General features: G+C 43.8%; 10 protein-coding genes across 13 annotated transcripts in view; 4 read left to right on the top strand and 6 right to left on the bottom strand.

Moving 5' to 3' along the window:
- dhrs7 (dehydrogenase/reductase (SDR family) member 7) overlaps window positions 1–3,010 on the top strand; it is a 6,565-nt gene extending 3,555 nt beyond the window's left edge. Inside the window, exons 4-7 of the mRNA XM_008283835.1 lie at window positions 30–269; window positions 557–679; window positions 780–995; window positions 2,692–3,010. Of these exons, the coding sequence (XP_008282057.1) occupies window positions 30–269; window positions 557–679; window positions 780–995; window positions 2,692–2,733 (621 nt within the window). The 3' untranslated portion in view covers window positions 2,734–3,010. The remainder of the gene's footprint in view (window positions 1–29; window positions 270–556; window positions 680–779; window positions 996–2,691) is intronic.
- A 36-nt stretch (window positions 3,011–3,046) lies between these two features.
- On the bottom strand, window positions 3,047–13,205 carry pcnx4 (pecanex 4). Its single transcript, XM_008283823.1, has 11 exons — window positions 13,073–13,205; window positions 11,585–12,359; window positions 11,302–11,481; window positions 10,135–10,673; window positions 9,935–10,035; window positions 9,494–9,616; window positions 6,945–7,305; window positions 5,465–5,568; window positions 4,282–5,387; window positions 3,996–4,182; window positions 3,047–3,869 (listed from the first exon to the last, which is right to left on the bottom strand). The coding sequence occupies exons 2-11, from the start codon at window positions 12,280–12,282 to the stop codon at window positions 3,618–3,620; spliced, it is 3,651 nt and encodes a 1,216-aa protein (XP_008282045.1). The 5' UTR covers window positions 12,283–12,359; window positions 13,073–13,205; the 3' UTR covers window positions 3,047–3,617.
- Window positions 13,206–18,623: 5,418 nt separating this feature from the next.
- On the bottom strand, window positions 18,624–33,463 carry lrrc9 (leucine rich repeat containing 9). The gene is made up of 32 exons (XM_008284226.1): window positions 33,407–33,463; window positions 32,093–32,311; window positions 31,746–31,886; window positions 31,578–31,641; window positions 31,388–31,458; window positions 30,082–30,264; window positions 29,550–29,705; window positions 29,220–29,437; window positions 28,977–29,108; window positions 28,705–28,884; window positions 28,477–28,591; window positions 28,061–28,196; window positions 27,818–27,958; window positions 27,609–27,733; window positions 27,116–27,301; window positions 26,903–27,022; window positions 26,571–26,762; window positions 26,327–26,452; window positions 26,010–26,150; window positions 25,639–25,816; window positions 25,319–25,539; window positions 25,074–25,196; window positions 24,848–24,978; window positions 24,657–24,765; window positions 24,442–24,575; window positions 23,371–23,507; window positions 22,709–22,926; window positions 21,767–21,835; window positions 20,706–20,831; window positions 19,057–19,240; window positions 18,762–18,918; window positions 18,624–18,657 (listed from the first exon to the last, which is right to left on the bottom strand). The coding sequence occupies exons 1-32, from the start codon at window positions 33,461–33,463 to the stop codon at window positions 18,624–18,626; spliced, it is 4,524 nt and encodes a 1,507-aa protein (XP_008282448.1).
- An 826-nt stretch (window positions 33,464–34,289) lies between these two features.
- rtn1a (reticulon 1a) lies at window positions 34,290–54,190 on the top strand. Of its 3 annotated transcripts, XM_008283796.1 has the most exons (9): window positions 34,290–34,775; window positions 42,098–42,835; window positions 43,376–44,062; window positions 51,688–51,895; window positions 52,002–52,140; window positions 52,230–52,299; window positions 52,634–52,680; window positions 52,776–52,834; window positions 53,338–54,190. In XM_008283796.1, exons 1-9 carry the CDS (start codon window positions 34,553–34,555, stop codon window positions 53,378–53,380), a joined length of 2,214 nt encoding a protein of 737 aa, XP_008282018.1. In that variant the 5' UTR covers window positions 34,290–34,552; the 3' UTR covers window positions 53,381–54,190. The 3 variants fall into 3 exon arrangements, with proteins under 3 accessions (XP_008282018.1, XP_008282026.1, XP_008282034.1); XM_008283804.1 differs by lacking the exons at window positions 34,290–34,775; window positions 42,098–42,835; window positions 43,376–44,062 and adding an exon at window positions 46,576–46,636; XM_008283812.1 differs by lacking the exons at window positions 34,290–34,775; window positions 42,098–42,835; window positions 43,376–44,062 and adding an exon at window positions 49,844–49,920.
- Window positions 54,191–54,817: 627 nt separating this feature from the next.
- Window positions 54,818–76,676, bottom strand: tdrd9 (tudor domain containing 9). The gene is made up of 35 exons (XM_008283787.1): window positions 76,549–76,676; window positions 71,135–71,217; window positions 70,938–71,005; window positions 70,184–70,405; window positions 69,012–69,134; window positions 68,621–68,701; window positions 68,385–68,549; window positions 68,193–68,296; window positions 67,968–68,087; window positions 67,666–67,750; window positions 67,532–67,589; window positions 67,336–67,440; window positions 67,157–67,254; window positions 66,936–67,067; window positions 66,227–66,389; window positions 66,009–66,072; window positions 65,454–65,517; window positions 65,329–65,373; window positions 63,962–64,015; window positions 63,307–63,423; window positions 63,054–63,161; window positions 62,273–62,373; window positions 62,012–62,182; window positions 61,806–61,917; window positions 61,462–61,677; window positions 60,017–60,106; window positions 59,677–59,934; window positions 58,887–59,054; window positions 56,873–56,934; window positions 56,679–56,788; window positions 56,364–56,460; window positions 56,141–56,279; window positions 55,160–55,278; window positions 54,997–55,069; window positions 54,818–54,916 (listed from the first exon to the last, which is right to left on the bottom strand). Exons 1-35 carry the CDS (start codon window positions 76,674–76,676, stop codon window positions 54,818–54,820), a joined length of 4,002 nt encoding a protein of 1,333 aa, XP_008282009.1.
- rd3l (RD3 like) lies at window positions 73,487–74,812 on the top strand. Its single transcript, XM_008283774.1, has 2 exons — window positions 73,487–73,800; window positions 74,440–74,812. The coding sequence occupies exons 1-2, from the start codon at window positions 73,487–73,489 to the stop codon at window positions 74,801–74,803; spliced, it is 678 nt and encodes a 225-aa protein (XP_008281996.1). The 3' UTR covers window positions 74,804–74,812.
- A 466-nt stretch (window positions 76,677–77,142) lies between the features above and the next one.
- On the bottom strand, window positions 77,143–87,071 carry kif15 (kinesin family member 15). Its single transcript, XM_008284215.1, has 35 exons — window positions 87,053–87,071; window positions 86,730–86,760; window positions 86,238–86,424; window positions 86,022–86,098; window positions 85,896–85,933; window positions 85,707–85,804; window positions 85,436–85,615; window positions 85,102–85,311; window positions 84,866–84,991; window positions 84,609–84,731; window positions 84,346–84,493; window positions 84,090–84,181; window positions 83,773–83,982; window positions 83,253–83,430; window positions 83,028–83,169; window positions 82,443–82,584; window positions 82,176–82,343; window positions 81,957–82,085; window positions 81,728–81,833; window positions 81,426–81,591; window positions 81,194–81,344; window positions 80,998–81,083; window positions 80,808–80,886; window positions 80,624–80,710; window positions 80,429–80,533; window positions 80,150–80,272; window positions 79,864–80,010; window positions 79,633–79,728; window positions 79,336–79,500; window positions 78,565–78,665; window positions 78,413–78,479; window positions 78,292–78,329; window positions 78,029–78,161; window positions 77,743–77,874; window positions 77,143–77,655 (listed from the first exon to the last, which is right to left on the bottom strand). The coding sequence occupies exons 1-35, from the start codon at window positions 87,069–87,071 to the stop codon at window positions 77,581–77,583; spliced, it is 4,155 nt and encodes a 1,384-aa protein (XP_008282437.1). The 3' UTR covers window positions 77,143–77,580.
- Window positions 87,072–88,056: 985 nt separating this feature from the next.
- tacc3 (transforming, acidic coiled-coil containing protein 3) lies at window positions 88,057–96,080 on the top strand. Its single transcript, XM_008283762.1, has 17 exons — window positions 88,057–88,191; window positions 90,012–90,177; window positions 90,644–90,771; window positions 90,857–90,894; window positions 90,983–92,105; window positions 92,217–92,259; window positions 92,355–92,502; window positions 92,648–92,706; window positions 92,810–92,940; window positions 93,064–93,151; window positions 93,705–93,830; window positions 94,440–94,507; window positions 94,600–94,643; window positions 94,722–94,882; window positions 94,978–95,084; window positions 95,163–95,283; window positions 95,860–96,080. Exons 2-17 carry the CDS (start codon window positions 90,013–90,015, stop codon window positions 95,923–95,925), a joined length of 2,616 nt encoding a protein of 871 aa, XP_008281984.1. The 5' UTR covers window positions 88,057–88,191; window position 90,012; the 3' UTR covers window positions 95,926–96,080.
- Window positions 96,081–96,755: 675 nt separating this feature from the next.
- LOC103358686 (fibroblast growth factor receptor-like 1) lies at window positions 96,756–127,607 on the bottom strand. The gene is made up of 7 exons (XM_008283749.1): window positions 127,375–127,607; window positions 126,394–126,489; window positions 107,887–108,159; window positions 101,454–101,528; window positions 100,736–101,020; window positions 99,681–100,034; window positions 96,756–98,317 (listed from the first exon to the last, which is right to left on the bottom strand). The coding sequence occupies exons 2-7, from the start codon at window positions 126,476–126,478 to the stop codon at window positions 97,881–97,883; spliced, it is 1,509 nt and encodes a 502-aa protein (XP_008281971.1). The 5' UTR covers window positions 126,479–126,489; window positions 127,375–127,607; the 3' UTR covers window positions 96,756–97,880.
- A 2,940-nt stretch (window positions 127,608–130,547) lies between these two features.
- zfyve28 (zinc finger, FYVE domain containing 28) overlaps window positions 130,548–139,704 on the bottom strand; it is a 26,193-nt gene continuing 17,036 nt past the window's right edge. Inside the window, exons 3-14 of one of the 2 annotated variants that reach the window (XM_008283716.1) lie at window positions 138,859–138,996; window positions 138,465–138,667; window positions 138,238–138,327; window positions 138,009–138,098; window positions 137,815–137,916; window positions 136,191–137,732; window positions 135,822–135,917; window positions 135,220–135,383; window positions 135,015–135,131; window positions 132,829–132,933; window positions 132,590–132,693; window positions 130,548–132,470 (exon numbers count right to left, since the gene is read on the bottom strand). In XM_008283716.1, coding sequence (XP_008281938.1) covers window positions 132,339–132,470; window positions 132,590–132,693; window positions 132,829–132,933; window positions 135,015–135,131; window positions 135,220–135,383; window positions 135,822–135,917; window positions 136,191–137,732; window positions 137,815–137,916; window positions 138,009–138,098; window positions 138,238–138,327; window positions 138,465–138,667; window positions 138,859–138,996 — 2,883 coding nt within the window. In that variant the 3' untranslated portion in view covers window positions 130,548–132,338. The remainder of the gene's footprint in view (window positions 132,471–132,589; window positions 132,694–132,828; window positions 132,934–135,014; window positions 135,132–135,219; window positions 135,384–135,821; window positions 135,918–136,190; window positions 137,733–137,814; window positions 137,917–138,008; window positions 138,099–138,237; window positions 138,328–138,464; window positions 138,668–138,858; window positions 138,997–139,704) is intronic. The other variant, XM_008283726.1, reaches the window with a different exon arrangement.

The raw sequence follows: 139,704 nt of genomic DNA, 5'->3' as shown, positions 1-139,704 counted from the left end.
ATCCCGTCCACTTTTCCGTGCCTGATCAGATCGATGTCCTGATCAACAACGGTGGCCGAAGCCAGCGCTCCCTGTGCTTGGAGACCAGCGTTGACGTGTACCAGGCCCTGATGGAGCTCAACTTCCTGGGGACCGTCTCTATAACCAAGCAGGTGCTGCCTCACATGACGCAGCGAGGCACCGGCAGCATCGTGACCGTCAGCAGCGTTGTCGGCATCGCCGGGGCGCCCCTGGCAACCGGATACTCCGCCAGCAAACATGCTCTACAGGTGAAGAGTGGCAGATTAGTCTGCATTAGGTCCACGTGTAAATCAAACATCTTTAGAGCAGGGATGTCCAACTCCGGTCCTTGTGAGCTACTGTCTGCAGGTCTTAGACGTTACTGCAACACACCTGACTCAAGTTCTACACAAGTCTGTTAATGATCCATTAATGTGAGTCAGGTGTGTTGCAGTAACATCTAAAACCTGCAGGACAGGAGCTCAGGAGGACCGGAGTTGGAGATCCCTGCTTCAGACCCACCTGTGTGATTCTGATTGTAACTAACTGTCCTCAGGGTTTCTTTAACTCCCTTCGAACCGAGCTGACCGAGTATCCAAGAATACTCATCAGCACGGTGTGTCCGGGGCCGGTGCAGTCGCAGATTGTCAACAATGCCTTCACGGAGGATCTAAACAGGGTAAGGCATCCTATTAGCTGATGGTTCATGTGATACGTGGGACCTAACAGCTACTTCAGTGGTTTGTTTTCAGTAACCGGTTTTCTTTCCATCACACAAGGCCGTGGCCACAGTCGGTAACCAGGAGCACAAGATGCCAACGAGTCGCTGTGTGCGTCTAATGCTGGTGGGAATTGCCAACGGTGTCAAGGAAATGTGGATCGCTCAGCAGCCCTTCCTCCTGTTCTACTACGCCTGGCAGTACGCGCCCACGTTCGCCTGGTTCGTCACGAACATGCTGGGAAGGAAAAGGGTGCAGAATTTCAAAGCTGGTCTGGTAGGTTCATGATGTGTAAACTCACCCTGAAGCTTTGACATGCTGTTGGTGTGCAGAGTGTAGAAAATTAAACAGCATCATGTTTTATCAAATGCCTTTAATTATATGAGAATGTTTTATGGGTCAACTGCTGACAGGACAAACACGGTGGTTCAATCCCAGTCTTCACATTCACAGACCCACAAGTGTGTAGGAGCTCTGATGTGGACTTTATGATGCTTTTATTCACCTTTTTTGTGAGACTTTCCGGAATAACTTTACCATAGTTCGGACCTACAACGGGAAGAAATCAGTGAGGAAGTGGCAGCTTCTTCCCTCTCTATGTTGTGGCAGAGCTTTTTTTAGTCAAATGACTGCACAGGATTTACTGATATTTATGTCTTTTTATGATTTTTAGTAGTTTGTTAAAATGAAACCAACACTGTAGTGATCAGCGTAGCAGCAGATTAAACTGTGAAATACGTTTTTTGTTTCTTTAAAGACGATTCCGAGCACCCATTCCTCCTTGTTTTTTTTTGTTTTTTTAAAAAAATAATTTTGGACAAACCTAAACACTACAGCTGTGGCATCAGTGTAGTGTGTGAGGGTTTAGCGCTCAGGCCTTATGGTGGAGATTGACCTACTGTCCTCACTGCCTCTCTATTCTCGATTTACTAAAGTCTGGATGTGCTCACCTGATATTCACCCTTATTCTCTGTTCTGTGCTCTAACACAGTGGTCATATATGTATTGGTCATATACACGTCAGGCAGCTTCCTTGCCCAGCAGAGGAGCACTTGTTATTACCAACAGCACAGTACTGTAGACCCTCTTTTTTGTTATTATTTATTTACAGCAGACATTTTGGCCTAAAATTTGGTATAAAATAATGACATTAAAAATGACTGTGTTCCATTTAGGTTTAACTTAAATTAGTTAGTCTAGAGTTTTACAGCTCGACTGTGTCTCGTCTTAACATGTTTTATTTTAAGTCAACAGGTGTTTTGCTGCAGCGGATGTTTTGTCTCGTCGCAGCAGGAAAAGTACAGGTGTATTAATAACAGCTGCATTTCACTTCACATCCGAAAGTGCTTCCTTTTCACGAGACCTGTTTGTTTTTTTTTCTGTAAGATTAGCCTTGCTGCTGTATTCTTCAGCGCTGACCTTGCTGCGTTAGACCTGGGATCGGGGAATTCTCGCTGCGCGAACACACTGAAAAGACTCGCATGAAGTCGAGGGAGGCAGACGCTGTGCAGAGCTGTCTCTTAACAGCTGGGGGGGCCTCAGCTGCTTCTGACCTTGCTTGAGTCTAATAAGGAGAAGGCGGTGGCTGGGGTTTGACAGTGAGCATGACTGTTTCCCTGCAGTGCTGACTGGCTGACTGACCAGTGTCTGGTGGCCTCTGCTGGACAGTGACAGCTGAGGGCCATGCAGAAAGGTCATGTTCCAAGCGGCCGGCCATTGTGGCGTCACGTGCTTGTGCTTCAGAAGGCTCTGTGGCGTATCCTTGTAACACACAAAAACCTTTCAGAATCAAAGCAGTGTTCATTAACGGCGAAGTCACTGCTGGTGAAGCGACGTCGGGGTCACGCTCAGGATTTACAAAATCTCAACCCGACGTACATTCAGACAGTTTTCATCCTTGAATAGAAAAAAATGTTGATTTCATTTACGAGAGTACAAAATCAGTGCTGACGACGAGCCTTTTCTTTTGCAGGATGCCGACTCTGCATACTTCACTAAACCGAAGACCTCCTGAATGTTCTCAAGGAGAAACACCGACGACATTCCAAATGTTGGACTTTTTCAGGCATGATTTCTGCCGACGTCTAGGAGAAAAGATTTAACTGCTTTGAGATCTCAGCGCTCTCGTTCCATCTCAAATGTAAATTAGATCTTATTTTTTCTAACAAATGTTCAATTTCTGATAAATTACCTTTTACATGCATAACCCAAGGCCCCAGCGCTTCATGTGGGAATCATTATGCACCTGCACTGACCTTTTGAATGACTAATAAAAGTTTAGATCAGCTTTCTTCCCCGACAGCTTTGTTTAATGAAACATGACAAAATTTCTTTTGCCAACCTATTTTATTATAAGTATATACAGTTACACTTTTAAAAAAAAATCAACAATATGTACAAGAAACTGTGGACAAACTCATTTAAGTTTCTAAATTGTAAACAAGTGAACTGTAAACAAAACAATAGCACGAAACACCATACACATACAGCAAGACATACCCAAGGCACATCCTCGATATCTTTAACAAAACAGTAAAATTCTGTCCCTTTTCTGCGGACATGGAGGGAGAAATCACATCAAGTGTGAAAACTGAAAAGGACAATGAAACCAGAGGTATTCTTTAGGTGTCTCCAGGAGGGGAGGTGGCGAAATTTATTCACTTTTTTTTTTTTTTTTAAGCACAAACATTTAAAAAACAAACCATAAAACGTGTGCTTTGGTGGAAATCTATCAACTTCTTTTCAAGAATCAAATGTTCAAATTCAATTTTTCTTTTTTTTCTGTCGTTTCCACATTAATTTCCTAAAACGATTGAAAACTTGATGTTTTGCTGTGGTAGTACCGACATGTCCCTCCTTCCCCCACATGGATGTAAGGAGGGCAGGTGGAGCCACAGGTCAGAGGCTGGGGAAATGAAGAGGGGCAGATGAATAAATGGGGTATCCTAGAGGGGGATCGGCTGCCTGGACAGTTAGGTTTCTTAGCATGAAGGGATGAGCCTGGATACTGTACCGCTCCTCGTCGTCGTTGGTAGCGTACAGCAGCTCCCAGGAGAGGTTGGCCCACTGGCCTCGCACCCCCTCTCCATTCAGACGGCCCACCTGTACCAGCTGCTCCTGCAGGGACAGGACTCGCCCTGTGTAGGTACCCTACAGACAGGGACAGTCAGAAGGTTACACTTCATTGGAAACTAACAAATCTGAACTCTAATCTGCAATTCTGAGTACGCTGAAGGACTGAATAAGAATGTAAGAAGCAATGGGTTGTTTGGTTACCATAGTGAGGTCATGTCCTAGAGAGAACAGGAAGGGTTTCTCCTGAAGGACACTGTCATGCCAACCTTTTTCTGTCACCAGACCGATGAACCAGTCCCTTTCATATTCCTCCAAAGTGCTGAACAACTCCTCAGAGGACTCCATCGGGCCCAGGCTCGCTTGATCAAACAACAGCTTGAAACTGAACCTGAGGTAAACAAATACACAGAGGCAGAATTCTCAGGGTCTTCTGGCACAAATAAACTCTACTGATCATGGAAAAGTCAAAATCTAGAGTCAGTTTTACCTGAAAGCCCGAAGTGCGAGCTGGTAAAGTTCTTTCCTCGAGGACAGCCAGTCGAGTCCTTCTGTCCACGGGACGTCTCCACAGTAGAGCCTGTAGACATAACTAGGACTGGTGAAGGCAGACTCTGCCCCCAGCGAGATGAGACATGAAAGTGCAACCTGAACATGCAGTTCTTTCAAGGCTTCATCCTCCTTCAAGGCTTTGGTCATGTCCTCTGAGGTGTCGCCCTGCACAGCAGGCCCAAAGCGGCCCAGGGTAAACCGAAACCAGTCCTCAGGAAATAAAGGCCTGAGCGACATCAGGCGGGATGGTAGTAATGGGGCTGTCCTCCACCCTGTCGGGAGGTTGAAAACCTCCGACTGAGGGCAGCTGAAGTTCAGATGAGGGAGAGAGCCAGGGCTCTCTCTGAGAAACTCTGCGCTACGGCCTTTATCCACAGCTGGCATCCCAATGCCCAGTCCCAGAGGCTGCAGTGGCTGTAGGGCAGAGAGAGCCATGTTTTCAAAAAGACTATCCATCTCCACAGAGCCCGGCAGAGAGGCCCCCGTCTGCAGAGCTGTGTGTCCAGACTGGGCTTCTGCAGTCACTAATGCTACCGTCCGTCTGGCTGGCTGAGGTCCGAATAAGTCGTCCTCATCTGACCAGTCACCGAAGGAGGTCAAACTGGAGCTGTCATGTCTGAACCTGAGAGAAGACACGTTGGATTCCACCACCACAGCTTCAGGTGGTTGATTACAAGTAGTCTGGGCCAACTGTGAGGACTGGGACTTCATGCCTCCGACTCCTGACCCTTCATCGCTGCACCACAGAAATCCTTTATGCTTCTGCACACAGTAGCGGAGAAGCAGCCAGATGAGTGCCTTCATGAAGTCATCCTGAAGCTTCCTCAAGTTGTCGTGTGAGTCAATAATACCAGAGAGCACATTCCGGGCATCGGAGTAGACTCGTACTGCGAGTGCTGCACAAGGGGTGAGGGCATTTCCCCAGTGCAGGTTAAAACCCTGTGTGAAGCCGAGCCTCTCGGGGCGCTCGAACGCAGCCTCGAACACCTCGTCCACTCGGCGTGCCTCCACCGTGTGGCAAGACGTCTCCTGCAGCTCCAGGCCCTGTAACACATCACAGCGCTCTACATAGTCATGTTGCAATGGGTGATTCGAATCAAACAAACAAAAAGATGTCGTACCTTAATGTTGACTGTGCAGTAGCCGTATCCTCTCTCCAGGATCATGATCCAAACCATACGGTCCTGAAAGCGGCCAAGAAAATGAGAGCCCGGGGCTAAAGAACCTACAGATGGAGAGGAGATCGTGAGTCATCCATGAATCTTACATGTAAGATGTAAACTGAGGGCAAGAGAGGGTGACACACATCACATACATCAACACATGTGGGACTCTCAGTGCACACCCCTTTCATTTTTCATCAGCTGAGCGTCCCTCTACTGACTATGTGGATAACACGACCACTGGATGAGCTGCTTGGAGACACATACCATCACAATAGTACAGGAAGGTTATGATACTGCTTTAGCTGGATGACTGCACAGGGATCTAAATACTAAACCTCTTAGCTTTCCATTAGCCTCTAAAGCTTCTTCTTCTTTTTGTACAATGCTGGCTTTTCATTTCTGAAGACAGAAGACAGACGTTGATTTCAGCTCAGATGAACGGCGGTGGCAAGGTGAAGGAGGCTTTTGTTTTAAGTTGCCGAGCGCCCGCCTGGCTCAAGGATAATGTCATGTCCCATAACGACGTCTCAGAATAGTCCCAGCCGCTACCTCATGATGTGAAGTGACACACTGGTCAGATTCCTTTCCTGCTCACTGCTCCACAGCCCCCAGTGTGAGCACAGCAAAGGAACACTACAAACCGCCGCCGTTTGACCGCGAGCGTCGACGTAACAAGCGCTGAATTATACATCATAGGTACGGCATCCGAAGCTCACAATAAGACTGATTATATCACCTCAGTGTTGTTAAATAATCGCTCCATAAATACGACTCCACTGTTTTTTTCTCTTGTCCCCTCCCGGATCAAGCAGAGAACAAAATTGCAGCAGCAGCAGCTCGCTTCAGCCGACGAGTATTATGGAGTTAATGTTGTGGAAACATTTGGATGTAATGAATACAGATCAGAGCTTTTTTTTTTTTTTTTTGGGTCACTTCACAGGAAGCTCAACTGGATCACGTAAGCTCACATTACTGCCAGTACTCCAAAAAGGCTGCTCACAAAAGCGGCAGCACTCTGAGTTTTTTTTTTTTTAACCGTATGAGGTGATGCTTCAGTGGTCTTTGATCTGCATACGGTCCCTACTTGACCCTTGTGAAAGTTCAGTCACTGCAATTACAGCACAAGTCAAAACAAAAGGAATAGTTTTGGATACTCCATCAGTTCTGTTGACTGGTATATATGATCTGGTGCACTGCAAAATCAAAGGAAGGTTGTGTATGCTGTAGCTGAAGGGGAAAATCTACCTTTAACTGACACTGAGGGACCTACAATTAATTTAAATATGTCACCTGATTACCTACTGGCAGTCTTATTTAGATGAAAAGTTTAGTTACATGCCATCTCAGTGCTACACAGATTGTATAGATTTATAGAAACACCTTTTACTTAAAAAAAAAAAAAACACTGAAACGATATCAGACATAAAAAACTAACCCAGTGACCCTCTTGCGAAGGCCGTCCTCAGCGCAGAGGCCAGACTTCCACTCATTTGCTGGTAGAAGATGGAGTCTGGGCAGGGACAGGCTGTGCCCACGGGTCCTGGCCAACTTCGCTGAGGCCTGGGAAACCCCACGAGGAAGATGGGCAGCGTGAAGAGGGGCAGCAAAGGGGCAGAGAGCAGGGCAGAGAGGGTCACCACCGCCAGCAACAGCGGGCACAGGGAGGCATTGAGAGCCAGGAGAGTTCCAGCCGACTGACGGCGCTGCTTCTTTTCTGTCCACGACGTCACCAACACGGTCAGCGTGAACTTCAGCTTGGCCAGGAACTGGGCCAGTCTGTCAAACAGGAGTCCCACCTGGATCACAGACACAAAGGCAAACATGAAGAGGACTCATCTGCTAAAGGCACCATCAGGTCTTATCAGCTGATGTGTGAGCACCGGATAGAATGTTTGTGTGCTTTGTTCTATTTTTTTAAATTTACATAAATCTATTTTAGATTTTTTTTAAATCGTATTATTTGCAACGTAAACATAAATTTCCCTGCAGGATAACTGATATACATAGATGATTAAATACAGATCTAATGATATATAATAGAAGAGCTCAGGAAAAGCTCCACCAGTCTGAGGCAGTCTTGAGTAGCTGCACAATTATCATTCTGCCATTAAGGTAACAACATCTCTGGTTGTTTGTATGTTTTTAAACCAACACAATCACATGGGGCGGGGCTAAGCTCAGGCTGCAGCGATGGTGTCACTGCAAAGTAGGGTCAGGAGAACGTGTTCTGTGGGACATTTGTATGCAGGAACGAAAGCACCATTATTAAAATGGCAAGAACCGAGCAGGCCTGCCTTATTGCACGATCCAAATCTTCTTTTAAACTTGCCATTTTCAACATGTAAGTGTTGCAGACAGCAGAAGGGGAGAGAATACCACATGAAATGCACAGCGGAAGTGGCCGACTTGTACCTACAGTCTGCATGTGGTGAGTCAGACTGAGCTTTCACTGACACAGTTTAAAAAGTAAAAGTTTATTTTTGAGATGTCAGTGCGGTTGAACTGTGCAGCAGAGGCGCTTTTAGTTCCCCACCCCCATTTACAAACATGACTGGACAAAAATATTAGAAACGCAATTCAATATAAGGCATTCCAGCTCCAACACAGCATGTGGGAGATGAAGTTTTGCCGGGACTCAGGGAAATCCTGCCTGGATCACCACCAACAACAGCCTCAGTAACAACCATGTGGTAGCGTTAACAATAACCACAAACAAACTTTATGATGAGAACTGTTCTGTATAGAGGGCTCTCACTTTGGAACATGCTCCCTACCAGTATTACACAGATTAACAACAGATATTCCTTTAATAAGTCACTAAAACTCAAACTGATGAATCATATGTAAATTTTGTTACGGCAGTTCTGGAACTTTTTTTTTTTTTTGAATTTTATTTTCTTTACTCGGTGCTGTGAGTCAAAACTTTTCTTGTCTTAACTTTTGCTTGATATTAAATCATGTTGTGTCACTGATCCATCCATCCATTATCTATACACCTTAATCCTCACCAGGGTCTTGGGGGGTGGAGCCTATCCCAGCTGACTCAGGGTGAAGGCAGGTTCACCTGGACAGGTAACCAGTCTATCACAGGGCTACACTTAGAGACAGACAACCAAGCACACTCACATTCACACCTACAGACAATTTAGAGTCACCAATTAACCTCAACATGTTTCTGGACTGTGGAAGGAAACTGGAGAACCCGGAGAGAACCCACGCTGCACGGGGAGAACATGGAGACTCCACGCGAACCGGCGACCTTCTTACTGCGAGGCAACAGTGCTACCAACTGCGCCATCTTGCAGCCCCTGTCTGACTGATATTCTGTGATTTCAAATTGATGTATTTTTAATGTTGTTTTGTGAAGGGACCCAAGGAAGACTACCAACCACCTTGTGGAAGCTAATGCAGATCCAAATAAAGAAGAAAGAACAGCAGCATTAACACCTCTTTTGGCAGCATCAACAAAAATCAGAACACAAACTCTTTATTGAGGGCCACGTAGGATTTATGGCAGATTGGCTGTAATGGTTACATCAAGTTGTACAGGTGTACCTAATAAAGTGCCACAGAGAGGATTGTAAATTTAGTTTCAAACCTTGACTCTGTAATTTTAAAATCTTGCAATACGCCAGACAAACTAAAGATACAAGAAGTTATCAGTACCCAGAATTTTCCACATTTACGCTTTGAAAAGAAGACTGCATCCTTGTATAAATGTTTTGGCTAATTAAGTATATCATGTGATGGGTGGTTAGCACTGTCACTCACTGTCCAGGCCCCCTGGAGCCCTACAAAGCATAAACTGGCACAGCTAATAGATGATAAAAGGATGCACTGTTTAATTCATTTTGCTAGTCACAGCAACAATGTCAATACTTATGATGCAGTTTAGGTCATATTTTGGCCTGTGCAGACATGACATATCGTGAAGAAGAATATATTGAGGGGTAGAAATGAGGGAAAAATGAAGGCTGCCCTCACCAAGAGAAGCTGAACTCCAGTCCCCAAGCTGTCCCAACCCGGCAGAACACCGTTTCCAGCCGCAAGCCGCACCAAGACCACCACCACCATTTGCAGCAGAGCATCCTCTGAGCTCTGCCACACCTGCGCAAGCAACATAAAGCAGTCATTACGGTGAACATGACAGGCACAAAAATCAAGTGAAGAGCACTCAGTGATTCATCACAGTGCATTTAATCAAAAAAAGAACAACTAAAGACAGAAATTTTAAAAAAAGATATGTCAAGAGGATTCGTTTTTCACCGTCACTCTTCAGCTATTTTTTTTAAACAAAGAGCTATAATTTGTGCTGGCCCCATTGAGAATCTGCCTGAAGATACTTTAAAAAGATCTATTATAATAAATATTTTTTGCATGTTAAGGTCATGTTGTTACTGTGAGCAAAAATGAGTGTCACTATACCACTCTAAAGGCTCGTGTGAATCCCACGCTGAGGGAAACCCTGTGAAGCAGCTGAAGAGACGTGTCCATAGACAGGAAAGCAATCATTGCAAACGGAGACACTGCAAAGTAAAACACACAGTAAGAGCAGCACAGACGCCGGAGAGAGACGTGAACACTGGAGGAAAGCAAACTTCAAATATACCTTATAACAAGCTCACCAAGATAAAGAAGGACTCTTCTGATTGCAGCAGCGATGTACAACCCTCTGTTCCTTTGCTTGAACGTCTGCACGCTGGACATGCCTTTAGGGTACAGGGGATTGAGGAATACCCCTCCAAATACATAGGCCCCCTGGATCTCTCTTAGAGCCCAGCAGAGGCAAAAGAGTACAAGGAGGAGGTAGCTGACAGGAGCCTGGGGTCCCGTAACAAAGCTCTGGGACTGAGCTGAACCCAGGAAGTGATGCAACACCCCTGCCTCTGCCATCGCCACCAGTAGGACGCTCAAATATAGCAGTAGCTCCCTGCAGCCCAGATTCCAGCCAAAGGAACTGCGAGGAGGAGGTGGTGACCCTCCTCTGCGCAATCCAGGGTCCCTGAATCCTGGCCTGGAACCTCTGCAGAGTGTGCCAACCTGGCTGAGGTCCAGACTCAACAGAAACCCCGTAGAGATGGAGAAGAGAACTACACCCAGAGTCGACGGGATGAAGTAATTACACACAGCTACACCGGCAGATACAGCAAACATCAACAGCAGCCTGTGGGACAGTGCACACACACAGAAATGCAGGACCGATGATACACAGGCTAATGTCACACTTGTCAGTTCAGTGGCGCTATTAGAATCTGATGAGGACTGGTTTTCCCACAGAAAAGGATAAGACCAGGATATGAATGAACAAAACTGTGTTCTGCTTTTCTGCTGTAAAAATACTGAAACTACAGCTTTAAAACTTAAAATCCAAGCGTCGGGCTCACATTACGCTTGGATTATAATGTAGTTTAGACACATTTTAGATCTTAAAATACATGGTGAAATGAGCATAAACACTGTTATAGGGTTTGGTACAATAAAATATCAGAGCTCTTGTAGTACCAAAACTTCTGCAGCTAAGTGTGAATTATTATTGGCTTGACATATGGTTGTAATGTTAATATTTAACCAGCATATATGCATCTGATGTGCTATACACAGGATATCAGATATAAGAAATGCCAAATAAAATCAAAGTCTTAATGAGAAACAGAAATTCTTCATTTAAATTTCAAGAGACAGGTATGATCCACTGGTGTGATTTGCAAATATCGCTTTGTGTACTTTAAAAACTGAACATTTGTTAACAAGAGTGTAAACATAACAGCAGCTAATGTGAGTGTAATGTGTACCTGAGGTTGCTAGACATGGGCGAGCCTCCTAAGCCAAACACAAGAGCCTGCTCCATGCCCCAGAGGAGCAGGGCATCCAGGGGAGGCAGTATACCCAGGGCCCACAGCAGAGGTAGGAAGAGGAACAGCACATGGAGAATCTGGCTGGCCAGCTGGAGCTCAGGGACAGGGTCTGAGAACCTACATCACAGCAAGATGGTAATATTATTATGACAGCAAATGCTCTGAGTATTCTATAAGATGTCTTCTCAGTTAAATAGACAACAGTGTTGTTGTTGCTCACCGGTCAGCCAAGTCCACAGCGATGAAAATAAAAATATAGAGGGGACGGGTGAGTGGGGTGATCTCGTAAGTGTCCTGTGCCTGAAAAGTGGCCGTCTCTGTTGCCGTATTTACAATGAGTGAGTACTCCGCTATACATAGTGTCACCCAGCTCAGGACAAAGACTACCAGGGATACACCGATGCTGCCATAGAGAGCAGTTAGTCTGCCAAGGAACACATACCAGGTCCCAAAGCCACAGAGCACCCCGGCTAGTACTGTATGCAGCACCACATTCAGTCCAAAGCGCTTCCCAGGAGCAATGAATCGAACCGTCTCTGGGCTGACACAGTGGGTAAATTCCACCTCCTCTTCATCGACCAGGATGTTGGGCACGCCAAGTCGCTCCACTGTGCCACTCCTTCGAGCAGCATAAAGCGCCAGGGCCTGGACACCCGCTGCAGCCCCGAACATAAGCATACCAGAGAGCACTGCGCCATGGAGCTCCCGAAGCAGCTGCAGCTGGCAGAGCAGAGTACCGATGCCCCCGAAAAGCCATGGTGTCAAGAACAAGACTACTTGATTGACATATACATATGGTGGGGCACAGTAGCCCAACTTGAAGCGTGGACCCCCTAACACTGTTTGGGGGAAGCGCTTCCAGAAGAACTCCTGTTTGTACTCATTAAGAAGGGGCACATCTGGCCCCATTCTGACCATTCCCAAAGGGGTGGCAGGTCATCTCCACGCAGCTGAAGGAGGGTTTCCATTCATCATCTCACACACAGTGAAGCACTCTGCAATAAAGCAGTCAGACAACGGAGGAAGAATTATTATCAAAGTAGGGATGCACAAATGCAATATATCATTGTTCCTGTATTACAACAGTAGCCCCAGTCTGCACCTCATGTGTAGTAATGTCACACAAACTGGAGTCAGATCAGCATTAGCAAATACATCTTTTAAACTGCAAGGTGTTCTCCACTGTTTCTGTTGCCTGTATCTGGATGATTTAGGAATGTCTTCTCTAAACTCAGGAAAATGAGGTTTCTTACAGGTGTCTCACTGTAAACAAAACAGCTTTTAAAGGCATTTATCTACAACGGGGCAGACATGGGTCACCTCTGGGAAGTTTTATCAACACAGGAACCATTTATCATCTTCAGTTTACAATATGCAGCACAAAAGAGAGATGAGGAGACGAGAGCAACAGCCAGGAGTTGCCATGAAAACACAACACAGCAGCAGTAGCTTGTGGATGTGCTAACGTGGGCTAAGCTGTTCAGGGTAGAGCTGTATCATCTCTAAGTCTCACCTACTAGAACCAAATTGGCTACTTTACGAAAAGTGAATTGTTTTGTTGAGGAACCATCTTTGTCTCTTTACCACAGCTAGCTCTATTTTTGGTAGCTAACGAAAACAGCAAGTCTTTTCATCTTGACTATCCGTTAGCTTGCTGTTACTAACAGGTAAAGAACGGCAGGTTGGCAACCGTGTGAGATAAACTTACCGTTAACAGCGGAATAGCCTCATGCAGACACGCTTTGTGTAGTAATGGACGATGTACTTAGGTATTATTATGGGGAAACTGGCGGAAATCGCCAGCATTAATATTAGCTGCTAGCTAACCGCTAGAAAGCTAGGTAACGTCGGCATGATACACAGACAGATTGTAACCAATAGGAGTGGAGAGGAGAGGAGAGCGAGTCCTCTGATTGGTCCATTCGACATAAACCCCGCCTTCTACAACACCCAACCCCGCCCATTCGACAACTATACACATACACAGAATTTACAACAAGGAGCGACACAAGTCTGTATGTGGACTGGTTTTTGTTTTGTTTTTATTTATTTTTATGTAAAGTGCAATAGTTTAAGGGGGATGTGTATATTCATATTCTAGAAATAGTGAATGAGAACCAAACTGGCCGCTACTGCACAGAAAACGATGAAAACTTGTTGCGTTTCTGACCATAAAACACGCTAAAAAGCAAAGAACGACTGTGAACACATGACCACAGATGTCCGTTTCCGCTTTATTGGAAACTGTAGAGTATAAAAACGTGACAAAAGTCACATTAACCCAAACAGCCTCCTCTCCATTCAATACAGTCCGAGAAGAAACTAGAACCAGAAATGGTTCCTCGTAGTAAAACGTACAAGAAACCAGTTTTTTCAGTTCATCAAAGAACCTTTTGAACAAGAGATTCTTTAAAGAACCCTTAAAGAAACATGCAAAAAACGTTTCCCTTAGGCACTGTAAAGTCGCTCCAAAGAACTGTAGGTTAAAGGTAGTTTTTTGTGGACCCACTTGCTTTTCTTTTTTTTTTTAAATAACAGGCCATTCTAATAATTTAATAAAGTGTTTCTTCTTCTTTCTTTTATTTTTAGCATAAAAGTTAAATGTAAGAATTTGCAGCATTTCCAGATGCCTTCCATTATAATAGATTTTATATTTCTGGTTCTGGACTGATTGTGTGGCAGAACAACTCAATACAATACAAAATGCCATCCAGGGATTTAATAGAGAAATAATGATGGGCAAGTTTTCTGATCTTCTCTAGACAAATTGATAATGAAAATAACTGCAGTTATAATTTTATGGTGTAACCAGCAACCACTCCAAATAATACTAATAATAAAAATGAGGAATCTTTAGCACGTCAAATAAAAGAACATATGTGAAGAAGCATCCCCTAAATAAAGAGGTTCCACGTTCTGCACTATGAAGAACCAGGGAGCATTTTGGACTTATTTTTCATACTCAAACAGGGTCCCACTGAACAATAAAAAGACCATCCCTCTTTGCAATTCTAATTACATTAACGATCACATCACATGGGGTTCTTTATCCTGAATAATTTTTCAACTTTTCACTTGCCAGCATCTTTAAATCCTGAATCTAATGCGCTTAGTCAACCCCGAAACCTGACATAGGATTAAAAATATTCATATTACATTCTAAATCCTTGTCGTGGTGTTCTTAATACAAAAAGAGCAAATCCTACAAGCATTTTATTATTTCAATATAATGAAAGTGATTGCGGTCAAGTGTCTGTCGCTCCATAATGTTGATTTAGTTGGAAAGAAGGAGGGCAAAAAGGAGGATCATCAAGTGATCGCTAAAAAGGCCACAATATCAACACAAAGAAAGACAACAATCTGGGGCAAAGGAGATTAAATTGTTGTTGTTGTTCACTGGGGCTGAGGGGATATGGGTCCGCAGGAGGTTGTGTTTCCTTGTCATCTTGAAAAAGCAATTTCTACTCCGTGTAGGACACAATAAACCATAACAGAAGAGGCTGTCAGTCAGGACAGCATGTATTGCACCCTGTAATCCTCCCATAGCACCACTTATTCAAAAACATCACTGCGTTTTTCTTCCAATTGCCCACTGAAGAGTATCTACTTGAATTAAGACCGAAGTCACTAAAGAAGAAACACAATGCAAATCTCATGAAATATAAAAGGCCGATACCAAATTGCTCCAACCATCTGATGCAGCTCTGAAAATTGATTTTTGTTAAATTTATTAGAAAATGTGAGCGTTTGCCTGTTGTTTGCTTGTTCCGTTAACTTGTTTTTGCCATTTCAGCCGCGCAATACGCTTTGTGCGTTTGAAATAATGCGATAAATGATGCACAAGTTCAATAATGTGATAAATGACACACGAGTCCAGAGATGAATAGCAGTTAATATTTAATGCTTCTGTGAGGCGCGCTCTCATCCAAAATGTCTGCACAAAATAAAAGCATTTTCCTTTTCATTCTAATTGTGCCTCTCACTCCATTGTTTTATCTGTGTTTTTACTCTCTCTCTCTCCATTCGCTCTTTATTCCACAGGAAACAAATTACAGGAAAATGACAAGCGACAACAATAACTCAATGACAGATTTCAAGAGAAGCAATATGGCAAGATAGAGGATGTATTTGTGAGGATAAAAAAATAATAATAAACACAGGACATAATATGTTCCTTTTGAAAACAAAATAATTTATATTTTGTTGATGACTTGTGGTTTGATGTCATCAGCAGCTGAATAGTTCATTTTTACAACAGCAATTTCAACTCAAGTGATGATGCTGATAAAATTGTAGCCTCTATCAAAGCACTTCTTAACTTAATACAAGCTGGTAAACGTGTAACGCGTGTGGAGTGTAATGTTGTTCATCCATTACACATACAGTACATAATGCCTCGATAAGCACCGCGGTGTTAACCTCAGCATCAGACATCAATCAATGTCGTCACCCCTCTAACTTCATCCCCAACACTGGAAGCTGAGTAGATCGCGGCGAAAACATGGTCCATTCAGCAATTATTCACAGAGTCTTGGGCTAATGGTGCTCTGAATGCACAGACACAGCAAATGCAGGGAGTTAGTGGACCAGCAGTAATGGCCCCATACAGAGCATGTGTTATTCTGTGTGTGTGTGTGGTTCTGCAGGGGGGAGGGGGGGCATCATCTATAACTGATTCACAACAAGCACAAACATGTCTAATTATAAATCCAGATTACAACTGTGGAGACCAACTCTCTTCCTCCCCCCCTCTCTCTTCCTCTCTCAGCCTCTCCTTCTCCCTCCCGGTTCCTCCCGCCCGAGCCGGGCTCCGTATCAGGCAGATGAAAACATAACCTGTCACATTCCATCCCATTAAACCAGCTACAAACCATGTGGTCTACTCACATGGAGGAGCGAGGAGAGGGAGAGAGATAGGCAGAGAGAGCGGTGCATCTGGGTTCACTCAGAAGTGATGAATTATTCACAATTTTTATGCTAATGTCATTTTAATGTTAGAAATACGGACAGAAATGCAGATCTGAGACGTACTGCGTGAAGCGGTATGTTCGCTATAAGCTTACGCTACGCACAGCAGAATTAAAAGTAGTTATATTTCTAACATCCATACTGCACATACTGTACACAAATATAAAATGTGTAATTATCCTCTGCAATACCTAATGCATTAGAGCACTCACACTGAGCCCCCAAATCTGTGCTGTTTTTTTTTTTTTTTTTCCATCAGCTGCCATTTGATGTCAGGCAGACCAAGGTAATGACAGTGCACTCACTTGCGCAGTCATTAGCCCCGCTTAATGCCAGGAATTAACACAAATTAAGTGAAGTTAAGTACATGCATTAGAGGAGCTTGTTTGGGGAGAGCTTTTCACTTTTGCTGTGTAGAGCTGGCTGTTGCCAGCAAAAGCTACACAGGCAGGAGACACAAAACCCAAGTACACATATCCCCCTTCAACTGATAAATTACTGCCTGCAGGGCAAGAGGAGAATTCACTGAAGGACTGATTGGCAGTGTCAATAGAGCTCTAAGGACACCTAGTGGTCATGTTAACGCCGCCGATGCACAAACTCTGCAGCTAATGTTGTAAACTGGTGGATTCAAAGCGATGCTCTTTAGAGAAATCTTTCAGTGTTTGCTTTTGCTGCAGTTTGGAAAAAAAAGGCATTTCTTTCTCACAACTGATTCCGTTTTATGTTGTGTCTTCTACTTGTTTTGTTGCACATTACTATTTGCATTACACTCCACACAGGACTGTTTTACTTGATATATTACATTTATTGTACATTTTGCATTTTATATTTTCTTGGTGTTTATTTTTTTGCCTATTTACAGGTATTTAGGGTGGTGGTAACTCTATCTATCTATCTATCTATCTATCTATCTATCTATCTATCTATCTATCTATCTATCTATCTATCTATCTATCTATCTATTTATGTGTTTATGTAAGTGATTGAAACAGTGTTTTATCATCACAATAAGTTCTGCATAACAGACGTCTGCACGGTTAAAGTGAAAATAGCTCCTCAGCATTATAATACTCATGCACTGTTTGCTAGATGGGAATCGGTGTCCTATTAATATTTTTTATTCAAGTAAATGTTTGCACATTACAACTATCTGGTTAGAGGTTCCCTATGAAAAGCTAGTGCACCATTAAATATAGCCTAGGCCAGAGATGCTCAACTTGCTTGCATAGTACAAAATGACAATAATCTTTATCAGATAAGAAGAATCAACATTAAAAGACTCATAACTCATCTGTCGCTGAAATGATGTATTTTCAAACTACGTCAGTAAGGGAAATGGAAAAACATATACATTCAATCTATGTACAACAAAAATGAGAATTTCCAGTGTGAAGAAATTTCCTTTTATTGTAGATGTAAACTGAGCATCACTGGCCTTGTGCATATCCTCCATATTTAGACTGTTAGCCACAGGACTCTAAACCAACTGGAAGACATGAAGGATTATTTTCTAATATTCATCAGAACTAACATCATAAATATTAAGTAGAGTAGGTTCATTTCCAGTTACAACACACGAGATTTGCCTGTTAGAGGCGAAACTGCAGTGAGCTTTTCGAAAAGAGGCTAACATGATGAAACTGACAATCTCTGAAATCCATTTGGACCTTATTCAAGATTACATCTTTATCTGAGTGACTGCAGATTATTGTCCACAGAGAGGTGTGCTAAAGCTGGATTATCCACTTGTTGGGGATGCATTTGACCCAATGGACGCAGCATGCCAGGCTCACACGCCCTTACATCTGTGGGTGTTTTTTTTTTATACTTGTTTGGGGCAAAGGATGGGATAGCGGCTGAAATGACACCAAAACCTCTCATCCTCAGATTACCATGGTTAGTGATCCACATATGTGGATAGAACATGAAGTCACAGTCATTATAAATGCATTTGAAAGTAATGCACTACATGGCCTCGTCAAGTAGCCTAATTTAACTCGTGTCAAATGCATTTTACTTTTAAGCTACTGTATAATTCATAGAGCAGCAAAATTCATTTATTTAAAAATGCATATATTTAAAAAAAAAGAAGTTATTTATTGCAATGTCAAAAAACAAAAGTCATGCTAAGGCATGCTTACAAAAATGCCATCATCAAGACATATTAATGTTTTGTTTGCCATGTGAAGACATAAAAATACTGTGGAATATGACTACAGGCATCGCTGCGATGTGTGTTCACCTTTGGATTGCGCTCTGATCACTGAATGCTGCAGCTCCTCTGGTCGCTACATGGGTGGAGGTTTACCACCACTGGGGAATCTGGAATACAACAAACGAACCGTCACCTTGTAGACTTTCCTTTTTAAAATGTTAAACAATTGAGAGAATCATAATCATCGCTATATTATTTTGTCTTTACAAACCTGCTGCCTTGATCCTGTTTGGAATTCGTAATGATGACTCTGTTCCCATCAGACAGGAGACACGTGCTCAGGAGGTTGCTTCCTGCTCGTCGGCTGTGTCTGAAGTTGACGTCAGTTTGGCCACTTCGAGCAACATTGCTGTACTTGTGCTTCTTGTCTGAGTTGGGGTTTAATATGGGGTGAGAGTTACAGGGTCTTCAGCACTAGTTCCAACATAACAAGCTATACATGCCAGTTTAAAGCTTCATATTTTTCATCGTGAAAACTTCTACAACAGGAGAAACGTGACACTCACATTTGTATGTGTATTGATCCTCGTCCACATTACTTGGCAGCACGTCATGCCCGTGCATAAAGTTCTGCAGCCCTCCACCGATACTCATCCCTCTTAGGGTGGTGTTATGAGGCATGAAGGGCAGCGGTCCGGGCAGGTTGATTTCAGGGGTGGGAAGAGAAGCTCCAGGATGCTGAGAGCATGTCTTTAAGATAAAGTGTTGAACAAAGAGCATGAGAAACATTGATGTATTTCTCCAGGACAGAAATGCTTTAAAGAGCATAAGCAGATGTTCACATAATGAGTAAACATCGTCTGTTAAGTGGTCAACACAACGCCATCGGCCTCGCTCACATATGCATCCTCACTCTTATTTTCTCTGCCTTCCTATATCCACCACTGCCCCCCGTGCACTGTGTCCACTCCACCCACACACTTAGCAGAGGATTGGTGATTAGACTGCATGTTGTTCCACATATATAAGCATCTTATAGGGGAAGAGTAATTACTGCTCATCAATAACAATGTTCAAATTCAAGCGAAAGCAGTTACAGGCATAGATTTAGAGTGACAACTGAGATGGCATTTATGAGAGTCAATAGGGGGGGAGGTTTGTGTTTGTGTTTTTAATGAGAAAACCCAGGGTCTCTGCTCTGTCATTTCCATATCTCCGATTAACAAGCAGAGAGGGTCGTGTTGACCTGGCTAATAGGGGGTAAATCCACTGGTGCATTATCGGCCGGGCACATTTCATCTAATCAGCAGGATGATGCTAGCAGGCTTAGACTGCTTTTAATTCAGAGCTGCGAGAGAATTACTGCCCCGCTCTCTCATTACATGAACATTAAATCAGTTGGACCGAACGAGTTTGATCCAGGCTTTCCTCTTTTTTGGTGGCTGCGGTTTAGTTGTTATCGTTTCGTTACTTTCAGTTGGAATACATGTTACATGATGAGGCCCATTATGAGATTCTGAATGAGCAATGTGTTTGTTCATCTGTAATTCAGTCCTGAGAGGATGGTTGATTCCTGTCGGGCAAAACAACACTCTAACAGTGCAAATTTGTTTAAAGTAAAACCTTTTTTGTTCACATGCTGTATGTATAGAATGTGAACAGTGCTGTTGGCAGGATATTACAAAAACTGAAGTCCTGACAATGCATCCCTCATCAGTCTGACTAAAGTCTGACCAGAAACCATGAAGACAAGTGAAATATTAAAGGCTTAGTAGTCTAACAATACTGAAATCATCTTGTAAAATTCCCAACAAGTGTAACTCTTCAATTTTCCTATGAAACTCCCCCAAGTTGACAAAAGATGCTGAAAACATGATCTCTGAGTGAACCGTAGCCCTGTGTGTATGCACATGCACACGAATCAGCCACAACATTAAACTACCTGCCTAATAGAATAAAAATTAGAATTAGAATAAAACTTTATTGATCCCTTCGGTACAAAACCTCAGGGAAATTGCTAGTATTGTGTAGATCTCCTTTTTTGGAGTCACTCAGATGCTTACGCTGTTTCCAACATATCAGCTTTAAGAACTGACTGTTCTGTTTGCTAACGACATAATCAATGTTGCTCACTTCACCTGTCAGAGGTGATAATGTTGTGGTTGATTGGTGTATGATTATGTGAGTGAGCATTGACGAGGTGTACAGTTCTCACAGATGGATCAGCACTGAGGAGTTCCGCCCTGGTCCTTTCCTCCAGAGTGACCACCACTCCATCCAGAACCTGCAACTGGGACAGGCGAAGCACTACCGCAGGTCTGTGGAGAGAATTACGAGCCACCTGCAACGATAAAATACACCTGTTTGATGAAACGTACTGTTTATAAACCGCTCTTCCGACAACTGAAGGCCAGAAATTTCAATAGCGGAGTCTGAATGAAGCCTGCCTCGAGACATCTGGGATAAATATGATGCTATGTGGGTCCCAGTGTAGTGATCATGTTCCCATCAGCTATTCCAGCGACCCAGCTGACAGCGGCAGATAGGTCCCTGCCCAGCTGAGGGCACCCTCTGGCCGGGGTATGAACCCAGCCTGTCCAGTCACAGAACTGCATGTTCCTGCAGGACACTGCTGCTGTGATTAAGTTGTGACTGTGTGCCAATGGATGTCCAGTGGAGAGGAGGAGACAGACTTTGGCCAGGGAACATGGGTGAAGGAGCTATCTCATACGATCAACAGCAGGAGGTATTGTCTCCAGGGTGGCTGTTGGCCTCTACCCTCTGGCAGGATTAACCCCTCCCCTATGGGAAAAGAAGGGGGATGGGATCAAGCAGTAAAGAGGCAACCACAGCTGAGCATTACCCTATGGACGACAGAGAGCCCCTGGGCTGTAGGCTCTGCTCAGGCCTGATCCATGAGCTCCAGATGGGTGATGTAACAGGGCCAATAGCGCACTGCCATTTGGTCAACGAATTTGTCTCTCATGCCAGCCAGTTTGAGGCACAGCAGACGGCCCTTCATGTAATCACTTAATTTGGAGCCACAGAGATGCACCGGGTTAGTGTTTCGGATTGTGAGAGAAACTGAGACCATAAGCGTGCTTTTGATAATTTGTTTGCAAGAGAAGGAGGTCAAAGTGTCCCGTGGGTGACAGCTCGTCGATTCACATCACCGTGTAAGCTTATGATAGAATAAAAAGGAAAAACTATGAATTCTGTTTTGCTTTGCTATGAAATTAAATCAACAAACTGTCCGCACAACCCAGTTATACTCACAGGATTGCCGACAATGGAGAGCTCCGTCAGCGAGGGAAGAACTTCTAATTTGTCAAGCTCTGTGACGTCCTACAAAACGAAGAGCAACAATAGATTATTTTAAACTCTTTTTCATTCACAAACCCCTCCTCCATGTAACAGTTCCTTCCCACTGGCTGTAGCCTGCCGTGTGTAGATAATGGAAACATATGCATCACGGCTGAACCTTTCATAATTTTGGTGTAGGCAGGATGGAAGCAGCTAATGGGAGAGATTACATGTGAGAGCTCTCATTAATCTCATGAGAGAGTTTGGGCACGCAACAGGGCACGCAACAGGGCATGGGGGGCATTTTCTCTCACTCCCAGCTTTATGCTCGGACTTGGCCGTGATTCAAAGACGCCCCCACTGTGAGGACCGATGCTTTGGGATGATTGCTGTATTTTATTTCTTAATTGAACGCGTGAAAACATTTAGGAAGTGAAAGGAAGAAGGAACTGGCAACAAAAGTGCAAATCACTCGCCCTGGATAAGGAGATGCAGGCTGAGAAGCTGATTACACGTTGTCCTGATTGTTCCCCTCTTTCTCCATGCACACAGCCCTGACCTTCAATCAAACTTGAATCTCCTTAATGCTACCCCTTGCGTGCCTCAGTGGGTGGTAATGACTTATGATTACTATACTTCATGTCTCACTTTGCAAATGCACAGAAAAGTAATACTGCTGCGCGCTGAATAAAATACATTCTTAAACATCTGACACATATGAACCAATCAGTAAAAGTTGGTGGTAAATCAAAAACTGCACAAAAGATGGCTGTGACCTCGGTGATGACCTCGGGAAATCACCGTGCTGTGAGTCATTCAGGCAGTTTAATTGAATACGCGGTTTCATTAAAATCCTGAATATAAACATTAAAAAATCCATCTTGTGAGGAGACTGCTGCCGCTGAAGCAGAATACCTGCAGCTTGTTCATGCCAAGGAAGAGCTTGCGGAGCTCAGTCAGTGGATCGAGATGGTTTAGCTCTCGGATTCGGTTCTCGGCTAGGTGCAGCTCCAGGAGCACGTTCTGGGCTGTGAAAGAGTTCTTGGCCAGACCTTTGATCCGGTTTCTGTCTAACACAAGCTCTCGGAGCTGGTGAAGCCCCTCCAAGCCTTCCACCTGGCTGATCTCATTACCTAGGTAGAGACCAAACCTCATTAAAACAATGGAAAGACGTCTCAAACAACAGCTTAACATTTCTATCGACTGCACACAACAGTAATCTGCACATCCTTAACAATAGAAAAGGAAGCATTTTGAGACACATTTGTTGGCTATTTCTTGTTAGCCCCTGGTGTAAAAAGCACTGAAATTACAGAAACAGCTTCCAAAGGTTTTCAAGCAGAAAGAGAGAAAGGAAAGTAAGGGTGGCTTTGTGGGACAAATCACCCTGACAAAGCAAAACTCAATCAAAAGCCTTCAAAAGCTGTTGAAAAGAAAGTCAGCCATTCTTTTCTTCAAGTCTCATCACCCACCTGGCCTTAGGTCTATGGGAGACTTTGCTCTCGGTGCTTGCCTTTTCACAGGCTGCCCTTTTCACCGGCTTTGAGAGGGAGGGGTGGTACAGCAACCATACATACCTTGTAGGAAGAGCGCTTTAAGATTGGTGAGCCTGCTGAGCTGCAGATTGGCCATATTGGAGATGCCATTGTGACTCAAATATAGCACCTCCAGGCTTCCCATCAGTGGCTCCAGGCTGCCAGTGGGCCCAGTATCCCTTAAACACAGACACAGAGGGACAGTTTGCAACCTCGGTGGTTAAACGAACATCTCATTCTCCCTCCTGCTGGCGCATTTAACTGGTCAGACCTCACAGGTGCAAACCTCTTCATGGCAATCACAGTCAGACAAACAAAAGGATGCCTGTCGCCTCGCTGTTTATGCACCGGTTTCTACACAAGGAATACGTCACTGAAAAATCCTGTTATTCCTGCAATACACTATCTAGGAAGATTTCAATGTTTAGATTTTTACTGATGACAATTCTGGAAATGATCAGTATTAATTCACTTTTGATTCAAATCACAAGAATTCTTTTTTTTTTTTTGCATTACTACATTTGCAACCATTTTTTTAAAAAGGTTTTTATCAGGAACCTCTGTAAAAGTTTATATAACCGTCAATAGGCTGTTCATTCATTGGCTGGTCAGTGCTGCCCCCTAATGGCTACAGTCCACAAAATCACAAAAACGATGCAAAATGTAAGAATAAACAGTAAATATCCATCCATCCCTGATCTATACACCGCTTAATCCTCACTAGGGTCATGGGGGGCTGGAGTCTATTCCAGCTGACTCAGGGTGAAGGCAGGTTCACCTGGACAGGTAACCAGTCTATCACAGGGCTACACTTAGAGACAGACAACCAAGCACACTCACATTCACACCTATGGACAATTTAGATTCACCAATTAACCTCAGCATGTTTCTGGACTGTGGGAGGAAGCCGGAGAACCCGGAGAGAACCCACGCTGCACGGGGAGAACATGGAGACTCCACACAGAAGGTTCCTCACTGGGACGCGAACCAGCGACCTTCTAGCTGCGAGGCGATGGTGCTAACCACCGCTCCACATTGCAGCCCAACAGTACATATTCTGTGTGAAAATCTCGCTTTTATATAAATGAGCGAGCTAAAACTGCTTCATATCACCTGCTGGATTTGGATGGGCTCTGCTGGCCGTAGCCGCTTGAGTGGACTTTGCTGTACAGTATCTGTCTGTTAGTCAGGTGAGTCTTCTGTCTGGGCAGAATGGACTCGATGTGGTTGTAGTTCAGACAAAGAGCCTGTAAAGAAGTAAATAATCTATCAGTCTATGGCTTGGCTACATTTAAAGCCAGTCTGTGGACACTCAGCATGATTTTTACTTTGATATTGGGCAGGTAGATGAGGCCGGAGAAGGACGTGAGGTTGTTGTGGTCTAAGTTGACGCTGTGCAGGTTACAGAACTGGTCCGCTGGAGACAGATCAACCATCCTGTGGGAAACAAAGGGGATGTTTTGGGCTCATTTTGTTTTTAAAGTGTTGTCTTTATCTGCTTGTAGATCTAGGCTATTACCTAATGGAGCAAGATTGAAGGGTGAGGTAGGTGATTTCTGTGTAGTTTGAGTGGCCCAGCTTCTCTGCCACTGTGTCCATGGTTAGTCTTCCCCTGAACATATTCTTTGCACTCTCACACTCGCTCACTTCCTAGAGAAAAAAAAGAAAAGAACAGTAAATACAAATGACTGGATAGAATCACTACAACATCACAACATTCAGTTGGTTGCACTTTTGGCTCATACCACTGCAAATCCATCCAGAGCTTTAAGGGAGGGGAGATGAAACACGACATATATTCGATAGTTTTCCAGTTTTTCCACTAAAGGATTCCCACAGAGATCCAGAATGATGAGGTTCGCCAATCCCTGAAAAAGAAAAAGGCGCAAACAAGCTTAATTACCGCGATGAAAATCTGAAATCCTTATTTCTCTTCCAGGTCGTGAGGTTTGACATCAAATTGTCTGTTTTAATTACAGTAGATTCTCACCTTCAGGTAGTAGATATCTCTTGAAGCAGAAAGCTGGTTGCTGCCGATGTAAAGTTCAAGGAGAGAGCGAACTCTGTGGATTCCATGCAGGGATGTGATGCGGTTGTTCTCCACTGACAGAAAAGCCAGGTTGGGCAGCTGATCTAGAACCGAGGCATCCAGACTAGACAGCTGATTCCCATCTACACTCAGTTTATTTAGGCACTGCAGTCTGGCCAGGCCTGTGCAAAGACAGACACAGAAATAATGATGGTTACTCTGCTTTAGGTGTAGGTATCATAACTACTTCTGAGGTAAATCATGTTAAGTGTGTGAATGACCACTGAGCGTGCTGATGCTGTTGTTGTTCAGGGAGAGCTCCTCCAGCTTCAGGCAGCTTTCAAGACCCTCCACTTTAGAGATGTCGTTATCATTAAAGGAGGCCCAACGCAGGTTAACGAGCTTATTCAGGTTAATCAGCTTGGAAATCCTCTGGTTGTCAAGGTTCAGGGTGGTGATCTGGTCAAAATGGAGTGACCACAAACACATAAAAGCAAATATTATTCAAGATTACATGGACTACTGTTTAAATTATGCAATAGTGGAGACCGTATCAACATCATGCAGCCCGGTCAGGCTCCAGAGTAACTACTTTCCAAATGCATCTTTACAGTCACTTATTTTACGAAGAAGCCTTCCCGCTGCTGCTCACTTTTGCAGTCCAGTCGGGCTCCAGTTCTCTCCCGAGGCCCCAGGGTGCAGGACTCAAACGACATAGGAGCTGGGCTGTTGACAGCAGACTAAGACTACGGGGACGGTCTTCGTTGGTACGGGAGTGAGCCAGGAGAGATGCCTGCGAGCAGTGTCAACAAGTCTGACTGAATTACAGTACGGCACGTAGCTACTTAGTTTAATCAATCAACATCTTATATGATTATAGAAAAAATGTGTCTTCACGCAGAGCAGACCCGAGAAATAAAAATATTGTCTTATCTGTAAAAGAAGAAATATTTACAAAATCTGTCAAACCTGGTTAATTTTGGAGCCAGCAGCCATCTGAACAGCTTCAGCAGCCTCCTCCTCTGCTACCAGAACATCATCCAGATGTGTGAGGGTTGTGAGACGGCCAAGTACGGTCATCCTCACTGTTTCTGGCTGGAAGGAAGGGGGAAAACACACTGCAGCATGTACTCTATGCATATGTTGAACATGCAATTAGTATTGTAGAGCTTCCATTTATAGCATTAAGATTTATTTTGATCACAGCACTCGCCTTGTCCCAGGGATTGTATCGGGTGTCCAGCTTCAGCAGAGCAGGTGTGTGTCTTCTCAGCACAGCCGTCTCCTCTCTGGCCTTGGTCAACTTGTTCCAGCTCACATCGAGCTGTTTGAGCTGCCCCAGCCCCCGCAGCCCTTCTAGAGTCACCAAGTGGTTATAGCTAGCATCCAAAAACTCAAGGTTGGGCTGCATTTTAGGTACAGGGGACAACACGTGTTAAATATTTGCATTTTATACTATGGTCCAAAACTCTTTATTATGTCGATCCAGTTAAATCTAATATTACACAAGTAAGCAATAGAGTCTTTTTCTAGGATCACGTTTACCATGTGAGAAATGTCATCGAGGCGTGTGAACTCATTGAAGCTGATGGTAAGATGTCTCAGAGCTGTGAGGCTGGAAATCTCCTTAACTTTACTCAGACTGTTGCCGTGAAGGTTAAGCTTCTGGAAATTCAACCCATTAAAGAGACGTCACGGTGAGTGTATGAAACGGCTTCAAAACCAAACTCCTGTTTAATAAAATGGCCGAGGACTTACAGTGATCTGACTGAGGACGTTGGCTCTGGCCACATTAAGAAGAATCGTATCATCCAAGCTCAACAACCTGGGCTGCGGCTTCAGCACAGGCTCCATGTTGAGGACTCCTTTGTCCAGGATGATGTCGTTGGAAGGAGGAGTATCTCTGCCTGTGCCGTGGCTCGAAAATGAAGGTTGTTCCTTGTCCTTGTGACAGCACATCAAAATGTTAACATGTGCAGCTGAAGGAGAGACATTTAAAAATCTTCTGTTTCTTTTGGCTGAAGTTCCTGCTGAGTCTTCATCACATCAGCGGAACTGAGTCATTGTTTTACTCCCTGGTCATGCCGTCACAAATCATCAACTCTTTAGAGCAATGTCCGTTCAATCATCTCTCATTTGCCTGAATGTTTTTTGTTTTGTTTTTTATCATAAGCAATGAATATTTATAAAGATATTTGTGAAATTGTAGTTTGATATATCAAATACTTTCCGAGATAAAGGCATGTATTACCCCGGTGATGTATTCAAAGTATATGATGTACTCTGGCAGGACGAGCTCATGTTCAAACACAAACCAGTGCCTCCTGCGTGGATTGCAGTCAGGACCAGTGTGTGTTTTGGTGGAGCGAGGTCTGTCTGCATAAAAAACACACAGAAAGACAAAATGTTTGAACAGATCTAATAAAAAGTCATCTCCATGTCTTTTACTTCACCAGATACCTTCACTCATTGCAGATCTGTGCTTCGCGTCCACATTGCGATACACAGAGTAGACTCTGGGGTAGCTGCTCCTGTCCAGCGGTTCTCCATCACGAATGGGTGTGCTGTTACCCACGAACACTTTGGAAACAATAACCTGACCTAGAGGCAAAACAAAAGCATTAGCATTTTAGCTATTATGAAAACAATCACAGTAGTTCCAGCGAATTGGAATATGAGAACATGACAGTACAACTAACTCACTGTGCCTAAGGGGGATTGTGTCGGTACTTTGCTTAGAATCACACCGGCTGGCTTGGCGCAATGCATACTGGAGTCTGGGCTGTTCGGTCACACTTAAACTATTGGATAAAGGTACGGCACCAACTCTTCCCAAGGCCTAATTCAAAGAGATTAAAAAAACAAAAATCAGATTGTTCCACAGCACTCGTGTAGTTCTTTCTAGATGCAGATGCACACACACACATCACAACTTCTCTCCTTCTCTGACTCATTGCTGTTGCTCATGCTGTTCATTGCATTGTCTACAGGTGTAGAGGCGTGAACTGACGAGCAAACACCACATTAGCTTAAAGTTTTCTCCTAATTCTTAGTCGAATAAATCAGGATGACAGGAGTTAATGTGTGTGCAGGTGAATTCTTCCTGGCAGAACACGCACCTTTTGTTGCTCTGCGGCTTTGAAGCCTTCCTCTAGAATGCACAAAGTTTCTTCCTTCTGACGACGTTCAGGGCCAGCTACATAGAATAAATACTCCAGTCGACGTCTGTAATTCCTGCTTAAAAAGGTCCTTTTACTGACTGTCACAGTATTATGCTTAACATCTGCACAGAGGTATTGTTCAGACCCATTATTCATCCTTTTTCATCGCTGTCTAGTTTCACTTACTGTGGAAGGATGACAGAGTCGTCGCTGGCGAGCAGGCTGTGAAGTTTGTCCTCAAAGCGAAGCCTCAGAGCACTGTTGTGAATCCGAATAACTCTGTCAATCTTAATGTCAATGAAGCCCTGACTCTTGAAGTCCGAAGGAGAGAAGCGGGAAAGCAAGAGGTCACAACAGGATGTAAACCTGAAAAAATAAAAACAGAGCGTTATTGTTGCCTCTCTGCTACTGTGAATTACACAACGGTTAAAGCTACGTTTGGTAATAACAATGAGTACCAGGGGTCGGTGGAGCAGCCCTCCTCCAAACGGATGTTTCCAACACTTTCAAGCTCCATCAATAGAAACTGCACCGTGTATTCCATCCTGTTTGTGGCTTTGGCCAACTCCTGCTCATACCAGGCTTCAATCCTGAATATAAAAGAAGATTTTTTTATTTTTTATGTTGGAGGTGCTGTCATGTAAGCAGTTAAAATTACACAAAACAATGATTCATTCTCTCATCTGAACATGCAAACTGACTCCTTCATCCTCCTGGTCCACAGCTTCAGCCTTTCCCTCAGCGCTTCAGTCTTTAGGAGTATTTTGTGCTCCGTGGCAGGATCACGACTGATGTTGGCGGATGAGTCACTTCTTTCAGTTGAACCTTCCTCCGACTGGTTCGGTCCTCCTGGTTCATCCCCTGACTTGCAGGCAGACTTCTTGCAACTAAGCGGCACCATGGAGAGCTCACGTTCAAGCTAGGAATGCATCCAAGTGAAAACAGTTCTCTTAACTGTGCACAGAAACAGCAGCATGCAGCTAAAAAAACGTATCCTGTTATTTTCAAAATGTTTCATGGATTGTACATACACGTTTGAGAGCATGGCTGAGGGTCCTGTTGCATTCTTCGGGTAACTGTAGTAGACTTTTTTTCCTCTCGAGCAGACTGAGCTGGGCCTCTGCCAGGTTCCTCTGAGCGGTACGTACACGCATGTTGTAGTACATCATTTTCTTCATTACAGCAGACTGCAAGAAAAAGACTCCTTAGTTGGTCTTAAAAGAACCACATAAAGGCAACAAATGACAAAAGTAATGTGTACTTTAAAGAAAAAAAGAAAAAAAGACAGGCATAGTTCAAATCTACCCCATTTTAATGCTGCTCAGTATCTTAACAACTACCAAAAATAACAATTGTGAGTTAAATTACAGAGAAAATAATAAAAAGAAAACATACGTTGTTATTTTTGTGGTGTCTCCAAAAAAATCTAGAGGAAACTTAAAGGGATTGTTTGAAATTCAGGTACGTCATTAGGAAATCAACACAAATCAAGAGAATGTGTAGCCTCTCAGAAGTCAAACACAGACTCATGTGAACTCGCGGTCCCGTAAGTCGTCTCAATACCTCGGCCGCCTCCTTGACTTGCTTGCTGGAGACGTCATAGGTGTCGAGTCGTTGGAGGCCTGGCATGTGATAAAGAACGTGTGTGGCATAGTTACACAGCAGGCACACTGGGTTTGGCGTTGACGTGGGGTCCTTCAGTGCTAATTCACTCAGATGGGGCAGATGGGCGAGCAGGGTCAGCTCCTGTTACAACAACAGAACACAGAGAAAGGTTTGTGTCTGCTCCACGAAGGACACCGTTATTCCTCACGAGAATAAAAAAAAAAGAATTTATAATTTAAATTAATTTGATTATCTTTTGATGTTTTTAACAAACAACAGATTTAAACCTCGTGCAGACCCTACATCTGGTTCTTATGCTTCCAACATTAGTCTCTTAGAGGCTGTTCAAGGATGAACGATCTGGTAGCAAGACAGACATTTTTTCGTCAAAATGCCACAATAAGTTTACAGCACTGCTGCATTATTGCTATTGTAAAGAGACTGCAGTACAATAGGCATTATATTTTAGAAGTCAGAAGCATTGTGGCATCTTTTGCAAATTGACTAAAAACCTAAATTTACGCTCAGTGTTGAAGGAACTGTCTGTCACCCGGCTATTGTTGACGGGGTTACAGATGAGCCAAAGATCTTTCATAACTTGCTTTTTCTTTTTTCTTCTATATTCACTGCACAGCCATGAAAAAGAAATGTCACACCGTAATGGCAAGGAGGGCAAAGACTTATTCTTTGATCCTGCTGGTATTGCAATGTACCGGGAACTCTGCTATGAATGACAATAATTAAATTCTTTAGAGCAAAGCTAGGTTAGGAAAAAATGTGGATTGCAGGAATAAGATTGGAGGTGTTAACCCAATCAAAGCTAAAGCCACAAAACGTGTGTGTTTCAGGTCAAGATGACCTTGAACAAAAACAATGATTCAGTATAAATGCTCTGAATGAGCTCATCAGCTACAGCATATGTCTAAAACTTAAAGTTAACACAAAGCTGGATATTAGAAAATTCTTATATAGTCTTTGAAGTATTTTTTTTTTAAATTTCTTTTTAAAGATGCAATGGAATACATATCATTGAATTTGGAATGGCAAAACTTTTAATTATGCTGCTCAATACCTCAGTGAAGGTCTTGTTCAGCCAGCCCGTTGTCGACATGATTGAAAATCTGAACTGGCCGAGACCCCGACATTTCCCAAGAATTTAGAAATGCCCTTTGTCAAACCAAGGATTTTAATAAGATTTTACAAAATCCCTAAGAAAACTTTTTACAGAAGGAATTCAAAAGCATGTTTTGGTTTTTAATCTTACCTTAAAGGAGCTGATCTTGTTCCCGGACAGATTGAGATTCTGAAGGCTGACATTGGGATCAAGGCTGTACCCTTATAAAAAAATAAAATAAAATTTAAAATCTAAAATGATCTATTAATATTATTTTTCAAGCTGCTTACTGACCATCAAATTTGGCAAAGAAAACACAGAGGGTTAAAAAAAAACCTACCAATTTTTTCAATAATATTGTCAGCAAGGTTTAGTTCCTTCAGGTTTTGAAGTGTGGTCAAGCCCTTTAGGAAAAAAACACAACCACATTATTCATAAAACAAGGAAGAGATGCACTAGTTAGATAAATAGACATCATATTTGTGAATTTGTAGTTTACAGTTCAAACCTGTATTTTATTTATGCAGTTGTTATTGAGCCACAGGACTTCCAGGTTGACCTGCAATTCTAAATTCTCTATTTCACAGATTTGATTATCATAAAGGTAGAGTTTCTGTAGTTGTAGACAGTTCTGTAGTCCAGATATGTCCTGCAACAAAAACAATATGGCACAGGTTATTGTTTAATAGTATTTTGTACAAGTCACCGATGCTGGTTATTGTATTTTTCAAATCATGAATGATAATGTATGTATGCAACAGACAGGTTTTAGTACTTGTGCTGCAAAACAGCAAGTCGCTCACAAGATTTACTTTATTTGGACTGTAATGATTCAAGGTGTCATAAAAAACTTACTGTCAGATGGCACTGGACTATCCACAGCTCCTGGAGCAGAGGGCAGCACTCAAGTCCTTCGATGTGTTTTATGTTCTGGTCCACTATGGTCAGCTGGCAGAGCCTTGGGAAGAAGGACAGTCCAACCATGCGAGGGAAACCAGAGAAGAAGATCTCTAATGTCTTGACATTGCATCCTTCTTGTGCGATTTTTTCATAGGACACTCCATTAACCAGGCACTGTTGGGAAAAAATAATCACTGTGTTTGAACAAGGTCTTATTATCACTGGGAATAAAAATAAATAAATCAAATGCAGTGAAAATAATGAAAAAAGAAACGAAAGGCAAAATATACACCAGCAACTTCAAACTGAACATTTACCTACAGTGTAAAAAAGAAATGTTTTATTAAAAATACAGTAATTTTTCATCATTTAAAAAAAATCTAGTACTAAACTTTTGAACAGAAAACATAGAGGAGTTTAGTTCCTTCAGGTTTTGAAGTGTGTTCAAGTGCTTCAGGGAAAAAAACAAAACAGAAACAACTACAAGCAGGAGCTAAATGATAAAACATGCAAATGCACAATCTTAGTTTGCAAAATTAACAGAAATCCAGAAATTAAATATATGTACAGTACACACCAAAACACAGATAGATAGACAGATAGATAGATAGATAGATAGATAGATAGATAGATAGATAGACAGACAGATAGACAGATAGACAGATAGATAGATAGATAGATAGATAGATAGATAGATAGATAGATAGATAGATAGATAGATAGATAGATCTTATTTAACAAGCAAATCCTTGTCAAATTACAGACCCAGTTTGTCTTTTTAGATTAGAATAGAATTATTATTACTATTATTATATGAGGGAAATTTACATGCCACAGCAGCATCCAAAAAATAGAAAAGAAAGTACAAGGAAATAATAATTAAGTAATAATAAAATAAATGTGTACACAAGATGACAAAAATATACAATTGAATGAAAAAATACATGTATTTTTATATAGAATATTTACACTGAAAAAAAACTGATTTTTCTGTTGTCACAAATTGTATGATATTTTAAAAAATATTATTTACAATAATAAACCTTTACATGTCATAATATTCTAATTTCTTTTGATAATTTCATGGCTTGACAAGTCTCTACTGGTACATCAGATATCCAATCCCTTTTGTTATTTTATTGGCATGCTTGTATATTTTGGAAACATAGGGGGAAAAATCTCTAAAATAAAAATTTAAAAAAAATCCATAAAGCTGCAGATTTTTCCCTTTAATGTCGGCACCATTTGTTAAGAAGATGTTTGACTGACCAGTTTCTTGACCACCTCCTCGTCCCCTCGGTTCTTCTGTTTCTCACTCTGCAACATAACTCTGCAACCAGTGAAAATAGCTCATGTCTTACATTCATTTTCTTGTCTTATTTTACTGAGAGTCTGCTGGAAAATAAATGACAAACGTAGAGATAAAGAGGGACTACACGTACCTGCAATAGTTGAGGTTAGCACATTGATGCTAACTTTGCTAGCCTCTCCAGATGTGCCACTCACTGGCCGGCTACAGACGCACAGATGCTGTCAGTGTTTGTCGTCGAAGTCAGCTGGTGTCGCACAGCAAACAAAAACAACTCCATCCTCCACGACGAGAGCCATAACTTATAAGTGGCTCTCAGTAATATTTGGTATGAGCCTGTATCGATGCGGGAGCGTCTGGTTGCTAACACGGTTGCTAAGGAAGGAGGCTGAAACTTTTGAGGCCCTGCTCGTGCTTTGAACTTCCGGACGAGGGCGCCACACGGCAAGGTAATGTTTTCCCCCACATATCCGTGAAAAACACAAGTATTTATTCGGTAAATAAATAAGAGGGCACTACTAAAGAATAGAGTTCTCGCTACTTCATTAAAACACCTTCCGTCACTAATAAGACTGGAGAATGACGCCATCTTTATTGTTGTCCCCTCGGGTCGTGTGGCTTCTGTGTGTTGTGTTGTGTAGCCATTGTCACCACAACAAGCGTTTTTATTTTCTGGCCGTGTTTTTTTTTTTTTTTTGTTGTTGCTGTCACACACTTGACTTCATTTGCAGTCCGTAACACACCTTTTTATTTGAATTCGTCCCAAATACGGGCTGACTCTTAACGGACACCATGACGTCACCGCCGGAGCAGTGAACTAAAACAATCAACCTCACTCCTCTCCTGCTGCTCCCCACCGACCGACCGACCGAGCGACCGACCGCACCGCCTCGTCCGTGGCGTCTACCAACCCCAGGCTCAGCTGACAGACGCCAGCCAGGAGCTGCCGCCTGCCTGCCTGCCTCGCTGTGGTGCTTCTCGCCCCTCTGTCAGCCATCCTCGCGGTGCCGTGAACAGAGCAGCCCGGTAGTGAACGGTAGAGAAGAAGAAGAAGAAGAAGAAGAACCGAAGCGAGTGTGTCTTCTGTCCGACAACAGGGGAAAAGCATGTCCGCTCAGCCCGGTGAGGAGCTAGGCTCGGAGGGGAAGTGGTTCGGGGATGACTATGAGAGAAACGGCCTGTTTGGGAACACGCCGACCCGGTTCGACGAGCTACGTGAAGATTTCAAGCCGAGAGGCGGCGACGCGACGGGCGACCTGGATCAACAATTTCATCCTTTCCAGGACGACGGGAAAAGGCCTCCCGTTGCTATGGAAACTGCATCTACAGGTAAAACTCGCACTTATCGCAGTTAAATGTTAACGTTTAGCAGCGGCTGGTATTTCAGGCACGTCGGGTCCAAAGATGACCAACTGTGGGGAGACAACAGCCCGGTGCTGAGGTGTAAATACAGCCGGAGACGCAGCCATTTGTCACAGACTGAGCGTTACGACAGACGGCCTGTCTGTCAGCAGAGTTAAAAACTTCTGGGCTCCAAAACACAAAAACAAAGCTGCAACTTCCACAGTGTGACAGTAAAGCAGCTGCCACGGCAGGGATGCTGCCTGGAATAATGGTAAACACATTCCAAACTAAACTCAGAGCCTGTGATAGTTATGAAACATCACACACACAACGTTTCCCTGCTTTGCCTGCGCAGTTCTGGTGCTGGTGATACTGGAGTCTGCAGGGAGGCTTCAGATGGGATGCAGCAGCCATTAACAAATAGCCTGTTGAACTTTAAAGGGCCTGTGGACGTTCAGAGCTGCACCAGCTCCCTCACATCCCAGGCCTACAATAAAATACCTGCTTTTTGATCTGGTGAGACTGGTGAGGGCTGATAAATAGATTAGAGGCTTAAAGCCCCCCAGCTTTCATAGCCAGACAACAGCTTAATCCCACATTTTGTCAACACACGGAGACTTCACCAAAAGATTTAATTCAGCCTTAAGTAAAAAAGTAGAATGCAAGATGGAGTCGTACGTGGCTTCCCTGTGTTCCCTCAGACCATGTCAATGATTTTGGGACATGATTGGATGCTGGAGGCAGTGTTTTTGTGGGCAGATAATGCAGACCTCAGTTCTAAGTCCGTCACTCTCCTCAGCACAGCTCGGCTCATGCTGCTATTTTTAATCCTGAAGAAACAGGGCTCACTATTCGCTTGGTGAGCAAAACTAGAGCCCTGCACTTTTATTCACGAATTCACTGAAAAATTCATGAGATTGTGCTTTAAAAAAAAAAAAAAAAAGCGTTGCCCACTTTCCTCCCTTTGCTGCTCAGGCCATTCTCATTACGCCGGCTGCTGCTGCTCCCAAAGCAGGACAGAAAACGTGCATAAATCCTTTATTAAAAGCATTGTTTTATGGAAAAGGAAGTAGCAAAAATTTACATAACGCACACAAACAAAGGAGCTAAAAATGATCCTCTTGGTGCAGACTCAGCATCAGTAAACGCTGTGTGAAAAGACGAACTGGCGAGCGAGTGTTGGGCTTCACTTTCTAGAAAAAGTAAACAAGGCACATGCTCTACTTTCATAATAGTGCGCCAGACAAGCTCCGATGTGTGTAGGTGCACGCAGAGAAACACACACAGACTTTGTTTTGGTTCCTAAAAGAGGAAAGAATAGCCGTCTGTTATTGCTGCGACTCCTACTGAGCCGCGTCCAGACCAGTGAAGTAATCCACTTTGTCACTCATGGTCTTGGTGGGAACAGTGCAGATCTCATCACATCTAGAAGGGCAGAGTGGACATTAGCCTTTTAACAAGACATGTTTTTGTCTGCTCTCATCTTTGTCAGAGACATTAATTCCCAGCAGCCCTCTCTGTAATAGTTAACGAACACTCAGGATGGAGATTCACAGCGAAATATCTTTAAAGAGATTTTTTTTTATCCTTCTTTTTTTTTCTTCTTCTACTGTAGCCAGAAAAGAAGTTTGGCCTTTGAACAGAATGAACTGCGGAACTGTATCCCTTCAAGATGTCTAGAATTGCCTCTGTCAGTAATCGATCCTTGCTTGTCCTAAATCTTGTTCACAACACTGATCTACCCACAGGACCCCGATAATGCTGATTTCAGCTGTATTAAATTACCACAGGACAGAACCTTATCCCCGGATCACAGACAGTACAGTACACTATAGCCTCTTATCTTCAAGAGTTTCCCATCATATGCAAGTTTGAAGAGGCATGAGAAAATAAAGTTGTGAAAGATGCTGCTGCATCACGGCCAAGTCTGTGCTGTGAAAACAACACTGTTAAGTTTGTCTTTGGCAGATGGTGTTTCTAGAATAAAACCGAGTGCATATTGTGCTCAAACCGTTTCGGTATCCTTCTTTTCCCAGAAAACTTTTTTATAATTCCTAACTCAATTATACCACTTGATCATGTCCTTAGAAAGTCCATCAGTCATGAGAAACCTTCTCCCACAATCCAGTGGCTGAAAGGTGGATTAGACTCAAGTCTTTCTCCATTTCAGCAAATCATCAGTGACAAGGATGAGACAGCATATGTCTCGCTGGGTCTTTTCCATATCTTTCAGATAGAGAAAGCACTTAGTGGACTCCACTGGACTGCATAAGCCAGCACAGTGCATTTGTGCCTTTTGCTGGTGAGAGCTGTGCTCCTATTCCCAGGGGGGCCGAGCAGTGCGAGGTCTTTTCAGACGAGATGATAAAGATGCAAGATAATACAGGGGTGGAGGAGGAGGAGGAGGGGGCAAGAGCTTAATGGCGAAAGAGGCGAGACTGTGATGAGAAGGCCGATAGTTCAAATGGGCAGAGTGCTGGGGACAAACTGGAACTACAACAAACTGCACTTTTCCTTCAGAGATACCTTTCATTTACCGTCCTCCTCAGTACTCAGGGGTCAGCTGTGCAGCTCCCAGGTGTTTCGCTATTGAGGGTGAAACAAGTTGCCCAGAACCTTACATATTTGGAAAAAACATGAACTGCTGGGTTTAAAATCTGAACCATCTTCATCTGTCTCCAGGACAACTGAGCTAATGTTGAGGGACAGCAGGACAGATAGAAGTGTGACAGGCCGAGCCCTTAAAGCCCCACTGCAGCGGACAATAACAGCGTCAGTGCTCTCATTATATGCATACGTCATCATTTCTAATGTTTTTTTGATCCCATGTGTTTACGCAGAAAACGATTAAAAGCCAGCATGTGAAACATTAGGCTGTGCTTCCGATCTTCCTGCCTCAGTCCAGCTCTCTAGCCTGTGGGCACAGAGTAATCCCTGAGCACAGTAGTGCAAAACTGCCCGTGGGATTAGAGCTAGTATCAGCAGAGGCACTTACGAATAGTCCATTAAAATGTTTTGAGTAGGTGTGTAGGTTATTGTAGTTACGTTTGCCTGCCTTCCTACCTGCATCTGTGCTCTTCAATGCCAAATTCAGCCTATACAATGAAAGCAAACTGCCAATTCAAAGTCACCCTAAACTGACAGCTTTGACCTAAAGCAGACAGCCTGCAGACACTCAGTCTGGATCCTCCCACATTCTCTCTGCTCATCCATAAAGCCCAATCCAAGCAAGAAAAATAAGATCGATACAGTAGAAGACAGGTACTGCACGTACCGCGGCTTCAGAATCTGAACAGGGACAGATTAGCTTTTATTTAAAACCATCTCCATTGATTTGTCTTTGACAAAAGCTGATGGAACAATAACATTTGTCCTGTGTGGCCTTCAGTGATTTTTTTTTAAGAATGGTGGATGCACCAACGTTTCATACAGTAATTTTATGTCCTCGTTGTGGTGGATCAATGCAGCAGAGCAGCAGAGTCCCTCAGCACAGCTGTTCTCTCATCGACCTCTGCTAGTAGTTTTGTTGTACCTCAGCTCTCAGTATAGGCCGTCTTTGTGCTCTCCGTTTTGTTCTTCTTTCCTGACAGTAAAGTGGGGCAGTGAGTGACTGGTTTTCATGTATATTTATTGAGCCAAGAATATTGTAATCAATACATGATACGCATAAATGTCATAACCAAGGCTTTTAAAGTCAGAGACCATTAAGACTTTAAGTGGATCTCAGTTAAACTCTGAGGAATAAGAGGCTCAGTATAGGAATCTAATAAACTAATATGCCAACCTCAGGTGCAATCAAATGACCCGTACTGCGATTCAGTTCTGTCGTCCGGATTAATAATAAAAAGCAAATACCACTTTTCATGAAATTGCATGTATTGGTAGTGATGGGCATTTCTTATTATTATCATATATCATTATACATTGAAAAAATCACCATCATTTTCCAAGCCACAGCCATTTATTTGGACTTATAGCAAATTTGTTTTGACCCCTACATCAAAAAGTGACTTTAAATTTGTGTCGCTGTCAGTGCAGGTGTTAAGCAGCTGCAAATAGAGCAAATTTCACATTGAAGTGCAACGATACAAAAGTGGTATAGCACAGAGAAAACTGCAAGAAGCAGAGCTGAAGCAGACAAACGACCACGTTTCATAAACTTAGTGCAGCAAGGCCAGAGGAACCATCAAATGATTTCGTGGGGGATCACTTTCTTTCTTTCACTGCGAGATAACACATTGATCTTGGCAGAGGAATGCACTCTCTCCTCTAGTTAATGAGTTAGTTTTTATTCCTGCACCATGCCAAACGTTTGGCCCGCCCCCACGTGGGATGACACCGGTGTTCAGCAGACATCAAGCGTAACACACTACTTTTAGTAACATCTACCAAATCAAATCAAAAACACACTATATAATACTTCCATATATTTTCATAATGCCGATTATAAACAAAGGCCTTTTTTCCATCAGTTTCCTCCCAGTGACTGACTAATTTGAATGTTTTGTAATTTGTGCACTAGCAACTCATTCTTTGTGCATTTTCCATGTTTACCAAATCACTTCCTCTTCTCGTGTTTCCATACAAAGCACAGTACACTTAGCAGTAAAAAGGACAATTCATACCTCAAGTCATAAGCTTCAGCATATTATTTACCATCAAAAGCACAGATGGCTTTGAAAGAAGAGCCACAGTAGGAGTCTTGATGGATTGGTTTGCACAAGGTCACGTTGTGAAAGAGGACTCCTGAAAGGTAACACCACAGTTGAGAGGGTCATGGATGGAGTAATGGAAGCGTTGCAGAGCGGCAGAGTCACAGATGCTCAAAGGAAGAGCTAAAATATGGCTGGGATGATAATGATCGTGTGCGCTCGGACCGCAAAGGCCGACAGAGATTGTTCATTTTGAGTTCAGCTCGTTGTTGTGATGAGTTATTGGATCAGCAACGGCTCCTCTGTCTCTGAACTGAACTTCTGGCTGCAAGAAGTGAGACAACGTGATGTTCTCGAGACTAGCAAGCATAATTTGTGAGGGGAAAAAAAAAAGACGTTTCTCAGTGTATTTCTTCAGTCAATTTTAAAGTCCCTTCTATTATTCATGTTGGTCTCTTCACTTGATTCCACGTTGAATAATTGCAGTGGGTCAGGTTCGTCAAGGGGAAAAGCCCTGCTGCGTAGGCTGCTCTGCAAACCTTTATTTTCAGTGATAATATATTCATTTTGCAACTCCGACCCTTTTGATATCATCTGTTCTCACATGTTTTTGTCTCTTGCCTGATAATTAGGAGTCCATGCCTCGGCAGAGCACAGATTGTCAGGCTGCATTAGTTTCAGCGCTGCACTGGCTGCACAGAGGACAACAAAAGGGCTGCCCCTTCACAGCACATCCACCAGGACTTATTTATTTAACTGCACCATCTCCTTTCAGTGACATGATTATGCTGTGTGGCCACAGTGTGAGCTGAGAATTTCTCCGTTGTCATGTCCAATCCCATCTGACTGCAGCAAAGCATTTGTTTCAGCCTTGTGGGTTTTTTTTCCAGTGTCTGGGTGCTATGCTATATCAGCACATTCAAAATGCCCTGAATCTCCACCAAGTTTGTCAAGCAGCTGGTCAGAGCTGCTGCCCTCATGGCAGTTGAAGATGAGCATCTTAATTGTTGCAGAAGCCTTATGCAACTGCTGGTATGTTTATCTGTGTTGTGACGTAGAAGGGTTTGATAAAGAGAGGAGGGGGTGCTGCCTACAGTCAACAGGATTACCAGCAGTTCACAGCTCCAGAGATCACCTCTCTGTGCAGTTTGTAGTGGCTCTGAGTGCTTCCCACTGCACAGTATTTATTTGTGCAGAGTGTTAGATTATGATGGTGTTGCCAGGGTGATGGCTGATGGGACCTATACCATGGTGGTGCTCTAAGAGGATTATTCATTGGTTCACTTTAGTGTTACATCAAGGGCATTCGTGTCACTGAACTGAGTAGGCTCAACAGCAATCTGCGGTATTACTTAGGTTCACAGGCAGTTCACATGTTGAGCTACAAGACATTTTAGCCCGTTTTATACAAAATAACCCAAAGCTCAAAAATCTCTTGGCCTGCGTTGTTTTTCTTCTGTGTCACATCGCCCCTTGTATCCCAGCATGGCTGTGCAGTGTTTATACCAGTGCACTGCAGTATGATGTATTGTTAATGACGGAGGAAGCAGCCATTGGAAGGACAGCAGAAGGGAAGGGTGGTGGAGCTTTTAAGAGGAAGCAAAGGGAGGGACGGGACGTCCTGACCTGTTGGGTCTTCTGTCAGTCAGTCTGCATCCTCCAGAACTAACCCTAAGGCTGCTATTTTAAATCTTCCCCCCTCATCCAGCCCAGCAGCTGGACCTAACCTATTTATAGCACCACCGCTGCCCTGGGAGAAGCAGGGCTGGAGAGCAGGAGGAGGAGCTCAGTTTGTGGAAGTATAAACTCTGATTTGTACACAGCACAACAGAAATAGTAACATCAAATGTTGTGCAGTGTGTGTTTATGTGTGTGTACTGTGAATATTGGGGTTAATTTTTTTAGAAGAACATTAAGTAGTGTGTGTTTCTGGGTGGATTTGCACAACTCAGACCGGAAGTCAGATATAAAGTCAACAAATACAAATACTTGACTCGACCTTGACTACTGATCTTTACCATTCCTAACAAGTCCATCTCTTCCTGGTCTGAGATGTGTATGTAATATGAGCATATCAGCGTTTCCCTGCAGCACTGTAACAAATTATTCAGTGAGATGTTGTGTGATATTTCACAGCAGAGCACACACAATCTCACACAGAGTGGAATTACATTTTCAGATCTCACATACAGTATATTGTTCATATCTTATGTGTGCATATGCTAATGTTCTTGACACCTGTTTTAATTTTTGTTTGGTGACATTCAGGGTTAGTCATTACAGAGCAGATACTGACGACAGGCAGCCTTTTGCCTGCATGATTTAGAACAGACTTTGTTTGTGGCACTGTGGGTTTTTGGGGCCTGAACAATCCCCCTTTGTCCCTCATCGGGTACAAGTACCCTCTGTTACTGCATCCTCACTGATCTGCACAGCCGGACACCCAGTCTGACTGCGCTGCTCTCACAGTGCCACAGCCCATCTCCCTGGCAGCAGCAGCGGCTGAAGCATAGCCTTGTTTAACTGGATGTTTTCATTAATCAAACTGCTCAGGCACAGGCTGGTTTGATTCAGTCCTGTGATACAGAGAGTGCTGCCATTCTTCCTTATCCATCGACTGAGTTTCACATTTGCTTTCTTTGTCTGTTTTTGTAGGTGATCCCATGTCTGGCCTGTTTAGGAAGCCTATGAATGACGATGGTGATGTGTACACTTCCCTGCTGTCCAATCAGAGCTTCACATCAGGCCGAGAAGCCTCCTACCTGTCGGATGACCTGAAGCCCTCCAGCCACTCTTCTGGTTCCTCCGCCCTGGATCAATTCTCAAGTGACACTTACAGCTTCAGCTCCAGCACCAAGATGACTTCCAGCCTCGCCGACGACATGCCAAAATCTCTGCTTGGCTCAGATAAGACAGAATCCTACAACTACATGGATATCAGCCACAGCGATGAGCGCCACGACCAACACCAGGGGGCTCTACACAGCCTGGTGGACAAAGGCTCAGCTGGCCACGACTCACTGGGCAGCTACATAGACAAGAACCCTGGAAAAGATGAAGACGATGAGGAGGAAGAGGAAGAAGAAAATCTAGGTCCGGCACTGGGCTCCCACTCTTTCCCCTATGTGGAAGAGCCATCTGACGAGGAGCTGACGGACTACCGTTCCTACCGAAACCTGGGTGGCACCCCGCAGACGGCCAGCCCTGTGAAGATCACCTTGACCGAGTCGCAGCCTCCAGCCCCTAAAGCCGAGCCCAAGCAGCAGCCCCCTCCGGTCAGCGTGTCTGAGCGCGAAAACGTCCTGAGTGTGGGCTTACAAGGGGTTCCCACGGTGACACTATCGGAGCCAGAGGACGACAGCCCTGCTTCAACTCCCAATGCTTCACCGACACGTAGGCACAGCACAGACGCACACAAACACCTGCCACATTCACACTATGGTGTCATTTTGTATTGCAGTTTCAGTCTATGTCCTGGAAGCTGGTAATAGAAACAGCTTATTGATAAAATAACCAGATGAGTGTGTGTGTTTTTGTCTCATCAAGGGAATTAAATAACCAACAAAGTAATTATACAAAAAAAATCCTACCATTGGATTCATCACATCATGCTATGTCGTCTCTTGTTGCCCAACGCTGAGTCAGATTATTTAACGGCATGAAAGTCAGCACTACATCAGCACTGTAAAGTGAGACTATAACTTCACTTAAAGCTAACACAACAGCAACAAGCTACGATGACAGTGTGATGGAAAATGCTGAAATGTAGCACATCAGTAGCATAAGTAGTCATTTATCGCTTCTAAAGTCAGCATTTCATCTGCAGTGTCACTTCTTCTTTCAACAATCCAGCTTTAAGTTATGCACACTATGTGTTTGTAATGTGAATGAAGACACTAACGCCTACTTTCCTCTGCTTTCCTCTGTGTGCAGAAAAAGAATTCCCCTCGCATGACATGTTCAAGGCTGAGGCAGTGAAGCCTGCAGCTTCCAAAAGCAGCCCGGGCACAAAGGCCAGCAGCAGGGAGCATGATGGCAGCAGCGCCGAGTCTGGAGACTCAGAGATCGAGTTGGTGTCTGAGGAGCCTCCCAAGGCCAGTAGCAACCCATTTGCAGAGCCGCCTAAAAGCAAGGGCACTTTCAGCCAGCCTAACAACCCCTTTGACAATCCCCCAGTCGCCAAGGGTGGTTTTGGCCTCGCTGGCAGCCACGCTCCACCCACAGCCTACAGCATATTGAGGGAAGAGAGAGAGGCAGAGCTTGACAGTGATCTCTTCATTGAGTCCGCATCTGAAGAAAGCCCGAAGAGAGAGCAGGGTTTGAGTGGTCCCAAGCAGGGAGTCAGCCCTCCCTCTCCCCTGGTTCCCAGTGCAATACCTCCCCGCAGTACCACTGAGGCGGCGCCAGCCGAGCCCCTGATCTCAGAAAAGGTCAAGAGCCCAGTGAAAACAGAGGAGGATCGCCCCAGCAAGCCCAAACCCCCAACTGCTGCTGTGCCTCCAGAGGTGAGATCAGAAAAGCCCCACCAGGATGACATGCACAAGATCACCACTGAGGGCAAAGGAGAGCTGGGAAAACCTGCTGTATCAGTCTTCCTCCAGGGCTTTAATAAACAGAAAGGTTAGTCCTAAAATTCTTCTTCACACTTGGTGTTTTCTCAGAGAGACGTTCTCCCTGTTTGCATAAAAATCTAACGTTGTCAGTACCTCTTTGTCGGCGCAGAAGGATTTCACAAAAAATGTGTCTGTAATCTTTTCGTTGTTGCAGCGGCTTTACCGTGGCTCATTCTGTAAGCAACTATTATGAGCACTGACAGCTTGTGGAACAGGTATTGTTGCATCTGTTGATGTGTCTTTATGCCCAAGCGACAGAGCGACCGCATGTGCATTTGTTTAAAGCCTCACTTATCACATCTGGGGATTTCAAAAAAACGTCTGGATGTAACTGATAGCTCTTTTCTTATTCTAATCACTAATCCACTACATGTGTTTGTTTACCTCCTGGTAGCCACCTGCATGGTGTGCTTTTTGTTGACAAGGCCAGCGAATAAAAAGGTATTGCTGAAAGAGGTGGGATATTCCACTGCTGAGTGTGTGTCTCTGAACCAGGAGTGGGTGGGACTGCTTGTGTTGTGCTTTCCCCGGATCTGCTTCCCCCTGGTGGTACATTTGAGTAAAAGCAGAGTAACATTGCATTGATTTAAGCATTTCGCCTGAAACTCATCAGCTACACCGTCTAACCTGTAGCCTAAGCGGAGACAAATTATAGAACTGCAAATGTTAAGTAAAAAAGCTCTTTCGGCATCTTTGACTGCATCAGGCTTCTTACATCACTCATCCTGTGATTAGATAAGTCAGACATACCAGTCGCATGCAGCAGCTAATGCTGTCTAAGCTGCATATTTGATGTTGGCATGGATATTTTGACTTCTACTAGCTGTGCTGTCTGTCCTTGTAAACAGTGGGTTTACATAATCCTATGATGTCAAAACTGGGGCACACTCCTGCTTAAGGGCTTTGACGGCTTCCTCTTAAAACTTCACATCTTTCTAGTGCAAAAGAAAATCAATCCGAATGTTTGTTTTTTTTCTATCGGCTCCTGTGTGGCCCCTGAGGAAAAATAAATTTGCATGCGTCCTACCGACACCCCGTTGAGCGGTCTGAGTCGGGTCAACAGTGACGTATTTGAAATTTAAAACGACATGATTGAACGTTAGCTCAAAATCAGTCGTCTTGTTTTGTTTATCCAGACTGTAAGAAAGTTCTGGAAACGCTAAAAAGCAGGTCACATGTATTTTTTGTCCACCACTAGAGGGCACAGTGCACCTTTTATTTTTTGCGGCCCTGTTGAAGACCGGCAGATATTGTTTTCATCAGTCAGTGCACTTCCACGCCAGTTGCCATAGCAACAGTGATGGGGGAGCATGTTCAGTCTGGTACAGGGAAATTAGCTTTTTGCTTTCCTCTTGGTCGGTACTGGCATCGACGACTGTCAGGGCTGCAGTAAGCAGAAGGTGTGAGGTGTGGCTGTCTGCAGGGGGGAAGGGCAGACGGGACAGGACTCACAGCTATGATAGGATTGAAAAATGACATTAGCCCAAACTATCAGGAAATTGTCTTCGGCTCAGCACTGACACCATAGCGACCGTGCTGCCTTTTTCCTGCTTGTGAGCACCTTACTGTGCTTTCTCTGTGACAGGTCTCTTTACGGCTCCATTTGCAATACAAATGTATTCTGGGGAGGAAATCATAAAGCACCAACACATCCTGAAGGCACTAAACAAGGAGCTTTGTGCTGTAATGCACAGTGTCTCTCGCTATGAATTATTGAGAACAAGCACTTTGCCTCTTCAATTATCAGTGAGTCATAGTGGAAACAGCTATTTGGATCCCTGCTTACAAGCTTAAATATTGTTATGTGCAAATAAAAAACCACAGAGCTGGATGTTTGCCATGCTTTTCCTTAGCAACATGCTATCGAGTCCAGCCATTTTCAGGCTTCATAAAACATTGCTATTGCATCTTGTCTGGTGTGCAGCATGACATCAGACTATAAGATGACTCTTTTTTTTTTAGGTTGCCCAGCATGTGGTACATCCCATATTTATAGCATACATTACAAACGGCATTAATAAATATGCTGCTATGCTAAAAAAAAGAAAAAAAAGAACAAGCTACAAGGTGCACCACCGTTTACCTTCTCTTTCAAGAAGAAAGCTTTGCCTCAGACTATTGCCACCCACCCTCTTACCCCCCGAGGCTCTTAATCATTGCATGGATGGTTTGCCGCCGCAGAAACGGTGGTGTGGTGTTTACAATTTGCCCCCCCACTCCTCCCTCCCCCAGCACACAGGCATACACATACGCACTTTCCCTGCTCCTTCTGTTCTAGCCAGCGCTGCTCCACGGCATCAGTCTTTGTGCTCCGCGAGCCGGCAGCACCTTGGAAACCTTTCCTCCCTCCCTCCCTTCCTCCCTCTGTCATCTCAGCCTCTCTCCCGCATCCTTTTCGACCATTCATGCCTTCCTGGGATGAGTGAGTGAGTCGGTGCTACCGAAGAGGGAGACAAAGAAGAAAACGGAGACCATAAAGAGAAAGAGAGAGAGAGAACAGGGACATAACTGATCACCAGCATGCAGGCCACTGCAGACGTGACCAAGAAGGAAAGCTCCTGGAGCAGCTGGAAGGGCCAGGGTACTGATGTGTTTACTGTGATTTACTCATCCACTGTCTGTGTTTTGTGGCTGTGACCGACGGACCGTTGTTGCTGCATGTAGGTTAAATATTCATGACACAGTAGCGTGTGCTTTGCATGTGCACATTTGTCATCTAATAGTATTTGTGAGTGTTGGGGAGTCAAACAGTGCTATTTACATGCGCGTCCTTTCATCTGGACACGCCCTTATGTCACATCCTTTCTGCTTCATGTGTGTGCACGAAAAAAAACAAAGAGGAGAGGGGGGACGAGAGACGCTGGTGGGTGTTTTGGAAAATCAGTGTACACACACCAGCGTGCTGGGAGCCATCTGTTTTGGGTGCATGTTAATATGGACGCCAGTGTTAGGGACTGAGGCGTGTCATTGTTATCGCCCTCCCCACTTTGCAACTGTGCTGGGGAGCTGGTTTGATATGGCGTATGCTCTGTTTTTGTGTAACGACGCAGTCAGAGCATCCGGATGGCAGTGACAGACTGTCTCCATGGTAACCAGGGCACACCCATCCTGATTACATCAGCCCTATCTCCTCAGCTGCCATGGCACCTTGCAGAGACTGGGCCGGGGAAGAGCATCCTCCGGCCGTCTGTTTCCATCGCACGGACCGCTCATGGAAGGGGCCATGAGAGAAAATGGCGCCCCTTCCTCCACACTGGTGGTGGTTTATTATCTGCCATCTTTTTTTAGGTTGGCTAAGCAATGGAAATGCAACACAATAGTCTTTTCATTGTATCCCAACACAGACCACAACAGTGTCTGCTTTAGGCTGTGCGGCTTCGCACTCTAATGGCAAAAAAACCCCATTTGTTATTATTCTGCTGAGTCATTATCCATTTAATTCAGCCTGAATCAATGTCTGAGGCTGTGTAACAGGATGAGATCCGTCCACGGCATTTGAAACGCATCAAATTAAGCCAATAAGAGTCAGCACAGCAAAGAATGAAACTGAGCTGATGTGTTTTTTTTGTTCTTGAATTCCTGTACATCATCTTAAAGCTGAAGGCATTTCTGTTTAGTCATTCTCATTGCAGTACTTATTACTGACTCACTGCCACCAGGCTGCTCAGGAGTGATTAAACCATGATGCAGACTTATCCAAAACTGAGTCACGAATGCAGGATCTATTCAAAATAACTCACACTTACAGGACTCAGGATGACAGACCATAGCTCAGAGGTTTCCTACTGCAGGTCAACATATGTGCTCTTCTACTGTGTACACCTGATGAGTGGATATGCTCAGAGACTTAGGGAATCTTATCTTCATCTATCAGAAAAGTTATAGTCTTGATATACAGCAAAACATGCCCCAAAACTACAAAGATGATTCAATGAAGAAATACTTTTTTTAAGTAAAACTTTCAAGCAGATGTAAAGGCAGAAGTTCTCAAATACATGATCATAAGTGAACATTCACACACTCGTCTCGTTGTATATTTACTGTAGTACAACTTTAAGGAGACTTTGGGAGGATTTATTTTGCTGTTATGTGGCAGTGATTTCTCTTCAACTGTCAAACTTTTGAATAGTTCAGATCTTTTTTTTCACAATAACTTGCTCCCTACTTTAGAACTTCTGTAGACATAGCACTTCTCACCACCAAGCTTTAGAAATACAATAAAGAGGTTTGGACAGCTGACATATTTTAGTCCTGTTCGAACTGTTGATTGCTGACATATCTGTACATACACTAGCTCTAGCAAATATCCATGCCACACTATCCATCCAGTGAGTAACCAAGCCCATCTTTAACGTCCCCCCTGATGAAAAATTCAGAGTTCATCGTGTTCATGTCACACCCAATTCCAAAGTTATCATCTCCAAGTCCAAGCTGCAGCCACCGCCATCCAAATCTGTTCTGACTCTCAGCTGTTGGCAGAAGAAGTCTCTTTGCATGTTTTCTCAGTCTGCCTGATGGCTTGTTTGAGGCCACAAGGATGTCTTTAGTGATTTAATGAGGTCAGGCTAAACTAGTTCCACTACAGAAAAGGGGCATGGGGAATCACATTATTGTCACTGTTGCTAATCATTCGCTCTGGTTTTTGTTCGGTCTGTGCGTTGAATACGAGAGGAAAGAATCATGTCAACAAGCTGGGCTCGGCCGGCAGCGTTCGTACTTCCTCTGAACTCTGATTCAGCATCCTGGGTTCAGGGTTGTGTTTGGGTTTTAAGTCCTGGGGGCTCAAAAGACCTAACCTGTGATGTTGAGCTTTTTATGTTGCCACAGTCTACCCAGCATTTCTACATTAACTGTATTTGAGATAAATGTGGGTAGTTTGATGTGGATTGAAATTTCCCATCAAAATGGATCCAATTTAAATAAATAGTTTAATTCTAGCTCAGATCTCGTGTGTGATGCCAAAGTTAACATTTTTAGGCCTTTTTATACACTTTTTTTTTTTCTTTTCTTCATTTTATGACTCAGACTTGACAACTCTCAGGCCTCCAGCTCAACCTGCCATTGTCCTTTTGTTCTCCACAATAAAGGGAGTGGCTGTCTTCATGAGTCGGGGTGCAGAGACACATTATGTGCTGCTGATTCCCCAGATTCGGAGCAAATGAATCTCTCTCTGTTCCCAAAGGAGAGCTCTCTCCCCTCCCTCCCTCCCTCCCTCCGTCCTCTCCCCTGCCCCTCCCTTCCTCTCTCGCTCTCCATCTCTCAGTGAGTGGTGGGGAGAAAATGGAGCATGGTAACTATGGTAACTGCATCAGGCAGGTGCTCAGCAGATCCTTGCCACCAAAGCATTTTAATGGAGCAGTGGTTACCGTCTGTACGCTTTATTAGCTCTAGGTTTTTTGTTTTTTTTCTTAAGCATGCTGCGTTAACACTGGTTTGCTACTACGATGCGATCTCTACACATAAAAAGCGGCGGCTCTCCACTCTGATACGCTGACTTTTATTTTAGTCGTGGCTTCGCTGTCTTTGTTTAATGTCAGCGGGGCTGCGCTTAAAAGCCTGAGCATAAAAGAGCTCAGACAGACAGACACTGTTAGAGAGTGGATGTGTGTGTTAGATTGTGTGTGTGTGTGTGTGTGTGTGTGCTGGATTGCAATGTGGTTCTTTGGCAACCGCACCCCATACACGTCCCCCCCCCTCCCTCCTTCCTCCCCCTCCCTCAGCCCCCCCTGCTCAGGCGATTGCTGATTTGCTGATGTGGCTGTGGCCCCTCCTCTCCCGTGCAGGGGGGACTCCCCCTTCAGTGCTCTCCTTTTGTCCGTGGATAAAGCAGCTGCCTCTTTCCCTGTTCAGCCATGGGAGCCGCAGGTCAGTACACGCTTCTACTGCAGCTAAAGCTTTTCAGTCTGCGTCCAGTCTGTGCAGCACATCCCAAGGCACGGTCGCTGTCGCCTGTCAACACCTGTCTCCCTTGGACGGCTGTCTGTTGTTGTGTCTGTGTTGCTACAGCTGCTGTCTGTGCTACCTGTGTCCGCCCGTCCGTCTCTGTGTGTGCGCGTGAGCATCTCCATTCAAAGCAGCAGCCACACGGAGAGTTTGTCAGTGTTGCCAGCAACAATGGCTTCTGCGGGGAGTGGTGCATGCACAGCAGCTGTGGCACATGGATCCTGCTGACAGTGAATGAGCAGAGTGTTTGATGTGATGTTGGGGTGGACAGATAGGTGCTGTAATTCACTACTGGTTGCTCAGAGACGAGGGCAGATTATACATGTGGCATTTTACAGTGTGGGAACAGTTAATGTGTGGGGTGCAGAGATTCACTTAGTCACAATGACTGTTTGGCCATCCAGGTTTAGCCTGCCTTTTTGGCATCCACAGATGCCTTTTAGTGGAGAGTAAAGATGGCCGTCATCACTATGCTGCTCACAGCTCCACAGCTAAAATTAGAGCAGGCAGGCGGGCAGCTCAGAGGAAGAGTAAGACACCCAAGAGACCTCAGTCGCCATCCTCTCTTCGTCTTCACTGGCACAAAACTTTACATTCCCAATTCTGCTTGCCTCTCGATCAAAGATTCCTGGTGCCACCAGAACAGATGCATGGCGGTACTGTTAGACTTGCAGTGATAGTGGGGTAGGCAGCATTTTCAGCAGAGGTAAAACAAGCAGCCGACAGCTCTCATGGAAACAGGCCCATGTTTCCAGCCGACACAGACGACTGCCAGAGGAGGACCGCTGGAGCTGTAATGGTACACTGAGCTAATCCTCAGTTATCACTTCTCTTTGCTAGTGGCTTTAAATTACAGGCCCCACTGCCCAAAGAAGACAAAAAAAAAACGTTAGAATAGAGGGAAAAGAGTACAGCGTGATGCACAGCAGGCATGCTGGTGCTGTAGCTTCCAAATGCTCTTTCTTGTTTGACTGAGGTGCTTCAGAGAAATCCTGGTGTTTCATTGCATAAATGACATACTGATGTATCGTCATCCTTCATCAGCGACCAGAGCGGCCCGTCTGGCCAGGTCACATTGAACTATTATCTGTGAACTGCTGATACTGCTTCTATTTCTGCTTCTGCTTTCAGAGAGCTATAGGTCAATCATTAATGCTGCACTGTGAGCTGCTGGTGCAGATGTACCTTTACTGTAACGGGCCTGTTTGTATGTATGTTTGTATACGTATGAGACCAGACCAGGTGCTCCTGGCGATAAGCATGAGTCAGATGTAAATATGAAGCCACACTGGCCCAGAGTGTGGCAACACAGGCTGAGGTACTTGCTTGACAGGCATTATCTTCTGCAAAGGTCGCTCTATATATAGGGCTAAAGAAAGTGGACAGACAAATCATCGCTTGGACACCTTCGTGCTACCTCACAGCTCCACAGCTCACTGTAACCTAGTGAAAAGCTAGGTTAAGAAGCTGGGTTAAAACAGAATCACGTGACAGCTGGAGGTCCCTGTGGACGCTGGGTTGTGAACAGCTTCCAGTAATTTGACCCAAATGTGTGGTGTGTAGAGCACAGCAGCCTAATCCACTTTGAGAAGAATACATGGACGCCCAGGCCCACATGATATGGAGTAAGAGCCCAGGTTAAGGCTCCTAACCCGGTTTGTCCTTCTTCTGTCTTTCCCCCCACTTTAGCGATTGACCTGCTCTACTGGAGGAATGTGAAGCAGTCGGGGGCCGTGTTCAGCAGCGTGCTCCTGCTCCTCTTCTCCCTGACCCAGTTCAGTGTGGTCAGTGTCGGCGCCTACTTAGCCCTGGCAGCCCTCTCTGCCACCATCAGCTTCAGGATCTACAAGTCTGTGCTGCAGGCTGTGCAGAAGACCGATGAGGGACATCCTTTCAAGTGAGTGGAACAGGTTGACGAATAAGTGTGGAGTTCATTGAAAGGTCTGTTGCGTTTTGTTTGCTTGCACATGTATCACTTGTTTCTGTACTGCCTCTGTCACCAGATCCTACCTGGAGATGGAAATCGCTCTATCTCAGGACCAGATTAGTAAATATGCTGACAAAATCCTTCTCTACTCCAACACCTGTATGAAGGAGCTCCGCAGGCTGTTCCTGGTACAAGATCTGGTCGACTCACTGAAGGTTTGCCTCGCATTGAAATGCCGCCACTGTTTGCCTTTTATCACCGTCGTAAGCCGGCGCAAACCTCAACCGCTCTGTGTGCATTTCAGTTTGCTGTTCTGATGTGGCTGCTGACCTACGTGGGCGCTCTCTTCAACGGCCTGACACTGCTCATCCTAGGTGAGGTCATCCTGACTTGTGACTGCTGTTGACTCACACACACACAACAGAAGTTCAATAATCAGCGGAAGACTATAACAGAGCTCTATTCTCTCATATGCAGTGTTATCCAGGAGTGCAGCGTGTCCTTATCACCACGCCAGAACCAAATTTATGTATTGGGCATGTTTACTGCACCGCTGTACAGTATCTGTTTACTTTTCCAGTTTACCTTAGATAAGAGGGGCGGTTGGGGTGTGCTGGGGCCCCGGCTGAGACAAACGTGCTCCTGTTGGAACATATTCCCACTATAGGTCAGCCTGCTTTAATCACCACTCCTTCTGTGCCTTTACAGCTGTGGTTTCCATGTTCACTATGCCTGTGGTCTACGAGAAACATCAGGTGGGAATTTGAACTTCACAATAACTCAAGTCAGCTCCAGTTTGTCAGACAGTCGCCAGCATTTTAACAGTTTTTTCCCCCCCTTGTGTTTCCAGGCACAGATTGATCAGTACGTGGGGCTAATACGGACCCAGGTCAACTCCGTGGTCGGGAAGTGAGTGATTGTCATTTTTGTTTTCCACGTGACACAAAAAGTAAAATCCAAACAAGAGGAAGTCAGACTAGGTACCCAGGATTCATGCGCCGCTGTTCCTGAGCAGTTTTCCTCAGTTCAGCAGCATTTTTGCATGTTTTTCTTATGCAAACAACCGAGAGAGCAACACTCGCTGTTGGTTGATTAGAGCCACACTTATCCAGTGGAGCTGCTCAGTGGCCAGCGAATAAGAGCGCAGGCCATCACTGTAAAGAGCACGCACGCTCCACAAACAAAGAAGTACATTCAAGACGAGTAACCTTCTAGCTATTTCCACCAGACACCGAAGTGCGCGCAGTTCTTGGACAGGTGGTTGCGAGTTTGCCAATTTTAGTAAAAACCTGACGTGCAGGATCTACGAACTGCCATAAAAAGACAGTGCACACGAACTGAACAAGCACGACTTAATCTTGAGAAAATGTCTCGTTGGAAACACGGTATTAACGTCTGTTTTCTCTGTCCAGGATCCAGGCAAAGATCCCTGGGGCCAAGAGGAAGGAGGAGTAGACCTGTCTGTCTCACCGAGAAGCTGACGGTCCAGTCCAGCTCGGAGTCAGGCTCACTGTTAAAGGGCCTGGTCGTCATCTGTGGGGCGTAGTGCTATGTCATCTTGGTGTTCTCTAAAAGCATCCACTGGAGAAGCCTTCACCCTGTCTATAGCAGTCTAAACACTAACACACACAAATCACACGTACGTACAAAAATCCTGTTTCTAGGTAGACAAGTACACAACTCGAAGACAAAAAAAGAAACTGACTTTTTTTGTGTTGCTTATTATAAAGTGCATGAAGTCGAGCCTTGGGTAAATATTTGATATCTTTTGTGCAGTTTTTAAATCACGCTACATTTTTGCTTTGCAGTGCTTACCACAAACTGTACGGTTTGGCACAAAAAGGCTAAATGCCCACAGACGTGCTCTGCTGCCAATGTTAAATACTGCGTCATGTTTCTGAGTTAGCAGATGGGGCTTCTCTCAGTATATGTCAATATATATAAATATCAAAAATGATTTCCTTTCGGTGTTTCCAAGCACAAAATAATTTAACAATATGCGTCTTAGATGTGGTAACTGTAGGGTTTTTGCTTTTGTATAACCATAAGGAACAATACACACGCTCATGTTTTAGGTACTGTTGTACAACTACTATGAAGACAAGGAGTATCTGGTGATATTTAGCTTGTTTGAATAACTGTCCAACTTTGTACTATGTTCAACTATACTCTGTAGTTCTTTAGACCCTGGACTCTTTAACTATTTGCACTTACAGTATGTATTTAATTACAAGAATAAGAAAAATAAATGTACCTTGATGTATACCATCTTCTCAGCCACTTTACTGATGAGTTCACTTTGTAACCTGACGTTGGGAGAAGATCAGTGTCTGTATGACACAACAGCTAAGTTTGAGGTGATAACACCTTAGATGGGACACTTGGAATGGTGAGCTATAAATATAAGCCAATGCATTCTGGCACTGACACACCTCTCATAGTAAGAGTTTAGTGTGTGTGTGTGTGTGTGTGTGTGTGTGTGAGAGTGTGTGTGTGTGTGAGTGTGTGTGTTTGTGGGGACAAATTTAACTTGACTCTTGGGTCACTTGGGTCACAATGAGACCGTATTTGAAGACTGACAAGCCTCATCTGTTGCAGACAACTATTTTTAATGGCCTACTGCTGAAACACTGTTACAACGAAGGTAGACTGGATGAATCTCATCAATGAACTTTAGAGGCCTCATTAACAGCAGCACGTTAAACAGGGGACTACACTCCAGTGAGATCTAACAAAGAAAGGACTGAATATTTGACTGTGCAGCTGAAAGCTACAGTCCCACTTGAACTTAAAAAATATACACACCCCCCCCCAACACAAATGTAAGAGAACTGCTCAAAGAACAACATTAGAACAAGTTCCATTTCAACTCTTAATATGAGGATTGTCTGTTTAGCTGTTGAGGAGAGTGACAGGATGTAGCTGGAAGAGAGCACCTTTGTTGTTTCCACCTCCAGGCTCCACGATGTCCATCCTCAGAGAAGGATCCACCTACACGTCCAACACATGCTTTTAGACAGAGAACTGAAATGTGCTTTGACCAAAGGAAGAGGCTGTAATCAGTATCGTACCTGGTTCCACTTCCCCGGTTTTCCATAGTACACTGGAGTGACGCCTTCCCTTGGCGGAGACTTTGTGAAGAGTCTGCGTCACACAATATGAAGCACATGTTAAGGATCGCATCACTAGAAAATCCCCCCTTCTTGCTGATTCCTGTGGGTGTGCGAGTGTGACCTGGTGAGGCGATCCTGACAGTCTTCCTGCAGGTGACTGATCCTGTCTGGTCCCAGATGCAGAGCTCTGTTGGGCCCTTCAGACAGCATGTGGTTTATAGCCATACGCAATGCATTTATCTAAAAAGAAAACACAAAATTTACTGACTGATAGACAGGAGGGAGTGCTGTACCATGTTCAACTGGGACTAAAGTATTTCTGCCATTGGCACAACCCTGTCAATACCATGAGGAACAACATGATCTGGAGTCTGTTGCAGTTATTATCAGTTTTATTTTGTGCATGTGTGATTAGCTGTTGAGATATAGATGCTAGTTTCAACGTGGTATTACAGCTGGGGCCATGGTCTCAAAGACCGCACAACTTTCTGTCATCCTCAGAATCTCACAGCTGCCAAGGACTGAGAAAGATCCACATCGGTTAGGAAATAAGAAAGAAGCTCATGGGTTGTTTTCTGGCTGCTGTCCAGAGCAAGAAACAAATTTAAGAATCTCAGTTTGAAATAGAAACACTGATCTTGGTGCCGTAATAAATTGAGAGTAAAACACCTGGTTGTAGGTACTTTTTTTACTTCCTGATCTCTCTCTTGTTTTTTTGCTGAGTGGATTCTCCACATTTATTCTGGTTGTTCTTTGCGCTGCGAATCAAGCCTTCATTTTCCCTGAAGATTTCCTACCCAGTTGCACAAAGACTTACAAAGTGACAGCAAGGTTTGTGAGTAATCAGTCTACATGCTAATGGTGTCATGGTGAAAACAAAAAAGTCGTCCATTGCCACTTTAAACTGTGTATTTTGGAGACGACTAGAATTCTAAAGTCCCAAGGATGTGACAGTGAGGAGATATTACATGAACCACCAGGTGATCACCAATAATCAGCAGTGAGAGGCAAAGGATCCAGGGAAAAGTTCATCTTTGGACCTTCCTACTTTAACACTGCGGTCCATCACAACACATCTGTGTAGCTGCCTCTCTGACGTTACCTCAGTGACGTCCTCAACGTCAAACTTGACGTCGAAGGCCAGTTCAATGTCATGCTCGGGTAGGATGGTCTCTTGTGTTTGACTGTTGCAGCCCAGGCCACAGAGGGCACCAGTGTAGCAGGTCCGCTCTTCGTTAGTGCTAAAATTTTTTTAAAAAAAGAGCATGAATATTGACATGAGTTTTTGTACATTTGGGTGCGGCAGAGCTGTGCGTATAACTGACCGTAACTCCATGACAGGAGTGAAGAGCATAGTGATAAGGGCAGGCAGTCCAGGGATGTCTGGCAGGAGGGTGGTGTCTCTCAGCAGAATGCGTGTACCTGCAAGACAAACACACCCTTAATAAGCATAATTGATTTGGTCTATATTTTATAATATGGCCAACATATTAAAAACTTCTGTGTGTGTTCATCACTTCAACAACACCTTTCACATTATAAATATACAGCGGCGATATAAAAGAAACTACTCGATATAAAAATAAGATTAGTGGAGATTTAATGCATATATTCAAGACGACATTTGGCCAGTCTGGTACCTGTGCAGTTCACTGACACATTCCCGGCCACCAGCATTCTCTGATGTTTGTAATGAGGGTTTTCATTCAGGACAAAGGCGTTGATGCTGGATCGGTCTATAAACACAGTCCTGCAGGAAGACACACTCATCATCAACGAAGAAGAGGAAGGAGATGTGCAAGTTTAATCTAGTTTTGGTGTATGTAAGGCTTACTTGTGGTGGCTCACGCTGTGGAAGCTTATCTTGTGAGGACTATTCGGTCCATGCAGACCAACCTATAGTGTCAGAGGGAAGCCGGCAATCAGACATCACGCGATACATTCATGCATACACTGATTACTGTGATTCAGAGCTGTGGTCACCCTCTCGTCATTGTTCTGGTTATCACGCTGAATGGGTGTGTCTCAGAATGAACACAAGCACATGAACTGAGTCACTGAAACAGCTCCATCTCCTGGACAAACCGATGGCAACACACGGTAAAAAAGGTGATGTCATCATACAGCATCTCAGACATTCAACATCAGTATTGAATTTTAAATACATGCCCGAAACTCATCCTCGTACCTTCGTTTTCTGATTTTATTTCTTTTCCTGATGTTAATCTGTGTTACTCTTCTCCACATTTAAAAATAATATTTTGACAAAGCTTTTAAAAGTGGTACGGACTAACAGATTACTTGTAAAGTGGGGAAGATAAGTATTAGATACACTGCTGATTTTGCAAGTATTCTCACAAAGAATGGAGGTCTGTAGTTTTTATCGTAGGTACGATAGAATTCTGGCTCTCACAGTCCTGCTAGCTTTTTTTCAAGAAGCCCTCCTGTTCTCCACTCGTTACCTGTATTATTTGCACCTGTCTGAACTCGTTACCTGTATAAAAGACACCTGTCCACACACTCAATCAATCAGACTCCAACACCAAAGAGTTGTCTAAGGATACCCGGGACAAGACTGTAGACCTGCACAAGGCTGGAAGAAACTTAAGATGACTGTCAGTCTTCCTCTGTCTGGGGCTCCATGCAAGATCTCGCTTCGTGGGGTAACAATGATCATGACAAAGGTGAGGGATCAGTCCAGAACTACACGGGAGGACCTGGTCAATGACCTGGAGATGGCTGGGACTACATTCTCAAAGGCTACCATCAGTAACACACTATGCCGTCATGGATTAAATCCTGCAGCGCACACAAGGTCCCCCTGCTCAAGCCAGCACACATCCAGGCCCGTCTGAAGTTTGCCAGTGACCACCTGGATGATCCAGAGGAGACCTGGGAGAAGGTCATGTGGTCAGATGAGACCAAAATAAAGCTTTCTGGTTTAAACTCCACTTGCTGTGTTTGGAGGAAGAAGGAGGACGAGTACAACCCCAAGAATACCATCCCAACTGTGAAGCATGGGGGGGTGGAAACATCGTACGGGGTGCTTTTCTGCAAAGGGGACAGGACGACTGCGCCGCATTGAGGGGAGGATGGATGGGACCATGTGTCGTGAGATTCCCTCAGTAAGAGCACTGAAGATGGTTCGTGGCTGGGTCTTCTAGCATGACAATGACCCAAAACATACAGTCAGGGCAACTAAGGAGTAGCCTAGCCAGTCTCCAGACCTGAACCCAACAACAATCCCACAACCTGTAATATCTGGAGAAGCTCTGTATGGAGGAGTGGGCCCAAACCCCTGCTGCAGTGTGCAAACCTGGTCCAGAGCTACAGGAAACATCTGTCCTTTGTAATCATAAACAAAGGTTTCTGTACCAGATATTAAGTTCTGTTTTTCTATTGTACCAAATACTTATTTCATGCAATAAAATGCAAATTATTTAAAAATCATACAATGTGTTTTTCTGGATTTTTGTTTTACCAATTTTATTTTTATTCCGTCTCTCACAGTTTAAGCGTACCTACGATTAAAACTACAGACCTCTCCATTCTTTGTAAGTGGGGAAAACTTGCAAAATCGGCAGTGAATCAAATACTTATTTCATGCAATAAAATGCAAATTATTTAAAAATCATACAATGTGTTTTTCTGGATTTTTATTTTAGATTCCGTCTCTCACAGTTGAAGCGTACCTACGACAAACATGACAGACCTCTCCATTCTTTGTAAGTGGGGAAAACTTGCAAAATCGGCATTGAATCAAACACTTATTTTTCCCCACAGTATTTCATATTCTTTCTCTTCTCAAAAACCTATTAAACTGTGGTTTGGCCTGCAGTGTGTCTCACCTTTGTCGTCATATAGGGCTGGTTGCTCTTGGAAAAGTGAGCGAGCAGGCAGTCGATGAGCTCTTTCTCCTCTTTCTTGCGTTCTTTCCAGGAGCTGCCGGCAGAGTTGGGAACATATGTCCCTTCGTTCTTCTCCTTGTACAGAGACATCAGGACCTCATGGCTTTGCTGCAGAAGCATGAAAAGATCCAATGTCAAGCATCATTGCTGAGGCGTTTTTTTTTTTTTAAATAACTGGACTAACTTATCCGAGGTATTTTACTTCAAAAGCCGATCACGTTGTACCTCATTGCATGTCAATATTTCCAGAAGCACTTTACAGTCAACAACATCAAAAGACAATCTTCAGTGAGACTAAAGTAACCATCATCTAACCACAACATCTCTCTGATAAAAAGTGATACTGAATGGGCAAAGGGGAGCATATGGAAGCCTGACATTTGTCTATCGGCACTTCACTGTAATCAGAAAGTGCTCCTACCAACATCTCACCATGACTGGTGAAAAACACTGACAAGTGGCGATGCATTTCCACACACGAGGAGCATATTTAGACATATTATGGCAAAGCTGGGAGTTTTTTTAAATAAAAAAGCTCTTGGACTGCAGAGAAGTAGAATATGTTCAGGAAAGCAGCCGATGTTCTGTCAGGAGGAGGAAAGCGACGACACTCAGCAGATAACTGTTACTAGCTGATACTAACAGGACACATTCATTTACTTTTTCAGGTAGGACTTATTGATTTACTTTCCGTTCACTTTCAGACCACCTCAGCTTCTTGTTGTTTCACCTGAGAATCGAAACTCTCCTCAACCTTCACAGCGTGTCCCTCCTCCACGAGTATGTCCAGCACGCTGGAGTTTGTTTTCTCTGCGTTGACGAACAGCTTCACGCGCATCACACCGTACAGTATGGAGTACAGGCACACCATGAGGGAGTGACCCTTGACCAAAGTGATGAAGCGGTTGCGGGCACGGCTGCTCCACTGGTTCCCGTGGATGATCGATTCGGCTGAGGGATGTAATTCAGCAACTTGGAACTCATGAGCCTGAAACAGGAAGCACAGCGTGTGTTATTGTATGTTTTACGATTACTGTTCTGAGAAATAGCGCCATTTAGAGCATTGCTACCTGGAATGGATGAGACAGCAGGTCAGATGGGAGCGCTCTGAGGTTGCTGCTGGCAATCACTGCTGTGTTGCCAAAGTCCAAAAAGAACACCTGGAAAGTGACAGTAAACATTTGCTCGCTTATTTTTGAAGAAAATGGTGCGATGTTACATATCTATGAGTGATAAAAACCTTTGGCTTCAGCATCTAGTGTGTGTTTGGGGTTGTTGTCTTTCTGCATGACTAACTTTCTCTGAGATTCAGTTCACAGACAGATGTCCTGACATCATCCTCACAAGGAGAATCTATTGTGAATCTAAAGACAAGATGTCCACGGCCAGACGCAGCAAAAACAAATCACAACTACAATATTACCACAGTTTTTCACAGCAGGTATAAGGTTGCTTTTTTATTCAACTTTTTGTTTCATCTGTTCACAAAACATGCATCCATTAGTCTTCTGGTTCGTTTGTGTGATCTTTAGCAGCAATGGTCACTATTGTTGTTCAGATTTCTCCTGATGATGGAGCTGTAAACATCAACATTAGCCACTGTAAGGGAGGGTTTTATTGTTTAAAAGTTACTCTGGGTTTCTCTGTGACCTCGAGGACTATTACACAGCTTGTTCTTGGAGAAATCTTTGTTGGTCCAAACAGGTCGTGTAAACAAAACATGGCCCCACTCACACCTGACTGTAATCCTACTGACTGAAAACACCAGACTCTAATTTCACAGACAATCCAACTGTGATTACTAGAGCTTCACATACGTCTGACCTGCACAGATGGGTTGTCTTGCATCATTTTCCACAATAGATAAATGACAAATTCTCCTTATTTTGTCTCATATCTTTAAATAGGTTCTCTTTATCTACTTTAGGACTTTTGCAAGAAGCTGATAACGTTTTAGGTCATATTATTCAGAAACATTCTGAAATTCACAAACGTTTAGCACAACTACAAGTCTTAGTGACGGTCAAATACGAAACAGTCACTTGTGAGCGTGCATACGTTCTTTTAAGTCTCTACAATATGTTAACATTTGTGATCTTTTCTTTCTGCATTGTCATCTGCTTTCTGGTTCATTTCCATATCTTGATGTGTGGAAAACAATGTTTTTACTGGCATCTGGGTGCTGTTTCATTTGTGGGAAAATGCATGAAAGGCACCACATTTATCCATCTTACACACATTTATAGAATAGAACTGTGTCTAGATTTTGTTACTTCATCAATTTTACCACCTTGTCAACAAGATGTCTGATTTAATAGAAACTCAATGCAGAAAAAACTGATAAAAATAGCAAAGCTGGCCAGTAAAGGTCTATATCTGCCATCACAGTCACAGTGAATATTGAGCTTCAGTTCCTGAAACAGCAACACTCGAGACAATAAGTTGTAATTACTGTGAAAACTACAATGTGGAGAAAATGTTCCCCTACTATGGCCTGAGTGTGAACAATATTTACCTCCACTACACTGCCACGCACGTGCAGAATCTTGGCGCGGTAGTACAAAATCTGATCACTGTTTTCGGAGTAAGGAGCCAGACACAGCAGGTTGGGATAGAGCGACACGGTCACAGGATGCAGTGTGCGCATGTTAATCTCTGCTGTCAGATGGCGCTGCTTTTCCAGGCTGGCTTCTTCTGCTAGAAAGCCCCAGAAATGACCCACCTCCAAAATCTGCAGCAGAGAGTTAAAAGAGGATATGTGATGCATTCATAAAATACTCAGGTACTTGGTCAGAACCTCGTGCAGTGTATCTCATGACATTTAGCTCTGTCAGACCAGGTTAAATCCAGAGGACTGACCGCTGTGATGTTCACCACGAACAGGCGATTGGGAGGCAGCCTATCTGGGTCAATGGTGCTGCTCAACACTCCCACTGGGGAGACAGTATGGCTCTGCAGGTCCACATTCACCCTGTACAGAAACGACATCAAGAAGACATTCTCTCCTTGCTGCTAAGTTTAACACAGGAAAAGAACTACAGCTGGCTTCTGTAACTCTGCCGTACCGTGAATATTTCATGTGAGTTATGTGTCTGTTGCCTGCACAGCTTTCTATCTGTTGAATCGGATAGACAGAAAGCTCCATTGGAGGGTTCCTTTGGTTCAGAAGAAGGGCGAGAGACACTTCAGGCAGCACCCCGGAGTCCTGGGATGTCCTGTAGAACTCCACGTACGCTCTGAGTGAACGCACAAACACTACATGTGAGCTAATAAAGAGTGTGCAAGGCTTAGAGCAGACAGAGTACAGAGAAAGTGGAACCTGCTACCTGGAGTTCTCAAAGGAAATGGTTTTGACCTGCCCACACAGACGGAACATGGACTGCAGCTGCTTGTAGTACAGGAAACTGTACGGAGGGAGATTCCTGACCTGAAAAAAACAACACAACAACAAGCCGTCTGATATTACATTTTGTCATTTAAATCAAATTCGTTTATCCTCTAAATAATGGTCATTTATGGACAAGCTCGTCAGGTTCAGCCCTTCATTTTCAAGCGTCACCTTATTTTAACCATTCTAATAACCTTAATATTTAACTGCTTATGAACACGTTTCTAATTGATGGTAACATCCTAACATTTAATATGTTATGGTAGTAATATAGGTCCCTATCTGTTGAAAATACATTTCTATTGTGTTTTGTGTTCGTTATAATCTTGGAGGTGTAAAGTAAAAGACCTTTATTTACCCCCCATAACTAAACAGCCGCCCAGCTTTACAAACGAGTAAGAATTTTACTGAACTGCTTTACAATAGCTAAAAAATAAAATAATAGTCTGTCAAGCTCAAACTTTGTATAATCCTGCCCCCTTACTGCCCACTGCGAATTAAAATGTACTTCGTGCAACATGTGAGATGTCCAAAACTGCTGAAAAGGAGCAAAACATTTGATCTTTAGGTGAAGTACAGTAAGCCAACAATATCCTCTGAGCACAGATGAGATGTTTTGGCTGACATATTCTTATATGAATCAGTTGGCAAAATCAAAAGCTCTTCCTATTTTAAGGATTTCAAACAGAAAGTTTCTCAACATCACAGGCAGGCAATACCATCACTGTTGTTCTGGGGTTGAAGCCATTTAGCTCTCTGGAAGCCAGGTGTTCATCCATTTCACCCTGGACAAAGTAGTTGGGGTAGTAAGCACCAGCGATGACCACCTAAAACGGAGAGAGGTGTAATTTGTAAAACAGCAGAATAACTTACTCACTCCACTGACCAGATGTGAGGTGGAGACTACAAAGCAACACTGGGACCTGGGAGAGTATCTATGTACATCATTCAGTGTCCGATTATGACTCTAACCTGAAGAATGAACTTCTGCTTGTGTGTGCTGGAGTAGTCTGAGGACTGAGTGTCCTGTGGGACGTGCATTCTGAACTGGGCCACGCGCTTCTTCAGGTCCTCGTAGAGCTCCGCTACCTGGACAGCGAGGTCAGTGGGATTTATGCTTTGCTACAAACTGCATGTCAGATATTTGGAGAGCATTAGGAGCCTCCTCCCCCTCACACCTTTCTGAAATTGGATTGAGGGTATCTGTGGCATTGAGTTTTTTTGTAAAACGCCAGTGATTTACCTAAACTTAACATCATGACTGGCTAGCTAGAGGAGCAACTGTTCTGAATTCTGAATATGATATTAATACACTGACATATAATTAAAACGCTAATTTCAGTTTATTTTAACCTGCAGAATTGTCCATCAATGGCTCTATCATTCATGCTAACTGGTATACACACTGCACATTGTTTTGTGAAACTCTCTCCATGAATCTCTACAATAGAAATGGACAGTGAAAATTTAGCAAGACCCATAGAGCCACAACAGACACATAAATTGAATTTGTGGCAGACTAAAATAAACCAGAATTATCCTTTAAAGCTTGTTGTTCACGGCATGACTTAGGCCATGTTTAACTCAAGTAATGAGTCTCCATAAGCTCTTAGGATGATCTCTGCACCTCCCTCATCCTCTTGATCTGAATGAAGTTCTCTTTTCCCCAGTCCAGCTCATCCTAAGAGAAAAAAAATGAAGCAAATACAAAAGCATTTTACCGTTCATTAAAAATAGACAAAAGAGCAGAGAGCTGCAGTCATTACAATTTCCTTATTTCAAAGTTTTCAAATGCACTGTTAGCAGAGAAGTAGTTTGTCTTTCATGAACTGACAGTTTTAGAATTTCACTAACTTGTAAGGATTTTCAAGAGAGGTCAACACTTGTTATGAGGTATTGTCAGCGATGTCACAGTAATAACCATGGGTTCTTCTAGTTTAAAAAAAACTAAGCAAGCTGATGCATACAAAGCAGGAGAAGGCTACAAAAACATCCCTAACAAGCAGCAGCTAATGGGAACTGTTGAGTTTCTAACGTGTTTAACATGGTAAAGATTCTGCTTTGGGGCAGCGTGGCAGCCACAGCAAAGACTGTAAAGACAGATGGGAAGAAGGAATTCCATGCAAATGTCATGCAGGCAGCAGAACAAGTGACACTGACAAGAGGGCAGCTTCTACAGCACAACAACGATCCAAAGCAAGCTTCAAAACTTGCTTAATAATCATATGCAAGGTGTAGCTTTTGGAATAGCCCTCCCATGATTCAGACCAAGTCAACTGCAGCTGCACTACTCCACAAGTTTGTGCAAAACCTAATAAGCCATGTGATCCCAGCATGATCTGACAGTGTTCCAAAGAGCTTCCTGCTTCGCTCTCTCAGCCTTCAAGTGCTTCATAAATATTCATGGTTGAGGTCAGTTGACTGGGAAAAAAATCCTTAACAGGCTGCAGTCTTTGGTCTTAAAGTAGTTTAAGTACTTCCTTAAAGCTTTGAAGTGTGTTTGGACTCATCATCCTTTGGCAGTATGGATTCTTCTCCACAGAAGATACAAGCCGTCTTCTTGAGAATAGACAGCTACTTCTCCTCGGTCAGGGTGGCGCTGATTTGGTGCAGGTGTCCAAATCGATGCCCCTGACCCAGACATGAACATTCTCACCACCTCGTTTCACCGTAGGTGTGATACACTGTAATATCATTTGTGTCTTGTTTTTTTTTTTTTTTTTTTAATCATCTACTGTGAAATGCTTCGAAATGCAAGGGTTTGGCAGGAGGTAGTTTATAGACGCTTCTCGTCACTAGACCACTCGATAGCCTTCTTTGGACCAGACTTTTCCTGACTGGAGTCTCACTTTCTGTTATTAACAACTTCTGCATCTGTGATAAAACTGTTTTTCTACCTTTTGGTCTGCCTGATTGTGTTCTGGATACAGATTTCAAAAAGCGTTTCAGCTGTACACGAGTAGGTTTCCAGCAAATAACTGTGTCATTGTTTACCTTTGGATGTCTCAGCTGCCCTTTCTTTTTGGATGAGTACCATGCCTATCAGTAAAAAACAATAGGAAATGGTTTTAAATAAATGCATAGGACACCACAACTTGCTGTTGACTTGGCATCATTACCTTGAAGGCATTGACAAAAGCTATGGCATCACTTGGTGTGCCGTGGGCGAAAGCAAGCTTGCTCCTGGAAACACAAGTGTTGCTCAGTGCATCGAAAAAAGCATAAAATACACAGAACCTATATTTGCTTGTGGCTTGATGAAAACATATCAGAGTTTGCAGCTTGACCCTTGTACATTTCTACACTGTCAGAAAAAATACTCATTCTTACATTTGCAAAAGTAAAAAAAAATATCTGACAGGGAGGAGGTTTAAGGAGAACAGTGGACATGGAGTGGCAGAGACGCTTTAATGACTGTTACATTTCTTGGTTTTTCAATATTTTTTGTGTCTACCGAGTAAAGCAAAATGTTTGGACTGTGACCATTTGCTTTCTACTACTTCAGCTGCACGTCACTATGATGGGACTAAAGATGTAAAAGTGAGTCAAAACAGAGGTCTGGAGTCTGTCGAGTGACAAGACAACCTAATGTCCAAATAAGTCATGCCACACAACAAAATATTTTTACTGACAACCAAGAGTGAGTAAATCTGAAAGTGCTGGATGTGACTCACCTGTGGCCAGCAAGCTGCTGCATGAATGGTATGGCGAAGAAATTCTTCAGCGAGAGCGAAGCAGCTGAGGATGAGAGAGGCTGTTGTGCAAACAATCGCTCACCAAAACAAATACGCTTCCTAGAGCGCATTCATTACCGATTTGTTGGCCAAGTGATGTCTCTACAACTACAGACAGGAGTAGTCGGTTAATTCCAGCAGCATAATGACAGACTGACCTAAGATGAGGCATTCGTTCAGACAGCCAAAGACGTGGCCCATGGCAATCATCTTCCCGAGGTACAGGTCCACAGGCAAATGGGCCAGCACTCGGCCCAGGAACGTCAGCTCTCCGTCCTCATTTTGACCTCTCTTATCACTTTTCACTGACAGCGCACCCATCTGGAGAGTGATACATCCAGCTGTCAAGACAACGTGCTCATTTCACTGCAATAATTAACATCTGGAATCCAAACACAGCTCAGCTTTTAACATTTTAACATTTAGAAAAAGTATACATGTACACATATACATACTTTTTTGTTTTACTGTTTTGTAAGAAAAACTGTTTCTTGATGGCCTTTGAAAGACAGCATTTCATATTTCTGTAACGCACTTTGTTCTGAAAGACTGGGTTAAAAAACAATATTTTCAAAGATGTTTTAATTAAACGTTATCTCAGTGATAGAAAGACTTCTTTTCCTCAGCAAAACACACAAACACATTAGAGCACAACTTTGGGAAATTGTGCTCTCACCCAACGAACCTGACAATGCTAACGCTGGCTGACGCAAAGCTCCTGTCAGGGAACTGTACTGTCTAATGCTCTGTGACAGAGCTGGGTGGTCAGCTGCCTGCCCGAATACATAACAATCATGCAGATGCACTTGACTAGACATTAATGGCTCTCACAGAAAAGAATCACCAATCTGCACTCTTTTTACAGACCTCTTTGAGTTGCAGCACAGTCTTAACTATGTCGCACAGGTTGGGGGGCGAGAGCGCTGTGGAGAGGAGGGAGCGAGGATCTCCCATGTCCAGTAGCTTCACCTTCAACAAGATGGTAGCCAGGGGAGCAAGCTGAGGAGAAGGAAAACAGGCTGTAAAAGCTTGGGTCCAAACAGCGTTAAATATCAGACAGATATCTGGGCATCAGTGCATTCCCTTACCAGCATCTCAGGAATCATGTGGTCTGGCATTTCATTCCTCCAGAACTCTTTGGTAACAAGACGGTAACAGTAGCCCTTAGACACTCGCCCTGCCCTGCCTAACAGCGAAAGGATGTTGAGTGTGAGAGAACAAAAGTGAACAGATATTTATGCTTTGCAGTTGAAGTTCTGTTCTGTACCTCTGCGCTGGTTGCAGTTGGTTTTGGATGCCCAGGTGAGACGCAGTGACTGATAATTAGTGTCTTGGTCGCAGACCAGGTGGCGAACCAGGCAGAAGTCAATCACTGTGGTATAAGAGCACCAACAGCAATTAAGATATTTTAAAAATCAGGTTAACAATAAACCAAAAATAAAAAAGCTGACATAAAGATTCACCGTATTTGACGTCTGGAACAGTCACCGAACTTTCTGCGATGTTGGTTGAAAGTATCACCTGAGAAGGTAAAGACATGATCAGCATAGCGGGTAGTGACAGGATATGGCAGAATAAGATCAATAGTTTTTTTTACCTTCCTGTATCCAGGGACAGGGAACAGGAACACACCGTTCTGCTCCTCCAGAGTCACCGCAGAGTGGAGAGGATAAACCTGCAATCTGAGCAGCAGCAGCACATCCAGAGAAAAACAACATGTCAGCATGTATCAGAAATAAAAAAGGTAACACATTAAACTCGTCAATAAAGTCCTGGTGCTTGAGCTACTTTAAATGTGCGCAACAGTTTGCTCACTAACAAAACAAGAGTATGACCTCTGGTTTTAAAATTAAAAGAGGCTGCCACTGTGGCCAAACAACATTAAATTCAAAGGCTCACCGTTTGTGTACCAGCTTGGTCAAGGCCTCCCGCATGTAACTGATTTCGTGCATGCCAGGAAGGAAAACCAAAACGCTGCCTCTCTCTGACACAGTCACACCACCCTCTTTTTCCACTTTGCTACTCACACACAAACACACGTATAAACACAAACAGATCGCACAATTATGCATCTGGCTATTTGCACTTTTAAGCAGCAAAGTTCCAAAATACGGCGTGCCTCACCCGGGATCTTTGCCCTCCATTTCATCAAAGCTCTGAATGAGACTGATGGCAAAATTGTACATCTCCGGCGTGATGTGGGGGTCATCTGGATGAGGCGCCTCAACCTGGTAAAGACACACAAAAAAGTCTCACATCTGGCTTCAACAGAGAGAGGTCAGTGGCGTCTGCAGCCATTTACGGCCATGTCTTTACCCGGTATGAAAACAGGCTGTGGAGGTCATCCAGGTAAAACTCCTCAATGGCGTAGGGTGCCCCCTCCACTTCAAACACATAGGCAGGGTTCATTCTGTCGCGAACCGGTGTGCCAAAGTACTCGGCAAACTGTCTGCAGTTAATGGTGGCCGACATGAGGATTATCTGAAAAAGAAAATCTTGGTTGAACTTAAGTGATGATCAATGCAGATATGTGTATTTGATCTAACGTTTACCTTGACATGGTAAGAGTTGAAATGAAGGAGTTTTCGCAAAATCAGCAGGAGAAAGTCCATCTCCTCTGTGCGCTCATGAACCTTAGGAAAAGGCAGCGTGAATAATTTGGAATATACAAGATTCATTGATTAAATTAAACTTGAAAATGCACACCTGTAGCAGCAAAGATATGGATTAAATCAGAGCAAAACTATGAAGCACAGACAATAACAGTAGAAATAGTAGAAACAACAACAATAAAACACAATGTGACGCACTTGAAGGAACTTTGCAAGACAAAATAAAAAATTAAGATCTGAACAAAATAGCTTCATTATTTCCATTTTTAGACACAAGCTCATAGAGAAACAAACATGTATATGAAAAATGAGATGTGTGATGTTTGTGCACCTCATCTATGAAAATGTGGGAGTACTCTGTCAGGCATTTGGCTGAAACCAGTTTCTGCAGCAGCACTCCTGTGGTCATATAGATCAGCTGGGTATGTTCGGTAGCCATCTTCTCCAGCCCGACCTGAAGCACAAGCACACAGAGTTGCATCATTAACCAGTCAGTTAGTTCAACACGTACTTATACTTCTCCACACTCATTAGGAACTTGGTTTATTTGTCCACTGTTCGATGAGAAGTCAGCTAAGCAGTTTTATGTCTGTGAAGGCTCCTGCATGACAGAAACTAAAATTCATCCGTGGAAGACGTCCGTTTGTTTGTTTCTTGTTGCTGATTTAATTCACAAGCTTTTGCTAAGAATGTCTTCTGCAAATATCCGCTCACAGATAATGCTTTTCATCACCATTTTGTCTCCCTGGGAGATGCCCTTTGCATGCCCTCCATGTTTTGGTTTCCTTGCCATGGTGATAAATACTTTTGGGGGGTTTGCATAGTTTTATTGCATTACAGCGCAGCACAGACTCCTTGAGCTCCACTGAGTGCTGAAAAAACAATATCAGTGAACTTGGAAAAAAATCAATCTTCAATCTATGTCTAAAAAAAAAAACTGAAAAAAACTTTCCAGTTGCAGGACTGCCAGGTCTTCACAAACCAAACGTAACTTAACTTGCGGTAAAGACGACATTAACAAGCGTCTCCTAAGTACAGCAATCAAACCATAATGTTGAGGTTTTGTTGCATAAGAATTATATCTCCTACTAACATCGACTGTTTATCATTGCTCCCACTGTCAGTGACATCATCCTTAACTCTGCACCAAGCGGAGGAGACAACAGTTATTATTAGACGCACTGTTTCAGAGCTCTGCACAACACAGCCAGAAATCCTAGCAACAAAGCACACAAGAGCTTGTTGACACATGCATACAAATACTCTTTCTAAGATGTGAGAGAGATGCAATGAATGCTCTTTGCGCAGCCTGTGAACCACAACAGGTCGGTCAATATATTGGAACTATGGAACTGCTGCTGCCTGAATTCTCCAAAGGGTCTCCTGTTTTTTATACCCTTATAATTTAAAAACAAAAAGAAATATTTGGGAAGGACATATGTGCAAACCCATCTATACTGCACAAAAAAAAATAAAAATGTCATCTGGTCTCAATGCACCAACCTGATATCCCACCAGACTACCCAGGGTGCACTTCCGCTGTGTGGCGACCCATCGAGCAATACTAGTGGCTCCGATTTTGCGTGGTTGGGTGACCACAATGTTGCATGTGGTATTTTTCTCATTGTAATGGTCCAGGATGTACTGTGGCAGCTGGGTGGTCTTGCCACTGCCTGTGGCTCCACGAATGATCACTACAGAGTTGTTTTCTATGAGAGAAACGAGCTGGAAGCAGAGACACACACACACACACACACAAAACAGAAACACAAACAGTCATGTGTACGGTTAAAACAGTGAACAAAAAGGGAGATTCCATGTGGCCACTGTCCCATATCACTGAAATAAAAGGGAAATTTAAAAATAAGTTATGAAATGGTAGAGCAGATGGATGTGCTAAGCTGATTTATGATAGGAGGTTGAGACTTTATAATCTGCATTAAGAAAGTGCAGCTTAACTGACAGCACAAGCTCCTAAAATATACACACACCGCTCTGTAGTAGTCAACACAAAATACTGGACTGGTGAACTTAAAGTTAGCTTTTATCCTGCAGCATCAAAAAAAAGAAACAACTTCATGTTCATCTTGAGCAAACCGTAAAAGCTTAAGTGCTCCAGTGTCCTGAGGATATAATGACAATTTCAGGAGAACTTCAAATGACCAAAAGAAAAAGAACTCTTGGAAAATGAGAGTGCACTATAAAAGCTTCAGGCTGTGTGGTACGGTGGATGTAGTATACGGACACTGCATCTTACCTCCTGTCTGTTTTTGGTTATGGGCAAGGTTGGATACTCGTAGCTGGCAAGTGGAGGAGGAGCTGTACCTACAGATGCAGAAATGAATGCACAAGGTACAGTTGAAAACCAACTTGGGCATAAATTAGATTTCTGATACAGAACAACGTAATTAAAGTGAAGGTTAGAAAAACACTCAAACAAAGTCCAATACTCACGCCGTGGTGGTTCTGGTTTTTGGAATCTCCCTCCATCAGAGCTGACATTTTTCACTCTGTCCTCATCGAGAACTTCTGCTGGACTGAAACAAAATAAACGCTATTTTAAACAGTAGCTTTTTGAGTTAACAAATTTAATTTAGAGCCTGAAGTGGCACAGCCTGGAGGGAGCAAGTCAGGACAAAAAGGAAAGCCGTGCTAAGCGATTTAATATTGTAAACAAAAAATAAGTTAGTGTGCGGAAACTATGAAATTTCAGCCATTTTGTCGAAGTTTTTACACAGACAATTAATTAGAGTTTACTTCTTTTTTATCTATGTGACCATAAGAAGTGCTCAATGAAGTGGAAGAGTGGCTTGGCTTAAACCTGCTAGTTTAATCTCACAAAGCACAGCTGCCATGCCCCATAGAGTACTGCCACAGGAAACAAATGCAATTAGCACATACAATTTGAATTAACATTCAGTTACGTACACTGGTGAAGTAACTTAGAGGAAAAGCTTTACACAAATTGAACAAATATTTAGCAGTTTTAATCAAGTCTCCTGGTTAAAACAGCAGCTGTAGTACTAGAATTCATCAGGTATCACCTCCTGAGCTACGTCTGTTGGGACTAATGCTGGGTATTGCAGCATTTAGACCAAAAATATCGAAACGCTCAGAAATTAAGGTGTTTTTAAAATCACTTACAAAAACACGAATGCTAATGTAAACAGACACGGAGGTTATCGTTAAAAGCAAACTTCAAACGTTCCGTTTAGTGAAAATAAAAGCATCTCAATAATATTCATTTCTGACTTCGCTCAGACCGTCTGCGTCCGCTTGACTTTCCCGCTGGTCAGCTAAACCAGGCCCACAGCGCTGCAGCCTGAGGAGCATTCCCAGATGTGCGCCCCCAGCACTCTCTCAGTGAGGGGAGGATTTTATCCAAACAACAGACACAAACCCTGACAGTACTAAGAGGAGCTCCAATGCAACACACCCACGGCTTGTGCGCACACATGCACTCTCGTCCTCTCTCTTTCTCTCCAATGCACACATTTCGTGCGAGCTACAAAGCAGCTGACCTTACGACAAAGCTGCAGACTGCACGGAGAGGAGTGGGGTGAAAGGAGAGGTGACAGCTCTTAGTCAGTTATCAGTGTGTGACTAACTCTCCTGGAAAAACTCTGCATGACAGGAGAAGTGGGAGGACAGGACAATAACTACAAGACATAGCAGAAAACATTTGGAACGACCAAGCCAGGGGAGGACTGCTGCCGAAATCTGGCACTGGACACCAAGGGACGTGGTCAGCGCTGAGTGGAGTCTACATACACTGACCCATGGAGACAAGAAGCTGGAGGCTGTGTTCTGTGAAAAGATCGTCTTTGTGCAATTTCTAAACAGCTCTTTAAAGTGTCAGCGCTGCAGTTTTCACCTGTAAGTACAGATCTTTGCTTTCAATTTGCAGTCAGACGTTAATGTGATGATTCCTTCCTGCACATGCATGAGGACTTACAGTTCATATACCTGATATGTTTTGGAGAACAGGAATCGATACAGATGTCTGAAAAACGTCTTTCAACCTTGCAAAACCACACATACAGTTTGTAGTCTGTCAGGCTGACCTCTGACCCTGCAGGCGCTGTAATATATCTGAATCCCAGGTGGAGGCTGTGCCGGATCCATCAGCTTGAGAAAAGAGCCAAACACACACATGTGAGACTCCATCCTTCACTAAGTTTGACTTCAAATGACAGCAATCAGAGCAGCCATCAGGCAGAGAGCAGAGGTCGGCCTGGTTAGAGGGTGATCATTTTTCACTGTCAACCTAAGATTGAGGTTATTAAAGGGCTACGCAGGTATAGAATCAATGTTATCCTATTTTAACAATTTTATCACTCAAATCTCCTTCAAGCTGTAAAAGTGACCCCATGTCAGTACGAGTTCAGAACATCACCGGCAGAAACGCTTCAATTACTTCTAAAGCTTTTCCAACATAACGCGTATGCTTGTGTTAGATATTTTTTATTCTGCTGGACTTTTGCAGCTCCTTACAAAGTGGATTTATTTAGTAGGATCACCATCACTGATGATGCTTACTCGCATGTGCAGTCACCCCTCAAAGGCCACTACATACAACATATTTGCATACATACTGATACTCCTGATGCCGTCTAATTCCATCCTGTCATGCATATTTGCAACTTCCAGGCACAACGAGCACTACTTTGAAGCAACAGATATTCCTGCACATGCAAATGCGTTCAAACTGTGCTGTTATGTTGTGAAGGTCACAGCTTTTTGAACCAGAATAACAAATAATTCTCATGTTCCTTCAGTTTCCAGGGACCGTGTGCTGTGAGAGCCATGCCTCTGTTCAGCTGGATGAAATGGTCGCATGAGACGAGAGAGCAGGCTCAGGATACGACACCATCTCTGAAAAGCTCGGGGGTTGTACCCAGCCGCATGCTGATCACAGAGCTCCTGTGGCATGTGGAAGAACGCGAGCGGCTGGCGAGAGAACTGGAGCGTGAGCACAGGCTAGCCCACAGTGCCCTGGGTCTCCACTGGTTTCAGAAGTACCCCAGGTTACGGACCCTCATCCCCTCATCGGAGCTACACCAGCTGGAGTTCCTGTGTGCTCAGATCCCACCCATCCACGCAGCCACCGTCCTCTCCAGGTGTTTGGTAGCACTCATACCCTGCTCTGTCCTCACATTAGTATGCTGTCAACAGTGGCTTGCTGCTACTGAATCAACACTAGGCCTGACAGCAGGCAAAGCAGAGAAGACCCAAAGGGGAAGGGAGGCAGGGCAAGCTGCCAAGAAAGCCATTATGTGTTATTGTCACAGGCGCAGGCGATGTAGGGTGTTAACATGTGAAGGTGAAGGACGCCCTGTAAGGCTGAGTGAAGCCAGACTGACGGGGTTTCCACTCATCGTCTCCATTAGCCAGTATGGAAATAAGGCTGAACACTTGTTAGACACGGTTGAGCACTGTGACCTACTTACTTATCTCCCATAAAACTGACTACTGGGTCACTACTATGTGCTTACATAATCACATAACCAAAGAATAACATTCAGAAAATGTGTTAGAATATTTGTACTATTTTCAAAAACCTGTGCTGTTGTCCCAGATCTGTCATTCTTGAACCTACGAGACAAGCAACAGCTGACGCTCTAACATTTTGTGAAGGGGTGAAATATACAAACATTGCTAACTGCAGCCTGATTTGTGGTAAGGTGACACTGTGCTTATGAAAATCCTCGTCTCTTCACCAAGTGTTTCATTAACAAAAATGGTGCACCCTTCCACAGGTTTCGTGAGGTGCTTGCGACTAACAACATAAGACCCTGGGAGCTGGCGTCTGTCTTCAAGCAGGTACTGAGGGACTTCCTGAACCAGAAGGAATACGGTGAAGAGCACGACGTCTCAGTGCAGCCGGCACAGTTCCGACCAATGGAAGCTTGGACCAGCCGTTACAAAATGAAGCAGGGCTTTGTCACGCCGACGGTCCCCAACTGTGGAGACCACCCGAGGGAAGAGATCCCGACAGTCTCTGCCTACGTGGATCGGGCCATGCGACATTCCAGCTCATTCACAGCCACCAGAGACTGGGACCTTCCATATTACTATCCAACGCCTCTCAGGCCCAAAGCGGCGTACAGCACTACACTGTGAGCGAACACACATCTGTGGTCTTGTGTTTCACACAGGGGAGGAACTGCTATCACATCCACAGCATGGAGACAATATGGCATTGCCTGCATTAGTTCTAGATGTCTTGTGAAAATGCCATTAGGCTATTTTGTAAATGTGCTCAGATGTTTCATTGCAATACCTCTATTTTGCCTGCTCTTCATAATCCTATTTTACGGAGTGAGTGGTCTACGTAGTCCTGATTACAAACCTCAGTTAGATTTTGAACAGCTGGGGATGTACTTTAAAAGGCCTGCTGTTAGCTAGTTGGAGTGACTTCATAACAAAAAGCACAGAATATTTTTGGGTTTTTTTTGACTCCAAATAAAAAATGACGCTTACTTGTCACAGCTCATGACAAGCTGAAAATGCAAATAAGTGTAGTATAATGAGGAAAGACTGTAAAATATTTAACAATAAAAACACAGAGATTAGGGGAAAATAACATAAATTGTGCAGTATCTTTTATGACGTTTTTTCTTTCTTTCTTTTTTTAAAATCTATGTTGTTGATCATCCTGTGAATCCACAAGCTCTCCAAAACAAGCAACAACTGTTTTTGGCAAATTGTGTAACTTGAAATGAAAGTCGGGTCTGCTGTGCTCATTTATTGAGGGGAATTTGGGAGTGTTAGCTACCTGGGGAAAATATCACATTCTGCATTTGCAAAGAAAAATTACATGTGTGCTTGATTGGTTGATTTAGGTGTTTTTGAGCCCTATATTTCACTTTGAGTACTTAATTTTTATCTTAAAGCTTTGCAGAGAAAGATAGAATAAACATTTGGACACATTTAAACAACCAAATCATGCACTGTACTGGAAATGATAAAGGGCAGATTGAGAGTAGTGTCATAGAGTAGAAACAACAAGTCAGCCAGGAGTCACTCAATAACAACAACACAGAGATAATAAGTTTGTCAATACTGGCTCATTGAATGTTGGACCAACTCTTCCTGAAGGATCTGGTGAAGTTGACAGACATTTTAGAGGACAGGATCTCATCTATCCAGAGCTGTCTACAACAACTTAGTAGAAATCAAATGATGGAGTTGTGGACATTCAAGTGTCTGGCTATGGCGCTAACTGACATGCAGTATTCAGCAAGTCACCGGTCGACTCTCTTTTCTCTTACTGTATTATTAAAAAAAAAAAAAAAAAGCTGCTTTTCAAGGTGGCATAATATAGTAGCTGGTCAAAGATGTGTCTGTTGAATAATAATAATAATAATAATAATAAAAAATAGAGCCCAAAATTAAATCAAATTAAATAAAGTTAGTCATTTTGCTGTAAATACAATAGCAGTGCAGGCAAAAAAAAGTATGCTTTCCTAAAGAATTTAATATTTGGATTTTTTTTTCCAAAAGAGATGTTCAGAAGAAGAAAAAAATCATTTTGGAGTTACTTCATCCAAATCTTTCGGTTGGGTCTATTTGCTCCGAAGCTAACGTTAGCGGCAGCCGTTTAAAATGGCGGATGTCCTCAGGCAATTTAATTCTGACTTTTCAGATTAATTCAGAACTGTAATGTACTAAATGTTATCTAAATCTACACAGAGGTTGCTATTCCAACACATTTATGCACCGCGCTATAATTCAACAAGTTCAACCAACTTTAAGGGGTGTTCAGGGCCGTTTATTAGCTTTTCTGTTAGCTTTAGCTAGCTAGCTAGCTAGCATGACGTTAGCCCGCTATCAGCTAACTTACCGTTACCCTGATCGGGGCTTACCTGGTCTCTTTCGACGGCGGTGGGTCAGACTTTTTTTCAGCCGCTTCTTCCGTGAGTTTAATGTTCGCGAACGTGTTCCCCGAGGTGAACCAGTCCGAAATTTGCTCAGCGGTGAAGGCTTTCTTCATGTCGCAGGTGTTAATTACAATAATTGCATCTTTCTGTCGTGTCTCCGCGGCGTCAGGTGCAGGACGTTACGTCTCCCACTAGCGGTTGGACTCAGAATTACAACTACAGCGTAGCACCAAACTTACAAAAAAACGGCTGCTAGAACACCCAGCCTGGGTTTACTATTAGAAATATAAACACCAGGATTTAAATTTAGTTAGAAGACAGAAAATTAATTTGGAGCTTTTTTGGTAATGATTAATATTTGATTACTTTTTAAAGCAAAAAATAACCACATGTTCTTGTTCCAGCTTCTCCAATGTGACTCCTACTCTTCAGAGAATTGAAAGTCTTGGAGGACCTCAGACAAAGGGCTTTTACTGTTACTACTTTTTGGCACAGTCCTTGCAGCCCTGAATTAATTTATTCTCTCATTTTCTATCAAGTGTTCAGAAAAGATATATGAAGGGAGTGGATTCGGCTTACTAGAGGTAGGGAAAAGAATTTAATTACAGTATTATAAAAATGCCAAAAAGGCATACAGCTCAGTATGATGGAAAAAATACAACATTATAGCATGGACACAACCGAAATGATTAGTTAACAATCATAGCACCAGACATGAGCACCTCAACATGTAAGCTGTGACTCGATGTACTTCTGTACATCCAAAGCAACACAGTGAAGATGGAGCTGCACTAATTAAAGGTTTGTCATCGCTGGTCCGTCCTTGCCGCTGAGGTACGTCTGAACACATTAAAACTTTCTAATAAGAGTAAAACATAAGGAAAATATTTCTTCACGTTCACAGACTTAAAAAAAAATAAAACAAATCAGGAATAACAAAGTCTTAAAAAAGAAAAAGAAAAAGAAAACACTTGTTCACGAGGAACAATGTTCACTGTTCATTTACAAACCAGGGATTTACATCATCTCCACAGGCAGACCTCCAGTGCTGTCTTGCAGGAAGCTAAGCTCTGTTCGGAGCTTTTCGTTTTCCTTGACAGCGAAAGAAATGCACAACGTTAGCAGCATTCACATGACCAAAGAAGTACATCATGAACTGACAGAGGAAACGGTAGCTACCTCTTGAAGTTTGGTGTTGTCCTTTTTCAGCTTAACCAGATACTCAATCCTCTGTTTGTGGTTCTTGTGTCCCACAAGTTTTCCATTCTCCTCTGAGAGCTTAACGTTCTGCTTACGGAGAACCTCGTTCTCCTGGAAGACAGCAAATATTTTACTCAAGTCAGATAAACGTGACCTGTTAGTTTGGCCGTCCTTGTGCACGTGTAATACATTTTGAATCGATCCTTTCACTCTGACTCAAATCAAATAGTTGAAAGGTTCAGTTGTATCGCACACGGAAGCTCACCTGGAGTAGTTTCTCCTCGTCGTGTATCCTGTGGCTCATATCTCTCAGCTCCAGACAGCGGTTCCTCAGCTCAGAGGTCAGCTCTTGAACGCAGGTCTGAGACTGAGCCAACATGGACTCCTGTGCCAGCAGTCTAATCCATCAGGGGAAAAAAAACAAAACAGAAGCAGAGCTGCGGTTGTCAAACATCAAGCATCAGTGAAAGACAAGACCCAATAACAAACATTGAGTCACTTTCCTGAACCACTCCCCCATGTGCTCACCTTTTCTGAGTATCAGACAGCTTCTGGACGATTTTGGTCTGGTGATGAAAGACAGAGAAACACATTAACAAACGATGCATTTAGAGAAAACAATAAAACCAGCAGAGAGACAGATAGAGACCTTCTCTGCTCTTTCCTCCTGTAGCTCCTTAAGCACCGACTGCTTGATGGCTTCATTCAACTCCTCGCTGAAAAATCACAAGACAACATTATTCATTTTACTTTCTCCATAACACACACGGACGACAGAATAACTGAATGAAGAAACTCAACCTGTTATTTCCATTCTGTGTCATCTGACTCTGCTTTGTGTAAAATTTGTCAAGCAGATCCTGGATCTCCATTCGAACCATCTCCTTCTCAGTCAGCTGCGTCTGTAGACATGTAATGCAGAACATGTATAAGATGTTAACACAATTACATGTATTGCATTTATTAAAAAGTGCAAAATATAACACTCCACTAAACAGTCTGGTGTATGAGATGTGTCAGAAAAGTTCCAGGACTGGTGTCACAAAAGACATATTTCAAACCCAAACTACAAGTTTTCCCCTTCAGACGATCAACCAGCACGTCTACAAAGAGATCCTGCGGCGTTTGCTTCGTTCGAGAAGAGGCAGAGTTGTGTCAGGACGAGTCGTGGCTGCTTCACCATGACAACCTGCTCACAGCTCCCTGTGCATCCCACAGTTCCTGGCTGAGAAGAACATCTCCGTGCTGGAGCAACCTCCCTGCTCACCCCACCTGGCTCCCACCTGGATTGTTTCCTCTTCTCCAAGATCAAGGGGGTCATCAAGGGGACCCGTTTAGAAGACGTGGACGACATCAAGATGGCTGTGACGACGGAGGATCCTGGAAGAATCCTTCCAGGAGTGCGTGGCGGCGTGAAGAGAAGGCTGGGGAAGTGGGTTAGACTCCAGGGGGATTACTTGGAAGGGGAAGACTTGTAGTTTGGATTTGAAATATATCTTTAGTGACACCAGTCCTGAAATTTTTCTGACACACCTCGTAACTCAGTCTAATGGTGAAAACACAAAAACATACCTTCAGCCTTTGGATTTCCTCATTCTTTGCAGCCCTCTCAGCGTTCAGTTCTGTTAGAAGAATCTCCATCGTCATCATGGAGGAGCGTCTGCTCTCCAGCTCCTGCTCCTGGCTCTCCAGCACCTGGGTCAGGTCCCTGTTGAAGCTCCCTGGAGTACGGGGCGTCTTTAGAAACAGAAATTTAAATAAATAAAAAAAAAGATTAGCACAAAAATGATGAATAGAATAAAATAAGTCACAAATGGTCCATCAGTGAAGGCGTATTTAAAGAATAACTGAGACATCAGCAGGTTTTACCCGAGGTAATGACTTCGGTGTGAATGTCGCCTCAACAAGAGGTTTGAACATCCCGCTTCTGATTGATTTCTCAACAGCTTCTTGCTGTTGTTGCACCTGGTGTGAAAGGAGAGCTTTGGCAATTACTCATTTTGATAAAATATCATCATTTGATATATATTTTTTTAATGTTACTGATTATTTGTTGACTGTACTGTGGCATAAAAAACAAAAACAAAAGAAAAACTTCACCTTCTGCTCTAGGTTCTGTATCATGACGTCCTTCTGGGCTGTTTGCTCCTGAGATGCTTGGAGGAGGCTGTTCTGCTCGTCTAAGACCTTAGTGAGTCTCTCAACCTCTTCAGTGGCGTAGGAAATCTCCTCCTGCAACACCTCAACCTAAGAACATACACATTATATGTAGTGTTTTTTCCATTTCAACCACATTTTGATACCCACAAAACTAAGGGCTCATAACATTAGTCAAGTCGCTATGAATCTACAAAACTCAACACCAACATCTATTCACAAACATTACCTCTATTTTGTTGGATGCTGTCCTCCTGTCTAAAGTTTCTTTCAGGTCACAGACTTCTGTCTGCACCTTACAGTGTTGCTCCCTGATGTCCTCCCGTTCAAGGCAGGCAGCATTGTATTTGGTCTGGAAGAGCAATGACATCATCCTCAATATTTACGTGCACTGATTGATTCATGATTCATTAAACTGTCCACAGTATAGAGGAACAGAATGGGTAAATGCAGCGATCAGTAAAGTTTTTTCTAAGACAGATGAGAGGGAAAATAGGAGATGGAGTACTGTGATGTCTTTGATTTCTTCAGACAGGTGGTTAATGGTCTGGTCCTTCTGGCTCAGTTCACTGCGGAGGTCTCTGGTTTGGTTAATCAGATCTAAAACGACGTCCTGTCAAAGAACACAAGAGGTACTCAGAAGGACAGTATACATGTTGAAACTATATTTGAAGATGAGACAGAACTGTTCACTGAGACTTACTTTATCCTGTTCAACCTTCTGCTCCAAGCTTTTTATCCTTTCATTGGCAGAAGTTAAACTGTGCTCAAGATCAGCAAGTTTGGACACCTTCAAAACAAAAATAAGAAACAAACTCCTTCACTGCAAAAACTCTTCTGCCGTTTTTTTATACTTTGCAAATACGTGCACGTTTCCTACGACTGACCTGTTGCTGATTTTGTATCATCAAGTCTGACACTTGTTTTCTGAGCTGTGTGTTCTGTTCCACGGTTTCAGTAAGTTCTCTGAAGGAATATATGAAGGTCCCACATGTCAACATGAACGCCATTTTAAAGGTAAAAATTTTGTACGTGCATCAGAATTAACAAAACAAAAGTTAAATTGTGCAAACTCACTTTGATGTACTTTCTTTGTTTTCTCTTAACTGGGAGATCAGGGCGCTCGTGTGCTCTTGCTCAGTTTGCAAAGAATTATTTAATTCCTGCAGTGAAGAAAAGAAAAGAAAAAATCAGAAATATAAAAAATAACAGTTAAACCATAAAAAATAAATTTCATGTCAAAAACGGGTACGGAGTTTCTGAGTTCACTAACCATGACCTGCGCCTTCAGTCCATCAATCTCCTGCTGCCCGTCGTGCAGCTGCTGTCTTGCCTGATCAGCCTCAAACTTGGCTTCAGCTTGCAGCTGGTCAAACGAATCCTGCAGCGTCCGGTGCTGCTCTAGAAGCTGCTCCCACTCCAGTCTGGAAAGAAGACCACACTGAGGTTGTGAGCAAATAGACACATGAGAGAAGCACAGCACAGTGTAGCAGATTAATGCTTACTGGACTTTGTCAAGTTGGAGCTGTGTGCTGATCAGACTGCTGGAGAGCTGACTCATTTCTTTCTCCTGCTCACTCTGACCGTCTCTCAGTTCGTTCTTCACAGAGGCCAGCTCCTTGTCGGATGACTGCAGCACCAGGCGTAGATCGCGGATCTCACTCCTCAGAACTGAAAGAAGAGGAAAGACCTTGATACGCTTGTCTCCATCGATGGCCCAAGTCAAAACAACCCCACCACGTGACAGTAATTCCTAAACATCAACCAGAGTCCAGGCAAATGATGAGGAGAAACATCAGAGCCTAACCTTCTGCAGCTTGCTGTTCAGACTGAAGGCTCTGTTGCAGGTTGTTCACAGCTTCCTGCAGGCTGAGCTGATCTTTGTTCCTATTGGTTCTTTCAATAGAAAGTTGCTGTATCAAGGGTGAAACATCAGGAAAACAGAACAGATAAATAAATAGCTGTCAAAGGTACCACACAGTTCTTCTTTTTAACACAACATTCAATTTTAATAACTGTACACGAGAAAGCTCTACCTCGTCCTTGTGCTCAGCCTCTTGTGACATCACAGCAATCTGCTCCTCGAGTTTTGCAATTTGCTGCAACAACTTGCTGTTCTTTAGCTCCTCTTCATTTAACTGTGTCTGGACACGACTAGCTTGCTCCTGATGACAAATTACAGAAAGCATGAGGCAATGGGAGGACTAAATGTGTGCTGTGTTCACACGTGTAAGAGATAATTCCCAATAATTTACCTGCACTTGACGTAACTCCTCCGTCAAGGCCATCTCGCCCATGTCTGACGGAGGCTGCTCAGACCAAATGTTGTCTGCTTTATCGTCTTCCCCGTTCAAGTGCTCAGGGCTGGAGAGAGGCACGAAGCGGGACCGCAAGTTGTATGCTTTGGTGGGCGTCGTGAGAATCTGCCATGACAGATATTCAAAACGTGAATGAGAATAGCCGTAACAATATGTTATAGCTGCTCCACAGTTATGAAGGGACGTATTTCACCACTGGCTTACCTTTATCGTTTCAACATGGATTCTGTTCAGTTCAGAAACCTCCTGTTTTTTATAAGCATTTGTGGCTTCCAAAATGTTTTCCAAATGTCTGTTGGATTTGTCAAGGTATCTTTTCTCAGACTCCAGCTGTGACAACTGTTTCCTGAAGCAAAAAGCACCACATTATGCCATTAATAACAGCACGCTTCCTTGACTCATCAAAAATCGACTATTTCTCTAAATAAAAACAGATTCTCGGCGAACCTAGAAATCAGAGCTGTGCGATATTCAAATTTAAACAAAAAGTGGATAAACAAGTAGAGGAGTTGGGCCAAACATATAAAACAGACTGAGGTATTGTCTAAATGAAAACCAAGAACCTAAGATGTTTTTTTAAAAGCAAATCCAGCTCATAGTGCAAATAGTTATTGTCAAAGAGTCTTGTGTGCGTGTGCTATCAAAGGTGTTCTACTGTTTATCATTACTGGATTTCATGCATGTATTCCTGTTTTTTGTTTTTTGAAGGGACATCTGTCAAGCTTTTCAATCTGATCACAGTGTCACGTTGGCTTTTTAATAGTTGTACTCATTAAATAACCTCCTTACTTGGTCACGTCTTTGTACTCTTCAAAGGCGCGAAGGGCGGTTGTGAGGTCTGACTGTTTCTGAAGCAGTTTAGCGTTCAGCTTCTCAATAGCAGCTGCTGCGGCAGCATCTGTAGCCGCAGTGGTTGAAGAGACTGCTGCAGCTGAGGAGCAACATACGATTAATAAAATGGTTCTTCCTTTTTTAATTTAAATTTGCAAAATGTTTTCTCAGTTCTCATCTTACTTTCTGGGAGTCTTTCTGACTCCATAGCACTCTGAAAGGCGTCCTCCAGCTCAGCAGCAACCTGGGCTACAACCTCTTCAGCTTTCACCACTGATTCCAGAGAGCGCAGCAGACGGTTTTCCTCTCTGAGGCTGTAATTCTCTGCCGCATATCGAGTCATCTTTGGATGATGTTCAACCTTAAAGGGCAAAAGAATGTGCAAGAAAAAAAAGGTTGTGGTAAACAGTACAGCCTGGAGTTAAGAGGAACTGTGGAGCTGTACGGCTATTATTAGAAGAAATCATTATCCATTACGGATATAACCCCACTCTGCTTTCAGTTTTAATTGCCTTGGATGAATCTGTCTCGGATGTTAAAAGAAATAAAATAATAAATCACCGGAGTTTCTCACAGCAACCTTAAAGGGCTAAAGAATGTTTTGGCATCTGAACTATAGGAGCTCTCCACCACTGTGTATCTACACAATATGAAGACATGAGATGTGGGTAAGACTGTGCTTAAAAGGCTTGACATTTTTTACCTGATCTCTCAAGATTTTAATTTCTTCGTTCAGCTGGTCGATCAAAGCCTGAGAGTCCTTGTCTGAAAGTGAGCTTTGTCCTGCCTTCAGTTTTTTCTCAAGACGAGCGATGTGGTCTTCTCGAAACCTGACAATCATCCGGCTGGAATGGATGAACTTGTCTTTTTGTGTCCAGGCCTCCTCAAGCTGAGCCACCTTCTTAAGCAGCATCTGAGTGTGGTCAAGCATAACTGTAAGTTTCCTTGCATTAAAATTAGTTCCTCACAACAAAGGACTTTCCCAAAATAATTCACAATGCAAAGCAACATTCCCCCTACCGTCTTCTCCTCATCCTGCCTCCTCCACAGACGAACAGCAGACATAAACTTTGCTTTATATGAGATGTTGTGTTGGATTTCAGTCGTTGGGCCTGGAAAGAAAAGCCATTTTATATTTGTTTTAAGAAATAACACTTATATCTTAGGACTCCATGCTCCACTCAAGCATAGGTTTGTAACTTTGGCGTGTGTAAATAGTTTAAACAGGATGTTACGTGGGTGACAGTCAGTATGTGTTTGATTTGCATGCGGTTACCCATAGAGAGTTCAGCTCCTCCTAGTGGTACATCTCTCCCACAGTCCAGTCCCTGAGCTGTCAGTGCCTGTGCAAGCTGCTCTTTCAGCTTCTTCACTTCAGCCTGCAACTGTCTCACATTTCCCTGTGTGTCCTCATTGATGACAGCCTGGCAAAACAGAAAAAACAGGATGAAATAACAGTGTCTAAATATAGAATCAGTAGAATCATGTTAATCCTGGTCAGTTTTAATACTCTATATGGTTTTGCTGAATGACAACTACCTTATTTTTGATCAATTTTGCCCTCTGGGCAAACTGCAAAGTTGACAATGTTTCTCCAAAACACTTGGACCCAGGGTGAACATTTGCTATGATGTAAGTCTTTGCATTTCCTCCAAGAGAGTCCTGAAATACCAAACACAATGAAATGGTGAAAGTGTGTGCCACTGTGTCTGAAAATATTACAGTGCTATATTGTCAATGACATTTAGTTGTATAATTTCCACCATGACATCAAGAATGTATTTTGCATCACTTACCCTGAGCAAGAAAGTGAGCTTAGAATCCCTGTAGCAGATGTGGCGATTCTTCCCATTGGACACATCCACCAAAGCCATGATGACCTGGCCAAGGCACATGAGCGAGCGATTGATACTGCTGGCCTCCTGAAAGATAAACAGAGTAGACAGCTCGACAGTTAGAGACAAAAAAATACATTTAAAAAAATCACAAATGTAGTAGAGCAGTGTGAAAGCTTTCAGGCACCAAGCTTTACCTTGAGTCTAGAGCCCTCTGTGTGTGTGTCTTTCTGTCTCTCAGACCCCGCAAGGTCAACCAGGTTCAGCTGAGACATTCGGATGTTCACCACGTCATTGGTGGACTCTTTGGACTCCAAAGTCATTGTGAACACTGCATGAGATCTAGACGACTCGCGATTCATGGAGGTGGAGGCCACGCGTCGATTGCGCCAGCCCATAGACAGCACCTAAAGGGATTTCAAACACGTCTGATGGGTTTCATCCACTCTTAACTGGTCAGACATAGTGTTACTAAATATTAAAGTAAGCACAACAGCCTAAAATGACTCACAACAAACAAGAAATTCATACCTGGTAAGCTTCAGCAGCTGAGTTCACAAACTTCTCCACAGCTCCCTCAACAAACACACCCTTCTTGATGTTCTCCCTGAGGAAAAGGCTGGCTGAGGCTGTGTCCAGAAGGTCATAAATTTGCTCATTGTAAATCTCAATAAATGAGCATTTGCAGAGGAAACTCTTGGACTGGCCAGACTTTAGGAAAAAAGAACAAGTTCCACAATAATTAAAACAATCCTAATACTGGGTTACAACACATTCATGCTGATAAAACATTGCAGCTCACCCTTTCTGCTTCTCTGTTGATGAGAAAAAACAGGTACTCAAAACTTCGAGGAATAACCCCTCTTAATTCATCTGTGAAGTTATCCAACTCAGACGGTCCTAGACAAGATGGCAAGAAAAAAAAGTGTCACTTACTTTATTCTGTTGCTTGATTTTAGTGGATTTGTTATATACAACTAATAGTACTCACCAAGCATGGTGAACGTTTTTCCTGAGCCTGTTTGTCCACTGCAGAAGCATGAGAGAAATCCAGTAAGGGATTGATTGTGCCATTACTTATTTTACATTGTATATGAACAACATAAACACCACTTACTAGGCAAATATAGTACCATTATATCCATTCATGCAAGACTCAACAATATTTTTGGCCACACTGGAGAATACAGAGTCCTGTTGAAAAATGACAGAAAGATCACACAGACACTCTTATTACAATCAACTTTTTTGAGTCATACAAGCTGCATCTCACACCGTTCAAGATATTATTTAGCCGGTATGTTTACACTAAAATAACCATGTGCCCCCAAACCTGAGATGTGTCCATGTCAGCAACATGATCATAGGTGAAGGTCCGTGGTTCTGGTTTGGACAGCAGACGGATGGTGTTGGGTGAAGTGACGGTGAGACACAGACTCTGATCTCCATCTGTGGTCAGCCCAGTGCCCTGAGTGAGCGGTCGCACTCGGACAAACACTTTGATGGAGTCGCTGTCACCACTGCAACGCCAGAAAGCAACAACACTTATAAAACCGTAAACCTGAGCTGAAGATGGAATTAAAGAAGTACAAGTAGTATTTTATAGTCTTCTTGTAAAAACGGTTAACCTGACAGGCAAACTGATGGACATCTTAGAAAGGGGGAAGAAAAAAACAACCACACACTGATAGGGTGAGAATATTAACCTGGTCCTGGATCAATAGCATAGGGCATTTTCAGTTTAACGTTACTATCTGTAAAGTTAGCAACGTGGCTTTAGCGTACGTGTGAACGAAACAAGCAGAACATAATAAAAGCTATTTACCTGGCAGCAATGTGGGTTGAATCGCCAGATCCTGTCGACAACATTACAAAACTGTTAAACGTTTGTTCAGATGATTATTCGAGTATTTCCTTGCAGCTGTAGCTAAATTACATCGACAAACATATAATTTAATGTCCCCATTGTCCCGTTAACATCAACATAGCGGTTTGGTTAACCGGAGAGTGTTAGCTAAGTCATGTTAGCTGATGTCTACTCGCTAATTAGCTTGCTAACGTTACAAAAACAGAAAATGATGGCGTCGACATGCTGGAGTGACAGCGTTTTAGTTTCCAAACCGAACAAAGATGTGTTTAGTGCGCTACCTTTTCCACCGGAATTCATCGTTGACAAAGAAATATTCGCCGTTACGCAGTAAAAGCTAATTTCTTCGCTGCATTTCGACGAGCGAAGTCAGACGAGGAAGGACCCTGATCTGTTTACATCCTTTAAAATTGGCGCGCAGCTCCGCCTACTCTTCTTCTTCTTCTTCCTCTCCTCCTGTGTAGTTTACCGAGTTAATAAACAGCTCCTAGGTGAAATACCGCCACCTGGCGGACAACATGTAGGACTAGGACGGTTATTGCACAAATAACAACAACAACAACAACAACAATAATAATAATAATAATAATAATAATAATAATAGTAAATGAAAAATACACATGTACCACACAACTCCTCTGCAGTATTTCTCTAATACCTGCAGTCATTTGAGTTTGAAGTGCAAATTTAAATATGTGTATCTCTTGTTGATATTTAGAACAGAGTAAAAATGCATCCGTCATTGATTAATATAGTCTGCGATGCTCACGTCTACCCATAGCCTTTACTTCTTCTTCTTTTAGTTTTTTTTTCTTTGTAATTTTTTGTACCTCTGTGTAAGAGCAATATCATTTTTTTATTCTGTTATGCATAGATTGCTAATAGATTAAGGAGGTTTGAGGATAAACAACGAATATGTGCGTAAACAAGGTGGATATGGAAAAAAAAAATCTGTTTAATATGATTCCTTCAGTATGTTAGTGATGTCATTCAAAACCCTGTAAGCTGTAATGCACGTATTTTTCCTCCATGTTTTCTTTTACTTCAATTTCTTTTTTTTCCTTTTTCTTTTTTTAAAATATGAATGGTTGGTACGTTAATTGTTTGTCGTTTAAGTGATTTTAAAAACAGCAGTGTGGTTATCCTTCTGCTGTTTCTGATGTCCTCGCCTCATGGCGCAGCCGTAGAATGGATCACTCCTGCTCTTTAACGCGATTGGCTGCTTAACCCGGAAGCGCGTTTCCTTTGAATGGTTCTGGCGATTTCATTGGATCGTTTCAAGACTTTTAAATTCCAAACGGCCGTCGTCCACAGAAGGAGAGGGGAATTCAAAAGCACAGAAGTCCTGCTTCTTACCGTTCAGTCGCATGCTTGGACGATAGACGGTATAATTTCTACCAACGGCGTCTTTTAAACTAAGGTGGGTCGTAAAATACAGAAATGTACGCTTTCCAGTGTTTCATGTTTTTAACAAGTGATCCCGAGTTTGTGTTTTCCGTTAACTTCAGAGCTAACAGTTAGCTAACGAGGCTGTTGTTAGGCGAATAAATAGGCGTTTGTATATCTTGGGTGTCCTGAGGTTTAGGACTGAGGGCATGATTTCACTGGGGAATTGTTAGGAAATCCACCTGAGATATTGTAAAGTTTATTTACGTTGGATTACGCTAACTTAGCTGCAACTAACGAATGCATGAAAACGTTGACAACACTGGTCTCATGACACCCACAAGACAAATATATCATTCAGTGCACTGGAGCTAAACGATGAGGGGGAAACACGGTGTCTCAATGCGACTTTTCAAAAGGATATTGCGATTTGCTGCCTCATTTTAAAGATTCAGTTCACTCTGTAATAGATTTAATTGCATCTGATGGGCGTTTACAACATGAGACCTCTTCAATATATTACCTGATCTATCTTCAAATACAAGGATGAGAGCTTAAAGATGTCATCTGCTTCAAACATGTATTTAAATCATTTTAAATAAATAAAGAAGAGCTGCAGCAGTTGTCACAAAAGCTGTGACTGGTAAGTTAAATTGAAAGATCAATATTAATATTAATAACAGTGTGATGTATCCAGCCCTAATGCTCACAAATCAAATAGTTTTGAACTTTAGTGTCACCAAACTCACTCGTATGCAGTCATGAATACCTCAGCATGTGTCAGAATGTCATGTGTTAATTACAGCCTAAAATGTAAAGTTTGTTTATTGCTGACATTTATGTACTTATGACTCACATCCTAAATGTCACGTGTTCCTTCGGGGTCACCACATGTTCTCCAACATCTGAATCATTGAAATAGTTATTAGTGCAGCTTTGGAGGAAATTAGTTCAGCCATGTCCATTTCCTTGGAAGTCTTAGCTCACTTAAGGCTATTGATGCTTTCACGGTCCTTGTTTCACAGCTGCCTTCATTAACAGCACTAACAATGGCTGCATACTGTCTAGTGTTCCAGCTCCAGGGCCTTTGTACTGTGCATAGAGGCTCACTGGTATGACTCACTGGACCAACTCACTGGACCAGAGACATTTAGACAAATTTCACACTCCTGGGATCTCTAGTCTGAACAGTCCTTGTTTTTAAAAATCTGACACTAATGTTTCAGTGTGTTGTTTCTATGTACATAGTGCTATGTTGTCTCACAGCAATTTTCTTTTTGCATAATAATAAAAGTTGTGATCAAGATATAACTAGACATTTTATGGTTAAAAAGTGAAATTGTCAGTGCCCTCTGGTGGACAAACTTTGCAACTGCTGCACTGTCTCTACTTAAAGTATTTTGATATTGTTGTACAGAAATTTCCCTTCTGACTGTCCATCATATGCACAAATGACCATGTCTGTAAGGTAATAGTGGCTAAGAGTTTTGCTTAGCAATTTTGGAGCACTGCTTGGGCACCTTGGATTTTTTTTTAACCTCTAGGCCGTTATGCATAACAATTTTAAGAAGATCTATTTTTATTTCTCACATCTTACCTCACAAAACCTTCTACTGTTTAGAAAAGGAGGATATTTTATCAATATAAAAATTAGGGGAATGCATCAACCAAGGTTTACAGACAACAATAAATTGGCTCGGTGACATCTACCCTGATTCTGGTGGAAACTTTTTCTGTCCACACGCGTCAGTAAACCCCACAACAACCTAAAGCGTCTTATCAGTTGGGCGCAGCTTTCAGGACACCACCTCCTTCAGCTCTGTGAGTTAACAGTTTGTTTCGCCGCCTTTGCAGGATGAGTTCTGTTGAAGTCAACGATGAGAATCGTGGGGTTTGCCCTGGAGGAAAGCACAACAGCTCAAGTAACGACATATTCGACCTGGATCAGCCGACTGGGAGGCCGTCCATCCTGCGCCAGACAGAGAACCTGCCCAGCAAGACTGTGCCAAAGGGGACGAAGGTACAGAATGTGGTTTTTGTTTGTTTGTTTGTTAGAAGCTGTGTCCCCCTTCTCATCTCCATTCCTGAAAATACTTTACAGTCAGAAGAAAGCTACGCCCACATTTACTAGATTGTGTTAAACTAAAGGGATAAAAAAGGAGATTATTAGTTTTGTTGCACCAGTGAACACAGAACTTGTTTAATTCTGTGAATACATAAAGTTTCATCTCAGCCTATTTGTAGCCCACCTTGAATCAACTTCAACAAGATTCTAATCAAACATTAAAAAATAAAAAAACTTGTGTGAATGGACAGAAACAGATATTTTCAGACACATTTTTAGCACGAATTATACTGACTTATACTAAAATCAGTAGCAAATTCATACATTAGTCAATCTCGCTCCCTCTTTATTCTTTTCTGCAGCATATTTTGCATCCAGGTGACCATTTGTTCTCCGTACTGACTCCGTTCTTTCTGTGCAGGTTTGTTTCCAGACTCCAAGAAGAGACCCTGTGACCAAAAGAATTCTGTCTCCCAGCAAGTCTGTCAGGATGTCAAGCGTGGACGAGTGCACAAAAGCAATGGAGTCCTTAAATTTGGATAAATTAAAGTAAGTTCTGTATCCCATACTCCAATCCGCCTTCAGAGAAATTCCTGGTTACATTTCAGTAACCGACGCCGTTTTGTTTTCGCAGTACTTTGCAGCAAGAAACCACAGAGCAGCCAAAACAAGGTAATTTATCCAAACTGATCAGCTTGTTTCCTTTGATTTCTCTCACTGCGGAAAAACTAATGGCAAGTGTTTTTGACTTTTTCCACAGAACTGTCATCTTATCCCGATGACAACATGCCAATTCAAAGCAAGGGGGGCTACCAGCTGGATTTTGACAACCTTGACGCTATCGATCCTTTTCAGGGGTCTAATAAGATGCTCCTCTCTCCTGCAAGGCCTGCAGCTGAAAACCCTCCTACACATCCTACTGAGCCTCAGCCCACAACTCCAGAGAATATTTCAGAGGAACCTACCAACATAGAATCTGCACTAGATGAGACACTTCCATTCACCCCATCTATTGATAACTCCCTGGCCGATGTCACTGCAGACATCAGCTCCACAGAGAGCAGCGTGGTCACAGTAGTGAGAGTCCCAGCAATAGAGGAACAAGATTCATACAGCGCTACACCTGATGACAAACAACCTGCTAACATGTCTTCAGCCGCTGAGGAAGACAAAACATCAGGCAGTTTTGTGGAGGATGCTCCACTTCCGGCAAAAGGTTCCTATAACTTTGATTTTGACAACCTCGACGCCATCAATCCTTTCCAGACCGGTGGCTCCAAAATTCAAAATTCACCCGTCCTTGGGAGAAAGGTGTCAAACAGCGATCCACCTGCAGAAGAAAGCAAACCTGCAAATGTTGTTGACGTCCCCGAGGTGGCCCAAGAATTGCCTGTTCCGCTTGAGGCGAAGCCCGAAGCTGCAGTGGCCCCAGCATCTCCCAATACTGCAAAGCCTCCAGCGGCCGAGTCCAAGCCAGCCGATGCCCCAGTGAAGAAAAGCCCAGTCAAAGAAGGACCAGTCAAACTTGAGTTCAGTTTCGGCGATGGCACCGAGGTCAAACCGAAGCCGCCGCTCAAGAAATTTGGCAAAAGGCCACCAGGTGCAAAACCTAAAGAGGTAAAGCTGGCGTCTGACGTCAGACCTCCAAAGGAAGCTCCAGTGAAGCCTGATGCCAGTGACGCTGTGGATGTTCCCGTTCAGAAAGGCTCTTACTCATTTGACTTTGACAAGTTCGATGACCCAAACTTCAATCCCTTTGGCACGAAATCGGGCATGAGCAACTCTCCAAAGAGCAGCAAGAAATCCAGCCCTGTGCCCATGGAAACGGTGACTCCAGAGCAAAATGAGGAACCCATGGAAACGGAAGCTGCATCATCAGTGTGGTATGTTAACTATTTTGTCTGAGTGTACCAAGTATTTATGTGCAGTGGACAGTTAGTTGCCAATAGCGCTGCGATTCACTGTACAATTTGATATGCTTTTGCCCCTTGTAGCGCTGGAGAGAGTTTGCCAAATGCCGAACCCAGCCCTGAAGTGGTAAGACAGCAACGCAGTTCAATACAAGTCTCGACAGAGTTTCCCTTTTGGGTTGTGTGTGTTTTTCACGAACACTTTGTGCTACAAAACGACAGGTGTCTGACAATAAGGTTGCCTCCGACCTCGACAAGGGACTTCAAACTGAAGAAAAAGTGCCAAACCTTCCTGAGCTCCCTGAACCCGACCAGAAGTCCCAGACTGACATGTTCGACTTCAACGAAGAGTTTGTTCCTGGAACCACATGTGAGTTGAACAAATTTTCAGAAAAGTGGTTTATACTATTCACCCTGTAGTTTCATAGAAGCTTTTTGCTTCATGCTGTATGGTAGTGACGTATTTGTTAAATGGAAAGCTGTTTCTGATGCCAACCCATGATCTTTATCTCCAGTCATGGCCAATGACTTTGACGGACAGATTGATTACCTTGAACAGTTTGGGTCCAGCAGCGTAAGTACTTATTTCATATTAAACTGGACATGTTTATTGTTAGTGCATGACCTGGAGGTATTTAGATGCTTTTTTTTCTTGCTATTTTTTTCCACCTCAACAGTTCAAAGAGTCTGCGCTGAGGAAACAATCGTTGTACCTAAAATTCGATCCCCTCCTGAGAGAGAGCCCCAAGAAGCCTGCAGGCCCGGGCGTCCAGCTCCACGTCGCTCCTCCTGCTGCCTTCGCTTCACGGTAAGATGTACTTTTGTTTTCATTTTTCAGAGCTAATTATGGTCTGCTTCGGACCATCACGTATAACAAAATCTAACCACATCACATCTGGGTGTTTTTTTTTTTCATTTCTGTCCAACTCAGGCTTGAAACACCACAGATGGCAGAAAAAGAGGCAACAAAAGGACCACAAAAGGATGCTTTCAGACTGTTTGATGATGCTTCAGCACCGGTAAGTCAACGGGCGACCTCGACTGACTCGGTTACTCAGTTTTGTCTACAATGCTTCACTGTTCAGCCCCGTTACTGTGCAAGTAAACAACGTTCTCTTTTACGTTTTGAGGATATTGTCTCTGGGATTGTGACATGTCCCTAGTCTGTTTTAAGTCAACATTTCTTTGCTGTTTATTCTATTGTTTTGCTCCTTTTAAGCCAGCCAGTCATGTATAACATGAGCCAGGACTCATTCCTCTGGTAGCCTATAAAATGAAGGAGAAAGTTCAGACATACGTACTTACTGTGCATACATATATGTGTGTTATTTTCCTAAACCCAGCCAAGTAATTCTGGTGCCTAAAGCCCAACCAAGCAAGAGGTGAAACTGAAGCTTGGGTCTCAGAATGCTGGACATAAATCCCAGCTCTGCTATGTCACAGTTGTACCTTTCGGGGAGACGATCTTTAAAAATGTAAATGAGAATGCAGTTTGGTTTTATAGGAACGCAGCTTTGGGGGAAACAGAGCTGCAGTGTTCCATCTTCTGACTGTAAACTACCTGTCATCTAGGCTCCAATCCTCCAGACCATCGTCCCTCCGTTCCCCCAGCCAGCCAGCACGGAGGACGCCATCATCGAAGTGCTGAAGTACAGCCAGAAAGACATGGACGCAGCCATCGCCAAAGCGCAGGCAGAAGTACGTCGTTGTTTTGCGACCTGACAAATCCCAGCAGTCGTTTCAAACACAGATGACATTTTTAAGTTTTGTTTGGTTGTTCATGTACATTTTGAGCAGATCCAAACATCCACACTCCACTTTGATGATGTGATTTTTTTTTTTTTAAACAAATCTCTGGAGCAGTTTAGAATAATCTGGTTGAGCCACAGCAAACGTCGGCCAACGCAGATCTAATATCAAAGAAACCTTGTTTAACGAGGGGATGCCAGTGACTGTTCTGCTCGCTCAGTTAATGTCAGCAGAGTCTAGTTTCTAAAGAAAGACAATAGATGAAAAGGTATCAGTGATTTAAAGGAGAAAAACAAAATCACTGTTAGCTTCTCAAAGTCTGTTCTTAGACCAGAGTTGGGAGAAATCGACTTTCTTAGCAGTTTTATTTTCATCAATAAATGGCTGTTTTGTACAAATTTGACAATTTAATAGACAGTCAAAGGAATTAAAGTCAAAACCTGTCTCAGTCTGGAGCATTTTGAAGGTTGAGAAAGCTCCATTACTTTTAACTAATAACTCCTAGGACTTATTATTCTTAGCCGTTAGAATAATTAAAGTGTTCATTCTGTCAAATAGGCAAAAGAAAAGGAGCAGCAGTGGAGCGCCAAGCATAAAAAGCTGCTCGATGACGGCCAAGAAATGAGGTACGCTTTGTGTGTTTCAATACAGTGTTTGTCCATTTTATGCAGTGACAGTGTTTCAAGATATCTGATGTCTTTTTTTTTCCTCTTCACAGGAAAATAATTGCAGAATTTGAGCTTATGATTGCCAAAATGATGGGTAGGTTAAAACTGCTTATGTAATATGGCACGAGATCATTTATACCGTGGTGTGTTAAAAGAAAGCTTCTGTTTTTAGCTGATCAGGAGCAGGAGAGAGCGGTGGCTCAGGACAAGCTCAACGAGGCTCTGCTGGAGAAGGACCAGGTGTCCAGCGACCTGAGCGCCATGGAGAGATCCTTCTCTGAGCTGTTCAAGAGGCTGGAGAAGTACAAGGATGTCATCGAGGGCTACAAAAAGGTTAGAGTTCATGGAGACCAAGCGTTTGCAGTGTGCAGGTTTGGTGGTGAGGAGGCAGAAAGGAGATCTGAATGTTTTCTGTGTCCTTCCTCCAGAACGAAGAGACCCTGAAGTCCTGTGCACAGGACTACCTGGCAAGGATCAAGAAGGAGGAGCAGCGCTACCAGACCCTCAAAGCTCACGCTGAGGAGAAGATTGGCCAGTAAGAACCACCTGACATTTGTGTTAATTATGTTGTTAAAAGCTTTGGGAAACTCACTAATTTATTTCCCATCCTCAGTGCAAATGAAGAAATCGCTGAGGTACGATCCAAGTACAAGGCCGAGGCGTCTGCACTTCAGGCTCAGCTGCGCCGGGAGCAGCTGAAGGTGCAGTCGCTGGAGAAGAGCCTGGACCAGAAGGTGAGCGAACACGTGAATTAAACGATGTGGATTTGTTTTGAGGATTAAAATGTATGCTGTGTGACTGAAAACTGACTGCACTGAATGTTGGGCCCTGCATTGAATGGTGAGAAAACGTTGCCTGAATACGCTCAGTCCACTGCACAACACTTTAATTTGTGTTTACTCATCACTGTACAACACAGTTAGATTAAAAACATGTACTTGAGAGGGAGAAGGAAGATAAGTTGGTTAAAAAAAATATGGATTTGTAGAAATTAGACATGTCACGTTTGTGAAGTTATTAAGACGACTTCAACAGAATGGGCCTGCTCCGTTATTTCTGTACGTAAAATATAATAAATTCATCTTCACAAGAATAAATTAAGTCAGTTGCAAATTGTAGATAAAATGTGTTTATCAAGACAAGATGTGGTTTCGTTGTTTTCTAATCTCAAAAGGCTTCATTTGTGCATTAAAGTAACTGAACATTTCTTCCCAATATCCTTGATTTTAGTTTTGTGATCTTTTTTTTTGACTCCTAAGTTTGCATGTCAGTATAAAATCTTACTGTTTATTATTTCTTATGTTTTACAGGAGAAGGAGGCCGAGGAGCTCACCAAACTCTGTGATGAGCTCATATCCAAAGTTCAGAAGGGCTGAGCTGATTTGTAAATACTGTAGTTTGTAATTACCTCTGGGTTGTTTTTGTTCTTTTAAATTGTTGGCGTCCAGATCATTTTCTTGTGTAGTGTTTGTCTTTATCAATGTTCTTATAATACTGTAAAAAGTTTAATAAAGATGATTTACAAGTTTAATGATTTCGTGATCATTTAGCATCCCACCACTAGAGGGCAGTGTTCGCCTTCAGAGCCTTTGACTCTGGACATCTGGGTTTTGCATTGGAAGCATTATTTATGGAAATGGAAGTAACATGGCTGTGCGAGCCCTAAAGTTTCAGTCTGAGCTGCGTTAAACACAGACGGGGGCTGTTCACTGTTCTCAGCCGTCATCTGTCTGGAGCCGGAGCTCATCTCCGTCCCGCAACGCTCACGACAACACAAGGGCTCACCTGATACAATGCTCCCCTTCTTTCCTGAGCAATCACGGGCTCCTGTCACATCACTCCCAGAGCAGGACAATGCACTTCCTAAATGGTGAAAGGAAATCCTAGCTAGATTGGAGCTGAATGAGGTGGTGGTGCGGGGAGGGTAGATTCGCTTAAATGGGAAAAGATGCTGGTGGTTGGGTGTAGTCTTGCAGGGGCCATCGCTCATCTAAAAAGCGACCGTGAGACTGCTCTTGTGTCTGTATCTATTCAGTCATTCATCGCAGCAACTTGTGTCCCTCTGCTGGCTGCCCTCTGCGTCACCCTTGGGCGGACACTTCAACCCGCTCAGAGGAGGAAAGCTGACCTGTGGGAGCCCCGATGTTTGAGGACGGGTCACTGAGATGATCTTATCCTCGACATTAACCCTCGTGAAGCTCGTGACTCTTGTTTCAGGTCATTTAATTCAACTATCAAACCTTCAAAAAAAAAAAAAGTATTTTTTTCCGAACCTTGAACAGAGTACATCAAACAAGATTGTCAAATATAACCAATTACATACAGAAATACCTAAAATATTGGCATGAAGTACATGTGATTAAACTGGGTGACAAAATACTCAAAATGTACTATACACAACAACAACAACAGTATACTTTAATAACATTACATATGTAAAATGCCTTACTCTGAAAAATAAACCTTTGATACATTTTTTTTTTTTTTAGCAAAATAAATTAAATATTCATGACTCAGTTTGATTATAAACGACTACAGCTTCATAAACTGTGGTTGGATAAGGAGGTGGTCAAAAAGACTGCTGGTTTATCTCAACATGCTACTGACTAGTGATGGGAGCCTACCTAGAAAAAAAAGTTAAAAATGATAACCAACCCAGTTCACATGGAAACTCTTCCATCCCTTGCAGTCTTTGGCAAGGTTTGCACGCCGTGAAAAGACTCCTAAAAACTCACTATACCATCTTTAACAGAGAACCGAAGGGAGGGATGGAGGAACATAAGGAATAGTGGTCAGCATTCCCAGCTTAACGCATCTTTAACAAACACCTGAGTAGGAGCATAAAACCAGCCCTTTGGTAAATCTCGAGTACCGTTTTTTTTTTTTCATTACCAGAACATCCAGAGCCTCTGCACTCCAACAGCTGAGTATGTGAAAGGTAAAACGAAACTCCCATTTAGGAAAAAAAATAAATTCAGCTGCTGAGGAAGGACCTCTCAGCCGGCCTGAATAGCTGCAATTAAACTCACACTCTGCAAAAAAAAAAAAAAAAGTCCTTGTCCTTTCTGTATTAAGTGCACAACAAGGATTAATGGATTTTAGTGGTGTGAGAATCTGACAGGTAAAAAAAAAAGAAGAAGAAGAAGAAGCACCAAATATGGAAGTTTTTAACACAAAATGTGTGTATCACTGGCCACTGTTGTGTTGTTTTGTTTTCACACAGTTTTCCCGTCAGCTGTGAGAAGAGTCTGAACGTCAGTCAGGAGCTGCCGGTCGGTCCGCAGCTCAAAGAGACACTGGAGCAGTCAGTGGGGAACATTTGGCACTGAGGCTAACACTGAAAATGAATGTGTTGATGCTGGTGTACTTTCCCGTCCACGTGGGAGTGAGTGTGCGTGTGAATGTCAGTGTAGATTTTGGGGTAGATTTTCGGGGGGATGGTGGGACCTCCCTGGCTGAGGAGGAGCTGCTGCTGGGCCAGGTACTCCTCATAGTTCATGGAGCCCATGCAGTCTTTGTCTGGGTTCGAGGAGCTGGACGACGGGGCCACGCAGCCCCGGTCCCGCTCTCGGTACGGCGGCCGGTGGGAGCTCTGCAGCACCTGCGCCGCCGGAGCGCTGGGAGGCGGACAGTGTTTTCTGCTCTGGCAGAACCACAGCAGCACCGTGCCGAAGATGAACACTATTCCGGCGGGGATGCCGATGATGACGGGCCAGGGGAGGGAGCTGGAGGCGGGCGAGAACATGGGCGTGATGGGAGGCTTTGTGTCTGCAAAAGAGGATGAAGAAGAAAAAGAGCGATCAGAACACGTTGCCAAATCTGAACCATGTTAACTAAAAGCTTTAGTCGGTCTGTGTGAGGCTTCGTGGTTCTTTGTTCACCTTCAAAATGAAAAATGGATCATGAAACATTTCCTTTTTTTCTCACTACTTCAAAAATGATCATTTAGAATTCTTCACATTTGAGTTCTTGCTTTTAGAATGAGAGTTTGGAGCAAATTATATTAAAATTATCCATGTCATCATCTATCGGCTACGCTATATATTAGGCACTAAGAAATGCAGCTGATAAATCATTGCATGGCTGGATGTGCTCTATAATACATCACAAGGCGACTGTGTCTTCGGCTGCCTGTGAATCCCCCCCCAGGCAGTAATGGTTCAGTCCAACCACAAGCACAGAAACTTAACTTAAACTTCAGCTCTGTTACTCCTGAATCAATCATATTTGTTTCGTTGTCTGCAGCCACAAGCTCAAGTGTTTTTTTCTTGTTTTGTTCAATTCTAAATTCTAATTCGACAACCCAAACGTGAACAGTTAAGAATTAAACTGAGATCTATTTATGAAGTAATTTTAAAAAAAGGAGAACGAAAGATTTTGCATTTGATTCATTCTGATGCTGCAAATGCGACTAAAAAGTCCCACACAGACCGTAAACCCATTTTTATTTTCATTCTAATAGTTTTTGATTCATTGCTTTGTCAAGAAATGTGGAATGAAAATCCAAACACACGTCACGATCTATGACTTTTTGTTTACACGTGACCAAACTTCCACATCATGAGCGATCTGCAGCTGCTGATAAAGACTGAGAGATGTGTCTAATTTTAGGATAAAAATAGAAGAAAAAGCAGCAAATATTCACGTGTGTGAGGCTGAAAATGCAAACATTTCTTCTTGATAAGTGACCTAAATGATTGATTGAACACTGATTGTTAAATTTTTATAGCTTGATTAATAGATAATTGCTTAGAGCTGGTGGAAAATCTCCCTCAACCATCAAGAAACGGATGAAAGTCGAGTAATTTGACTGTTTCGTATTTATTTGGTGGAAAATAAAACAAGCTCCGACTATATAAAAACTGAATCGAGACGGATGAAAGCGAAACGTTTCTGCTTGTTTGTGTTTTCTTGTCATCCGTCCTCAGAGGAACTCTGCCGTCTCGTTTTTATTTCAGTTTGACGTTCCTCTGATGTTTTGTTGCACTAAAAATAAACCATCAGATATCATTTCTGACTGTATATGTGGGTACGGTGATACCACAGAAACCCGTCCAGGCTGCTGCTCTGTTGCTCTGCAGTGTGTTTGGATGGCTGCCGGCTGCACTGACACGCTGTGAACAGGCCTCACCTGGCAGCACAGTGAGGAAGGCACTGCGGAAGCTGTAGCCCATGGTGTTGGCGCCTAAGCAGATGTACATGCCAGCGTCCTCCTCCTTGGCGCGGGTAATGAGCAGCTTGTTGAGGAAGGAGCCGTCGGGCCTCGACCACACCTCCCCCGTGGGCAGCACCACAAATCTGTGGTCCCCCACCTCGATGGTGGAGTTGTAGCGGCTCTCCTCGTTGGTCTCCACGCGTTTGAGCCACTGGATGACCGGCTTCACGTCGCTCCTCACTTTGCATTGGAAGGACGTGGTGCCGCCGTAGTCCACCGTGGTGTTGACCGGGTGGGTGCCCGTCAGAATGGGTTTGGAGTTTGTCCTCTCTGCGTCGGCACAAAGAAAAAGTGTCAAGGCACATCTTCTGACATGACAGCTCCTCTGCGGATAGAAGAGGTCTTAGTTGCCCATACTGTTATTAGCCTCAGGCTTAGAACTTCTAATTGACAGAGAGGGAGGAATACCACATGTAACACAAGAAGTATGTGTGATTAGTTTCCTCTCTTTCTTTGCTCCTGGTTGTACAGCACACATTTCTCATGGGAAGGGGGGGCAGCGGGTCTGGCAGACAGCTGGGCTTTAATCAGCTCCAGATTGGGTGGATGGTCTCCGAGCTGAGCAGCCTCGCTCGCTCTCCCCCCTGTGCAAACACCAGGGCACAAGCCCTCGCTCTCCAGCTCGCTTCCTTAATATGCTCCTCATATACATGATTACACAAGCACATTCATCCATGCAGCGAGGATATGAATAAGACCTGCTGATCGCAATCAGACGTCAGGAGTAGGTAGATCAGAGAGAAGATATTTGAAAAGTTACAGTTTTTCCACGGCCAAAATTAGACCTACTATTACGGTGATTAGACCATTTTAATTTCCTGCAGCAGTGTACATAAGACCGCAGACATGATCCGCACACACACAGCAGTAATCACTTAAATTAATTTGCTCGGCCTCATCTGTTTGCACTAATATTTCCAGGTGAACATGTTTGGTATGCGTACAGCTCATGCTCTCTGCGGGATACTCACGTATGACCTCAACCTTGTACGTGGCGTTTATTTCCCCCGCCCGATTGGACACCCTGCAGGTGTATCTGCCGCTGTGCTCCGGCGTCAGGTTCCTCAGGCTGAGGGTCCACTTCTTCTGACGGCCCTCGCCGACCTCCTGCTCCGTCAGCGGCCTGTCGTCCTTCAGCCACACGATGTCCGGTCGAGGGTTCCCGCTGGCTGTGCACTTGAGCCGCACCGAGCTGCCCACCGGACGGGCGATCACCCTCTTCCTCATCTTGGCAGGTTGGGTGAAGCGGGGACGCACTTTGGGAGAAGGTGGAGAAGAGATTTACTCACTTTACTTTTATTTAAGTAGTTTATCCTCACTGTGGTGCTTTACATTTTGTCCTGCCATTTCTGTATAAGTATAATCCATCTGAATTAATTTTCTAAATCAAACAGCAGATGATTAAAACTTAAATCTATTAGTGAAACAATGCAAACTTTCTGAATCAAGCAGCAACTACAATAACAGAACTTACAAATTAATTGCAGACCTCATGTCTCTTTTTATAGAGATTAAAGGAACCCAACATCTGAATTTAAATGGCAAAAAAAAAACTAAAACAGAACAACAGCTCGGTTTGATTATTGCCGTGAAAGTTCATGTGATTTGTTGTAAATACAATAAAGAGAGCGAAGCCACTCAGACGCTCCGGTGATTTACTCCTGCATCACTGCCAAACAGAAATCTCACCGAGTTTTTCACTGCCGGGCTCCGACTCCGCTCCGTCAGCTGGTCCGGGTCCAGTTTTATCAGAACCTGAGTCATCTGTTAACACAACGAGACAAGGCTCAGTCATCAAAAGAAAACAATAAAATGTTTATTTGTGTAAAAACAAAAGAATAATTGCCGCATAAAATCCTATTTAATTGAAGCATTACATGTGATACTGATCTAATATTAGTGTTGCGCCTCTTAAATAACTCAAAATTCCCGTTTCACATCCCAGGGCGATAAAGACAACAAAGAACTGATGATATTATAGGTGCCGCTTTTAACTCGCTGTTGCCATCCTGGTCTTCATTTCTGCCAGTGTTACTGTCACAGCATTGGTGGTGGCGGCGACCCAACACCGAACCAGCCCAGAAAAGCCTTCCTGGCTCTCTCCGAGTAAATTCAGCATTTATCGACAGGCTGCTGCGAGAGGGCTGCATGCTCAGGTCATTCTCTGTAGCATTTGGGGAGTAATATGATCGGTTTTCATAAGCCCGGTTCCAGGAGACAGCTGTGGAGTTTATGTCACTGGCTGACATCATGCAGCGGAGCTAAGACAGGGCTTAGAGAAAATATAATGAGTGAAACCTAATCGACAGTTTGTGATGCGTATCGACTTTTCGAGTTAAGCAGTGATGAATTAACAGAGCAGATCGGGTTCCTCGCCAATATCTGCCAATCTGTGCAGACAGAGACATTAAGCAGATGATTGCTGGAGAAAGGCTCCTCTTAAATGATTTGTTATGATACGACCGAGGTGCCGACTCGCATTAGCTTCACTGACGCCGTTTCTAACAAAAAAACTGAAACCTGCAAATGTGTGATATTCCAAAAAACAACAATTATTAAATTATCGAAGGCGATGCAGATGAAGTCTTTGTCCAAGTGACTCATGGCACCGCTTCACCTCCAGCGTGCTCTAATAACAGTTCAAGAGGAAAAACCAGCAGCCAGCTTTTTACCTTCCGTGGCTTGTTTTGATTTCTGGTTCACTGCAGCCTTATGTAGGATTTTTCAAGATGTAGTTTGGCACACTTGATTCCCTCTCAGGGCTTGATTGGGTCAGGTAAAGAGACCAGATGTGACTTCTAACCCCCTCGTTCTGCCTCCCTCTGAGTCCCCCCGAAACCCTCAAAGCTCTCTTGGGTTCTCTGGGTACAAACCCTCCTTTGTTTGTCCCCTGCAGCACCAAGCCCAGCCATGATGTCATGGCTATTTGAAGGGGTTTAACTGGCCAACTATAATAACCCATTCCTTTAAAAAACAGCCTCCACTGGAAGAAATATTTCTCTGTTGCTCAGTTGGGCTCTCCACATTCCTCCCGGTTCCTGAACCTCCCAATCCAAACAGAACATGGTCCCACACTGCCGGGGTTTTCTTTCTGACTTTTTTTTTTTTTTTTTCTTGAATCTATTTCCTCTCTACTTTTTGGTGATTCTAGGGAACAATGGCGCCCTTTATACGTCTGTCCTGTTAAAGCTATCCCTTGCCATTATTGTCTTTACACAATGCTGGCCCACTAAACTGCAGACAGGAGCGAGGTAGGAGGATCTCATGGCTGCCAGGATTGTTATTTTTGGAAGGCTGAGAAATAAAATAGCCAATACATACGGCGTGCCTGAGAGTCTGAGTTATGGATTCAGTGTTTAATCTTCAAACTTTACATACTGTGTGAAATTAATGGTTCACTGTGTCAATGGAAACTTAATTTTAAGAGTCACGATTCAGGCGCACCGCTTATGCAACCCCGACTGAAACTACCAAGTCGGTTAAAATGCAATCAGCCTTTTTCCATACAACTTGAACCCATTCATGGTCTCGCCACAGTGTTTGGGGTCTGACGCCATCCCCTCCCACTTCATTCACAAATCCAGCCACAGGAAACAGGCCGCTACACACTCTCTCTCTCTCTCTCTCTCTCCGCCGGCCTCCTGTGCCAGCTGAATCACAGGAAAAGGCCCTGATGATCTGGGGGTCACAACGAGCTCCAGATGTTGTTGGGGACATTCTAATGTCCAGGGTAAAGTTATGCACAGTGGCCTTCGCATCACACTCTGGAAACCTCCAAACAGCTACCACATGTGATCAGTCAGTTTATCCAGCAGTTGGCCCCGACGACGTCTCCAGAGAGGAGCAGAATGAAAAATGTGCCACGAGCGCCAGCATCTCCGTGTAGGAACAATGCGCGCTGCCAGCCCTGCATTAGCCCCTGTAATTTATTATCTGCGCAGACGCAAACATTAAAAAGCAGCCCCCGTAAATGTTAATATGACAATCCCACGTTAATGCGAATGCGAAGCCCGCCGCAGCCTGAGAAGCTGAGGATGGAGAGGTCGCTGCATGCATCAGAATATCCTGATGGGGGTGCTGGGAGGTGATGGGGCCAGTTGTCAGGAGACCACCCCAAACAGGGCCCAAACAGCCAGCTGGAGGGATTGAGGAGGCGCCATGTTGCACTGACTGACCAGATTCTTCAGATAGCTCTTGGGAGGACAGGCTGTCCGCTGGCAGATGGGAAGAGGGATATCTCTCCAGCCGCAGTGGAACCCCCTCCTCCTCCTCCTTACATCAGCCTGCAAAACCCCTCGCTCTCTCGCTTCCAATCTCACTCCGCTCTTTATCTTACTGTCTTTCTTCTGCTTGGCTTCTCTGCTCGGTCCCAGGCGATGTTTAAAAAGTTATGCTCTCCATGTTGGGCCGTGAACTTGAACGGCTGCCAGGATTCAGTCGACCCCTTCTACTCTGACCGGCGCTGAAACCGACTGCAGTTGCTTCTTGAGCTTTTTCACTCTGTGATCTTGTAAAAACAATAAACTGACATGATGGATACTGTACGCTGGGAGCCTGCTACCCCTCATTTAAGGGAGTTTCAAATAAATAAACTCTCTCCTCTGATCTTTGGGCGCAACATAACAGCACCCTCAGCAGGTTAACTGCGTGCAACAAAATTAAAACGGTCCACAATTAGCTGATTTAATGTTAATGGAAAGTGTTGCTCATGATAATTGCAGACTATTTGGCTGTATTAAGCTGGCTCCGGTCCTGGGAGTGTTTTGACAATGAGGCCTCCTAATCTTTGTGGCAAAAAAGCACCCGGAATGAAATGCACTCCTGATGGAACAATTACCTATAAAAACAAACGGCGTGGCGATTCCCTGCCAGCGCATAATGGGATGACGGACAAGAGGGAGCAGAAACGGAGGAGGGGGCGATGCAGAATTACCGTAAAGTGTCGGTTTGTCGTGCAAGCGCCGCCACCAGAGGAAACAGAACAAACCAGATCAGGGTTAAGAATCAGGCCAGGAAGTCTGTAGGTGACTCCATAAAGGGCTCCTGATAGAAATCTCACGCTTCTGATCAAACTTGCAAAGGTATTTGTTTTTTCTCTCTCACAGAATGGGAGCAGAGCAGCGCATGCAGTCAGGTTGAACTGATCTCCCAGTGACCCCTGCAGCTCCTTAAACTGTTCTCGCTGAAGTCTTCATTCTCACTCTGTCGCTCTGCAGCAGACGTCGAAGCAGACAAATGATCTGTCACATAAACACACCGCAGGGAGAGAGTTGCTATCTATCACCCAGATTAATCGGCTAATTGCGAGCGTCTCCTGCGTGCGCGCGTCGAAATGATCGTTATTCATCTCCCAACTTTAAATCAATATTTAAATCCCTCCCGCATGTGCAGTTTTTGGATCTAGTGCAAAGATAAATACTTGATTTTAAAAATAAACCTGTTTAAAGGGTTCAGCGGTGCAGAAACGTTTACTTACTAGTCTTTGGTTGTGTTTGTTCAAGCTCGTTCTCAGCTTGTGGAGGCATCCAGAAACGTCACAACCAAAACTTAACTTCTATTCATCAAGTTTATGCTAAATGATGAAGCGCAGCAAAGACAAACTGATGAACCATCTTTTTCATTATCTGACCTAAAAACTGTTTTTAAAGCAGGTGAGGGAAAAAGTACCCGACTGCTTAGGTTCAACCCCAAACTGCCAGAAACTGTCACCTTCAATCTCTATGTTGACCTCTGATGTAAGCGTTATTCAGTGTTTATAAAAGTAAAATAATGGCAAAGCACCCATTTGGATGCAGCATTTTTCTTTTTTGTTAATTCCAGGTACAGGTCAAGTCAGATCTTTGACAGAAAAATGCGAATAAATCAACATCTAATAACAGAAAAACGACTTAGAACAACATTTTAAAATCAAATCCTGTGCAGTTTTTTAATGCATCTGTTGCTTACCACTGACACACGAACGCTTGGCACTCGGTGTGATGTTGACACTGTGTTGGGTTTCTTATCTGACTCACTGCAAGGACTTAGCTGGTCGGCCTGATAAGTTAGCGTCTTCAGAAAGGGGAAAACCGACACCCGCTTTCAAATTTATGTGGTACCAGCTGCATAAATCACACTTCACTTTATTACCTACACTTAGTGCTTGAACTTCAAGTGGATCTTTTACTTCTTTTATCACTTTAACTTCCATTTAGTTTCAATCAGCCCTTCAGTTATGTCAAGTTCAAACGTTTAACTGATTGAAATCATTGCAAACTTTTAATTTTTACTGATATTATTAATCAGAAGTATGTTTTAATGACACGTTATGGGGTATAGTCACATATGTAATATCTTCTGTCCAGCGTTTTAAATGTTTATTAGTCTTAACGAAAGGTTTATTCTCCACAGAGTCTTTCCGTCTTGACAACTGCAGTCCAGTCGTCTGCAACCATTTCTGTGCGATGGTGTTCTTACCGACGACCAAAAGAATTTTAAACAGACACTCGTCTTAAGCCCTGAGCTCGTCTGGGATTTTTCCCAGTTATAATGTGACAAAAGAGCAGCCAACCTCCACTCCAAAAACTACCATTATTTCTTTCACAATCTCATGCCAGCATTGAAAATTTAAAGACCTAGCTAGCCCAGAAAATATGGAAATGTTCTGGCATTTCTGTCTTTTCGTGCCTCCAGCGTTTATCCCGTCCCTGAGACCTGTTGAATAAATTTCAATTCCAGAGTCGCAAAATATCGTATCGTGTTCTCCTAACAAAACGATTTCTAAGGTTTCGACAAGAATCTTCAGCAGCAGGCACACAGTCTTTGGATAATTTAATTCTTTTCTTCTTCATATAATAACATCTGCTTTTGCAACTTGGACATGATGTGACGCTCTACTCGCTGTCCTTCATCACTGTTTTATTTAAAATCCATAAAACTGAGCTGAGCATTTTGTTTGGTTTTTGTTAGACATACTCCATCACGCCAATAACACAACACGTACGGTTTCCTGACAGCATCCAATCAAGACCTTCAGATGACACCAGACGTGGTTATCCACAACATGATTGATTGTGAACGCGCTCCGCTATAGAAACTCGGATTGCCCTTCGACGCAGACGCCACGTCCGACTTTGATACCATACAGCTAACTCCACCGTGAACCTTGACATTATAGCTGGCTCTGCGCCTCCATCTCCAACCTTTCATTTTAGCACAATCAGCAGACACCCTCGCTTTGAACTCAGCAGCAGCTTCACATTGAGGGAGACCCTAAAATAAACTGCTGGTCTCGTCTGATCCCCCGCTCACGCTTTACTGCAACAAGTGCCGTTTTCTAAAGTGATCTGTGTTTTCCGCTTCTGCCTGATTATGGCTCTTCTTCTGAAGCATGTCTGTCATAAGACCGGGCTATAACTCCTCCTGTGAGACAGAGCGAGCTCAGGCTCTGGCCCAAATTAGGCATCTTAGAGTAATTAGACTAAACACAGCCTTCACGCTCCACTCCGCTCATTCATCATGCTCTGCTCCAGCACAGAGGAAATGCACTGTATGCACGCGCACAAACGACTAACACACTCGGTCCCACTGCGCTTAATCCTGCAGGCCCCATTCAAGAGCCGTGTGAGAGTCTGGTCTGAGGACAAACCGGCACTTTGACACTGAATGTGTTTCTTATTGCGGCGCTGCAGACCTCCTGCCTCCACAGAGAGTAGCCTAAGGAAAAGGAAGAGCTGGAGATCCAATTGAGTCACAGAGGATGAAGTAGTATGAAACAATATCCCGTGCCGCTGTTGACTTTGGGCAGAGAGGTAGGGGCTGCAGCACATACAACGGAGCAGAGGATCAACCGCTAAACCTTTATAAATCTTCTTGTTTTAGACCTCGACCTCTGTGAGTGATGCTGTCTTTTAACATTTGAACTGTGGGGAGATTTCTGACTGTTGTAAATCTGGCCTCGTAACACCACAGCGGAAGAAGACGTGGTCTGACCGTACAAATCGGGGCCTGACTCACTGCCACGGCCTCTGGTTTTAGTTACCAGACAGGTGACTTCATGTTTTATTGTTGCTGAATCGAGCTTGAATCTTTAACAAGAATGACACATTTTCCAGGAGTGAAACTGAACCCCGTCTGCACTCACCGATGACGATGAGGGTGTAGTTGATGTTGACACTGCCGAAGCCGTTGGTTGCTTTACAGATGTAGGTCCCCGTGTCGTCTGCCTCCACCTCTTTGATCTTCAGGCCCATGCGGAGGATACGAAAGCGAATCCAGCCGCTGTGGATGTTGCGTCCGTCTTTGGTCCACATGATGAGCGGCGGAGGGTCTCCTTCCACGGGACACGGCAGCTTGATGGCGCTGCCCAGCCGGGCCGTCTGTCTGTGGGCCACTTTCTCAGACACCCGCGGAGGTCCTGAGGACACAAAAACACAAAAAAACAACTTAATTTCTGAAACCAGTTTTGTCTTTTGTCAGCACGTGATAACATCGAAAATGGGTTTCTGTGGCTGAGGAGAATATTTAAATGATGTCCCACATTTTACAGGCCAGAAATATCAAAAGTATGAAACAGTTCCTCACAGTCCTAAAGATAAAACATCATCTATGCTGGTGGTTCACAGCCTTTTGGATCCATAACCGTCCCCAACAATGCAGCTTTTCATCACAGGTTACACATCACATTTGTCCAGCTGCCACTAATTTGACTAATGAGGGAGTTTCCCTCCTTTTTGATCTGAGTGAAACATTCAGAATTTATTTCCATGAAAACATTCCCTTCCTGTGATTAAGCAGCTTTGACGTCACTCTACCTGTGATGTTCTGACCTCCGTCTCCACTCACCTCTCCCTACTCGCTGCAGCTCAAGCACACCAGCTCACTGAAAACTGTTCTCAAACATTGTATAACTACTCACGATGGCAAGTTGTAATGGAGTAATTCGGCGACACACATCTGAACAGGGAGTCGATACTCCAGGACAGGGATCTCCAACTCCGGTCCTTGTGAGCTACTGTCCTGCAGGATTGCAACACACCTGACTCACATTAATGGATCATCAACAGACTCGTGTAGAACTTGACAACAAGCTGTTGCAGATCCATTAATCTGAGTCAGGTGTGTTGCAGTAACGTCTAAAACCTGCAGGACAGTAGCTCCTGAGGACCAGAGTTGGAGATCCCTGCTTTAGGAGAATGAAAGCACAGACAGTTCCACCTTCAAGTTGACAGAATTTATTCTTCAGGTTTGAAACGGTACTGAATGGTCTTGACTACCTATTTCACTCAAGATGTGTCTTCTGGCTCAATGCACGACTCAGATTTCACCCCCAAGCCACACAAATCCCTCACCAGTAAAAGGAAGCACCAGATTTTGGCGTATTCGTTTAGTTTCTTCCCAGATCCTGCTTTAAGCTTCTGGTGTGAGTGTTACTGAAGCGAAGTTGCAGCGGCACAAAATGAGAGCGTTTCTTTAAAACAACCGCTCATCGCTCACACTCAGGTTCAGCTCGGCTCACGTGCCCTGATACGGTTAAAGAGGCAAAAAACATCTTTAATGATATTTACAGGTAAAATTTACAGGTGTATCCATTATCTATACATCGCTTAGTCCTCACGGGGGTCGCAGGGGGGCTGGAGAAATTCAAAAGCAAATAATTCAAACAATTTGATTGCATTTTAGTAAAAATTTTCAGGAGAATGAAAGTGAATGTGTGCACGTCCGTGACAAAGTCATCTCACTCTGCGGCTGCAGATTGTGTGACCTGATTAAAGCTCCAGAACAGCTACTGAATGGACCTTGTGGTGAGACTGTTTTGCCAGCTGCTGCTTCCAAAGTCAACTAATCCAACAGTGTCAAAAATATTAACTCGGCCATTCATTTTGCTTGTGACAAAAAAAAGTTTCTTTGAACATCAGAGCGCTGCACGCGAGCAGCTTAGCCAACACCAGTGTATCAGAATAACAAGATATCTGGATCCTGGTTTCCCTCACTCAGCTCGGCCCTGAAGCGGCGTGTTTGTGGGCAGATGAAATGAGATAGAGGTAATTTGTCATCTTTTCGCTGATTACCCAGAAATCTTGAAACCAGATTGTAATAATTGGGCGAGTCCTGTCGTTCGCTGCCTGCACTGAGAGGGTAAAGTGTTCTGGCTCTGGTTTTGCGTAGCGTGCAAGAGATCAAAGCGATGAGGGGGGCGGGTCGCAGCGAGACGGACAGCAGCCTGTTCTCCCTGCTCTTAATTGGCTCAGGTCTGCTCCCTCAGATCTGGTGAAGTGGAGCGGGCCGAAACACCCTGTGATGGTGTTAGGAGGCCTGCGCCGCTGCTCGCACAGCACCAGGCCTTCAGCTAACCCCCCCACCCACCCACCCAGCCGCCCCACCATAAACCAAACAAAACCCTGAATTACTGAGCAGACTAGACACAGAAGAGAAACAGGAGCTCGAGGGAGCGAGAGAGGGGGGAAGAAATGCAACCAAAGCCTATAGCTGCTGCAACCCTCGAAAGTACACAGAGCACAGTCTGTGCCTCGGAACAAATGGCCGGTCTGGTAGCAGTAAAAACAATGGGGAGGGTAAGTACACATGGCCTCTCCCAAACACACGCTCAAACACACACACACACACATAAGTCACATTCCTTTGGTGCATTTCACACATATGGTAAACAAGAAGTTCATTATGCTGATGGGCGTGCAGAGGACACAGGTAACTCCATCTGGCCGTTTTATCCATCACATTGCCGACAGATGCATCTCAGCTGCGGGTACGACATCTGGACTGACCTCTGATGCTAAAAAAAAAAAAAAAATTAAAGTCTGGACACATTTTCTAAAAAATATATAGCTGTAAACGATGTGCCATAAAACTCAGTGGGGAAAAAAAAAAGAGAAGTATACGAGCATAAAACCAACGAAACCATCTTTCCATCATGTTTCTGTGTCTTTTCTAGCCATGCATGAACACACACAAACTGAGAGTTTTCCTTCCTCTCTGTGGATGGCCTTTCCTGGTCCACTGCATGCACAGGAAATTGGAAGTGTCATTGTTTATGTCTGTGGAGAAAACGCAACCACAGTCTTTTTGGCTGTTGTCAGCTGGCCCATATCTCACTCCACTGCTACCAGGAAATCAGAACAGAGGCGCTCACTGTTTCTCCTCTGCAGGGCCCTGCTTTAGGACCACGAGCAGGTCACGGCGTTGGCTTGGTGCTGCCGGAGCTCATATGGACCGAGTTGATCCCGAAGGACTGAACTGCTTTGTAAAAACATAAATAAATTTCTGCCAAATCTCGAACAAACAGGCTTCAGTTATCTCCTCTGACTTACGGTTCCGCAAGTCACTCAACCGTGACTTTCCTCTGGATTAATGGAGAGGGCTGACTTAGAAAAACAAGGCCTGATTCATGTCAAAGGTTTAGCCGAAGCAAAGTGTCAAAACACATTGACCCTGCATAGGCACGGCTTCTGTCAAACAAAGCTTTCTAAAAGCTGGAAATGCATTTCTTGAGAGGTAAGCGCACCGCTGAAGAAAATAAAAACAGACAAGGGAACATCTGAATGCCCTTTTCCATTTGAAGGGAAAAAATACATGGGTGCACTAGAACTTCACTTAACGGCAAAGTGTTGTTTGCACAGCGTTCAACATTCACTACTTGCTCACACTGACCTCAAAGTGGCTCCTTTTGTGATTTCCTTCCAAGTTTCGCCCCACGAAGGTGAAATTACAGATTGGTTTGTATGTTTATGGTTTCATGTCGGTGGTGGCTTTTGGCTTAACTGAGCTTTAGTTGCAGATTCATTCATTTGTAAAGGTTGACATTTTGGAAAACAGGCCTCTTCGCTTCCTTAGGTTAGATGTGCAGATCTATACTATTCTGGCGTAGACACTAAATATAAGGCAACAGCTGGATAGTTTAGTTTCTCAAGACTGGAATCAGGCAGAAACAACGAGCTAGCTGTGTCCATAAGAAAACCACCATCTGCTACCTTATAACCTCCAATAAAACCAGCACTTCACATTTTTTTGAATGAATTAAACAAACAAGAAGTAATGTGTTAATTAGGTTGGGTCTGTGTGGGAAAAACAGTTTTAAATAAGGGCAAAACAAGAAAAACTGTCTACCATCGTCATGCCTATCAGGTCAATGTTAACATGATTGTACAGTTTTTGTTTAATATAAAGCCAGATGAGCTACACATTTCCTCCTATGTTAAGCTAAGCAGCTGCTAACTGTGGCCTTCATCTTAATTTATCATTAAATATATCAGTGCTATCTCATCTATTAAATTAATATGGGAAGAAAAAAAACAAACCAAAGTAAGTGCATTTACAACAATATCAAACTATTCCATTAATTACGATAAAGGTCTACGTGATCTTGAACTTCGATTAGACCAGTCCGGAGGCTGCTGAGCTTTTTGGGTTAATAAACTAAAAAGCTTTGGCTGGTGCTCCAGGCACAAGGAATGTGCAACAAATGATTTCCTCCCTCCATCTCCGCTCCTAAAAAGCTTTTGAAGTCCTTTTGAAAAACAAGGCATGAAGAAGTGCTGAAATCAAGGACAGCGTCTGAATAACTTAATAAGTATTTGTGCTGTGTGCATGACCACCATCCTTTCTTCAATGGGGACTCTCCTCCTCCTCCTCCTCCTCCTCCACCTCCTCCCTCTCAAGGACAGGTTCTCTTAACCTTGGAGTTGAAAGCTTTGAAACCTCACAGAGGCCCTCTGTTAAAAAAATAAAAATCTAGTTCTGAGAGAAGGAGAATTATGGTCTTATCTGCTCGGTTCTAAGATACAGTTCAAGATGTCCGATACACAACTTGTCATCGCTCTATATACTTTTAAGTAAAATGTACTGGAGATGCACTTTCCTCTGCTGTTTATCTCTCCTGGCTGCAGAACTAAGCAGCACGCTCTCCGCAGACGCTGTGATGAATGGAAATCTGCCCGACTTATGACAAACTGGTGAGCGTTTCAGAGTGTTTACCCAAATTGTTACAGCTGTTAGTTGCTCAGTAAATGGAAAATGATACACATGACCATATGGGCTTTCCCGTATTGCAGCGTTGGTAAAGCGCTCCTTATTATAGCCGAGCTCCATGTGTGAATGGAATCTTTCATAGTGCAGGAAGAGGAGGAGGAGGAGGCCTGGCGACTCACAGAATTAGCTCTGTTTTTCTTTGCTCAATTTGGTGATGGATTATTTTAAGAGAAAGGGGTACATTCAATAAGAGGCATTCTTGTGATTCAGACTAAATATAGCCATTTTCACAAAACCTTGTGAGCGGGTTAACGAGGAGTCGATCTGTCGTGTAGGCAGCCGAGGAGGGAAATAGGCAAGGAAATGTCAGAGAGCAAATGAAAGAGAAAGAGGAAAAAAAAATTAAAGACTACAAAGGCTTCCAGGCTTGAGTAATGTTCAGATGTGCTGGCACCTCTCTCCTTATTTATTTTCTCTTTTACAAAACACCTGTGGATTTGTAATGATGTGTACAAGCATTTTTCAGTCCATACAAAGTGCTTTGGTCTTTTTAGTCACTGCAAACACGCCAATAAAGGGGTGACTAGGCTGCTGACAGCCGCTCCAAAAGAGAACACCTGGAACTAAACCAACCACAATGAGAGCAACTTTATAATGCACGCAACACTGTCTGCCCAACGCAGGATACAGTTATTCAAACATCGTCTAATAAAAAGGATTTTGCTGCTTAATCTCCAGCCAACTGCAAGAATTTCTAATGCATCAAAAGGCTTTTGGCCAGTGCCAGACTGTAGTGATTCATTACCAAGATAAACACTGATCTTAGCGAATGTGTCTTCAATATGCAGTATTTACATAAAGGATAAGAGGCGTAGAGACAGATAGGAGCTGGAGAATGCTTCCTCCTACTCGGCGGCACTGTGTTAGCTCAGCAGACCGTACAAGAGCAGGCAGACCTCGAACACAAGAGAGGAATGAGTTTAATGGACCCTGTGCTCGCAGGGAAATATTCCACCGTGCATTTCTTAAAAGCTCAGGAGTACAGTGCAAATCAAAGAAACGTAAATAAAAAGAAGAGAGAGAGAGAGAGAGAGAGAGGAGGAAAAAATGCACCAAAAATACATGAAAGCTAGAAACCAAAACCCAAGAGTGGAGGGGCTGGGTGAAGGCGAAAGGTGAGGCAGACACGGCGGCTCGGGGAGTGTGTGAAAGGCCAGAGCTTCTGTTCAGAGGCCGCTGCTGCGCTCGGCTATACATTTCACAAGCAGAGATAAAAATCTGCATAAAACAGTGAGAGAGGGGAGGAGAGCCACCTTGGCAATTCAAGAAAGGAGGCGAGGTGAGGGAGGGGAGGGGAGGGCGGAGGGGGCAGCGGCAAGGGTGAAAGGGGATGGGATACGTGGAGTGGCAGGAGAGGCTGTTCTGACAGCAGCGGGGCAGCGGAGGGTGGAGAACGCCGTCTTTTCTTACCCCTCCAGACGTCCTGCCCAGCAACTTCACCCAGCGCCGTAATCAATACCTGTTATTTTCCCCTCTCGGCTTTCCAATCAATAGATAAGAGCGGGGTAAGACCAGTCCGGACAATGGCTCTTTCTTCGGCACCATCAGATGTGGGCTGAATAGCAACTGCTTCGGTGGTGGGAATGGTACAGGAGGAGCTATTGGGTGACACGCAGGACTAGAGAAACAGCAGGAGGGGGTGGAATAAAAAGAAAGGGGAATAAGATGCTCCGGTCAATCTATCTGATTAAAGAAGAATCACTGAAATAACGACGCCGCCGTCGCCGCCTGTTTGCAGTGAATCTGCATCTGCTTCTTTCACTGTCGAACAACAGCCTCCCGCAGACTCCTCCTCGAAATAACAGGAAAGAAACAGAGAGAAATTACTCCGGTGTCATAAAGCTCCTGGAAACATCTCCATCACGCGGCCTTCCCTTAACAGGCCCTACTGTGGAGCCTTTGAACTCTAAGCTGCTATATTTCATTAAACTTGACTGCCTTCTCCGGGCCCCAGCTGCCTCTGCTGGAGAAAAGAGCATGTGTGCGAGTGTGTGCTCCTTTGTAGAGTCCTTTCTACTGTCTCCTGTAGCTGCAGTGCAAATAAAATCCAGGCTACACCCACAATGAATCAGCCACTTTTTGTTTGTGTGTCGGTGAACCATATAGAGATTGTTCTATTTTCCGAATATTGGTCAAAAGTTCTGCAGAGGTGGGTCATTTCCACTGCAACAAAGATTGCATCTGCTAACATTGTGCAAAAACAAATGCATTTAAATGAAATTGAGCGTTCATTTCCTTTGTTTAGGCCATTTTACAACTAAACTATTCACAAGACAAGATGCGTCGAGACACAAGGAGTTTATCATCTCCTGGGAGGAATCCTACATCTTCTACCTCACAGGAACGGTGATGCTTTCATTACGTGAAAGCCCCTTTCACTTCAGGTTGAAGTGTTTCCATAAGGACGCTGTACTTTTCCAGGCACGTGGAAGTATGGAAAAGTATGGAGTTCTTATGGAAAGTCCTTCACCTGAATTAATGGAGGCCTTTCATATAATGTTTTTGGAGTGGCCTTTTTTTGTCTTGTTGCTGGACAGTGAACAGGAGGTGCAGTGGAACACTTCATAAGCTGCTTTTCCAGTGTGTTACCTGCACAAAAAGTGCAGAAAGTCGGCCTTTTTCTCCTGGAAGCCGTCACTGTTTAGTCTGTTAACACTAACATTGCTTTCAAAAGGTGTCGAACGAGGAGTCTTTTGTAAAAACAAAACAGTATTTTAGTGGCTTGTGCTGTACTGGGGCGGGTAAGAGGAGTTGGAGGTTCTTTCTTTCTTATTTTTTTTTAAATTTTATAGATTTTTGTTGTCCCTCCTTCGCCCTGAGTCAGCTGGGATAGGCTCCAGCCCCCCGCGACCCTAGTGAGGATTAAGCGGTGTATAGATAATGGATGGATGGATTTTTGTTGTTGTTTTCCTTGTGTTTTTTTCCAAGTGGCGATATTCCATATTTTTCTTAAGAAAACACACTGTATGCAAACATCAGCACGTGACATAAATCCTACAGACACTGTCCTGTTCCTGTGAATACTCCCTCAAATGTGTATTAATCCGCGGCTGAAAATAGTCCCCAACAAATCGTCACACCACACCAGTTTGAACATCAATCACCAAAAACTACATCTGTGACTTTTGCTGGATGACTTACATGCCGAGAAGGAATCGATGGGTTTGCACCTAATTTGTTGGTAAAGTGAAAAATAGAGAATAATGCCAATCTTAACCTTAAATGTGCTTCTCACTTTCTGCTAATCGGTGTGTTTACTTTAAAAGAAAAAGATGAAATGGCACCAACAGGATTTCCATCAACGTATTCGGTCCAAAAAATGAAATAAACAAAACTCTCCAGACGGATCTCAGCACCTGATTTCTGACATTGAGGTGAATCTGTTCATAAAAAACAACCAGCACTCTGTTAATCTGTTTCTGATCGAATTAAAAATCACCCTTTCTTTTTTCTCCCCTCTTGTGAGCACATTAATTCAGTGGCGTAACTTCTCATGCGAATGCGAGTGACTAACACGCCGGTCTTGCCCTGTCATAAAGAGCGCACAGCGAGTGGCACTCTAGTCGCTTTATCTCACTCCATTAAGCTAAGGCCTGGTGCACACACAGGGGCTGAGTGTGTGCTTAGGGCCACTTATCAGGGGGAAGAGGCAACAGGAGGGAGGCTGCGAAGGAAGAGAAAGGCCATAACGGAGCGACAGACACGGAAAGAGAGCACCGGAGGAGGGCAGAGGAATAAAAACGAATCGGCGGAGAGAGTCGCAGGGCGAGGGTTAAGGAGAAGAGGGCTGATTTAGAGAGTGGCAGAGAGCAGAGGCTAAGATGGCAGAGAGGCCTCCTTTAACACACAGCTCATAAGGAGAGGAGGGCTGCATGGGGGAGTGAAGGGGATTAGGTGGGCCCAGGCGGCAGTAACAAGGAATCCCAACAATCTCACACCCCACTCGCTGGCCCAGGCTCAGCCTCAGCCACATGACACACTCAAACAGACCTCCCTCTCTCTCCATTACAAAGCAGGGCACCAACGAGCACCTGTTTATTACCGTCCGTCTAATATGTTTGGAGATTGGCCGACCACTTGGCTCTGAATGGGACATTGTGTGAGCGCTCACACGTTTTTGCTGCCCTGCGCTGCCAGTCAATCGATTCTTAGTCGCTCTCAAACAGATATGGAAGTTCAGAGGCAGGAAGACTCGTTAATCTGAACATTCCTACCGCCGCAGAGACAACAAACAGTGTTAAAGATTAAACTCCACCACTCTGGATTAGTATTTAACCACATACTTCTTCCTCTACAGCAGCGGTTCACGGTGTCTTGATCAAACAATCCGCCAGTTCTCAACGTTGTGTTCAGGATCCACGTAAGGGTCAAAAAATAAATCCAAGAGGACGATTCAGTCGGTGTAAGAACAGAAAGTAATGTCTATTTTTCTGGCTCCTGTATTTTCTTAGTATTTTTGCTTTTGGCTCGTGCAGATGTTCCCAAATCTTACATCTCCTGATAGCCCAGAATAGCATTTCTAAAGACTTGTGACCATCACCAGTTGAGGTATCAAACACAGCACTACGAAGCCTCTGCAAACACGGGCATGAAGGCAACACAGAGGAACACAACAGCCTGACAAACACAATGTTACCCTCCAGCAGTTTAATATAGATTAGAAAGTGTGCACATAAAAGTAATCTCTATGTATAAACTGAAGGACTGAGCAAGCACAGCAACTAATGATGTAATAATTATTCTATTTTTAATCGCTTTTAAACGTCATTTGACTGATCACTGCTTTGTGACCCTCCAGCTTTGGCCACCACTGCTCTCAATCTCTTCACTCAAACCAAGACCAAGAACTGTGACGTCGGGGTCACAAGCAGACGCTTTATTTAAGAGACAACAACAAAATAATGTAACAGAAACCGTCTTTTGTGTTTTTTGGGGGAATTACTGTGCAACGAAACCTTTTCAGATTTAAATATGGTAAAACAAAACACTGATTTGAACTCTTAAGAAGTTTTCCGAAACCAGAAATTGGGTTTAACTTACGCGATAAACAAATTGGTCAAATTATAAATAAACAGGCATCAAATCTGACAAAGCATCCATCCTCACCTTGTATATACACATGTACATTATCTTATTATTATTTTCTTTATTTGATTTATTCCCTTTTTGCACTGTTTGGAAATTGTATTCATTTATTTCTGCTAATTCTCTGTCGCTACATAAATGTGTACATTCATATATTTTTTATTTCTTGTGTGTTTTATTCCTTATTCTTATTTATCTTTTTGTTGTTTCGGTGTGGAACAGGTGCACAACCCATTTCACTGAGCGTTATACCATGTATACCTGTGTTTGTGACCAATAAAGACCTTGAATCCTTGAATCCCAGTGTTTACGCTTTACTGTTTTTGTTCTCTTCTGGGACACACAGAAAGTGTTTTGAGTTATGAGAAGCCCAACAGTTCCAGAGCATGCATTCTGGACAATAAACTCTGTCTGACTTCCTCTTCATCGCTACGCTTGTGTTTTTTCACGGCCTCTATCAGTCGACAGCGAGGTGCATCCTGCCACTCCCGCCGTTCTCCCTCCTCCTCCTTCCTCCTGCAACCTTGCTGCATTCCACAGTGGGAAAAAAAAACCAACTGTCCAACCTGAGTGTGGCTGGTTGTGTTCAGCCGCTGACTGGCACAGAAGCACGGAGGCTGTAAACAAGAATATTTTGAGCCAGACATGCTGTCACCGGCGGACACACAAGCGTGTGTCTTTGTGTGTCTGGTGGTCACATCTGTGCGACGATGATGATGATAATGATGATGATGGCCGAGCTTGTCGCTGAGCGCTCCTCATTTCTCCATCTCCAGGAAACCTACACCAGCGTACAGTCTGAGGATCAGCCAATCTCCATGACACTAGGAAGCGCTTTACACCAGCGCCTTTGTCAACGAGGTCTTTTCAGGAGAGGACCAGTGACAGACTGTGATGTAGCAGGAGCGTTTGGGCAGAATGGAGCGATTCAGACAGGGGCAGGAGGGGAGGGAGAGGCGAGGAGAGGAGCGGGTGAGGGAAAAGAGAAAGGCGGGTGAGACAGAGACGAGACAGAGCGGGAGAAAGAGGAGAGACAAGGCGAGACACAGGGAGGGGGTGGAGGAACTGGCAAAGCTCTCACTGACAGCAATGGGGCCTCTTGACAATCCAGGAATATTGTCTGAAATCAATCTGTCATCGTGGAGCTGTTGAGCCTGTCATTACGATGTGGTACTCGCCCTTTCACAGTGACAATTTGTTCAGTGCTTTCCCAGTTCACCTTACTGCTCAGCTGTACAAAGGTCACTGCCCTCTATCCATCTCTGTCTGCCAGTCTGTCTGTCTCTCTCTTTGTTCATCAACTGTCTACACAGACTTATACAGTCCTTTTATCGAGGTGACCTGCACAGGAGCAGCCGGCTGACGACCAGAACAGACGCCCTGCTGCAGAGACTTCTGTTACATCATTGAATTCTCATATTTCTTACTGTGTAATAATTGCAAAAAAAAAAAAGGGAGCTTTCAGAAATAATAAACAAAACAGAGACTCTGCAGTCGTGCTCGCAGCTCTGTGAAGCTGCTCTTAAGCACAGCGGCGCTTTGAAGTGAACGTTCACGACGATAATGCTGGTATGTTGAACTGCTGCTAACACTGAGCACACAGTCGAGGAGGATGAGGCTGGTAGGAATGTCATTAGTTTGCAGATATTTGGCCATAAACCAAAGTTTTCTTTGACCTGATGATGGCACAAGATAAAAAGTCAGGGAGTCAAGTCAAGTTGTACAATTAATCTTTTGGGGATCACGTAATCTGTAAAAATCCACGGCAATCTGTTTAATATTTGTTAAGATATTTAAATAAAAAAGTCACTGACATGGTGGTCTGGAAGGAAAAATCAGAAAGCACATGATGGTTTTATCGTTCCTCTCACTGTCTTTGTATGCTGTCACTTCAACTCCAAATCAAGACTTAAGGATTTACTTCTCACCAAGGTATCTGGTTTATTTGCCTGTGAGCAGGATTATGCGAAAACAACCAGGCCAAGATCCATGAAACTTGGTACAGAGGTGGTGCATGATGAATTACATTTTGCTGAAAACCTAGATCTTAAAAATAGAAAAAAAAAAAGGAACAGTGGCAGTAAAACTGTATTTCACACTATAATCGTTAAACTTTGCAATTAATCCCTGGTTCTCAAGCTTCCCAAACTGTGGGTGGAGCACAGACCGTGAACTCACGACGGTTTATTGCAGCACCAGGAGAAGCCGATATATTTCACTGTGATGGCACTGACGGGAAACTCGGAGAATCAACAAAGTCATTAGAATTCCTCCTCTCGAGAACTTGGATATCTGCCGCAAATTCCACGACAATCCATCCAACACATATAATATTTCAACCTAAACCGAAAAGCTCAAGGCGAAAGAAAAGTCAAAGGATCACTAAGGAACATTCATTCTCCGGGGACCATCGATGTACAGAATTTAATGGCAATCCGACCAAAAAGCTGCTGAGATATTTCAGTCTGGACCAACTGAGCAGCTGACACTGGCATTCCTGAAGTTATGCAGCTTGAATAGCTAAAAATAAACAAAAAGAACAGCTAACAGTCAATCAAGACCCACAATAAGTGTATGAATGGTGCTGTGTGCCCATCTGCCAAGCCTTGAAGTCCAAGTACATTCAGGCTGGGGGCTGATCCAAGGCCCAAAACTCACATCCCTGTGCATGAGGAAATCAAATCAGTCTCACTGCATGGTGCAGAATTCCAGTCTGGGATTGCAGTAGCTCTGCTATAAAATATGACAGATTATACTCTTTGCTCCTGAAATGATTTTTCCTCCCCTCCACTCTTCATGTCAGAACGGGGACATATTTTTCCACTCATTACGGAAGCAATATGGGTCCCCTAAATAAAAAAGAAAAAAACCCTGGCCTCTCAGCCTCCCCGCCTCTGCTTTCAGTGCTGAGAGAGAGACTGCTGCTGCAAACAAATTCCATCATGACAGCCTACACGCGCACAATAACAAAAAAATTCTGACGCACTGTGACAAGCAGCCGTCCAGGCCCGACTCTTCACGGCCTCGATCAATGGGGACAAAGCGCCAATACTTTGTGAAGTCACTCAAAAGAATCCTTAATGAAAAACAAAGTGGAAGCCACAAAGCCATGTGGGGTCTCACTGAAGCCCATCGGAGGTGGACTGACAGGAAGGGGGTCGGGGGGGGTGGAGGATGGAAACTGGAAGGAGGGTCTGGGGGTGCGTGTCGAAGGCAGCGGAGGCCTCATTCAGAGCTCGTTATCCCAGCCGTCCCTTGGCTGCGCTTTCTTTGGGCCCAGCCAGCCATCACTGTTGCCACCACCATAACTTTCAATCAACCTTTTAACTGCAGAATAGCAGGGGTGGTTGGTTAGTGTGTGTGTGTGTGTGTGTGTGTGTGACTGTTTGTCAAGTGATTTCCAATGAAAGCTCAGAGACAGGAGGAGGAAGCAGAAAAATAAAGACAGACTACATTTTCATTATCTTTACAAAGTGAGGCGCCGATGTGTGCTATCAGATTATAAAGTTGACGAACACTCGACTGCTTCCTAAAATCGTAAACACAAGAAAATACAGCGGGAGAGCTGATGGCACGCGGAAATGCGCTGAGAGATAAAGCTCATCTTCTAAATGATATTCAACAGGTACATTCTGGCTGCCTGATCTGGTATTCTGATAAGTCAGCATGAGACTTCAGCAGGCTGTGGCAAGTACAGCAAACAAGCACATACAGTAAGATGGGGCAGATAGTGTTTCTGCACTTTAAATCTGCCTTTTATTCACTAACATCACAATGACAACCCCTGAACTTGTACAAACCTGCTCAGTCCAAGAAAACATCTCCAAGGCCGCCATCGCATAGAGTGTACAGTATGGATGTTTTCCCGAGGCAACAAAATGTTGTCATGGTGCACGCCTTGAAGGAGATGCAACAAGGAAGCAGCGACTGAGGAAAGCGGCGGGAGAAGCAAGGCCAAGGAAGAAAAATGGAGGAAAAGTTTCAGTTTCTGCACCGCCTGTCTACATACGCGCTCATAAATCATAAATCTAGACGTTAAAATTTATAGGAAAACAAAACCGACTTCTCCTGTTGAGGGATGAAAGAGGAGAGCAATTGGAATCTCATCATTTCACTTACTGAAGTGACTGAGCGAACAGCTGTGGAGCACAAAACGGGGAGGAAGGAGGCCGTGAGGGGGTGGGGAGGGTCTCCACGACTTGGCTCCCCACAAGAAAAGAGAAAACAGAGCGGGACTGGAGAAACCAAGGAAGCTTAGAAAGAGGGGTTGCGCAAGACAAACACATCCAACTGTGGGGCTGAAATGTTATTGTAAGGTCACTTGTAAGGTTCCAGCAAGGCGGACCCTCGCCCCCACCTACAGGCTCGCTTCCAGTCCCTCAGTCCACACGCTTTCTTTGGCCAAGGGTGTAACACGGCAGCCTGAGCCGCCGAGTCTAAACAGTGTCCTGCATCATCGTATTTAACACCAAGCAGCTGTCAATTAATGAAAATCTGTTATTCGTACGTCTGCGAGTCAGAGCAGGGGAACGCATCGAGTCAATTATCATGTGAATGGCGACCGTCCGACGCTTCTGTGTGCACTTTGTGAGCAGCTCCATGGGTTTCGCGAAGGTTAACAGGAGCAAAAGGAATTCTATTTAACCGAGCCCAAATCCATTCAGGCAGCAGGAAGAGTGTGTGTGGTCTGAAAACACTCCCGGAGCCAACTGCCCAAACAAACTAATGAGCATTGTACACACAGAGACATGGGATTTTCTTCAAAAACAAAAAGGAGGCAAAAAAAAAAAAAAAAAATTCTCCTCATGTGCATCTGAACATTAGCATACAGCTGAAAGTGACAAATACTGAAAGGCTTGTTGAAATTCCACATGAATGTTAATTGAAGTGGCCATTAAAGTCAGTCAATGAGGGGAGTGTTGCTCGCAGGGATTATATGACCCCGCTAAAGTAAACACCAACTGACCTCCATTATGACTACTTATCACAGCTACAGCCCTTTCCTTTCTTTCCCCTCCGAGGGGTGAAGTCTGACACATTCCTCTCTCCAAATGTTTCCTCCTGAACTGACAGGGTCAGCAGTGTGTGCTGATAGATGGAGAACACGGATTGTTTTAGTGGTGGTAGCATTATTTCCGTGATAGAAACAGAGGGATCATAGCAGGAGGAATATTATTTCCACCTGGTTTAGACGAGACGACGGAGGAGGAGGAGGAGGAGGAGTGGGAATAGTTGTTGGTGTACCTCTGAGGTTTTCCAAATTGCACAGCGCTCCTTGGATGTCTCATTATCATGACTTTTTCTCAGGGTAATTTCAGCCTGCTTAATAAAACGCACGCATATATTCAGACGCACGAAAGCGGCGCTCGTTCCCTCTCGTAACTTCTTCTCACGCACGTCTAAATGGCAGCACCTCAGTAAAGCCAGTCCCCCCGTCTGCTCTAATGGATGGCAAATAAGTCCAGTCTACAGGGATGAGGAGTGTTTAAAATTAATTACTGCTGCCCTGTCCAACCTGGGGGACTGCTGCACATAATAATCCGTCCATTGTTCTCCGCAAATGGACCCAGACTCGGTAAATACGGGGCTTCGGAGAGCTGAGAAAAGGCAGGGTGGGAGTAAAGGTCAGCTCATGCCTTGTTTTAACGACAGCACATTAACTTAACTCACTTCCTTCAACTTTACACTGGTAATAAATGGGAGGAAATGCAGAGAAAAAGAGGGCGACATGTGTGAGACCAGTGGCAGACAGTGCTGGATGTATGGCTTGATGCACCGAGCAGTCACACTGATTAAAGCTAGAAAAGGAGGCGTTTGTCTTCCCCTGAGCTTCGCCGTGCGGTGTGGGCTGAAAGACGAAACAGTAACATGAAACCGATTTTAATTCTAACACCTAAATGGAGCATTAAAGTGCAAGTTGTGCAAAGATTGTAAAAGAAAAACAAACAAGTTACACAGCAACATGGCCGCTTTTCAGCCCAGTTCTTTCTCCTTCGCTCTCCCCCCCCGTCTGCCCAGCTCGGCTCACTGCTGGCACCACTGTTACACCTTCTTACTATTCAGGAGCTATTTAAAAAATAAGAGGACTTTGGGGCATTTTGTTACAGAGAAACTAGCCTCATTACGCTTAAAGGAAATGGAAAACTGTCTGGGAGCCAAACAGCCTTGTGATTTTTAAAAGCCCTTGGCATACATTTTATCTCATAGTACCTTCTTGTTATGAAAGCATGATGTAACTCTGCTATAAAATGTATATTTTCCAGTGGGGTTGCAAAGGAGTTTGCTTGCTCTAAACTTCGCCAAACTGCTCCAGAGGTGAAGGAAAGACGTGTGTGGTGTAAAAACACACAAAGATTCACGTACATGCAGAAAGCGACTATATTTGACGGCTGTTTCTAATTACCGTGCATCAAAACAGTGCCGTTCGGTGTGTGTGTGTTTATTGTTAGCTGGTCCTGGTGCATAGCAGAGACACCTGGTGCCGCTCTGTTTCTCCCAGGGTGCATTTCTGCAGATCCATATGTCCAGGCTGCTGCATTCCTCAGTTAGTGGAGCCCAGTGGTCCCTGGGCCTGTCACCACATTAGAGGCTCTGCTGGGACACATCACTGAGCACCTCCTCCAGCTGCTGGGGGTGGCGGAGCACCAGAGGGGGAGGACAGGAGGCGCTAGGATGGAGGAAGTGCGGGGGTTCCAAGGGGGTCTTAAGAAATAATTCTTGCTTGGCCAGTCGCAAAGTTGCAGCAGCGGAGGGAGGGAGGGTCCGTGTGTGAATGTGTGTGTGTGTGTTTGGGGCTCTGAGTGGCACGAGGGCAGGGGGTCCTGGGTCAGATGTCACCTGATGATTGACAGCAACAGGCTTAAAATCGTTCACCCACCCTAACTGTCCTCTCAGGTGCATCGTCTAAAACGTTCAGATGACGGCAGTAAAGTAACACTTCCAGTGTGTTTTTACTGTTTCACTCACAAGTTAAAGGGGGCCTGTCCTTTATAATTTAATTTACATTTGTCAAAGATGTCATCATACATTGTTAAACTTTATGGGGGCAGTTTTACAGCTTTGCTGGCCTTCGCTTCACTATTAAAGCACAAGTTTCAAGTCAAAACCCCCCTGACTGTATTTCACAGCATGTCAGAGTCGAGCTGTTGCTTTTGGACTGTAACACGGTCCAATGTATCGCTGCTTCTGCTGGGATAACTGTGGAATATTTACACTTCACAGATTGTCAAGCATCATTCAGAATCCTCTCACTCAGACTGTCTGCCAGCGACATATCTGTGATGCGTACATCTGTCTGTGCATCTGCAACCACTTTTAGAGGAATTATGAGAAACAGGCGGTAAATTCTCTCTTTTGTCTGACATTAAATCAGTTTAGGCTCATCAGACTTCCACTCGCCACCGTCCCACTGGCGTCCACATTCTGGATTTGTGCTTCACTGACATATGTTAATCTGTAAACATACAAAATTGCCTGTCTAATCTGATTTAGCCCTCACGTCTTGTTTACTTTTGGTTTAGTCGTGCCGTGAAGGCACGGCTGCCACGCTGTGAATGAGGCATTGTCTGCAGACCTACAGATCTAATCTCCCCCTCTAAACCGCCGCCAACCCCCTCCTGTCCCTCTACCTTGAGCCATGATAGCCACATGCAGGTATTGTACCCATCGGACGCCTCTTGAATTCACTTCTACGCTGAGCGGGAGAATAATGAGAGCGCTATAGAGCCTGCTTGTTTTGCCAGAGTGTAATTTTCTGGGGAAATGTGTCTGGCTTTCAGATTTCTCTCATTAAAGCTGAAGTGTAGTTTCACGTTATGCCTCTGTCATTGACTCATGCCGCTGGATTGCATCAGACACGGTTCAGTAGTCAGTGATGGTGGATGAAATCATAGAAATTGCCTCCACAGTCATTCACAAGCTGTTGACACGCTCACTGTAAGTTGTCTTTATAAAGTAAAGTATTGATACTGGCACAATAAACAGTGCAATGAATTGTGGTCAGACTGAGGTCTCCCACTCTCCACGCAGTGTTTCAGTCATGAACACACACACAGGCTGATGTGAGACAGTCCTTTGGCCGGCCACGGGAGAGCTGGACTCTTACCCTGACTTGTGTTCTTTCACCCTGGGAAGCTGATGGATGATGTTTGTTTGGTTTAGCTGTAGTGAATGTGCACACACACACACACACACACACACACACACTCACACACATACACACAGCGTGACTGAAACACACACAAACCAGGGGTAGGGGTTGGCTTGCCCTCTCTCATTCCACTGCCCCGTGTTGATTTTGGGTTCTGTTTAGAGACATTTTTTTTTTTAGTTTTTAAGTTTTCCGTCTCTTCTCGGTGCGACAGCGTTAAGACCCAACTGAGACCTCCTTCATGCTCACAGGAAACCAGCCATTCAGCCTGGTTAATAATGAGCTGTGAATGTGGTGTTACCTTTCACGTTTAAAACACGCAATATTAGCTCAGAAAAAAGACAGAAAGAAAAGGTACGAAGCAGCTCTCACCTCTTACGCAGTCGGTCAGTAAAACAGCCTCGAAGATGAACAACACAATCGTCAGGATGCCCATACCGTCCAGAGACAAGTTCATATTCCCCAAATCTGAAAGAGATACAGACACGAGGTGTATAATCACACCGCAGGACCAACACACTGAGAACAATATGAGAGGATTTGGGGAAATTTAAATTATTTGCATAAATAAAACGTTTGAACAATGCCAAGGATCGTGAAGCTATTTCCATCTCTCTGACAGATAAAGCTGCTTAATGAACTAATCAATTAGTGATCAACTATCAAACGAATCCCCAACTATTTGGAGAACAGAATAATCTGCTTGAGTCATTGTTTAATGGGTAAAAATGTCAAAACTTTACGATTACGGCTTGTTAATTTCTCTTATTTCTTTACTTGTGAATCTCTTGGGGTTTGTGGACAAAACAACACATGTGAGGAAGTCATCTTGGACTTTAGGAAACATTTTTCACCTTTTTCTGTCATTTTATTGAGCAAACAATAAGTCGATTAATCAGCAAATGAAGATAATCTTAAGCTGTTTTCTTCAGTGGTTCCCAAACTAGACTCCTGGAGCCTTTTACAGTCCAAAGAAAGACTAAAAATATCAAAAATTAAACCCCAAATGAATGAGGTTTACTGTCACTATCATAAATATTGCAAAATAAAGTCCATCTTGATTAGCCAGCTCTAATACAAAATGTGTCTAAACCTTCTCTGTCCAACTAGGTCTATGTGGGACTCTAAATTGAGTTTTTAATTAGTGTTTTTAGGGCTTTTGTAAAGTTGAAGAAGTCTGGAGCCCAGTTCAACTGAATATCCAGGCAGCTAACTGAAGCCCTGAATGGCAGAAAGTTGATGAAAACTCTTTGCTTTAACTCGTGGCTGCACATAACAGTCAAACATCACCAGCGCTTCTGAGCATGCAAAATAAACCAACAGAGCTTTTATATAAATATAACATGAACGTACCTTGATACTCAGTGAATTAAGTCAGCCTCGTACGAGCCTCTTGACAGAAATACTTGCAGCTAAAGTCCGTGTTGAGTCCATGAATCAGAAGTGACAGCGGCCGACTTTCCAGCGACCTCTAGCAGGACCGCGCATGTCTGTCTCCGGGATAAAATAACGGATTCACGGCTGCACTCGTGTAAATTACAAACTCCATAAATTACAACACGAGTCCCGCTGTGCTAATTGTGTGAGGAGGAGAGAAAAAAAAAAAAAACCCATCAGACTCCGGTCCGTGTAGTCCGCTTCGACCACCAAGTGACTTTTCCAGTGCGCACTCAGCGGAGACTTGTTGTCCGTCCCAGCGCTGCCGCTGCGGGCCAATCAGAGGCCGCGCAGTCCGGACACGGTTAACTCTTTATCCGTCCGCCGCTCGGAGCTGCTCATCACACGGACACTGTCTCACCGCCAGCTTAGTGCAGGATGGCAGCTGAGGACTACCGAGAACAATGCAAATATCACTGCTAAATTAACTTCTCCTTATTGTACTGATACTTTCCTCTATTTGAGCTCCAAACCTCAGTCATTATTAACAGACTGATGTGCATCACAAGGCAACACATTACAGTTAAAGTTCTGCAAAATTATACTCAAATTCTGCATCTTTAATTGTGTTTCATGACTTTTGCTATGAGTGATGAATACCACTGTGATGCCACACTGTGAACCCCTGCTGCCACCTACTGGCCCCTGCGTGGATCAGATCAGCTCCCAGGATGTCAGATTTAAAATCAGTTTCAATGCCACACTAACATCCACCAATCCACCATCTATACACCATTTAATCCTCCCTGGACAGGTAACCAGTCTATCACAGGGCTACACTTAGAGACAGACAACCAAGCACACTCACATTCACACCTACAGACAATTTAGAATCACCAGTTAACCTCAATATGGTTTTGGAGGAAGCCAAAGAACCTGGAGAGAACCCACGTTGCAGAGGGAGAACATGGAGACTCCATGGAGAAAGACCCCGGGCGTCCTAACAGGGTTATAAAATAATTTTTAAGAAGGATGAAAAACAAGTGTTGCATGTCAGTAGACTGTACGCACTACAAGACAAATACAGAGCAAGTGTCAGAGTTCCCTCAATATCTGTGTTCTACTATATATTTAGTCTCTAATCCAGTACTGACGGACCTCATTGATTGTGAATCCATTTAGCACCAAGCACCTATGACGTGGTTTGATTTCTAAATAAATCTTAGCAGTGTGACCCATTTTTCTCTCATTGTGCTGCATGTCCCAGAGTTAGATCAAAAATTAAATCAATTCAATCAAATTTGCGGCAGCAGAAGCTACGATTATCTGACCTTTAGTTCCTTCTCTGGCTACAGATTCAAAACAATGCATCCTTTATTTCCCAAAAAGCAGGTTTTACTGAGATCCCTTCATGTACTGTAAATAACCACATCTGTCAATAGAAGGATCTCTGTCGTTTCTCTCTCCTCTTTAACCTCATCATCCCAGCTGGTTGAGGCAGGTGGCCTCCTGAACCTCGCTCTGCTTGACGTCTGCTGTTGTTAAAAGGGAGGTTTTTCTCTCCAGTGTTGCCACTATGGTTGATTATAGTGAATCTTGATATTTGTTGGGTTTTCCCTGTATAATTTTGCAGGGTGTTTGTGATCATTTTGCATCTCTTTGTTGTACTTGTTACACTTTGTGGCCCATGACGTCTCTCTGTGGTGCCTTTGAGTGTTACGGTTATCTTCTGTCTCTTTGCGGTTGTTTTTCCTGATTAATTTTAATTTACTCTGGCTAATTTTCATAACTAATACAGTGTTGCCTGTTTATTATCATACCCTCAGTCCAGGATGGAATTATGACTATATCCGGGATAGTCCATTCCAAGATGGCAGCGAGTTTGGGTGTAAAAACTAGCCTATGTGCTGGACCAGTACAATCTACATAGCCTGTATCGGATGGTGTGTGAATAACTCAGTGAAATAAGACATTGCTTTTGAATTGTGGTTGAAAAGAATAATTTTAAAAAACAAATCTGTCCCGAACAAACTAGAACACTTTGCTGCACGTTATGGGTCCCATCATGCTTGTTTCCTTGTTTGTTTGTTTTTCAATATTTCTGTTGAACTAAAATTCAAAAGCAACGTCATGATTTCCATTAAATTTCTATTTATTATTACTTTTGTCAATTTATTTCAGTGACAGCTGTTTGGTTCCTTCTTTAACAGGAGGCTATGAATACATTTGACTGTATGGCTGAATGACTTCAACACTATAAACTGCCTTTGTGTAGCGTAGAGTAGCTTTACAGTGTTTGAGGAGAGTAGTAGGTGAGCTGGTGTGCTCAAGGTGCAGCGAGTGGGGAGGGATGGATGAAGACAGGGGTGAGGAATTCATGGATCTGCATAATCTACAGGAAGCAATGGTAGAGAGTTCCATTTAAACCATTTTAAGGCAGGAAGTAATTATAATTTTAAAGGAAACATGTATATTGACTTACTTAACCGATACACAGATCAGCTACGAGTGGTTTAATAAAGCATCTAAGTTCCACTCTGTGCTGAATAAGACGTTATATAACCGAGTTCCCAGATTGAGGTGGTTCCCTATGAACAGTGAACTGACCTTTCTGTGTGAGTTTGTGTAGCGCCTCTTTAACTATGTGGAAAAATCTGCAACTCTGTTAGTCCAACTCCATAAAAGTCAGAAAATTCAGTTTGAGCAGGGTGTTGCTCATCAGATGAGTGGGCCCACGCTGCCCACTCGAGCGCCAGGAAAAACTGGCATATCGTAACGAATATAGTTCCAGGCTGTAAATGAGCATCTTAACAGAATATCCGGTCTGACAACATTCAAATAAAATATATTAAACTGGTACAATTTTCCACTAATTCCACGGCGCTCGGTGTCAGAACAGGGACCTTGTGGCTGTCGTCATATCCGAGTTGCACTTCTTAAATCCCCGCTCACGCAAACCCGGAGAAGGAGCTGGTATGTGCTATGAATTATCTAAATAAATTTCATTCAGCGTATATCGGTGTGACGTTACAAATCATTGGCAGGCAGACGGCGGGTCAATAAAAGCAACACACAAATCTACTGACACGTTTCAAAGCAGAAATTCAGAAGTGTTGAGCTGTAAAAGTAAAGGCAAGCGTTCAATGGGCTTTTTTTTTTAAACAGGAAAAAAGAAAATCATTTATTTCAATATACATCGCATTTAAAACTATATAACAGTATTTGTTTGTTGAATATTTTACACAGCTCTTATCATGGAAATGTACTGGAGTTTTACAAAATAAGACCAAGCTCTGAAATAATAATAAGAGGATAACCCGCCCTTTAGTTACTGCATGATTCCTTGTGTTTCTGTCTTACATAAAAGTAACTATAGCTTCATATTTTTGTTCTTTATAAAAGAAAAAGCATACCTTTTCAAAGTGAGCTTATATGTTTTTTGATGAAAATAAGATTGATAGAACAGTAGTGACTGATCCTAAATATGTAATGCCTGAGAAACTGCTTTAAGTCAGAGCAGAGTGGACGTAATGGGACATTACGTCGCCCGCTCAAAGGTCCGTATTGGCCACTTCAGAGCATTCAGATGGACAAACTAACATGTCATAAGCATGGAAGATACGGTGTAAGCTGTCATTGCAGTGGAAGCAGATTTGAGAGCAGAAAGGAAGTCGGGAACAAACGATGCCAGTCCGGGAACAAAACATGTGCTCCTGCCCGACGGTACCACCAGAGCCGAAGGAGGAAATAATTTAGTGTAAACAAGTATCATCAGTACTCTGCTCTTCAGAAATGGCCTATAACTGTAATTTAAATAGCAAAGGGTTGTCTCTTAAGTGTGCAGGACCATTGCAATCAGTAGTCACTATATTGCACTAGAACATCTGTGAGGAAGAGAAAATCAATGGGTAATAATCGGCCTGTGTTCTGGTAGGCCAGCACCTGAGAAGGCCTCTGGTTCCAAACTAACGATGCACACTGTGGTGCTGAAGGGAGCACTGAGTGACGAGAGGTCAACTCTCCACTAGGGGGCCTTCAAGACCTGACAGTGATGACCAAGGGATCCCTTTTTTCCATCTCAGGGTGCAGCGGAGTCCCCAGAGAAAACCCAATATGCCGTGGTGCAAGAGTACAGCAATGGGCACAGCCCACTACCATGGAGAGGTGAACGGTCAGTCCTGTTGGAGTCTGGAGTCAATCCCACAAAGTGATACAGAAATACACATTCATTGCAATTAAAAGCATGAAGGAATCTCAATATAAAAGTTGTCAGTTTTTCCGTTCTGGTTTCTTGGGTCTGGTGGCCTGGTGAAGATTGCTTTCCAGTTCTGATGCGCAGCAACCGTTTACTGAAGAGATTTTAGTGTAATTATGACCAGAATCATCCGTATTTACATGGTGATCGTGACTTACATTCTTTAGAGTAATCCTTAAGTCCTGTGGGAGCTCGGGCACAAATGCAGGAAGCTCGCTAAAGCATAGGAAAATATGTCACAAGTCCTTTCATTTACACCTAAAGAAAAGAAAACAAACAAACAAACAAACATGGTGGCCTGTTCCAATCTTGTGATGCAAACTGTCGCAGAGGACTGCTGCACAATGCCAGTTCAAAATCCGTTCTTGCCTGCTCACCACCTCTCCCTTTTGTACCTCTGCAGTCAGACAGGCGTTTGTGAATCACTTGTGTTGGGTGGGTACAGAAAATCACTTTGATTCCCGCTGACACACCAGCATGTCTCAGAAACAGATCGAATCATCCCTCTGTGGCTTCCCGTCTGGACTTTCTGCTCCCTCATTTATAATGGCCTCATTCTGAAGCCATACAAGGTACAATCACGACCGTTAGGATTTACCAGAGCAGTGCTGCATTTGCTTTCTACATAGCCGTGGATCTGTCCGTTGCATATGCTCTTGTTGTGGCAGACTGTGTGCTTTCGGGGTCAGATGCCCGCCTTGTCACTGTAGAAGGGCGTGACGTGAAACATGTAGCAGTGTGTGCAAACCCTCACAGGCTTCACCTGGCCATAGCGAGGCAGTGGAGCCGAATGGGAGGAGCAGCGGGAACAGAAGATCTGAAATGACACAGGATGTGGCGTATTAGCATTCAATAGGATGAAACATCACTTTGATCAGCTACACATTGAAGTGAGAAGTCTGCCACCTGTGCACCTTCAGATAACAGACAGCGTACCTTCCCACAGCTCCTACAGTGATGCTTCCTGCGGATGACGGTGAAGGGAGCCTTGCAGGCGATGCAGGAGTTGCAGGCCTCATCGGGGACCCAGTCGGGAGGGTCTACATGGAACCAACAAGAAACAATAAACACAAACCAGACCTGTCACCAGCTGTACATTTGCTGAGGGAAGGCGAAAAGGAACGAGCTGACAATTCAACCAAACTCTGCGTTGGACTGTTTGTGGATTTGCTGACCTTCGAACTGGCCCTCCCTGGCCTTGGCTGCCAACTCCGATGAGGAAATGGTCTCCTGACACAGAGCACAGTCCTCCAGCACCGCACTGCGCAGAACAGGACCTGCTGAACACCACAAAAGAAGCGACTTAAACCAGTGTAGTGTGTGATTGATAGTAGTTTAAACCCTGTTGCAGAGCCATTGTTAGAGACAACACGGTGCGAAACCGCTGAGGCAGGTGAAAAGGCTTTACGCTGGTCAAGATGCGTTGTAATATGATGAGAAGTAGGTTTTTTACAACAGCTAAAGGAGGGAACGTTGCAATGTCTTATGTATAAAAATGTTTTTATGTAGTTTTCATCAATTAGTTTAACCTGCAATAACAGATGTTTTTTTTGGAGGAAGCCGGTCCTTCGTCTTCTTGTTTCTGGCCATGACGCGACTCCCGGAGGAAATATCAGCTCTTTAGCTCCAAGTTAAATCCATTTACAAACTGTCCCTGTATGGTGCTGAATAGATAGCCTTTCACTGAAAACAGCTGCATCAGAAACTATGAGGGAGCTGTGAGGGAACTAAAGTTGTTCGCCAGACAGCTGCACGATGAGCTGCAAGTGACTAGAAAGCTCCATAAAGCCACAGAAGAGCTGCAGATCCAGGTGATCACTCTCTGTAGGTTCATTACTATGATCACTTTTGTCATGTAACAGATTATTGTTATAAACATTCATATTTTAGCCACTTTAAAAACAATCACACAGACAAATATTAAATATCTATTTGCAAATTTTTATTTTGTTGAACTTGACTTCATTGATTTTAACTGTGCTGCAGCTACTAGAGGTGCAGCTCAGAGGGTCTATCTGATTCTACACATTCAATCAGGGCATCTTTTCTTTCAGAGCATCACATCAATGGAATTCAAAACCTATTGGGAAGTTTCCATCCTATTTTGTATTTCGGCAGCCTTTTACAGAAATAGTTTATTGACATTATAACTGATATCGTCCTCCTCCACCGATAACAAGACGATGCTCATTATGTATTTGTGTCTTTAAGTGTATGATGCTGTATTATTTAACTGGATGTAACTTCATCAACTGTATTGTACATGATTTTATAAAGATGTAGGTTGATTTAACGACGGCTCATACTGCATTAGAATTGTTCACATGGACGCTTAACAACATCAGGTGAAAGCTGCTGATGACAGTTAGCTTTTTGGCTAAACCAGGTGCATTTATGGTAATCTGAACGTTGAATAGTGTACATTGCCCCTTTTCAAATAAAAACACACGCTTTCTCATAGTTCCCTTGAACTGAGAAGGCACATTTGAATTCTGTGTTGGTTTTTTAAGTCCTAGTGTGCACCTAGGACACTTGTTTGTTTCGTATGTTTCCACACATTGATCAGCTTTGACTGACCCAACAATCAAACTGACTTTACTGATAGTTTTATCGTGTTGAGAATGTTATCAGCCAAACATCTAGCTAAGTAATAAGCATTACGATGGGTGAAGCAGGTTATACTGAAGTGGTTTAAAGAGTCATGTCAATTGAACACAAGCGGTTCTTGTTGTGAGTGATTTCATTTACTTATTTGTGCAGAATGTTGTGAAACCGCGTTTAAAACATTCCTTCTGCAGAGAAGCTGCAGTGCAGGCAGAGGTCAAGCTAATAAGCTAAGCTATGAAAGCATAGCTAAGCAAGCATTTATTTCATGCAGGCATGGAGGCTGCAGCACAAGCTGTCCAAGTTTAAAAGGCTGACTTTTAATGTTTTTTCTTTTTGCAAATGCATCACAAATAAAGAAACTGTCAGAATAGTGATCGATGAATGAAAGGATGTTCTGCTGCCCTTTCATCTTTACTGCTATAGGTAAAGTCAGCTAGGTGGAATAAATATTTAAATTCACTGTTCAAAGGCTATCAGCAACTTTTAAGGCTGAATGTTTAGTTAACCATTACATTTGTTGGCACTGGCTCTATGTTTTAATGACGACTGGATCTTCAATCGCCTAAAAAAATGTACATGAATTTTAACTGGATAATGTAAACTACAAATATTCTATTTTTTCTCTTGGAGAAAAAAAAGTGGCGCAGTTTTGTTCTGATGCGCTCCAGCAGCACTACATCTATGATCTATGTTGTATTAAGAAGGGAAATAGAACTTACTGTAACATATTTCAAATCTAAAAAATGTTCCTCACCTTTCTTTTGCTTATCATTGTCTCCCTGCTCACACTTGGTTGCCATGACTTCAAACAGAGTCTTGAGGATGCTGCGAAGGTCGCTAGCATAGTTCGTCTGCAGCTGGTCAGCAACACCTGCATCGCACAAAAACACAAACTGGATATGAGCCCGAGAGAGACGACGAGATGCGGGGAGAACGACTGAAAGGACGAGAGCCTTTACCTGATATGCAAACAAAGAGGCGGTGGATGAGGTCGCTGCTGCTGTGGAAACGCGATCGGATCTTGTTTCTGGCCGCCACCCTGGCATCATGCAGGGCCAGCTGGATCTCCTGGTGGTCCAGATCTTCTGATGTCCCCGAGCTGGGGGTCAGACTGCTGACAGGGCTGGAGGAAGTGATGAGAGGTCATTTTTTTCCTCATCTTTCGCAAAAATACATTCACAATTTACACATTTAAACTATATTTCATCAATAGTAGATTTCAACTTTGAACCGACATATTCACAGTCTACTCCCTATGTAATATCCCACCACTAGATACAGGCTGAGCAGTAAATGTATTCAAACCAATCTAATTAAATCTACAATCTAAGCCAGAGCGCAATGAATGCCGTCACCTGTAGCTCATACAGGTGTGACTGACACTTCAATCAGCTGGTACATCTGAACAAACACCCTGTACAAAGACTGCAAAATAACAAAGCTGCCTTTTTATCAATCATTCTAGGACTTTTTTTTTTTTAGTTACTATCAAAGCGAGAGCAGGAAGAAAGCACTCCCAAACACACGACGGCGACACACACTTTGATGGGTGATTAGTTACCTGGGAGTATATGCACTGCTCGACAGACTACATGTGGTGACCGACACACTCTCACAGTCACTGCCTGACACAGAGCTGAGAGGGGAGTTCTGAAAACTAAAGACAGCCAAATAAACAGAAACAAAAAAAAGAGATGATAATGGGTAAGAGTTAAATAAACACACAGGTATAACAACGAGGGGGAACATAAGTGTAAAATCATAAATAATGAAAGTAACAGAAAAATATTATGTGTGATGGAATAAGAAAAAACAAAACATAAATACAGTATCTGCATTTATGTTGTGTGGAGCTCATAGGTGCCCCACAGGAAACATGATGACAGATTGCCCCAACATAAACCACAAAGTTAGTGAAACTACAGCAAACCTGGAGCTTCTCCTGCTGTCTTCTTTGGTGTCCCTCTTCATATCTTTACTTTCTGGCTTATCTTTATCCACCTCTTTATCCCTCTGTTGGCTTCCACTAGTATGCTGCCTCCTCTCAGTCCTCAGCTGGTGGTTGCAGGGGGAGGCTCCATCCCCTCCGCTAGAGCTATAGTCCTGAGCGTGGTGGCCCAGCCCCGGAGTCACCACCAGGCACTTCTCACACAGCTGAGAGTTTGACTCCTCTTCCAGTGGCTCAGCAGAGCAGCGGGAAGAAGGGGGAGTCAGCTGGGCGATGTCGCCCTTACTGTGAGGTTCGTGACCACGTGGGGGCAGCCGGCAAGCAGAAGACTGGATGACGGTGCCGGGGGCCGGGGTCTTACAATGTTTGTCCAATCCCAGAGCGAGGCCTAATCCGAGTCCAGTGGTGTCCGTGGTGATGGCATCCTCGTGGCCATCCTCGCAGCTCCCACAGCAGACGCAGGAGTTTAGCAGGCAGTGAGTGGCCACCAGGGGGCCACAGGGCTCAATCTCAGAGGGTGTGGGCCGCGGCAACAGCAGCTTGTCCACAGCCAGCTCTGTCAAGCTGGGTGAGCGAGGGTTGAAGATGACTGTAGCGGACAGCTTCATCCCTCCCATTCGATGGGCGATGACCTCAGCCGTTTCAGACGCTGTCCCCTCCAAACCCATCTCCCACCCATTGGTGTAAGGCAGCGGCTCAGAACCAGGGCCAGCGGTGCACAGGGGGCGCTTAGCAGGGGGACAGTGTGTGTTCAGGCTGCGTGGCTGTGGGCAAGGCTGCTCTGATGTTGTCTCAGAGTACCAGCCGTTCCTAACGGAGTCTGGCCTCGGTCCAGGCTTGCGCTGCACAGGACGAGTGCACTCTTTGGAAGGAGAGGCGACATAATTACAAGCCTCTTTTGAGATGCTGGTGGTGCTATCTCCTGCTGCGTCCAGGTCCTCCATGAAGAAGACCCTGTCCTCCTCCTCTACATAGATGCCTGTCCTTCCCCGGCTCCCCAAGATCCTGCGTGGAGACGCCTCGGTGCTGGAAGCCCCACTGGAGCCTCCTGGCTCTCCTCTGTTAGGACGGTGAGCTGGGGACTGACCCTGGCTGGGGGGTGACAGCAGAGTGGACATCTCGTCTCCTACGCGGTACACCATCATGTTGAGCTGCTCCAGTTCCTCCTCATCGTACTGCATGGAGCAGGCCAGCTCAGCCTCCTCTGCCTCCTCACAGAGCAGGCCCTGCTCCTGCTCCTCCTCGCCCCTCTCAGTTTCCACCTCCTCCCAGCCTTTCTCTACTTCCGCCAGCTCCTCCTCCTGGCTGGGACAGACAAACAGAGCTAGTTGCTCCTCTTCCCCCTCACTCTCTCCTTTAGAGGTGTCATTAGCAGGGACAGAGGATGAGGGATTCTCTTGGACTGGTGCTGGTACGCCGTTCGTGGCCAGTCCCTGGCTTGTCGACAACTCCCCATCCTGAGAAATACACAGGTTCCTCTCCAGCGTAATCAACTCCTCTTCAGTCAGGGTCTGGAGCAGGTCTCTACAAACAAACATCACAGTTGAAGCATAGTGACAGAGGAAAATAGATAATTTTTATGATGTTTGATATTCATGGCCTGTACCTGATTTTCTTCAATAAAGTGCGAAAAGGCCTGAAGAGCTCAGACATGTCCTCTGATTTTCGGTCTAGGTTGAGAGGTCCCTCTGAATACACAACCAGCCCACTAAAAAAATGTTTAAAATTCTGTAAGAGGGTGTACGAGGGTGGGAAGGAGCAGGAAACAAAGAGGATGGTGGAAGGACAGGCAACACTTACCACACAATGGCTAGTCTGGGAATTGTAAACATCAGCGCGGGTTCATAGTCATCGATCATGTCCTGTGTGAGATAGCCCAGCTTCAGAGCCCTGAAACAACAGAGAGAGGAAACATGACAAAAAAAAAAATGTACCTCATCATCTCCATCTGTTATTTACATTCTAATAAATTCCAGACAAAGTCAGCAGTTGTGCGGCTTGTTTTGTTTTTGTCAGTGTGTAAATTCACCTCTCCACAGTCTCACAGAAGAGCACAATCACTTCCTGCTGTACGTAGTATTCTTTGGGAGACTTCACAGGCACCATGGCTGACACATAGCTGCCAGTGGAAGAAAAAGAAAGTAGAATTTAATGAGATTCCCAGTGTTCCAAAGTTTTTGGCAAACTTGGACAAAAAAAAAAACCTTGACTGGATGATAAATCTTATAGATACATAGATAATAATGTCTGGTTTACCTGAGTTCAAACTCAGCAAAAAGGCCGTCAAAATGTCGCAGTGCGTCCTTCATGCGGTCTGTGTACAGGTTGAGGTCTCTCAGGGCCTGATCCCTGGTGATGTTGCGCACCTCCTCCAGGCTGCGAGTGAGGTCCTTGGCCAGGGGTCTCATCGCTATACTTTCTATCTCCCTGTTCATGATGATGGAGCCTGCAGCCAAACACTGGATGACAACAAGCACATCATTAATTACCCCGTCCTGTATGGAGATTAAACTGAGACAATTATGTTTACAATGGCACATTTGACCATCAAGAATCAATGTAAAATTGACATTTGCTGGTACTTTTACGCTTGTTTACACCTTGAACAAAGCTGTTTTCTTCCAGAATGATGCAGGAGGGAATACACTACCTCAGCCCCAAACCACAACTGCCCCGCCAAGTTGTCATGACGAATCTCCTCAGGGAACTTGACACAAAAGTCTCTGTTGGCCCGGTCGTTGGGGATACATTCATCCATGATCTGACTGATGATGTTCAACACATTGTCCTGCAGATGAACACGAGAGTGACAGAAACCAAAATTGAACAAACTAGTCGGAGGCATAAACATGAGTGAGTGAAAGTCTGTTTGTCGAAAAGTGATTTTCTCAGTGTTTCACTAATGTTGGTCAATAATCCGGGCTTAAACATTTGTCACCCCTTCAAGAGGCCCATTGTATTACAGTGCTTGAAGACCATTGATTAGGAAGAGAATGAAAACAATTTGACGAGTACACGAGACCATTACGGCCCTCGCAGCTACATTCTCCTTCAATAAAAACAGGGAACTAAAGCCCGTAATTCCGGCAGTGAAAATGCAGTGTCACACACAACAAGAGCTGATCAAGAGCTTATGTGCCGCTGGCATGTACAACAGCCATAACAATGACTTACAATGAGCCTTTCACTCAACCGCAGCTGCACTGTGCACTGTAATCTTGTCAGGCACAGCACTGCGTCTTTCTCTGCTCACCCCGAGGAGAAAGATTAAAAAGCTTTGAGAGGGAGAGCTTAACCACTGATTCCTTTATGGCGATGTGTCTTGGCCCGGTCTAAGTAACACCCCACTGTCTGTGAGCGTCTCCCAGCAGGGGATACCAGTGATAACCTTCACTTTCTGTTGGCTTCAAATCATCCAGGGGTAGCGACTCTGGCATGATACCGGTCCGTCTGGCTGGCTGACAAAAGACTGGCTTCTATCCCTTTTCTCAACTTG

The sequence above is a fragment of the Stegastes partitus genome, unplaced genomic scaffold (assembly GCF_000690725.1).
Source record: "Stegastes partitus isolate 25-593 unplaced genomic scaffold, Stegastes_partitus-1.0.2 Scaffold8, whole genome shotgun sequence".
Classification (NCBI taxonomy): Eukaryota; Metazoa; Chordata; class Actinopteri; family Pomacentridae; genus Stegastes; species Stegastes partitus.
This window is presented reverse-complemented; position numbering and strand designations above follow the sequence as displayed.

Coding starts and splice junctions, on each gene's coding strand:
- rtn1a (XM_008283796.1), top strand. CDS start 34,553: ATGTCCGCTCAGCCCGGTGAGGAGCTAGGCTCGGAGGGGAAGTGGTTC. Junction 34,776..42,097: donor TATGGAAACTGCATCTACAG/GTAAAACTCGCA, acceptor CTGTTTTTGTAG/GTGATCCCATGTCTGGCCTG. Junction 52,681..52,775: donor TGGTCTACGAGAAACATCAG/GTGGGAATTTGA, acceptor TTGTGTTTCCAG/GCACAGATTGATCAGTACGT.
- rd3l (XM_008283774.1), top strand. CDS start 73,487: ATGCCTCTGTTCAGCTGGATGAAATGGTCGCATGAGACGAGAGAGCAG. Junction 73,801..74,439: donor GCAGCCACCGTCCTCTCCAG/GTGTTTGGTAGC, acceptor ACCCTTCCACAG/GTTTCGTGAGGTGCTTGCGA.
- kif15 (XM_008284215.1), bottom strand. Junction 84,494..84,608: donor CAAAATTGATCAAAAATAAG/GTAGTTGTCATT, acceptor CTGTTTTGCCAG/GCTGTCATCAATGAGGACAC. Junction 78,666..79,335: donor AGGAAATCCAAAGGCTGAAG/GTATGTTTTTGT, acceptor ACATGTCTACAG/ACGCAGCTGACTGAGAAGGA.
- tdrd9 (XM_008283787.1), bottom strand. CDS start 76,676: ATGAAGAAAGCCTTCACCGCTGAGCAAATTTCGGACTGGTTCACCTCG. Junction 69,135..70,183: donor GTAGTCTGGTGGGATATCAG/GTTGGTGCATTG, acceptor CTTGTGCTTCAG/GTCGGGCTGGAGAAGATGGC. Junction 55,070..55,159: donor TGTCAGGATCGCCTCACCAG/GTCACACTCGCA, acceptor TGTGTGACGCAG/ACTCTTCACAAAGTCTCCGC.
- tacc3 (XM_008283762.1), top strand. CDS start 90,013: ATGAGTTCTGTTGAAGTCAACGATGAGAATCGTGGGGTTTGCCCTGGA. Junction 90,895..90,982: donor CACAGAGCAGCCAAAACAAG/GTAATTTATCCA, acceptor CTTTTTCCACAG/AACTGTCATCTTATCCCGAT. Junction 94,883..94,977: donor TCATCGAGGGCTACAAAAAG/GTTAGAGTTCAT, acceptor TCCTTCCTCCAG/AACGAAGAGACCCTGAAGTC.
- LOC103358686 (XM_008283749.1), bottom strand. CDS start 126,478: ATGAACTTGTCTCTGGACGGTATGGGCATCCTGACGATTGTGTTGTTC. Junction 108,160..126,393: donor ACTGACCGACTGCGTAAGAG/GTGAGAGCTGCT, acceptor TTGTGTCCTCAG/GACCTCCGCGGGTGTCTGAG. Junction 101,021..101,453: donor GCCCGGCAGTGAAAAACTCG/GTGAGATTTCTG, acceptor CTTCTCCCAAAG/TGCGTCCCCGCTTCACCCAA.
- lrrc9 (XM_008284226.1), bottom strand. CDS start 33,463: ATGTTGCAGAGTGAGAAACAGAAGAACCGAGGGGACGAGGAGGTGGTC. Junction 31,642..31,745: donor ACTGCATAAATAAAATACAG/GTTTGAACTGTA, acceptor TTTTTCCTAAAG/GGCTTGACCACACTTCAAAA. Junction 26,151..26,326: donor CTGGCTCCAAAATTAACCAG/GTTTGACAGATT, acceptor CACTGCTCGCAG/GCATCTCTCCTGGCTCACTC.
- pcnx4 (XM_008283823.1), bottom strand. CDS start 12,282: ATGGTCAGAATGGGGCCAGATGTGCCCCTTCTTAATGAGTACAAACAG. Junction 10,674..11,301: donor CCCATGTCTAGCAACCTCAG/GTACACATTACA, acceptor ACTGTCCCACAG/GCTGCTGTTGATGTTTGCTG. Junction 3,870..3,995: donor TAGGACATGACCTCACTATG/GTAACCAAACAA, acceptor CCCTGTCTGTAG/GGTACCTACACAGGGCGAGT.